Here is a 144,179-nt window from a genome sequence, read left to right as displayed (position 1 = left end):
CATTATATTACAAAAAGGTGTTGAACACATGTTCAACATAAAATATTTAAAGAAAATAAAATGACATTTTACCACAAAAAGATGTTTGATGTGGATAAAAATCACAAGGGTATTTATTACATATAATTAAATCTATGGTTTGAAATCTTTGAGTTTTAATGACTGCGCTTGTATTTCGTGGCTTGAATCTGTCCTCACCAGATGCCTACGTTCCTTGGTGTATGCCAATGATAAAGCTAAAACGTAGTTCTTGGTCATGCCCTCAGAGCTATGGCGGCAATGGCTCACCAAAGACGTAGTGACTTATTCATCCTAGTTCACCAAGGCCCGACCAATATTGGTATATTTACCTTGTATTTTTTAGTTTTTCAAAAGCCACTTAGCTTTTATCAGTTCAAAAATAATTTCTCTCTTTTTCAAGTGTTTTCAGAAATGACAAGCACTTGTCACCAAACCCGGATATAAATCTTCTAGGATACCGACCCTTCTTGTCGATTTGTGTATCTCCTATTATGGAGCATGAAGGCTCTATATCAAGGATGGCCCTTATATCATCAGGGTTGGTCTTGATTCCTCATTTCTAGACCGTGAGACCTAAGAACTCTTCAGATCCTATGCTAAAGGCGTACATGATTCAATATCATATGATGAGATTCTAATATATTAAATGCCATTCATGGGTGCTTAATGTTATCTTCCTTATCGAGGCTTTTAACTACCATGTTATCCATCATAGACCTTCATGGTTTACTTATAAGGTACTTGATGACCTTATATACTATTTTCGATATGTGGTACCTGCAGATTCAAAAATCATAATAGAATATACAAAAGCCAGTGGCAAAACATACCGTAAATGTGTCGTTGTTGTAGCTTAATCTGGTTGCATTAGCTAGGGCTGTCCATAAAGTTTAATATCTCATGTTCATGTCAATCCTTGGTAGAGGAAGGCAATCATTTGAGTTTGCATCACTCGTATATGTGAATTCAATTCATATTCTCTACTTTCCATTAGCGTTCTTGACCAAAATATGGCCAACTATCCCGAAAATCACATTTTCTTAACGAATTTTGGTCTTCAACATCTTGTTAACTTCTGTCTTTTTAACATTATGCCTTTCAGGGGAAAAATTTCTATTTTTCTTTCTTCTGATTAGGAAGAATGTAACTTTTCACCAACATAGGTTGTCTTTCCTGGGTCTTCACAGGACAAAGGGATTGGAATCAAATCTTTCACTGGCTTTCTTCGGTTTTTTCATCGTTTCTTTAATCATCCTTGTAAATTTCATATATTATCTTGATATTTACATTTATATTTTAAGGGGAGGACTTTCCCTGACTCCTTCAGCCCTCGTTAAGGTTATATAACTACTCGTAGTTTTCTTTATTGTCTCTTCACCAACCACATTCCTTGTTGGAAACTTGATTTTTAAAATATCCGTTGAGGTAATTGTCCTTCCAAGAATAGTGCTGAAAGATGAACATATTTTGTTAACATTAAAGTGATCATTCAGGGTTTTATTCCCATCATCGTGGGTAGTCGAATTTTTTCATCAATTCGCGATTCAACGGATGAGCATGTGATATGGTGTTAATTGAAAACCATTGTACACTATCCTGATGAATGCATCATGAAATAGAATGTCCATTGAGACTCCAAGACTCTTGTTTGTTGAATTATCACTAAGTCCGCGACCAACGGGTAATAGGGCAAGAACTTTGCTTTTTATAAATCAGAATTGTCAAAAGACGAATCTGCTTCAGTCTTAGCATGCTTCGGTGCTTCTCAAAACATATGCATAATATCCCTTGTATGGACTTCCTTTGATTTTTCTGATCTCGGGGGTCATTGGCCTTTAAAAATAATATTTATGAATGGCCTGCGAGGATGATGGTTTTTCCTTGATCATAATATTTTCTCCTTTTGTCTTCGTAATTTCATATTCCAATATTTCTTTCACCGTCTATGGTGAATATAATTTATCATCCTCTAGGGTTTAGGGATACGATCTCGGCCTTCAAATGGCGATATTCACCGGTGTCGTTGTCCTATTTTTTGTCAATATTCAAAATTTGCCTTTCTAAGGAGTTCAATCGCAAATACTCACATAATCATTGTCCATGAGCATCCTTCTTCATGGTCTATATGGCCTAAGTGTGCTTATCATCTCTTTTATGAAGTCTTAACATACTCTCCTAAGGTGCGCTTTGTCAGTGATGTTAGGAATATGTTGTAGGCTTGATGATATTTTACCAAAATACCTTAGTAGATTTAGTTAAGTGTATTTGTAGCTCTCAACGGATAATCTCACTTGTCATCCGTTGAGGGAGTAGCTTATGTTTAATTTAGTTTTTGTAACATATTCATGTGTACTATAATGTCTTAGAGAATTAGAAGTTGTAGGATATTCTAAGTCATGTTGACTGCAAGAATGATATGTAAAATAGGTTGGCTAATTATGTATATTAGATGCCTTGTAATTTTGCATAAGTGAAATTGAGTCAACTGCTATGGAAATACTTTTAACAGATGTTTCTACAAGGCTTCGACGGATGACCCAAGTCACATTCGACGGATAATCCAAAAGAGTCTCGACGGATGATCCAACAAAGTTTCGACGGATGATCCAACAGAGTTTCGACAGATAACAAATTCAAATAGGAGTTAATAGTGACTTGACAGTTACATGGGTTGATTGTACATAAAAGGAATGTGGCAGCCTTCAATCAGGATTATGAAGATTAAGAAGCATTTCTATTTCCATGCTAACTTGAAGAAATACAAAGATGCTAGAAGGAGAAATGAAGAAACATGTGATCAGACTTAGACATGTTTTATTTTATTAGTTTGTCTCTTTCACATGTAACTTGGTAATATATAAACCAAGAGTAGCAAGTAGAAAAACATCGATTGGAAGAACTGAGAAATAGATAAGGCATAATCTGTTAAGAATTTCCTACTTATCTATTTGTAAATTCACTTGTAAGCAGCTGTGTGATTTTTTCATCACAGATATCTTCTACATTTATATGTATCTCTGGTGGAAACAATAATCCACCAGAAAGTTTTTAAACATCCTTATTTACTTACTTTGTGTTTGAATACTTGAATATTTCTTATCCGCACTTAGCATATTCCCACACAGTTATATTTATATTTGTAAAAGTTTTAAAGATTGAAAAGAAACCAAGAATTACATTCAATCCGCCTTCTGTAATTCTACTTGGGAATAACAATTGGTATCAGAGCAAGCTCTTGAGACACTAGGAGTTTAAAGATCAAAGCAACTAACTGAAAGGCATATGTCATAGCCTATTTGTTTATTCGAGGATTTAACTCAACTCAAATAAGGATGTAACAAGTAAATAGTGGTCCTATCGTCCGAGAGATCTCTCATAGTAACATATGTCAAAGGATTAAGTAACATTGTTCTTCTACAGACTTGATGACTTAATTCACTGGAAGAAGCTCAAGAAATTGATCAAGCCTCAATGATATAAATCAAATTTGTGGATTTAATCAAGTGATAGAGATCTCGTCAGGGTATCATTTAATTACAAGGATTTAGTCTGAAGAAAATCAAGAGTATCAAGGTCAAGGCATGAAGAAACGTCACTGAAGTTAGTCACTCATGAACCAGACAGTACATCGAGTGTCAGCATTGAAGTGGTGGAATTGATTCATAATTGACAGTGACTTTCAGAAGATTTTCAGAAGAAGGGTTGATGTTCAAGACTAGTATTAATTCTCTATTAATTAATTAAGTCATATAATTTAATTAAGAAAATAAATTAAATCTACAAAGATTAATTTATTGATTAATTGAATTAATTGATTAATTAATTCTGAATTAATATTATGTATTTTCAGAATTGATTTTGAATTAATATTCTATATTAATTCAGCAAGACTATCTTTTGTATTAGCAAGACAATCGGTATGACAATCAATAGTCATACCGAAAGTCATGCTAGTTCATTTGATTGTCTTGCCAGTTCAAATTGATTGTCTTGCCGAAAGTCTTTCTAGTTCAAATGAATTGTCTTGCCGAAAGTCTTTCTGGATCAAGTGGAATGTTTTGTTTACTTAACAACAACAGCTGATTTTTCAACAGAAAGTATGCATTGAATATCAAATTCAGAAGAACATAGAACAAAAGAAACCTGCAGAGAACTTATTGCAAATTCACAGATCATTTATTTCTAGTATTTATTGTTAAATCTAATCCACTAGAAATCTTTTTCTTGTTCTTGTGTAACTATCTAGCGGATCGAAATCCTAGAACTTAATCTCAAATCGCTTTTAGCATTTGATCTTTTTATTGCAAAAATAGAAAAAGTTCATGTCGAATTTATTCTAGATTTGTAATAATTGATTTGAGATTAATCCCTTGTAAACGATACCGTTGTTGTAACACCTTTCAAGTTTAATAATAGTTTTATTTAACTTGAATTTTGTTTCACTTTTTTATTCCGCATTTTATTCGATTAAACGGTATTGTTTGTATTCAACCCCCTTCTACAAACATATTGAGACCTAACAATTGGTATCAGAGCCTTCTGATTAACGAACAAATCAAGATCCTAGACTTTTGTGATTCTTTCACTCCTTGAATTTTTATTTACTCAAAAAATTCATAATGACTACACAAAAAGTTGGAACCGTTAAAATTCCACTATTCGATAAAGAAAATTATGTTATGTGGAAGAAGAATATGCTATTATTTTTACAAGTTGCAAATTCCAAATATCTGGAAGTGTTAAAGAAGGGTCCTAAAATTCCGATGGTTATTGAACCAGAGGTAATAGAAAATGATGTGGTGATTACCAAAGCAAGAACTTATGTGAAAGATCCTGAGGATTTTTCTCCTGCTGAAAAAGAAGAAGCCTCCCTGGATGCTAGCCTTTAATTAATTTAGTAGATTCCCTTGATCCCTTGATGAATAGACATGTGATGAACTGTAAAGATTCCAAACACATCTGGGAAACTATTGAGGTTATTAATGAAGGCACAGAGGAAGTTAGGGAGAACAAGTTAGAAATCCTAACCTCTGAGTATGAATACTTTAAATCCAATCCAGGAGAAGGAATCACTGAAGTGTTTGAGAGGTACAATACATTGATCAACAACCTGAACATTAATGGTAAATACTATTCCATCAGGGAGGTCAACAAAAAGTTCCTTTTAACACTGCCAACTCATCTCGAACATAGAATCACTACCATAAGAGAAGCAAGAGATCTGAGTGAGATTTCTTTGGAAAGGCTCTATGGTGTGTTAAAGACTTATGAGTTGGAGCAGATTCAGCAGAAGGAAGTTTACGGGAAAGGAAGAGTAGTCAGCACGTCTACTGCTCTAGTAGCTGATGAACAACAACAACAACAACCATAATATCAACAACAATCTCAACAGTCAGAAAGAATGGTACAGTCTTCCAAGGTTGAAGAAAATGTGATAGTAGCAGAATTTGATCCTCCTACTACAAATCAATCAGGAGATGATTTTAATTCCTTGGAAGAACTGGAGCAATTGTAGGATGAGTCAATGGCCCTGATTGTCAAGAGATTCTCCAATGTCAGATTCAAGAGGAATCCCAAGTTCAAGTACAAGTCCAACTACAACAAGTTCCAGAAAGGTGGATCTTCATCCTCTAACACCAGCAGTGGTGGGTACAAAACATGGATGGTTGATCGAAGCACCATTCGATGCTTCAACTGCAATGAGTTGGGACACTTTACCACAGAATGCAGGAAGCCAAAACAAGTTAGGAAGAACTCTTATGATTCTAATCAGAAGAGTAAATCTAAAAGGGCTTACCTGGCAAAGGGAAGAAGCTGGGATGATACTGACAGTAAAGATGAAGAAGTTGGGAATCTTGCTCTCATGGCTAGTGATGCAAACACCTCATCGTCAAGAAAAGAGGTAAAATTTACTAATGCTGAATTAGTTTATTATCTAGGGGTGTGACTGTGTTGTCACTAGGGGTGTAAACGATCCAAACTGTTCGTGAGCTACTCGAGCTCGGCTCGTAAAAAATTTGAATTCGGCTCGAAAATAATCGAGCCGAGCTCGAGCTCGAGCTTTTCTAATTTTTAACCAAGCCGTGCTCGAGCTTCAAATTATTCAGCTCGTAAGGTTCGCGAGCCTTATCAAGCCTCTATTATTTTTTAATTTTTTTATTATAAATATATTTTTAAGTAAATATTTAATATTTTTTATATATTATTTATTTTTATTGAGCCGAACTCGAGCCGAACTCAAGTCGAACCAATCATATTTTGAATTTTTTTAATATTTAGTGAATTAATTCGAGCTTTCGATCTGAACTCGAGCCTACCGAACCTTTTACGAGCCGAGCTTTGAACCTGAAATTAAAGGCTCGGTCGAGCTCGAGCACGAGCTCGGGCCCAAACAATTTTAATCGAGCTCGAGCCGAGCCTGGCAGGATTCGGCTCGATTACACCCCTATTTGTCACTGTCAACAGATATTTGAATCGATCATTCGTCGGGTACATGCTTGTTATCCGCCGGGTAGCCTTATTGATCATCCATCGGGTAGCTTTGTTGATCATCCGTCGGGTAGCTATTTGACACTTGACTCCATTTCATTTATGTAGAATTACAAGACATCTAATATTCATAATTAATCAACCTATTCTGCATATCTACTAGTAGTCAACATGACTCATATGCTACTACAGAATCTACACAAAATTGTTTGCAGAAATGTGCTACATTACTTATTATTACATAAGCTACTCACCTGGTGGATATCAATTAGTCACCCGTCGGGACTATATTGAATCATCCGTCGGGACTATAATTGATCATCCGTCGGGTGCTACAAAATTCACTAAGTTAAATCTACTAAGGTATTTTATTAAGCTTATCATCAAGTACACAACATATTCCTAACAATCTCCCTTAATTTATGTCTATTGGAATTGTAACCATAAATTAAGAGAAACTTGATGATAACAAAACACTCTAAAAATATAGATTGAAAAATAGTAGATAAAACTTATAAGTGCTACAATTTACTGAAAATTTAACAATGCAAAGTTCACAAAGAAATTGCTCACAATAATTATCAAGGTGCTCCTCTAGTCTGAGCAGATAGATCTATTTCCTTGATTTTCTGGATTTCTTTCCATGCCTTCTGTTGTTTTCTTCAATCTGGTTCTGGAGTTGTCTGTGGAATTCAAGTTCATCAGCCTCTGAGAGATTTAGCATTTCCTGCATTTCCAAAAGAATCTCATTTCTAGAGATACCCAATTGGTCCTCCAATCTAAAGAATCTTCTAACTTCTTTTTCATCCCTGAATTCCATCAGCCAATAGGGCCTTAGATGCACTCTCTTTCCTTTAAAGGGAATAGATAGAGTTTTTGGAAGTGCATCTTTGGCTCTAGTACTCCTCAGCTCCTCAATCTTCTTTAGAACTAGTCTTCTTGCAGTCACGTTGTATCCAAAGTTCTTTTTGAATGAAGAGTAGACCTTTATCAAAACAGACTGGCTTTCTAGAAGAATCATGTGAAGTGGCCATATGATCTCTCTTCCTCACTTGTATTTGAATACCATCCTATCAGGGAGATGTCTGTGAGCATCAATTCCTCTAACTTCATCCAATTCATCTAAGTAAAGGTTTATGTCAGAAAACTCCTTAATGTCATAGATGTACAACATGTCTCCCTTGTTAACTGTAGATTTAGCTTTGATTGGGGTCTTGGATTTGAGAATCACAGGCTTCACTTTCTTGTTTGCTCTTGTCTTTGTCTTCTTTGGCTTTTTGAAAATAGGAAAATTTAGCTCAGGAATTGGTAGACTATCCCAGTCTACTAGCTCATCCTTAGGAATTATGGGCTCACCATGAATGTTCCTTGTTGGATATACCACTTTGAATTCTTCAAATACCATAGAGGGTTTTGATGCCTGAGTTGTAGTTGTAGGCTTTTTGGGAATTTGGTCTTCCTTTTCCTCATCATTAAAGTCCAATTTTCTCTTGGAATGGAGCTTGTATCCGAATTTTCTTTTCTGTTGTGATTTCTGTTGCATTTTCTGATCTTGAGATTCAGCAATCACAGATGGTTGTGCAGAGATCTCAGTTGAAGTCTTCACAGCCTGAAGTTTGGCTAAGATAGCAGCTTGCTCCTTCTTTTGTTTGAGCTTCTTAGCATCTAAGGCAGCTTGCTTCCTTTCTTGCCTTATTCTCTCTTTCTCTTCCCTTTTGGCTTCTAAAAACTGAGGGTGTCCAGCCACCACACATATCTCTTTACCATTTATGTAGATCTTTGATATTCTCTTTTTAAGTGCTAAATATGTTGGATCCTTGTAAAATGCAATTGACCTAGCCAACAGCTTCTTCTCATCTGGCCTAGGTGTCTCATACACAGTATTCATAGGATTTTTGTCTGAGAAGTTGGAGTAGTTTCTTTTAGGCTTCATGATGACATCTGCTTTTGGAGATTTTATGCAGGAAGTTTGACCCTTTTCCAGATAGTTCATACTTATGTCATTCACAGAGATTTTCATGACTTGAGAGTGATGAATGAAGACTTTATCTGGTTTTTGAATTGGCCCAAACTTTTGTTGTATATTTGCATCTATCTTTTGCCATTTTCTTCTAGTTCCTTCTCTATAGCTGTAACATCAAGCATCTTAGGATTTGACTTTGACTCAAGCTTTTCAGCTGCTATTTGGATTAGATTAATGTTATCCAACACTTGTGGCTTTGGGAAAGTAATTGTTGGCACTATCACTTTGCTGACTTGTATGTTTAGCTATAACTCCCCCTTACTTGAGCTTTTCTCCCCTCACCCTAACTTGAGCTTTTCTCCCCCTTTTTGTTATCATCAAGTAGAGTGGAGGATGAAGATTGTGCAGCCACTAGTTGTTATAGCAGTTGAGTTTGTTGAGCTTGATGTATATGTATAGCTGCTAGAGAAGCTTCCATTGCAGTCATTCTGGTATCCAAGGAATCTTTCTTTGTGGCAAGATCAGAATTCTTCCTGAGTTATCTCTTAATATCAAGCATAGTAGCTTCTGGAAGTTTAGAATCCAACCTTTCAGAAATGTCCTTTTTCATTTGATCAATCTCAGTCTTGATAGAAGTGTCATCCTGATTGTGTTGAAAATCTTGGATTTGTTGTACCCACAGAGAGGCCAGGTGTGCTTGTAGGAGCTTCTTGGTGCTGACATTTTTTGCGGATTGAAGAGCAGAGTGTGTCTGACTTATAAGTTGAATGAGGGTGGTCTTGAAATAGTGTTCATCACATTGCTTTGAAAATGCCCAAGATGGCGTACTAGATCTGGAACTAGGGCCTACTTCTCCTCCTATGTCCAGTGACCCCTCTTTACTTGCATCACCAAATAAATCAGCATATTCCCTAGTCCCATAGTCAACATCATTATCAGCTTTAGGTAGCATAGCTGTGATGGCATCCTTAGCTCTTTGCATTGACTGGATGGTGTGCACCAAGTTCAGTATTCTTTCTGCATTTGCATTGCCTTGTCCATCTAAAATTTGATATGCTGGAGCAGGATGAGTAAATGCCTCAGCATCCAAAGGGATGGAACTTATAACAACTTGAATAAGCTGAGATAGTCTCTCAATGTCTGCATCATTGGCATTCATTGACTCACTAGCAATGATATCCAACCTTATTCCTCCTGTACCTGCATTTCTCTCAATTTCTCTCTCTTTTTGCATCAAGGGCTCCCCTTGGCTTCCCACCCTCATATTCACCATCTAAGGTGGGACTCCTCTCACTCACTTTTGCCAGTCCTGAAGAAATGGACTACATTTGTTCACTCTTTTTCTCTCCTTTTTCCTGGGAGCAACCCAGACTCTCACTCAAATCACTCCCTTCCCTCAGTCCTAAGAGTGATTTCACTACTACTAAGTCTTATGCACTTGTAAGAATTGAAGAAATTTGAAGTTGTGCAGAGGCACCCGACGGATGATGAATATCCATCGGGTTAGTAGTATGGCTATCCGACGGATAACTGCTGTTAGGCTTATCCGTCGGGATACAATCACTACTCGACGGATGATGAATATCCATCGGGATAGTAGAAATGAAAGAGTTTGGAGTGGAGACTATTGTAGACTTTGTGCAGATTGATAAAATTTTTGGCACAGATGTCTCAACAGTCTCAGAAAGGAATGGTAAATGAGCTAACAAATCATTTAAAAGATGATGCTCACTTACTTGGATTTTTGGCTTCTCCAAGAGAGTTAAAGATGGAGAATTTGGAAGTGATGTATTGATCATGTCAACATCCAGTGAGTGTGTGGGAGAATTTGGTGTATCAAGTGCTTTAATTGTGAGAGATTTTGGCTGTGACTCCACATTTATTGGAGCCACATCAACCTGACTTTGAGAAGGTGCATTGACTGGGTCTTTAACACCAGTTTGCACTAAGTGTGTGCCCTGTGCATCCCCAAGGGTTTTTGGTTTCTTCTTTCTGATATAGGTTTGGGGTGAACTTGTGTCCCTTACCCTCTTGGCCTGTGCTCTAGGCTGAGAGCTTTGTTCAGTAGTCACATCCTTTTGGGAGGATGTAACTAGTAATGAGCTTAAATCCTTTTTAAGCATTGCAGTTTGTTGAGAAACTACAGTGTGGCTAGGCTGGGAAACACTCACCTCTCCAACCTTATTCTTTGGGCTTCTTTGATTTTCACCCTGTCCATCACCTTTCTCACCCTCCTTCACACTCCCCTCTTTAGGTTTAGTAGATTTTACAACTGATTTCTTTTGAAAGAAATCAGAGGGGGCTTTTTTAGCTTTAAATTTGGAATTTTAGTTTTGGCAGCTTGGGTAGGCATCTGTTTGGTCATTGGCACAGATGCCATAGCTACACTAGAAGGCAAAGAAATGTGTGAGGTTGAAAGAGTAGAACAGAAGAAATTACCTCACTTACCTGAGGTCCCTCCATTACTGGAAAATAGTATAAGGGCACCTCCTTGTGATGATTTGCACTATTTAAATCTGCAATAATCCTTCTTTTTTGAACCCAACAATTCAGCTTGTTGGTTGGGTTCTCAATCAAAATATTCTCAATAAGATGGTTAGCAAGCATCATAAAGAATCTAGCATAATAGACACTTCTACCTCTCTTATTAAGTTCTCCTAACTTAAAGCCTAACTCAAACAAAACCAAGTCACTGAAATTGAAATACTAGTCAGTAACTAGCATGTAAATCATGTTAAGCATAGATATATTGATAGAATCAAAATTGTTAATCTTACCAGAAAACACTTTAGTTACTACATCACACAGATAACTCCATTCTTTCCCAACTCCCAACCTTCTAATTTCACTTAACTTACAGGTAGTGAGTGCATAGACCATAAAGTTAAGCATGTTGACAATATCAGTGTCTGTGTATGGAGTAGTAACATTGTTATCAGGTATTTTAAAGCATGCTTTGACAATATCACTATTTATGCAAAATTTCTTACCTTTTAGAGTTAAAATGATGGTCTTGTATGTTTAGTTGTACACTGCAGTTGTCCACATTTCCTCTACAACCTCACAACAAATGGTGGGTGATACCAGCATGGCATAGTTGAGTTTGCAGTTCTTCAAAAAATCCATCATTTTGTGATAGTCACCAGACTGTTGAATCTCCTTCTTTACTAAAACCGAGAAGTTGTTTTTCTCATAGATGTAACCGGTTTGAGACATGATTTTCATTACAAGTGATATTGCTAAAGATTTGAAAGTTTGTAGAAAGAGAGTTTGCTTTTGAGAAGAAAGAAATTAGAGCAATTGAATCTTGAGAATGATAAAAGAAAAGAATAAAAAAGAATTTAGCTTTTATAGTATCTCAAAGATAAACTGACAAAAATTAATAAAGTTAAATAAAGGACCAATAAAAATTGCCCAAAATAGCTGTTTAAAAATGAATAAACTGTAAAAATTCCATCACTTATCCGTCGTGTCATGCTTTACAAACTGTAAGTATACTCGATGGATAATGTTCAGAGAATTAACGACTAAGATTGAGACAATTCGACGGATGAAGATAAAACAGTTATCCGCCGAGTTATAAAATATTCCAGAAAAATAATTGTTTTTATTGAAAAATTGTGTTCGACGGATGATCAAACTCAATGGATAATGATCATCCGTCGGGATATAAATTTTGACTTGGCCAAAATTTCATCCAAAATAGAAAAATCAATTAAATTTCTGGCTACATTGCAACTAGCAAAAATACCTGAAATAATTCAAGAAAAATTAAGCATACCTAACTCACTTACCAATCTTGAAAAGGTGGATTCATCAGGTGGCTTGGTAAATATATCAGCAAGCTGCTTTTCACTTAGAACAAAATGCAATTCCACAGTACCATTCATCCCATGTTCCCTTATGAAGTGGTACTTGATATCTACGTGCTTTGTTCTTGAATGCTGTACTGGATTTTCAGTGATGGAAATTGCACTTGTGTTATCACAGAAAATAGGAATCCTATCCACTTGTAGGCCATAGTACAACAATTGGTTTTTCGTCCACAAAATCTGTGCATAGCAACTACCAGCAGCAATATATTTAGCTTCAGCTGTAGAAGTAGAAACTGAATTTTTCTTTTTACTGAACCAGGAGACAAGCTTGTTCCATAAAAATTGACAGGTTCCTGTTGTACTTTTTCTGTCTATTTTACAACCTGCATAATATGCATCTGAATAACCAGTTAGATCAAAACCAGAATCTCTAGGGTACCAAATGCCAAGTTTTGGTGTTCCATTGAGAAATCTGAAAATTCTCTTAATAGCTACAAAATGAGATTCTCTAGGATCAGCCTGAAATCTAGCACAAAGACAAGTATCAAACATTATATCTGGCCTACTAGCTGTTAAGTACAGAAGTGAACCAACCATGCCCCTATAACTCGAAATATCCACAGACTTTTCAGTAGTGTTTAATTCAAGCTTAGTTGCAGTGGTCATAGGAGTTTTTGCAGATGTGCAATCCGTTAGATCAAACTTCTTTAAAAGATCATGAATGTATTTAGTTTGACTAATGAATATTCCATCACTAACTTGCTTAACTTGCAAACCAAGAAAGTAAGTTAGTTCTCCCATCATGCTCATTTCATACTTACTTTGCATCAATTTGGCAAACTTTTTGCAAAGTTTTTCATCTGTAGAGCCAAATATAAGATCATCTACATAAATTTGAACAAGTATACTAGAGCCATTAACATTTCTAAAGAATAAAGTTTTATCAACTGTACCTCTTGTGAAGTGATTTTCCAAAAGAAACTTTGATAAAGTGTCATACTAGGCTCTAAATGCTTGCTTCAGTCCATAAAGTGCTTTCAAAAGATAGTAGACATGATTTGAGAAATTTGGATCTTCAAAACCAAGAGGCTGACTAACATAGACGTCCTCCTCCAAATCTCAATTCAGAAAAGCACTTTTGACATCCATTTGATAGACCTTGAAATTGACATGAGCTGCATAGGCTAAGAAAATTCTGATGGCTTCAAGTCTTGCAACAGGAGCAAAAGTTTCATGAAAATCTATTCCTTCTTGTTTACAATATCCCTTAGCAACCAATCTAGCTTTGTTCCTTACTACTATGCCATTTTCATCCATCTTGTTTTCTGAACACCCATCTTGTTTCCTTTAGGCTTGGGTACCAGCTTCCATACTTTATTCCTTTGAAATTGGTTTAGCTCCTCCTGCATAGCTAAAATCCAATCAGGATCCAACAAAACTTCTTTTACCTTTTTTGGTTCTTCCTTAAATATGAAGCTACTATATAGACAGTCTTCTTGAAATGCTCTCCTTGTTTGAACACTAAAAGATACATCACCAATGATGAGCTCAAAGGGATGATCTTTTATCCATTTCCTTTGTTGAGGTAGATTAGCTCTAGATGAAGAGGCCTCATTTTTGTCTTGATGTGTGACTGAGTTTTGATTATTAGAAACCCCCCTGAGTTTGTAAATCTTTGACTTGAGAAATGGGAATTTTCTGTTAGTGATCTATTCTGACTTTCAGCTTCTCTTAATGACCCGACAGATGGTGCACTTTGTGTTCCGACGGATGAGGCTGATTGTCTCCTGACAGATAAGGCAGATTATCTCCCGACGGATAAAGCATTTTGCAACTCGATAGATGTTGAATTTTATGTTTCATTAGTAGTAGTAGATTTTTTTGCATTATCCTTCTCCATTGTTTCCTGATCACTTTCATCATCACTATCATCACTAACCATCTCCACGTTATCAAATTTGAGAATTTCATGAGAATTTTCATCTTGCAGTCCTTCAATCTTTTTATCATCAATAACAACATGTATTGATTCCATAACAATGTTGGTTCTAAGATTGTAGACTCTATATGCTTTTCCCACAACATATCCAACAAAAATTCCTTCATCTGCTTTAGCATCAAACTTCCCATGTTGATCAGTCTGGTTTCTCAAGGTATAACATTTGCAGCCAAAGATATGAAGAAAATTTAGAGTTGGATTCTTGTTCTTGAACAATTGATATGGTGTCATGCATTTTACTTGATTCACCAAAAAAATATTCTGAGTGTAGCAGGCAGTGTTCACAGCTTCAGCCCAGAAATATATTGGTAACTTTGATTCTTCAAGCATTGTCCTTGTAGCTTCAATAAGAGATCTGTTTTTCCTTTCTACCACTCCATTTTATTGTGGGGTTCTTTCTGTAGAAAACTCATGCATTATTTCATTCTCTTCACAAAATGATCTCATTACAGAATTCTTGAACTCAGTTCCATTGTCACTCCTGATTCTCCTTACTTTAAAATCAGGATTATTGTTAACTTGCCTTATGTGATTGATATTGATTTCACTAGCCTCATCTTTAGACTTTAGGAAATATGTCCAAGAGAACTTTGAGAAATCATCTACAATTACTAGGAAAAATATTTTCCTTGAGATGGACAACACATTGACTGGTCCAAACAAATCCATGTGTAGCAATTGCAAAGGTTCTTCAATTGTTGAATCAAGCTTCTTTCTGAATGATGCTTTATTCTGCTTTCCCTTTTGGCAGGCATCACACAGTCCTTCCTTAGAAAACTCCACTCGAGGAATGCCTCTAACCAGTTCTTTCTTGACAAGCTCATTCATGGTCTTGAAGTTTAGATGGGATAGCTTCTTGTGCCACAACCAACTTTCATCCTGACTTACTTTAGTAAGAAGACAAGTAACAGATTCTGCATTTGATGAGTTGAAGTCAGCTAGATACATATTTCCTCTTCTCACACCAGTGAGAACCACTTTGTTGCTCCTTTTGTTTGTCACAACACAGGCTTCTGAGTTGAAGGTTACTGAATTGCCCTTGTCACAAAGCTGGCTGATACTCAACAAATTATGCTTGAGGCCATCCACTAGGGAAACCTCCTCAATGATGACATTGTCTTTTGAAATCAAGCCATATCCCACAGTATAACCCTTGCTTTCATCCCCAAAGGTAATACTTGGGCCAACTCTCTCCTTGAACTCTGTGAACGGGGTAGAATCTCCAGTCATGTGCCTTGAACAACCACAATCCAGGTACCAAAGATTTTTTCTATTTCCCTGCACACATCAAAACCAAATCAAGTTGATTTTGGTACCCAAGTTTCCTTGGTTCCTGCCTTGTTAGCTTTCTTCTTTGGTTTCTTAGGTTTGATCTCATTTGACTTGGGAATATCAGATTCATCCTTAGTCATTTGAGTTGGACCTTTGAAGACAGTCATTAAAGGAGAATTATACTTTGATTAACATGAAAAGGCATGCTATTTGTAAACATGTTATTCCAGCAAGGCATGCTAAATGGCATTTGAGGCATACTAAATACATCATAATAAGGATTAGGTGCAAATGCCATATTAGCAAATTGTGCTCATATTTTGAGCAGACATAGCATTTATAGGCATAGAAGACATGGCAGTCATGTTGGGAAAAGAAGAGGGTACAGATATGGGAGTTGGCATGGAAAGTTTACAATTAACAGACAAATGATTAACACTACCACACTTAACACAGATTTTTCTTGGGGCATATTTACCAGGTGTGTAGTTGTTATGTTTGTTAATCCCTACTTTCCCATTTCTATTGTTTTTCTTTTTACCTTCTGTTTTAACCTCAATCTTCTCCAATCTGTCATTCAATTTTTTGATAGACATATGGCCAACATTAACTTTCTTCTCCTTCTTCACTTGACTTGATTCTCCTGGAACAAAGTTTTTGGAAACTGATCCATATTTATCATTCAGCTTGGCAAGTTTGGCTTTGCTCACCAGTTTACTTACAACCGACGGATGAGGATTTATGTCACTCGAGGGATAATTCTTTGATTATCCAATAGATGACTTTCATCATCCTTCAAGTCCACATCTATTAAAAATCCTTCAACCAAATTGGATTCCAGCTTCTCCTTACTCTTTTTCCAGGGTGCATCACAAAAGGACTCAATACCTTGAACTTTAGTGACTTGAGCATGAACATCTCTGGATGATGTCCATGCCTTAATCACCTCTTGTTCTCGTTGAAGTTGCTTCTTCAAAATCTCTTCTTTTTTCAAGGACTCATTTAATTCATCCTTAGCAATCTTACACTCAACTCTCAATTTTTTAAATTCAATAAACTGAGATTCTAGCACATTATTTCTCTCACTTAAATACAAATTGTTTTCTTTAATTTTAGCATTTTCTTCGGTGAGTGACTTAATTGTAACACGCAAGTGATATAATTCTGTAGACATGTCATTAATATCATCAGTACTCAGCTTTAGATAAATGTGCTAGGTTAGTGGTGATTACCTGATTACTTGAAGAACTAGTTTTTGTTTCATCAGACTTGGCCATTAGGGCTAGATTGACATAAATGACATCCTCATCTTCATCCAAACCATCAGCTGCCTAGTCATTTTCCTGTGTAATGAAAGCCCTTTCCTTTTGCTTGAGCAACTCAAAATACTTCTGTTTATAATCAACAGGATCAAACTTCTTTTTGCTGGAATCTAACTTTCTACACTCACTGGCAAAGTGCCCTGCCAAGCCACATTTGAAACATTTGAATTTAGATTTATCCACCATGTTTCTATTTGGCTTGACTGCTCCAAAGTTCTTTTTGAACTTGAGCTTGGCGAATCTTCAGGAAAGAAAAGCTAAATGCTCATCAATATCATCCATGTAATCTTGGCTCAAATTGTCTTTATTTTCAGCTTCCAGTGGTGATAATTGTCTTTGTCCAGAAATAGAATCTTAACTCCAACGTCCTTCTTTATCATCTTGATGTTTGTCGTGATCTTTAAACTCTTTTTACTTCAAGAGCTTGCTCTGATACCAATTGTTATTCTCTAACAAAACAACAAGAATCACAGAAGGGGGGTTGAATGTAATTCTGGCTCCTTTTTAAGATTTTTAAAACCGTTCTAACTCAATAATATATATAAGTGTTTGATTTGCAAAGTGCGGAATGAAAGAATTATATAAATTAAAACACAATTAATAAAAACACAAGTCTTTCAAACTTTATGGTGGATTTGAATGTATCCACCATATATATATATATCAAGAGAACCCTGTGAAGCTTGAATAGCTCACAACTGCTTTTACAAGTGAACAACCAAACTACAGAGAAATTCTTAACAGTTACAGCTTTTTATAATTTCTCTTCTAAAATGTGTTTGCTTAGTTATTTGTTCTACTAGCTACACTTGGTTTATATATCACCAAGTTTACATGGTAATAAGACAGGATAATAAAACAAAACCTATCAAGTCTAACTCCCTGCTACTTCACTACTCTATTCCAGCATCTTTGAATATCTTCATAATAACATGGAAATGGTAATGCGTCTTTGTTCTCAAAAACCCTGCTAAACAGGCTGCCACATTCCTTTTGCAAACACCCAATGCATGTGAGTGTGTTGTCACTGTCAACAGTTATTTGAATTGATCATTCGTCGGGTACATGCTTGTTATCCGTCGGGTAGCCTTGTTGATCATCCGTCGGGTAGCTTTGTTGATCATCCGTCGGGTAGCTATTTGACACTTGACTCCATTTCATTTATGCAGAATTACAAGACATCTAATATTCACAATTAATCAACCTATTCTGCATATATACTAGTAGTCAACATGACTCATATGTTACTACAGAATCTACACAAAATTGTTTGCAGAAATGTGCTACATTACTTATTGTTACATAAGCTACTCACCCGGTGGATATCAATTAGTTATCCGTCGGGACTATATTGAATCATCCGTCGGGACTATAATTGATCATCCGTCGGGTGCTACAAAATTCACTAAGTTAAATCTACTAAGGTGTTTTATTTAGCTTATCGTCAAGTACACAACATATTTCTAACATGTCCCCAGAATCTAGTCTAAGCAAATAGATGGGGATATTTCTCTTGCATTTCACTCTCTAATTCCCAAGTTGACTCCTCTATTTTAGGCTTTCTCCACAACACTCTAACTAGAGGTACAACTTTATTTTTAAGCGCTTTTTCTTTATGATCCAAAATTCAGACTGGCTATTCCACATAAGATAGATCTTGCTGAATTTCCATTGATTCCAATTCGATCACATGGCTTGCATCAGCATTATATTTCTTTAGAAGAGAAACGTGAAACACGTTATGAAGATATTGCATCTGTGGAGGTAACGCTAACTCATAATCCACTTTCTCGACTTGTTTAAGTACTTCGAATGGTCCATTATATCTAGGACTCAGCTTTCCTTTCTTCCCGAATCTGGATTTCCTTTCCATAGAGATATCTTTAACAACACTTTGTCCCTGGGCTCAAATTGCATATCTTTCCGATCTTGATCTGCGTATTTCTTTTGTTGATCTTGAGCAGCAATTAACCTTTTACGAATCACTTCCACTTTCTCTTTCATTTGTTGAACTAGCTCTGGGCCAATTAGTTTGCACTAACCAACCTCATCCAAATATGTAGGGGATCTGTATTTTCTTCCATACAACGCTTCATAAGGTTGCATGCCAATACTTGCGTGATAACTGTTGTAAGAAAACTTAATTAATGACAAATGATCATCCCAATTTCCTTGAAATCCAATGCACAGGTTCTCAACGTATCCTCGATCATTTGAATTATTCTTTCGCTTTGTCCGTCAGTCTGCGGATGATACGCCGTGCTCATTTTCAGCATAGTTCCCAAATTATCATGAAATTGTCGCCAAAACCTCAAGTTAAATCTCAGATCTATATCGAACATGATGGACACTGAAACTCCGTGACGCATCGCGATCTCATCCAAATACATTTTAACCAACTTTTCCAATGAAAATATTTTATTGATAGGCAAGAAATTTGCTGATTTCATCAGTCGATCGACTATCACCCAAATCGCACCATGATTAGACTTGGTCTTTGGCAATCCTACCATAAAATCCATCACAATATGTTCCCATTTCCATTCAGGTATGTCCAGTGGTTGAAGCAATGCACTCGGTCGTTGATCTTCCACTTTTACTCTTTGGCACGTATAGCATTTACTTATCCATTCTGCGATCTCCTTTTTCATGTTTGGCCACCAATAGTTCTTGTTAGTCCCTTAACAATATGACAAGAATTACAGAAGGGGGGTTGAATGGAATTCTTGAAACTATTTCTTGAAATAAAAATGTTCTAACTCAAATATATATATAAGTGTGAATTGATTAGCACAATGTGGAATAGTTACTTAAATGAATCAAAACACAAGTAATTAAAAACAAGAGTCTTTAAAAAACTTTCTGGTGGATTTGAATGATTCCACCAGAGATATATATTATATATCGAAAGAACCCTATGTGCAAAATGCTCACAGCTGCTTACAATAATTGAACAACTAAGAATATAGAGAAATACTAAGGATTCTGCTTACAAATGTTTCTCTGCTTGTTTCTCAGATTTGATAGTTCCTTAGTTGCTACTTCTTGGTTTATATATCATCAAGATTACAAAGTAATATGACAGGATAATAAAACAAAACTATCTAGTCTAAACAATGCTACTTCATTACTCTATTCCAGCATCTTTGAATATCTTCATAATAGCATGGAAATGGCAATGCTTTTTTGTTATCGAAAACCTAGTTGAATAGGCTACCACATTCCATTTGCATCCACTCGACGCATGTGACTGTGTTGTCACTGTCAATAAATATTTGAATTCTTTATCCGTCGGGTTCATGATCATCCGTCGAGATATTGATCATCCGTCGGGTTGTTGATCATCCGTCGAATTCATTAATTGTTCATCCGTCGGGTAGCAATCAGGCACTAGACTTCATTTCACTTATGCAGAATTACAAGACATCATCTATGTACAATTAATCAACATATTCTGCATATCTAACTAAAGTCATCATGACTTAAGTACTACTGTAGATTCTAAACAATGTGTATGCAGAAATGTGCTACAGACGTATTGTTACATAAGCTACTCACTCGATGGATAATAAGTCATCATCCGTCGGGACTATATTGAGTCATCCGTCGGGACTATAAACCTTATCCGTCGAGTGCTACATAATTTTACTAAGTAGAATCTACCAAGATGTTTTGTTTATGAAATCATCAAGTACACAACAAATACACAACAATTCTATTTTAAGTCCTTGTACATTTTCATACTTCCGAGGTGAATTGAAAATCTGGAGTTATGCGCTTCGTGCAAAATCTCATGCTTTAGCTACACAATGTTAGGTATCCAAATTTTCGAGTTAACGCGATACATTCCTTTTCCATCCTTTTGAGCTCTAACTTCCTCTCTTGTCAACTTATCTTTCTCGTGGTTCATTATTTGTTCTTGACATCAAATTTTTTCCAAAATTTCTAGTTGAAATGACATTCCATATATGACTCATCTTCCTAACTCTGGAATTTGCGCTTCTATTTCCAACTTCTCAAAATCCTTGATTAATTCCTTTGATGAAGTTAACATATTCAATCTTTCTTTATGGCTTAATGCATCTGCTACCATATTCGCTTTCCCTGGATGATAACTTATCGTACAGTCGTAAACTTTGATCAATTCTAACCATCTTCTTTGTCTCATATTCAACTCCTTCTATGCAAAAATATACCTTAAACTCTTCTAATCTGTATAGATCTCACACTTTTCTCCATATAAGTAATGCCTCCAAATCTTAAGAGCAAACACAATCGTTGCTAATTCCAAATCATGCGTAGGATACTTCTGTCCATGTGGCTTTAGTTGCCTTGACGCATATGCTATTACTTTCCCGTGTTGCATTAACACACATCCTAACCCTTTATACGAAGCATCGCTAAAGATCACAAACTCTCCTTTTTCATCTGATAGCACTAAAACTGGGGCGGTTACCAATCTCTTCTTCAACTCTTGAAAACTTTCTTCGCATTTATCTATCCACACAAACTTCTCGTTCTTCCTTGCCAACTTAGTCAATGCAACAGCAATCTTGGAGAAATCTTGCACAAATCTTCTATAGTATCTTGCTAATCCCAGAAAACTTCTGACCTCCATAGGGGTCTTGGGCCTATCCCAATTCATCACAACTTCTATATTTGCGGGATTGACTTTAATACCTTCACTTTTAACTACATGTCCAATAAATTGAACTTGCTTTAGCCAAAACTCGCACTTTGAAAACTTGGCATATGACTTTTCCTTTCTCAAAACCTCGAAAGAAATCCTCAAATGTTCCATATGGTCTTCCTCCATCTTGGAATATATCAAAATATCGTCGATAAATGTAATATCTCCCATTTTTAGAATTATTATAATTATTATTTGAATATATATATGTGCTTTTATGATTTAGAAGGAATAAAATGGTGGATATTTTATTCCTGTTTGACGAGTTGGTGTTATTGAACGGTAATGTGCTAATTGTTAAGTGTTATATCGATCCTTGTTAATTTTGAAAATATTTACTTAAATTGTATTATTTTCAAAAGTTATTTGAATGTCGATCTTATTGATATCGGTAAATTGAAATTGTTTTGAAATTTCCGGGAAATATTATGCAATTATTTTATTTATCAATAAATAATTGTTTATGTGATTTTATGAGAATTTTAGTGAATTATATGATAATTGGAATTGATGTTTGGATGTTTATATGTGATATTCTTTGAGTATTTTAATTTTTATATGTGCAGAATAAAATATAGGTAACTATGGTATTATTCTGGTAATTTTTGGATCGTTATATGATTTTATAAGGATTTATGGATTGAATAATTATTTTCTGAATAATTACAAAACTATTTTATAAAGTTGGGAATCATCCAACTTCAACTGTTTTTACGTTTTTACAACCCGAAACTCTTCGGAAAACTCCTTACTAACCTAATCTGGTAATTCCAGATATTTTCCGTATTTTAACTTTTTCAATCCGGAGTACGGTTTGACCCGTGCGCGTCTCGTCGCAAAATTTTCAATACGATAATCATTTCGGTAGATCAATAAAACTCGTATTCTCGAGAGACAAGATATTTTTACATTATTTTCTCATAGGGTGTTTTATAAGAAGATTGGTTTTGATAATTATCCAAATCTGGTATTAAATTGTATCATTTTTATAGTTACTTAGCGGCTAAATAATCTATTTTTGAATCCGATATATAAGTGTAAATTCAGTATTAAATTCCATAATATTTCAAAAATCATGAAACTTATATTTTATTAGTATTTGAATATTTCAAAAATTTTAAAATTATTTCGAAAATTTTTTTCGGGTTATATTTACCCGCATGTTTGTCCGTTAAATCGTAAAATACGGATATGACGCGCGATTTATAAATATTTTAAAAATTATGAAAATTTTATATAATTAATTTTTAAATATTCCAAGAATTTCGGAAGTATTTCAGTTTCATAAAAATTATCGGACCGGGCCCCTATCGGGACTTAAAACCCCACAAAAATCAGACTTTTATTTTTATAAAATAGTGGGACTTTCAAAGATTTTATATTTTTGCATTTTTGAAATATTCATAATTTTTGGAAATTTTTTAAATAAATTTTATATTTATTTGATTCAATATTATTCACCGCTATTTATTAATTTTAGGCTAATTTTAATTATGTCATGTTAATTTTTAGTTAAAAAAAAGAAAAAAAAAGAAAAAAAAAAGAAGAAAAGCGTGTCAAACACCCAGCCCCCAACCCCAACCTCAGATCCTTTTCTTTACTTTCTTTTTCTCTTGTCTCTCTGCTCACTCCTCTTTCTGTATATTTTTTATATGCTTTTATTTTCTTTTATTTTCAAAAATTCATATCTTCTCAACCGTCCGTCCAAATTTCAATTGTTATATATATAAACGATCAGCGCTTCGATACCTACGCATAGGTATATATATTACGAGGTTTTGAGAAGAAAATTTGCGGAGCATATTTTCCATTTTAATTTATTTTCGTGGCGTAGAATAGGACTTTGGCGGTGTTGATTACTCCACATGGCGTACATCGTGTGTATGTTTATGTCTATGAATTTCGGATTTTTCGGGAGATATTTTCCAGACATCATATATTGATTTCGGGGTGATCAGAATTTATTTTTGGTAACGATTTCGAAATTCCGCCTTCGTACTTGTATATATTATAGCATGTTAGTGTTTATATATTTATTCAGTAATTTTTAGAAGTTGTTGGAGAAGTCACTTTTGGCCCGAATTCTGGTTCAGGTGGCCGTGTTTTCGTTTCTGGCGTGTTTATACGTGCAAATATAAATTATGGTGTTTTTAAGTTTATAAACTTTATTAAAGTATTGTTGGATTGTGTTTGTTTGGGATTGATTTTGAGGGGTAATAACCCCGGGAAAAGTCCGTTTTACAAAGACGTTATTTCGAATTTTTTCCTAAAATATTTAATTCGATTTCAAATTATTATCTTTTATTGTTTTCGAAAATCATAATTTGATTCAATTATTTATAATTTTTTTTGATTTATTCTTATTTTATTCATAATAAATAGACCGTTCGTCCGTTTAATACAAAACGAATGCCTCTAGACTCAGAAAAATATTCTGCTTCTATTAAAAATACTTCTGAGACCCAAATTCTTTAGTTTCTAAAGGTCACTTGTTTTACAAGTCATTCTGAGTCGATTATTGATCAATAAACCATATTTTGACCCGATTTCGATTCTAATAGTGCCAAGTCGAATGTTTTCACGAACCGAGGCGTGTGATATGAATTATATGATACATGAGTTATGTGTTTGCATGCTATATGTATTACGTGTATACGTGGGTCATAAGTATTGTATTTGGCTGTTTTCTTTATGTGTGGGCTATCGTATGGGTAGACGATAGGATTTTGACGCGTAGTTCTTCAAGTAATTATTGTTTAGACGATTAAAATGATATTTTCTAATTATAGATACGAGCCTTTCAAGATGATCAAGACTAGATGAAATGGATGAAGATTATAGTTGAATAATATGGAATATTGGGTTGCAGCACTACATGAGCAGAAGGCCAAAAACCCAAAGGCAAGTATCCCTATCATCACTTATTGTTTAAGTGATATTTATTATAAATCTTCTTATGCGAGTATTGCCTTCCCTATTCTCAGTTCGGAATAGATAAATGTTTTACATATCACTGAATTATTATGCAAGTATTCTTCTGCTATTCTATGTTCAGAATAGCTAAGTGATTTTACTCATCAAATTACTGGATTTATAAATGTTTTGGGCTTTGGGATAAATGATTTGGTTGTGAATATTCCTACCCAAGAAAATGGGGGAATAAAATTATTTCGGGTTTCGATTATTATGACCCCTTTTCAATAAAAAGGTTTTAAGATTGGATCAAATTGCATAAGTAACCGGGACGGACGGTCCAGCGGAGGGCTATTTATAAGTGTCATATGAAATATTATGACACAATTTTTGCCACAGGAAGGTATATTGCCTTATTATTTGAGTACTCGTGTTTTTGGGGACATGTTTCTACGAATCATGAACCAGTGCTATCACATGGGCTAATCAGCATGTGATAGTACGTCTGTCGGAGAATGATCCCAATCTAAATTATCATATCATTTTTGATATTCATAGAATAAATGATTTATCAATTGTTCTGTTCTGGATAAAAGGTAAAATGCCGTTTTGATTCAGTTTCTGCTTGATGTGGATATTTAGGTTGTTGTTAAATATCGAAGGTGGTATTAGTATAGATGATTAATGTTGACTTCAGTATAGGATGTTGTGAGCATCAAAGTTCATATTGATATCTAATTTGATATGACAAAAACATGAGTATTAATATCAAGAGTTCAGTTTTGAATAAAGTTTATGATTCATTCCATAATCATTGTTCCATGTTAGTGTTGTTTACGATATTTCCGTAAACACTATTTTACGATTTTTATTCTCGTCTAGATTCAAAGTATTGCTGAAGCACTTCACTCGAAAATATCAAAAAGAGTTTTGAATATAGTGAGAAACAATAATCCGATATTCTTTAATAAATTTTCTGTTTCAGCAATTATGATTTTTAAATGTTCTGCTCTAATGCAGATGTCAGTTGTATATCAAAATGACCATATATATATATATACTATAATGAACTTGCTGAGCATTTCTTTCGCTCATACTTGCCTGTTTTTGAATTTAACCTCCAGTGAGGATTAGCTTGCGCTGTTTAGCTGCGTAATTTGAGGAAGCAAAGAAGAAGCTTTTATAAGGTGGTTGGTACAGGGTTTGCGAAATAGTGTAAGTTTTATTGTATAAAGTTATTTATATTGTATTATATTATAGTTGTGTATTTTATAGTTGGGCCTAGTATACTTCTTTTCGAAGTTATACTAGTTGGTTAAGTTTTGAGATTGAGAATTGTTGAAAAGAGTTCTAAAAGAAAGTGAAAATTTTATTTGTGGAATTTGGATATCTTATTTCTAGAACTGTAACCTTAAAAGATCTTGGATTAGTTTGGGGTCATAAATGATAAATATCTTCCGCTGGCATTTATTTATTAATATAACAAGTTAATTTGGATTGAGGTTTTATAGTGACGACCAAATCCTCTGACCCCAGATTTGGGGGCGTTACAGGTTGGTATTAGAGATGAGGTTATAGTAAACTAGAAATGAGAGTGTGTAGGAGTGTGTATAGCTATTTGAGGACACTTGAGCTCATATCGAGTTCCTGTTAGACTATTGAATATAGTACCAACGAGTAAGCTAAGATAGGCGCATTCGTTTGAGATAATTATGTTGAGCTAGATAGAACTCCGGGAAGCTACAAACTTCTATTGTAGAATCTTCCGAGACTACGATTCGACGACGATGGAGATTATCGATATCCCTGGAACATGAGGAAGTGTCTAGAAGCGGATAACGAGTCAACAGAAGAGTTCAAATAGAAGATAAGTATTAAGACTTTGGTCATATGTTCTCTTTCTATAACTCCCTTTCGATATCTCTAAAAAAAAGTAATTGTTAGAGGATATATTCCCTAACACTCATTTTCAATCATATCTGTGTTTTAAATGTGCCAGAGGCTGTCATGAAGCCTATTTTTCAGGTTTGATAGCTCTGCCAAGTTATGATAATTTAACTTCTACTTTTCTTATATGGTGGATAGTTTCTTGGTGATGTGACACCACTTGCTCATTTGGTGCCATAATTTTATTCTCTAGATTTCATTTCCTGCAGAAATATCAGCTTTAAAATCTTTTCAGTTTTATTCATTTGATTTTGGATTCCTTTGATATTCTTTTATTCTGACTGAGATGAACAACCATAATTATAGGGGAAACAAGGTATATCTGTCTGTGTGATAGGAGTTGGATGGGACGCCATCACTTGTGTGTGTTGTGACTACAAGAAGGTTAACAACCTTTAGTAGTGTCTTAATTTGGACACACAATACCAAGTTCATTTAATCATATTGATCTCTCAGTTATTCTTTTATTTCAATAATATTTTTCAAAAAATCAGATTTTGGTCCCGTTATGACATGAAATTCTCTTCTTTTTGAAATTCATGATTTTATCATCTCAAATATTCGAAGGTATACCAATCAAGTGAAGCTGAGTTATCCTGGTCAAGTCAAAGCAGAGTTATGTGATGGGATTACCAATAGTAGCACTGGACTACGATGCGATTAGAATATCAGTGACGTATAACGAAGTCAGTCTGTTTCTTTATTTCTCTCTCTATCTCTCTTTCTTTTTATTTCTCTCTATCTTTCTCTTTATTCTTCTTTCTCTCGATCAGTAAAAGTGATTTTCTTGTGGAATTGGTCAAATGATATGTGGAAGGAACAATGGTAAGGAGGGAAGCTCCCGTGATCATTATGTTATACAAGGACTCCAAAGTTTTATTTGAGATTTAAAAAAAGTTGCATATGTAAGATTGGGAAGTTAGTAAGAAGATCCCTGGTGCTTTTCTTCTGCTGATTCCGAGGACGGAATCCTTATAAGGGAGTAGATTGTAATATCTCCTATTTTTAGAATTATTATAATTATTATTTAAATATATATATATATATGTGCTTTTATGATTTAGAAGGAATAAAATGGTGGATATTTTATTCCTATTTGACGAGTTGGTGTTTTTAAATGGTAATGTGCTAATTGTTAAGTGTTATATCGATCCTTGTTAATTTTGAAAATATTTACTTAAATGTATTATTTTCAAAAGTTATTTGAATGTCGATCTTATAGATATCGGTTAATTGAAATTGTTTTGAAATTTCCGGGAAATATTGTGCAATTATTTTTTTATCAATAAATAATTGTTTATGTGATTTTATGTGATTTTAGTGAATTATATGATAATTGGAATTGATGTTTGGATGTTTATATGTGATATTCTTTGAGTATTTTAATTTTTATATGTGCAGAATAAAATATAGGTAATTATGGTATTTTTCTGGTAATTTTTGGATCGTTATATGATTTTATAAGGATTTATGGATTGAATAATTATTTTCTGAATACTTATAAAACTATTTTATAAAGCCGGGAATCATCCAACTTCAACTGTTTTTACGTTTTTACAACACAAAACTCTTCCGAAATCTCCTTCCTAACCTAATCTGGTATTTCCGGACATTTTCCGTATTTTAACATTTTCAATCCGGAGTACGGTTTAACCTGTGCGCGTCCCGACGCAAAATTTTCGATACGATAATCATTTCGGTAGATCAATAAAATTCGTATTCTCGAGAGACAAGATATTTTTACATTATTTTCTCATAGGGTGTTTTATAAGAAGATTGGTTTTGATAATTATCCAAATCTGGTATTAAATTGTATCATTTTTATAGTTACTTAGCGGCTAAATAATCTATTTTTGGATCTGATATATAAGTGTAAATTCAGTATTAAATTCCAGAATATTTCAAAAATCATGAAACTTATATTTTATTAGTATTTGAATATTTCAAAAAATTTAAAATTATTTCGGAAATTTTTTTCGGGTTATATTTACCCGCATGTTTGTCCGTTAAATCGTATAATGTGAATATGACGCGTGATTTATAAATATTTTAAAAATTATGAAAATTTTATATTATTAATTTTTAAATATTCCAATAATTTTAGAAGTGTTTCGGTTTCATAAAAATTATCGGACCGGGCCCCTATCGGGACGTAAAACCCCACAAAAGTCAGACTTTTATTTTTATAAAAATCGTGGGACTTTCAAATATTTTATATTTTCGCATTTTTGAAATATTCATAATTTTTGGAAAAATTTTAAATAAATTTTATATTTATTTGATTAAATATTATTCCCCGCTATTTATTAATTTTGGGCTAATTTTAGTTATGTCGTGTTAATTTTTAGTTAAAAAAAAACAAAAAAAAAGAAAAACGTGTCAAACACCCATCCCGCACCCCCCGCCCCCCCGCCTAACCCCTTCCCCCAGTTCCTTTTCTTTACTTTCTTTTTCTCCTGTCTCTCTGCTCACTCCTCTTTCTGTATATTTTTTTATATATGGTTTTAATTTTCAAAAATTCATATCTTCTCAACCGTCAGTCCAAATTTCAATTGTTTTATATATAAACGATCAGCGCTTCGATACCTACGCATAGGTATATATATTACGAGGTTTTGAGAAGAAAATTTACGGAGCATATTTTCCATTTTAATTTATTTTTGTGGCGTAGAAAAGGAGTTTGGCGGCGTTGATTACACCACATGGCGTTACATCGTGTGTATGTTTATGTCTATGAATTTCGGATTTTCTGGAGATATTTTCCGGACATCAGATATTGTCTTTGGGGTGATAAAAATTTATTTTGGGTAACGATTTCGAAATTCCGTCTTCATACTTGTGTATATTATAGCATGTTAGTGTTTATATATTTATTTAGTAATTTTTAGAAGTTGTTGGAGAAGTCACTTTTGGCCCGAATTCTGATTCAGGTGGCCGTGTTTTCGTTTCTGGCGTGTTTATACGTTCAAATATAAATTATGGTGCGTTTTAAGTTTATAAACTTTTTTAAAGTATTGTTGGATTGTGTTGTTTGGGATTGATTTTGAGGGGTTATGACCCCAGGAAAAGTCCGTTTTACAAAGATGTTATTTCGAAATTTTTTCTAAAATATTTATTTCGATTTCAAATTATTATCTTTTATTATTTTCGAAAATCATAATTTGATTCAGTTATTTATAATTTGTTTTGATTTATTCTTATTTTATTCATAATAAATAGACCGTTCGTCCGTTTAATACAAAACGAATGCCTCTAGACTCAGGAAAATATTCTGCTTCTATTAAAAATACTTTCGAGACCCAATTCTTTAGTTTCTAAAGGTCACTTGTTTTACAAGTCATTCTGAGTCGATTATTGATCGATAAACCATATTTTTGACCCGATTTCGATTCTAAAAGTGCCAAGTCGAATGTTTTGATGAACTGAGGCATGTGATATGAATTATGTGATACATGAGTTATGTGTTTACATACTATATGTATTATGTGTATACGTGGGTCATAAGTCTTGTATTTGGCTATTTTCTTTATGTGTGGGCTATCGTATGGGTAGACAATAGGATTTTGACGCGTAGTTCTTTGAGTAATTATCGTTTAGACGATTAAAATGATCTTTTCTAATTATAGATACAAGTCTTTCAAGACGATCAGGACCAGATGAAATGGATGAATATTAGAGTTGAATAGTATGGAATATTGGGTTGCAACACTGCATGAACAGAAGGCCAAAGAATTAGTAGAATAAAGACGGTGATGTCTTGAGACAGAATGTGAGAATAAATACGTGTTTGCGAGTGTGACTAACTGCTAAAAACCCAAAGGCAAGTATCCCTATCATCACTTATTGTTTAAGTGATATTTATTATAAATCTTCTTATGCGAGTATTGCTTTCCCTATTCTCAGTTCGGAATAGATAAATGTTTTACATATCACTGAATTATTATGCAAGTATTCTTCTGCTATTCTATGTTCAGAATAGCTAAGTGATTTTACTCATCAAATTATTGGATTTATAAATGTTTTGGACTTTGGGACAAATGATTTGGTTGTGAATATTCCTACCCAAGAAAATGGGGGAATAAAATTATTTCGGATTTCGATTATTATGACCCATTTTCAATAAAAGGTTTTAAGATTGGATCAAATTGCATAAGTAACCGGGACGGACGGTCCAGCGGAGGGCTATTTATAAGTGTCATATGAAATATTATGACACAATTTTTGCCACAATAAGGTATATTGCCTTATTATTTGAGTACTCGTGTTTTTGGGGACATGTTTCTACGAATCATGAACCAGTACTATCACACGGGCTGATCAGCATGTGATTGTACGTCCGTCGGAGAATGATCCCAATCTAAATTATCATATCATTTTTTGATATTCATAGAATAAATGATTTATCAATTGTTCTGTTCTGGATAAAAGTTAAAATATCGTTTTGATTCAGTTTCTGCTTGATGTGGATATTTAGGTTGTTGTTAAATATCGAAGGTGGTATTAGTATAGATGATTAATGTTGACTTCAGTATGGGATGTTGTGAGCATCAAAGTTCATATTCCTACCCAAGAAAATGGGGGAATAAAATTATTTCTGTTTCAGCAATTATGATTTTTAAATGTTCTGCTCTAATGCAGATGTCCGTTTTATATCAAAATGACCATATATATATACTATAATGAACTTGCTGAGCATTTCTTTCGCTCATACTAACCTGTTTTTAAATTTAACCTCGAGTGAGGATTAGCTTGCGCTGTTTAGCCGCGTAATTTGAGGAAGCAAAGAAGAAGCTTTTGGAATGTGGTTGGTCCAGGGTGTGCAAACTAGTGTAAGTTCTATTGTGTAAAGTTGTTTATATTATATTATATTATAGTTGTGTATTTTATAGTTGGGCCTAGTATACTTCTTTTCGAAGTTATACTAGTGGGTTAAGTTTTGAGATTGAGAATTGTTGAAAAGAGTTTTAAAAGAAAGTGAAAAATTTATTTGTGGAATTTGGATATCTTGTTTCTTGAACTGTAACCTTAAAAGATCTTGGATTAGTTTGGGGTCTTAAATGATAAATATCTTCCGCTGGCATTTATTTATTAATTTAACAGGTTAATTTGGATTGAGGTTTTATAGTGACGACTAAATCCTCTGACCCCAGATTTGGGGGTGTTACAATAAATACTCTAACGAACTTATCCAAATAATACTTGAACACTCTATTCATAAGATCCATAAATGCGGTTGGCGCGTTCGTCAACCCAAATGCCATTACCAAAAACTCATAGTGCCCATATCTCGTTCCAAACGCTGTCTTGGGTATATCTTCCGCTTTAATCCTCAGCTGATGATACCCAGATCTTAAATCAATCTTTGAAAAATAAGTAGCTCCTTTTAACTGATCAAACATGTCATCAATTTGTAGTAGAGGGTACTTATTTTTAATCGTCAACTTATTTGATTCACGATAATCAATGCACAGCCTCATACTTCCGTCTTTCTTCTTCACAAATAACACTGGTGCACCCCACGGGAATACACTTGGGCGTATTACTCCTTTATCCAATAATTCTTGCAATTGCGATGCTAATTCCTTCATCTCAACTAGCGCCATTCGATAGGGAGCTTTCAATACTGGTTCCTTTACAGGAGCCAAATCAATCAGGAACTCGATCTCTCGATCTGGAGCTAGTCCTGGTAATTCATCTGGAAACACATTGGGAATATCTTTTACTACTAGAATATCCTCAATCCTTACAGATTCTTTCTCTATATCTTTGACATGAGCCAAATAAGCTTTGCATCCTTGACGTAAAAATCTCCTCATCTGAATAGCCGTTAGAAACTTCTTTTCTTGTATTTTCCCCTTGAATATCACTTCAATACCATCCTTAGTCTTTAACTTGAGCTTCTTACTTTTACACTCAATTTGTGCCTCGTGGTTTGACAACCAATCCATCCTTAAAATAACCTCGAATTCTCCTAACTTAAATGGAATTAAGTCAGCAAAAAAGTGCCGACCTTCTACAACCACATCACAATTGGGATAAATCCTATTAGCCGTAACTCTCTCTTAATTTGCTACTTCTATAATCAAATTAGGTTCAAGAGGGTACGCAACACATTTTAATTTATCAAGAATACTTTCTGCAATAAATGATCTAGTTGCTCCAGAATCCATTAATACTTTTATTTCTACTGAATTTATAACGAGCGTACCTGCCACCACATCCACATCTTGCACAATATTTTTCATTATCATATTGAAGGTTCTAGCTCTGGGTTGGGCTGTTGGTGCTGGGAGAAGCGGTGGTCCAGCAATCCTAAGAACATCGCCTTCTGCACCAGGGTAGCATAGTTCTTGATCTCCAAAAGTGCCATTTGACTCCGTATCCATGGCCTAAGTCCCTGTTGGAACCTTTTGGCCTTCTTTGCTTCTGTATTCACATACTCAGGTACAAACCTAGATAACTCTGAAAATTTTACTTCATATTCTGCCACCGACATATCCTCTTGTCTAAGATCCAAAAACTTCATCTATAACTGGTCTTGCATATAACTTGGCAAGTACTTCTCCAGAAACATCTCGATAAACTTTACCCACGATAAATCTTTTCCTTCAAGTAAATCCTTTGAAGGATCCCACCAGTAACTTGCCTCGTCTTTAAGGTAATAACTCGCATACTGTGCTTCTTTTCATCCTTAACTTCTGCTAATTCAAACTCTTTCTCCATTTCTCTTAACTACGACTGAGCATTTATCAGGTCTGGAAAACCTAAGAACTCTGGGGATGTACATACTGAAAATGTTTGAAGTTTCTGACTTTAGGGGCTATGGGTTGTTGCGAATGCTAAGCAAGTCGGTTCATCATAGTAATATCTTGGTTTAGTTATTGGTCTTGAGTTTGAGTTTCTTCTTCTTGGTGATTCGGTGAGTTGGCCATTTCTTACAAACCTGATTGAGCAATTATTTAGCAATACGATAGCATGGCATTGACATATAACAAAAACATTTTTACTTCGAAATAACTTTTACGGGTTTTAAACTTTACCCAATTTCGCACATGCAATCCTATTACTATATAATTTCTCTTATCAGTTGTGTGTTTTCACATGGTACAGGGTATTATTTGCGTAATGTTAAACACGGTTATAAAGAAACATGGTATGTAAAACAGTTTATAAAGATTTCCAGGTTACCAAATGTATACAATAGGAAAGGTTTATATAAGGACTTAACAGTGCATAAATAGAGAAGTTTTAAGTGCATTAAGTTCTAGAATAAGGTACAATAATATGACCGGGTTAAACAGAGGAAAAACTGAAAAATATCCCCTATCTACCCCTAACTTCTTCGTTACAACTACTGCGGTACCAAGTTCTGAAACACAATACATCATAACAAATGAAAAAGGGATCCCGGCATCTGACCAAGTATCCCAAGCCTACTGGCGCTGAAAGAAAACAACAACAACTACATGCTCTACTAGATGTCCCGCCTGACCAACACTATCTAACTATCCAGAATCTCTCTCAACACAACCAATATCCAACAAATAATCTTATGCAGCCTCCGGGCCTCAGCATCAGCATCACTAGTGGACGGTCCCTCGTTCAATCTCCTCTGGGCAACCTGCTCGATGATCTGAATCCAGGATCTCCACTCATCCTCCACAACTGAAGTCCTCTGCCTAGACTCTCGAGCTAGCCTATCCGCCAAAGCTCCCAACTTAGGAATGCAAGAGTAAACAAGATCTCGATCCTGGGCTAACTTTCCACCAACACTAACAAGCACAGTCTTAGGCATCTCAGACTCGGGCTCAGGGGATGGGGTCTCTGACTCTGGCCTCAAGGGTGATATCTATATAGGGATCTCATTACTCTCTGATGGATCAACCTCCTGGTCTGAACTAACATACACAGGCTCCTCTGGAGAGGGTGGAATAGAGTCCACTGGGGTACTGGTCAAACTAACCTCTGAATCAGAATCACTACCACTACTGGGGTCTTGAGAGAAAACACAAAATAGCAATCAAGAAACAATGTTAGGGTTAGATAAGACTTCCAACTGACTCACACCCTAACTCTAGTTGCCACTTTAACCTATTCACTTCACTTAGACTATACCTAATAGTCTAACTTTACTTTATATGAGTCGAACACTCTCGCGATATATATACCCAAAATACCCTTTTTATCCTAACTTGTCTCAGGGACTAGATCATGTAGCTCTGATACCAACTTGTGACGCCCTCAATCTCGGGGTTAAGAAATGAGGACCCACATACCATTAAACTACCAATAAATAAGCATAAACCCCGATTAATTATTAACGGGATCTAAACAAGATGAAGTTTGAGACGAGACATAACTACCGGTAAGTATTATTACAACCCAAAATATAATATTAAATTTATATAATCGATTCCGACTTGGAACCGATAGATAACCCACTATATCTTTACAAACTTTACACTACAGCACTTGCTCACACATCCTGTACTACCTTCTCTGGCACCTGGAAGCCTACGATACGGTAGGGGCCACCAAGTACGCTCTTACGAGCAGTGCGCCTAAGTCTGGGCATCCTTTTGCTTAATTGTCATGGTTAGAACAAAGAAAAATATATGAGCACAAAAAGCTCATCAAGTAACTTTATGATAGTTCTATAATGCAATAATATCAAATATCCAAAATAACATTTAAGGAATTATACTTTAAATCTCTAGGAGGCATATTTCCATCTTTGGGGGAACAAAAGTATCGAGAAAGGGGTATTGGGCTTTCAAGGTTCAAGGGTCATGACAGAGTGAAAGCCGACATTCATCACAAATCAATAGCAGGATCTCAATGGATCTTTCAAGTGGAAAGCAAAAATCTATTCAACTTTGGGAATCAATTTTATGATTAATAACAATATAAGAGATAAGAATCAGGGTTCTCAAAGCTATATGCTAAACAATAACACAATCAGCTCATTTCAATTCATTTTAAATCATTTCATCTTCAAGGAAGCAATTGCTAAAGAAATGTATTCAATTACTCTTTATAAAGTGATACGGAACCCTTGATTATACTACTTTAATTTTAATAAATAATAATACGGGTGATCAGCCCGTAGCGACCTCCATCTAGTCGTTAAGGTACCTATGGCATAATTTCAGCCTTAAATTGGACTAGACTCGCTAGCCTCTTATATTACAGGACTAGTCCCACTAGTCTCTTACGTCTCAATCCAATCCATCAGGAATTCATTTGGAAAACCTTGTGTTGGAAAAGAAAGGTTTGACTAAGTTCATTTTATCATTACCAAGAATATGGAATCATTCGGACTCTATCCAGTAGAAAACCATTCTTAAGTTCAATTCAAGAATTCAAAGATAGTGATTGAATCAAAGGTAGGAAAAGATCAATACTAAGGATCTTGATCAAATGATAAACAAGGTATACCAGTTAGGGAATCAAAGCAGTTCTAGTGATCATTACAGAATAAGGTATACAAATGAATAAAGGATTTGGGTTTATCGAAACATTACGCAAGGGAGTTCATAAAGGTTCTTATAGGGTTTACGAGAATTCAAGGTATCAATAGGAGACAATAAGTAATTGGGAAATGAATCAACAGGGTTACTAGAAACGTTTGAACAATAACCATATCAAATCATTACAAGAACAATATCAGGATAGTTCAAGGAATCAATGATAAGTTATCACAAGTGTTAATAAAAGATCATTAATCTATCATGGCATCATCAATTTCCTCTCTATAATCAATTTATACAAGTAGGCAGAGTTACTTGCCTGAAATTGCTTTCCTGCTTTACGGGGTTTGAGCTACTGCCACCTAGAATACCTTTCCTTTTCCTATCCTGAGTGCCTTTACGATCCGGAACTACAATCCAAAAATCAAAACCCTAATTAGATTCCCACTCGACGTTCCTGGAACGTTTAATAATTACCCTAATTCACTCTAACGCTTAACTTATCTTTACGAGTAAAATCATAAAATACACTCACATAACACATAAAATAATATGCTTTACTTACTCTATTCTTTAGCCATAACGACCTCTTATATAATCTTAGAATGAAAACGACTCAATCCTTTCTTTTTAATCCCATAATTCAAACCAAAACCAAATAATATACTAAATAATTCCTAATAACTCAACAAGCATTCTCTTAACTAGTCCCTATAATCAAATCAACCAAATAACTTGAATCAATCCCTTTTAAAACCATGATCCTCTCGACTTTTTCACGAAACACAAAAAATAATTAAATATCGATAAGCAACCCTTTTAAACCCTTGTTCTTTTAACTAAAGCCGACTCAATACCTATCTTTTACATACTAATTCATGACAACTCATCTTTTAACCATTTTAAACCTAATTTTCTACGTGCAACACCATAACTTGACATGCATTCAATATTTTATCCAACTAACTCCAATTCATCTTCATAATCCATTTAAACACATAATTAGGACCCAAGCATGAATGATTATCTATCTTAGCACATAGTTCAACTTTATTTCTTAAAAACTCAACTCATAATATTCGGATTTACCAAGAAACATCACATGCAAGCATCAATTCGATTCTTCAAATCATCAATTAATCTAATTACTCAGTACTTTCTAAAAATAATTCCCCACAATCATTTTAATCAACAAAAATCAACTTAATTTCTTTTAAAATCAAAAATCCATTCAGTTTTAAACAAAACATCACATGCAACCACAGAAAATCGAGTTTTTGCATTCTAGAGTTCAGTTTACACATCATAACTCACCACCGGTGCACCAGAGTTCATCACCGGTGGCGGGGGCTTCACGGTAATGCCCCCATTCGGGGTTTCTAACCTTAAAACCTCCGATTTCAATCCAAAAACACTGCAGCACACACATGCAATACATAATCATCACAGAAATTACACAATCTCAAGTCGAACATTCAAAAAGAAACAAGAACTCGGCTCATCACCGAGCCCAAATACATACACACACTCGCATGTAAGCATACACACACATATATATATCATTTGAAGCTTATATAAAGAATAATAGTGAAGTGTTATGGAGGATTTCAAAGACACCAAAGGGGAGAGAGAGAGAGAGAGAGAGAGAGAGAGAGAGATGAGTGAGTTCGGGAGTGAAGAAGGAGAAAGGGGAGAGGGGGAAGAAATGAAATGAATGAAGTGGTGATGGAAATGACAAGCACTTGTCTCATCTTTTGTTCTCACAAGTTAGTGAAAATGAGAATTTACCAATCTACCCTTCTCTCACTACTAGCACAAAATGCATGCTAGGATGATATGGAAATTTGGTTAAGTTGAAATGAGATAGTGGGGTAGGAAATGACACAACAATCCTTCTCTTATATTGTGAGTGAAAATGCATGCAAGGGAAATTATGTAATCTAATAATTATTAATCTAATTATTTACAAAGAATACATTTTATAGATAAAACCGTAAATCTATAAATTACAAGAGTGACATCATAAAATAGCTTAGAATTTTTGGAATTTAATAAAACTAAATTCAAAATTTACCAATAAAAATAATTTTGAAAAATAATTTTCTTAAAGAATAGAAAATGCACTTTTTACCTATATAAATAGCAAATAATTCACTTTTTATTTCGTAGAATTCCAAAAAATATCATGCAAGCATATAATCACATAATCATGCACCTTAACAGTCAACAACATAAATTCACATATCACAACTCGTAATAAAATATTCTTAATCATAAAAATTTTCTTTTTACTAATATTCAATCTTCGCGTAACGGGTCGCGTCCTGACTAACAGCCCGACGCTGAGCGTTTTCGAACACGCTTCAAAATCAAACCTTTTATACCAATTGACACCACAACTGGACTATAACATTTACTTAAACATTCCTATTTTACACAATAACACATAGTTCACATTTAAATACCTTGATATCTTTTTAAGACGGGTTCTGTTCAACCTGACGGCCCGACAATACAGCTTTATCCTCTAAGCCGAGTCATGAAACTAGAACGGGTCATCTTACGTTCCTAGTTACTAATATACAATAAAGACAATTAACCAACGAAATTATTTAACCCTTTATTTATTCACATAATTTATAATTACAACATAGAATTATACTTTATTCACTTAATCATATTGCGAAATTCTCAGTCACTACAATCTACCCCCTTAAAAGGATTCTGTCCCCAAAATCTAGTCTAAGCAAATAGATGGGGATATTTCTCTTGCATTTCACTCTCTAATTCTCAAGTTGACTCCTCTATTTTAGGATTTCTCCACAACACTCTAACTAGAGGTACAACTTTATTTTTAAGCGCGTTTTCTTTATGATCCAAGATTCACACTGGTTGTTCCACATAAGACGGATCTTGCTGAATTTCCACTAGTTCCAATTCGATCACATGGCTTGCATCAGCATTATATTTCTTTCGAAGAGAAACATGAAACACGTTATGAAGATGTTGCATCTATGGAGGTAACGCTTACTCATGAGCCACTTTCCCGACTTGTTTAAGTACTTCGAATGGTCCATTATATCTGGGACTCAGCTTTCCTTTCTTCTGGAATCTGGATAATCCTCTCCACGGAGATATCTTTAAAAACACTTTATCCCCGGGCTCAAATTGCATAACTTTCTGATCTTGATCTGCGTATTTTTTTAGTCGATCTTGAGCAGCAATTAACCTTTTATGAATCACTTCTACTTTCTCTTTCGTTTGTTGAACTAGCTCTGGGAAAATTAGTTTGCGCTCACCAACCTCATCCAAATATGTTGGGGATCTACATTTTCTTCCATACAACGCTTTATAAGGCGGCATGCCAATACTCACGTGATAACTGTTGTAGGAAAACTCAATTAATGGTAAATGGTCGTCCCAATTTCCTTGAAATCCAATGCACAGGTTCTCAACATATCCTCAATCATTTGTATTTTCCTTTCGCTTTGTCCGTCAGTCTGCGGATGATACGCCGTGCTCATTTTCAGCATAGTTCCCAAATGATCATAAAATTGTCGCCAAAACCTCGAGTTAAATCTCAGATTTCTATCGAACACGATGGATACTGGAACTTCGTAACGTATCACGATCTTATCCAAATACATTTTGAACAACTTTTCCAATGAAAATATTTCATTGATAGGCAAGAAATGTGCTAATTTTTTCAGTCGATCGACTATCGCCCAAATCGCATCATGATTAGACTTGGTCTTTGGCAATCCTACCACCAAATCCATCGCGATATGTTCCCATTTCCATTCAGGTATGTCCAGTGGTTGAAGCAATCCACTCGGTCGCAGATGTTCTGCTTTTACTCTTTGGTACGTATATCATTTACTTATCGATTCCACGATCTCCTTTTTCATGTTTGGTCACCAATAGTTCTCTTTTAAGTCCTTGTACATTTTCGTACTTCTAGGGTGAATTAAAAATCTGGAGTTATGCGCTTCGTGCAAAATCTCATGCTTTAGCTCCACAATGTTAGGTATCCAAATTCGCGAGTTAACACGATATATTCCTTTTTCATCCTTTTGAGCTCTAACTTCCTCTCCTGTCAACTTATCTTTCTCGTGGTTCATTTGTTCTTGACAACATCGATTTTTTTCCAAAATATCTGGTTGAAATGACATTGCCTACATGGCTCCTCTTCCTAACTCTTGAATATGCGCTTCTATTTCCAACTTCTCAAAATCCTTGATCAATTCCTTTGATGAAGTTAAGATATTCAATCTTTCTTTGCGGCTTAATGCATCTGCTACCACATTCACTTTCCCGGGATGATAACATATCATATAGTCGTAATCTTTGATCAATTCTAACCATCTTCTTTGTCTCATATTTAACTCCTTTTGTGCAAAAGTATACTTAAAACTCTTTTGATCCGTATATATCTCACACTTTTCTCCATATAAGTAATGCCTCCAAATCTTAAGAGCAAACATAATAGTTGTTAATTCCAAATCATGCGTAGGATACTTCTGTTCATGTGGCCTTAGTTGCCTTGACGCATATGCTATTACTTTTCCGTGTTGCATTAATACACATCCTAACCCTTTATACGAAACATCGCTAAAAATCATAAACTCTCCTTTCTCATCTGGTAGCACTAAAACTGGGGCGGTTACCAATCTCTTTAACTCTTGAAAACTTTCTTCGCATTTATCCGTCCATGCAAACTTCTCATTCTTCCTTGTCAACTTAGTCAATGGAACAACAATCTTGGAGCAATCTTGCACAAATCTTCTATAGTATCCTCCTAATCCCAGAAAACTTCTAACCTCCATAAGGGTCTTGGGCCTATCCCAATTCATCACAGCTTCTATCTTTACGGGATCGACTTTAATACCTTCACTGTTAACTACATGTCCAAGAAATTGAACTTCCTTTAGCCAAAACTCGCACTTTGAAAACTTGGCATATAACTTTTCCTTTCTCAAAACCTCTAAAGAAATCCTCAAATGTTCCATATGGTCTTCCTCCATCTTGGAATATATCAAAATATCGTCGATAAATACTATAATGAACTTATCCAAATATTGCTTGAACACTCTATTCATAATATCCAGAAATGTGGTTGGCGCGTTCGTCAACCCAAATGCCATTAACAAAAACTCATAGTGCCCATATCTCGTTCGAAACGCTGTCTTGGGTATATCTTCCACTTTAATCCTCAGCTGATGATACCCAGATCTTAAATCAATCTTTGAAAAATAAGTAGCTCCTTTTAATTGATCAAACAAGTCATCGATTCATGGTAGAAGGTACTTATTCTTAATCGTCAACTTATTCAATTCACGATAATCAATGCACAGCCTCATACTTCCGTCTTTCTTCTTCAAAAATAACACTGGTGCACCCCACGAGGATACACTTGGGCGTATTACTCCGTTATCCAACAATTCTTGCAATTGCGTTACTAATTCCTTCATCTCAATTGGCGACATTCGATAGGGAGCTTTTGATACTGGTTCCGTTCCAGGAGCCAAATCAATCGTGAATTCGATCTCTCGATCTGGAGGTAGTCCTGGTAATTCATCTGGAAACACATCGGGAAAATCTCTTACTAATGGAATATCCTCAATCCTTACGGATTCTTTCTCTATATCTTTGACATGAGCCAAATAAGCTTCGCATCCTTGACGTAACTAACTCCTCGTCTGAATAGCCGTTAGAAACTTCTTTTCTTGTCTTTTCCCCTAGAATATCACTTCAACACCATCCTTAGTCTTGAACTTCACCTTCTTACTTTTACACTCGATTTGCGCCTCGTGGTTTGACAACCAATCCATCCCTAAAATAACGTCAAATTCTCCTAACTTAAAAGGAATTAAGTCAGCAGAAAAGTGCCGACCTTCTATAACCATATCACAGTTGGGACACATCCTATTAGAAGTAACTCTCTCTTGATTTTCTACTTCTATAATCAAATTAGGTTCAAGTACCTGCCACCACATCCACATCTTACACAGCATCTTTTATTGTCATATTAAAGGTTCTAGCCCTGGGTGGGGCTATTGGTGCTGGGAGAAGCGGTGGTCCAGCAATACTAAGAACATTTGCCTTCTGAACAGGCTCTTTACAATTTCTAGCCATATGGCCCACCTTTCCACACTTAAAACAAGTTAATTCTGGCTTCCTTGCTCCACTTGGGCATTCTGTTGAATAATGCCCTTTTTGATTACACCTAAAACATGTCATATCAAGTTTGTTACATCTTCCCGGGTGTCTCTTCCCGCAAACTTTACATTCCTGAATCTAAGGTTTACTATCATTTCCCGGCTGTCCTGTCTTATGAAAATGATTATTTTGAGCTCCATTCTCGGGTTTAAACTTCTGAAACTTTTGGTTCTGAACTCCACCATTCTTCCCAAACTTCGCTCGAAACTTCGAACTTCCTTGTTTTAGCTCTGAGTTCTCAAACTTCCTTTTCCTACCTTCATTCTTTCTTTTTGCAGCTTCTCGCTCCCCTTCCACTATCATCGCCTTCCGCACCAGAGCGACATAGTTCTTGATCTCCAAAAGTGCCACTTGACTCCGTATCCATGGCCTAAGTCCCTTTTAGAATCTTTTGGCCTTCTTTGCTTCCGTATTCACATACTCAGGTACAAACTAGATAACACTGAAAATTTTACTTCATATTTTACCACCAACATATCCTCTTGTCTAAGATCCAAAAACTTCATCTATAACTGGTCTTGCATATAACATGGCAAGTACTTCTCCGAAAACATCTCAGTAAACTTTCCCCACGATAAATCTTTTCCTTCAAGTAAAGCCTTTGAAGATTCCCACCAGTAACTTGCCTCATCTTTAAGGTAATAACTCGCATACTGTGCTTTCTTTTCATCCTTAACTTCTTCTAATTCAAATGCTTTCTCCATTTCTCTTCACTACGACTGAGCTTTTATCGGGTCTGGAAAACCTAAGAGCTCTGGGGGATGTACAGACAGAAAATGTTTGAAGTTTTCAACTTTAGTGGCTACGGGTTGTTGCAAAAGTTGAGCAAGTCGGTTCATCATAGTAATATCTTGGTTTACTTCTTGGTCTTGAGTTTGAGTTTCTTCTTCTTAGTGATTCAGTGAGTGGGCCATTTCTTACAAACCCGATTGAGCAAATATTTAGCAATACGATAGCATGGCATTGACATATAACAAGAACATTTTTACTTCGAAATAACTTTTACGGGTTTTAAACTTTACCCAATTTTGCACATGCAATCCTATTATTATATAATTTATCTTATCAGTTGTATGTTTTCACATGGTACAGGGTATAATTTGCAAAATGTTAAACACGGTTATAAAGAAACATGGTATGTAAAACAATTTATAAAGATTTCCAGGGTACCAAATGTAAACAACAGGAAAGGTTTATAGAAGGACTGAATAGTGCATAAATAGAGAAGTTTTAAGTGCATTAAGTTCTAGAATAAGGTACAATAATATGACGGGGTTAAACAGAGGAAAAACTGAAAAATATCCACATATCTACCCCTAACTTCTTCCTTACAACTACTGCGGTACCAAGTTCTGAAATACAATATATCATAACAAATGAAAAAGGGATCCCGACATCTGACCAAGTATCCCAAGCCTACTGGCGCTGAAAGAAAACAACAACAACTACGGGCTTTAATAGATGTCCCGCCTAACCAACACTATCTAACTATCCAGAATCTCTCTCAACACAACCAACATCCAACGAATAATCTTATGCATCCTCCGGGCCTCAGCATCAGCATCACTAGTGGACGGTCCCTCGTCCAATCTCCTCTGGGCAACCTGCTCGACCATCTGAATCCAGGCTCTCCACTCATCCTCCATAACTGAAATCCTCTACCTAGACTCTCGAGCTAGCCTATCCGCCAAAACTCCCAACTCAGGAATGCGGAAGTAAAAAAGATCTCGATCCTAGGCTAACTTGCCACCAACACTAACATGCACAATCTTAGGCATCTCAGATTCTGGCTCAGGGGATGGGGTCTCTGACTCTGGCCTGAAGGGTGATATTTGCATAGAGATCTCACTACTCTCTGATGGATCAAACTCCTGGTCTGAACTAACATACACAGGCTCCTTTGGAGAAGGTGGAATAGAGTCCACTAGGGTACCGGTCAAACTATCCTCTAAATCAGAATCAATATCACTACAGGGGTCCTAAGAGAAAATACAAAATAGCAACCAAGAAACAACGTTAGGGTTAGATAAGACTTCCAACTGACTCACACCCTAACTCTAGTTGCCACTTTAACATATTCACTTCACTTAGACTATACCTAATAGTCTAACTTAACTCTATATGAGTCGAACACTCTCGCGATATATATATATACCCAAAATACCCTTTTCTCCTAACTTGTCTCTAGGACTAGATCATGTAGCTCTGATACCAACTAGTGACGCCCTCAATCTCGGGGTTTGGAAATGAAGACCCACACACTATTAAACTAACAATAAATAAGCATAAACCCCAATTAACTATTAACGGGATCTAAACAGGATGAAGTTTGAGACAAGTCATAACTACTAACCACTAAGTATTATTACAACCCAAAATATAATATTAAATTTACATAATCGATTCCGACTTGTAACAGATAGATAATGTAATTTCCGGGATATATCGTGTAATTATTTTTGCTAATAGAAAATTATTATATGTGTTCAGTATCTATTCTGTGAATTATTTGTTAAGTGTTAAATGTGTTTGGATATTTAAAATTATAATATTAATTGAGTATTTTAATTTTTATATGTCCAAACTAAAATATAAATAATTATCATATCTTCCTATTTATTTTTATGATGATTTATGATTTTATAGGAAATATATGGATTTTATAAAATCTTTTTCCGAGTTATTTAAAAACTATTTTATACAATCAGGAACCAACCGACGTCATCCGTTTTTACGTTTTTATAACCCGAAACTCTTCCGAAAACTCCTTCCTAACCTAATTGTAATATTCTGAGCATTTTCCATGTTTCGACTTTTTCGATCCGGAGTACGGTTTGTCCTGTGCGGGTCCCGGCGCAATATTTTCGATACATTATTCGTTTCGGTAAATCAATAAAATTCGTATTTTTGATAAACAGGATCTTTTTATTGAACTATTATAATTATCACCTCGTAATACGTGTAACCAGGCGCTAAGACCAAGACCGAAGTACAAATTGTACTGATTTGGATAATTATACCAAAAACCGGTACCGTTTGGATCAGTTTTTATAAATAAACGTACCGTTTTACATCCGGAATGATCCAACGGGATACTAATTTTTCATAATTATAAATAGCCTCTACCGTATTTTATTTTGTATCAGAAATCATTTGCAAACAGTATTACAGAGTTTTTATAGAGAAAATACTATAATTATAAACTGTTCTTCGTAATCAAATACAAATTCGGAGGCGTTATCGATATCAGATTTTGACGCTCTTATACTCAATTCGAAGCTCTGAAAATCAAGAATCATAATATTTCATCAAAATATACCCAGAAACATCAGGTGATTCTATAATTAATTATTTTAATTCGAATTTATTGATATTTAAATTAGGAATTTCTGTTCGAGAAGTTGTTTGTATGATTTAATGCTTGCATGTTAAAGATCTTTTCTTCCTGATGATTTTGGTATATTATACTCTTGATTTGGAGTTCAATAACATGTTCAATTTTAAATTTGATTCTCTGATTGAAGAAATTAGGGTTTATATTGTTTGAATATTTTCAATTCGATTTAGGCGTTTTTGAATCAGGGGTTATTAGTAGTTTTGGATGATTGGATTATGTTCCTAGCCTGATTTGCAGTCAAATGGTACATATTAAAGCATCAAATGATTTCTGTAATGGTTAAATCGAACTTCGCCGGACTTAGTTTGAGTTCGCCGGAATTTTTCCTGTTTTCGGCTGAGAATCGACATGGTTGGTTGTTTGTGTTAATTGCTAACGTCTCTGTGTTGTGAGTACAGCATAGATTAATTTCCCGTCAAAACCCTGATCAAACAGAGTCGGAATCGGGCTTAACCGGAGTAGTTTCCGGTCACCGGAAACTGGGTTCTTCGCGACTCGTTTCTGTTCTTGGTGACCTGGATTCATGACCCGGTTTGACCCGGTTTCGATCCATTTTAATTCTGAAAATTTTCTGAAATCCTGTTTTTGCACTTTAGCCCCCAAAGTTTCCAGAACTTTGCAAATTCTGGATTCCTGTTTTGAATTCTTTTAAAATTCGGATTTCTTTTTATAAATTATTTTTAAAATTATTTTTAATTTCAAAAAAAATCCGAAAATGGTTATTTTAATTCCAAAAATTATTTTTAATTCAAAACTAAATCTAAATTAATTAGTTAATTAATTTTAGTTAATATTTAATTGATTAATTGGTCAATTAATTCGAACATTAATTGATTTAATTAATTATTAATTGATTTTAATTAATTATTTAATTAGATTTAATTATTTAAAAATGATTTAAAAATTCTGAAAAATAGTTTCGAGCTTTAAAATATTATTTTAAATTGTTTTTAAGGCTCGATAATTATTAGAAAATTGTTTTGAAGCCAGACTTGGCCAACCGAACCCTGTTTATTACTCCGAAAGTGATCCAACGACCCGTTTTAATTCCGAAAAATGTTTTAAAATCATTTTGAATACCCAAAAGCCTGTTTATAACCCGAGACTCCTTTATAAATGATATGTCATTGATTATTTGACGTGTTATGTGTTATATGTGACTTGTTAGTTGGCTGTCCGTCTATATGTTCGGTGATTACTTGTTTATAGCGTAACTTTCAATCCGTTAATCGGATCTGGGTGAAACGAAGGGTATAGAAATGTATGTCGAATAGAATCGTATGAGTTAAATATTGATGGATACTTATGATACCTAGCAGAGTAAGCAAGGCGTAGGAAAGGGAAGCAGGTGATCAGAAAATAGAATTGACATGTAGAAAATACAGCAAGTGATCAGAAAATAGAATCGAGGCATAGGAAAAGTAGACGAGTGGTTGTTGAAGAGAGTCATTTGACGAATACAAGTGAAATTGGAATCGATTGTGATAAGGCAAATACTTCTAAACTTTTTTCGAGATATAATGCAAATATTTCTAAACTTTCTCGTAACATATTGTTAAGTGTTCAAAATATCTTTGTTTTATGTTGAAAGTACTTTGAATCCTTCAGCCTTGAACCTGAGCCACATCATTTGATCTTTGAGCCGTAAGCCTTATTCTTTGTGAACCATTCTTGTTGATTTACCAGATACTAAACCACATAAACACGATGCTGCTCCACAAATATATATCCATCATATACCAAACACTGGAACAGAATTGTTTACACATACAGAAACTTTTATACTCAACCATACCTTGTGACATCAAAGCACTAAAACCTTGTAAAAACATTATTCATTTAATACCCGATTATCCTACAGGCTGGAGGCCACTTCTTTTATATACTTGACATACCCTTTCGGTTCCCATGAATTTTCACCATGCTCTTATATAAATGTTTTATTGTTATTGATTATGATCCGGTTTTATTGAATTATATTGTTTATCATATTGAACTGCTTTAGAATTGGATAGTTTTCTTTATGTGGACCAGATTCGTGGTCAGACCATATCGATGGTCAAGTTAGGCCAATGAGTTCCTTGGATCCAGTAGCTAGAGCAGTGTTATGTGCTTTGCTCGGGGTTAGTGTGTGACTGATCATCAGCCTAACCTTGGTTTTAACAACTTAAAATGAATATCCAATTCTATTGGTTGTTTAACAAGAAACTTGATTCCTTTCAATCATCTCGTTTGATCATTGTTTAACCTCAGTTATTGTTGTTATGACTTGCTGAGCTAGTTAGCTCACTCTTGCGAATCTTTTTATATATTCTACAGTTAAGAAGAATATGGATGATAGTGAAGTTCCTCAGTCCAAAGTACGAGCTAGGATTCCAGTTTGAGTTGGATCGAGCTAGCAGAAGCTTCATATGGTAGTGAGATAATAAGATTGTAAGAATAATTTCATTATCAGATGTAAGTTAAATTAGTTGGGATTTGGTACGTTGTAATAAAAGTTAAGGTAGTGGCTTGTTTTCATACTCTAACCTGTTGCGCTCCGTGGTTATGTAAAGCAGGGTCATTGCAAATAATATTTCATATACAGGTTTATATGTTGTATATGTGTTGTGGACCCCAAACTTCTGACCCGGGTTTGGAGGGCGCCACAGTTTGGTATCAGAGCTACAGGTTATAAGTCACTGAAACAAGCCTAGATTGTCGGGATTGGGTAGAGGGTTAGGACTAGGAATAGGAAATAGAAAGATAAGACTTTGTGAGGTTGAGTGCAATTGTATAGTAGGTCTCCGGCACGGTTCGTATTGTGATTCGGGATTCTTAACTTGCGATGTGATTTCTAGACAACGACAATGGCAGATCTTGTTTTCCCTGCATCATCTGATCGTTTGGAGCCTTCCGTTTGAGGATCGTCATCTTCTTCTAAATTTGCACTTTGTTCTTCCATCGGTATTAATGGTATTACCTTCTGTTAAGACAGTTGCACCTTTACAAGTTATTCCACGCTATTCTATTACCTCTTGATATGAGACGACCTATTTAAGAAACCTCCATTTGTTTATTCTTGTTTTACTAGACATCGGCTGTGAGTGTGTCTTTTCAATTTACCCTACACCCTGTTCTATACCCCAGTTTAAAACTTGTTCTATGAAACAATTGTATCTATGAGGATGGATTCGGGAGCTGCATGAAATGGTGAGTATTGAGATATAAATTAAGGTGAGAAGGAGTTTAGAAAGAAGATTCAAGTGTTCCGGAGGATGGTTGTTACCAGGTTACAATAAGCTATTAGTAATTAGGCCTTGCCATGACTAGCTTGTGGAATGGAGTAGATAAGTGTTGAAGAGAGAGTGTTAGAGGAGATTAGGGATCTGGAGATTTCTTGAAATTAGATAATGGTGTTGTGATGATGTGATATATATTTTAACAAGATGATGTGACATTAGCTGACTTGTTGACTATTGGATAGTCTGTTCCACCTAGCGATTGCAAAGTTGTTAACGGGAGTATTACCAGTATGGAAGCCTTGATGTAAATCTACGAATAAGATAATATGCCACGACAGTTGAAGTTTTCATCGATTAAGGAAGGTAATAGACCCAATGAAAGAGAGGAGATAAATGGAAGTGATTGGACCTTTGAGTGATCGTTTCTTTAGCTTGGTATCTGGTTATAAGAAGGACAACAACTAACTCATACAGTAAGGACAACTAGATGTGTGATTTTCAACATTTTTAACAAGTTTTCAAAAAAGATTTTTCCCTTATAAAAATTTCTAAAAACCTTTTTGGAATGAAGTAAGTTTTAAACATCGGTTGTCAAGTTACTACTTGAGTTTCTTGTTTGTTAAAAGACCCGGATTATCTGGAAGGATGCTGTTTCAAACTTAGTATTGCTAATTTGGAGAACGAGGTAACCTGCGATTATGAAGAAGTTGATTATTCCTAACAGTAAGGTGCAAGTATTGTTTGATAAGATTGACAACAGAACCAGCGTACGGAGTAACTATTTATCCAATTACTGGGATTATCAGAGTTCAGGGAATTCATTTATTTAACGGAAGCCTGAGCATGTCCGAAGAAGATTGGGAAGATTTCCAGACTTTTCTAAAAGAATAATATTATTAATAAAAGGATCGTTATGTTAAATGATTCATGGTTATTCTAAATTAAAAAGAGGAAACTCAAGGTTATCTGATAAGAACACCATTATGATCGAATTATTAAAGTATTATACGTGTAGGTGAGATGTTACAGACGCAAGACTTAACAAGTAAGAATCTACTATAATGCTTAATTGTGAAGGCATTTCAGCCTACTTTCTAAAGTTGTTATATAACATAATTGGGATATGATCGAACAAGCTCGAAAGATGAATACAAGTGAAATGTGGATGGTGACCAATGGTATCATTCTTGTCCTTAACATTACAGCGTATATTCCTTTTTAATTCCTAAAAATATACGAACTTCTTTTCTTAATAAATTCTTTTTGACGATATCAAAAAGGAGGACGTTGCATTCCTTTCAAATTTAATTGTTCCCCTCAAGTTTTGCTCTCTGATTGGGACAAACAGTGTTATGGTGAGATGCTTTGTCGAAACGACGAAGAATCGGGTGGGACACCACCTAATCATGTGTTGTATGCCATATGGTATGAAAGACTGGCCATCTTAAGTACTAATGTGGTTGTCTCATTCATAGTCAAATCATTACTTCTTCTTTCTTTTCAACTTTAAGTTCATTAAAATTGTGAATCCTTCTAGTTGTTTCGTCGGGCAGTCGTTCCTTGCAAGGGTTTTTCAAACAAAATTCAACGTATTATACACCAAGCGGGCAAAGTCCCATCTACCTCTCATGCATGGAAAGGAAATAAGGGCATATGGCGAGAATTACAAATCACTAGCCCTAGCCAGGGATGCACTAAGAGTCGAGGGGATCTACTTCGATAGGGAATACGTCTCCGAGAACGAGAATTTGCGAATTTTCTGAGAAATATGTTATTTAAAATATGGATGTGATGACGTGGATGATTATTGCGGATACCTTATACGTTAAAATATTGAAAGATGTGGGAGCAAGTTTGATCATATATCTCTCAAGGTTTTGTTAATAAGATGAATTACCCTGTCGAATTGATAAGATTATGACTAAAGGACTAAAAGTTAAGAATGTGCAATTATTGAATAAGTAAGTGGCGGAATCGATATTTCTGGTAATAAGTTATGTAAAATTGATATCATTCGAGAAAAGAGGATTTGACACTATTCCAAGGAGTGGATTAACTATTCAAGTGTGATGCCCAGGTAGACCGTCGTGATGGAAGATAGTTCTGAAGACGCCAAATGAGAACATGAAGAAGTTTAGAGGGCAAAGGAAGGTAAAGAACTTGTTAAGAATGATTTAAGGTTATAGTGACCCAGATGTAAGCGCTATGGCAATTATAAATAAAAGTCAGGAGTACATAGAACTTGAAGATTTTATAGTTTCAAAATATGTTTCCAGACGAGTTACTAATATTTCCTTTAGATTAAGGAAATGAGTTATAATTGATTTAGCACCTGAAATGAATCCAGTATCCAAAGCCCCGCACAGAATGACACTAGATAAAATAAAGGAGTTACCAGAGCAAATGCAGGAGATAATTAGAAGAGAAAGCAACTGGACCTAGCGTACCCCCTAAACTGCACCGGCACGATTTGTTAATAAGAAAGATGGAAGTGTGAGATTATGTGTTGACTAGCGAAAGCTCAACAAGGTTACTCTCAAGAGTAGATATCTGTTACCTCACCAATGATTTGTTTGATCAAATGAAGGAAGCAAAGTATTTTCATAAGATTGATTTAAGATTGGGTATATTACCAAGTGAAGATTGAACTTATGGACATATTAAAGATAATTTTCAGAACTCAGTACTGTTGTTATAAAATTCTAGAAATGTTAGTTGGATGAACTGATATACCAGTGATATTTAAATTTGATGAGTAGAATCTTGAAGGAGGAATCTGGATAAGATGTACTTGTGTTACTTAAGAAGAACCATGCAACCTATACAATGATAGTTGAGGAGTCAAAGAAGAAAGAAGCGGTATGAAAAGTTTACCAGGTGAAAACCTTAATGGAAGGAAGTATAATTCTTAGCATAGATAGTCAGAAAGGAGGAGACAAAAAGGGGATTCAGTAGAAAAATTTAAAGATAGTATGAATGAAGAAAGACCAAAAGCACCATTAAAGTAAGAAGTTTTATTATTAGCCGGTATCAATTGGAAAGTATTAAGGAGATTTGATAGTTCATAGTAATGCTTCTCATAAGGGAACCGGATGTGTGTCAATGCGGTACAATAAAGTATTGTATATGCATCCAGATAACTGAAACCTTATGAGAATAAGTATCATACTCATAATTTGGGACTAGCAGTAATAATATTCGCTTTGAGAGATTAGGAAATATGATATGCACGGAAAAAGAGGTAATATCTATACGGACCATAAGAGTTTGAAGTATGAACTCCCGAGGAAAAGCAAATGTAGTGGTAAGAGATAAGTAAGAAGGAGAGAGGATGAACATAGAGATTGTACCAGAAGAATTACCTATGGAATTCTAGAAGTTGGAATTGGAAGTTAGGGTTCATGATCCAAAAAGAGTAAAAATGTATAGTATGACTTTTCAGTCGGAGTTGTTAGAAAAGATCAGACAGGAAGAGGTAATGAATCAGGATATAAATCATTTGGTAGGTGAAGAATTGTGCACGCAAAAAGGACGATCAAGGTATTCTTAGGTTTTCTTCTAGAATTTGGATTCCACCAGTGATGGAGTTGAAGAATGAAATTTTACAGAAAGCTCATAATTCAAGGTATTCAATCCATTCAGAGAGTACCAAGATGTATAAAAATTTAAAGGAAAATTATTGGTGGCCAGATAGGAAGAGGGAAATTGCGAATGGATTAGCAGATGTTATACATGTCAAAGAGTTGAAGTAGAGCATCAGAGACCAAGTGGATTGCTACAGCCATTGGAGGTTTCAGAGTGGAAGTGGGAGCATATCGCCATGGATTTCATAGTTAGGTTACCAAGGACAAAAGCTAATCATGATGCCATTTGGGTTATAGTGGATAGACTTACCAAGTCAGCTCATTTTCTGTCTATAAATGGAAGATTTTCACTGGACAAGTCAGTACATATTTACTTAAAAGAAATCGTAGTTCGTCATGGGTTCCTTTGTCCATCGTATCCGATCGAGATCCAAGATTTAATTCAAGATTTTAGAAGAATTTTCAAGAATGTTTGGGAACGGAACTGAATACGAGTACGGCTAACCATTCATAGATGGACGGCCAGAGTGAAAGAATGATCCAGACAATCGAAGACATGTTACGTGTCTGTGTTATTGGTTTCAAAGGAAGTTGGAACAAGCATTTACCTCTGGTAGAATTTGCTTACAACAACAGTTATCACGCTAGTATTGGGATGCCACCCTACGAAGCCCTTTATGGACGCAAATGCAGATATCCAGTGTATGGGGACGAAGTAGGAGAATGTAAAATACTTGGACCTGAATTAGTGCAGCAGACAAAGGAAGTTGTTAAAATTATCCAGAAAAGATTGATAGCAGCACAAGATCGTCAAAGGAAGTATGCGGATCAATCAAGGAAAAATATGGAATTCGAAGAAGGGAATTTGGTATTACCAAAAGTATCACCGTAGAAGGGATTAATGAGATTTGGAAAGAAAGGAAAACCGAGCCCAAGATATGTCGGACCTTTTGAGATTTTAAAGCGCGTTGGCAAAGTAGCTTACGAGTTGGCGTTACCTCCGCACATGGAGCACATTCATAATGTTTTTCATGTATCGATGCTTAGGAAGTATAATCCAGACTCCAAGCATGTATTAGAGTATGAGCCAATAGAGCTTCAGGAAGATTTGTCATATGTAGAGAGTCCGATAGAGATTCTAGAAGAAAGGGAGAAAATATTGAGAAATAAAGTGGTAAAGTTAGTAAGAGTGTTGTGGAAAAACCCAAAGGTTGAACAGTCAACCTGGGAGTTAGAAAAAGATATGAGAGAAAAATACCTCATTTGTTTTCTTAGAAGATTCTGAGGACAGAATCCTTTTAAGGGGGGAAGGATGTAATATCCGGGATATATCGTGTAATTGTTTTTGCTAATAGAAAATTATTATATGTGTTCAGTATCTATTCTGTGAATTATTTGTTAAGTGTTAAATGTGTTTGGATGTTTAAATATAATATTAATTGAGTATTTTAATTTTTACATGTCCAAAATAAAATATAAATAATTGTCATATCTTCCTATTTATTTTATGATGATTTATGATTTTATAGGAAATATATGGATTTTATAAAATCTTTTTCCGAGTATTTAAAAAACTATTTTATACAATCAGGAACCAACCGACGTCATCCGTTTTTACGTTTTTATAACCAGAAACTCTTCCGAAAACTCCTTCCTAACCCGAATTGTAATATTCTGAGCATTTTCCATGTTTCAACTTTTTCGATCAGGAGTACGGTTTGTCCTGTGCGGGTCCCGGCGCAACATTTTCGATACATTATTCGTTTAGGTAAATCAATAAAACTCGTATTTTTGATAAAAGAGATCTTTTTATTAAACTATTACAATTATCACCTCGTAACACGTGTAACCAGACGCTGAGACCAAGACCGCAGTACAAATTGTACTGATTTGGATAATTATCCCGAAAACCGGTACCGTTTGGATCAGTTTTTATAAATATACGTACCGTTTTACATCCGGAATGATCCAACGGGATACTAATTTTCCATAATTATAAATAGCCTCTACCGTATTTTATTTTATATTAGAAATCATTTGCAAACAGTATTACCGAGTTTTTACAGAGAAAATACTATAATTATAAATTGTTCTTCGTAATCAAATACAAATTCAGAGGCGTTATCGATATCAGATTTTGACGCTCTTATACTCAATTCGAAACTCTGAAAATCAAGAATCATAATCTTTCATCAAAACATACCCAGAAACATCAGGTGATTCTATAATTAATTATTTTAATTCGAATTTATTGATATTTAAAATAGGAATTTCTGTTCGAGAAGTTGTTTGTATGATTTGATGCTTGCATGTTAAAGATCTTTTCTTCCTGATAATTTTGGTATATTATACTCTTGATTTGGAGTTCAATAACATGTTCCATTTTAAATTTGATTCTCTGATTGAAGAAATTAGGGTTTATATTGTTTGAATATTTACAATTCGATTAAGGCATTTTTGAATCAGGGGTTATTAGTAGTTTTGGATGATTGGATTATGTTCCTAGCCTGATTTGCAGTCGAATGGTACATAGTAAAGCATCAAACAATTTATGTAATGGTTAAATCGAACTTCGCCAGACTTAGTTTGAGTTCGCCGGAATTTTTCCTGTTTTCTCCTGAGAATCGACATGGTTGGTTGTTTGTTTAATTGATAACGTCTCTGTGTTGTTAGTACAGTATATATTAATTTCCCGTCAAAACCCTGATCAAACAGAGTCGGAATCGAGCTTAACCGGAGTATTTTCCGGTCACCGGAAATTGGGTTCTTCGCGACCCGTTTCTGTTCTTGGTGACCCGGATTCATGACCCGGTTTGACCAGGATTCGATCCATTTTAATTCTGAAAATTTTCTAAAATCCTGTTTTTGCACTTTAGCCCCCAAAGTTTCCAGAACTTTGCAAATTCTGGATTCCTGTTTTGAATTCTTTTAAAATTCGAATTTCTTTTTATAAATTATTTTCAAAATTGTTTTTAATTTCAAAAAAAATCCGAAAATGGTTATTTTAATTCCAAAAATTATTATTTTAATTCCTAAAATTATTTTTAATTCAAAAATAAATCTAAATTAATTAGTTAATTAATTTTAGTTAATATTTAATTGATTAATTGGTCAATTAATTCGAACATTAATTGATTAATTGATTTAATTAATTATTAATTGATTTTAATTAATTATTTAATTAAATTTAATTATTTAAAAATGATTTCAAAATTCTGAAAAAAATAGTTTTGAGCTTTAAAATATTATTTTAAATTATTTTTAAGGCTCGATAATTATTAGAAAATTGTTTTAAAGCCAGATTTGGCCAACCGAACCCTGTTTGTTACTCCGAAAGTGATCCAACGACCCATTTTAATTCTGAAAAATGTTTTAAAAATTATTTTGAATACCCAAAAGCCTGTTTATAACCCGAGACTCCTTTAAAAATGATATGTCATTGATTATTTGATGTGTTATATGTTATATGTGACTTGTTAGTTGGCTATCGGTCTATATATTCGGTGATTACTTGTTTATAACGTAACTTTCAATCCGTTAATCGGATCTGGGTGAAACGAAGGGTAGATAGAAATGTATGTCGAATAGAATCGTATGAGTTAAATATTGATAGATACTTATGATGCCTAGCAGAGTAAGCAAGGCGTAGGAAAGGGAAGCAGGTGATCAGAAAATGGAATCGACATGTAGAAAATACAGCAAGTGATCAGAAAATAGAATCGAGGCATAGGAAAAGTAGACGAATGGTTGTTGAAGAGAGTCATTTGACGAATACAAGTGAAATTGGAATCGATTGTGATAAGGCAAGTACTTCTAAACCTTTTTCGAGATATAATGCAAATATTTCTAAACTTTCTCGTAACATATTGTTAAGTGTTTAAAATAGCTTTGTTTTATGTTGAAAGTACTTTGAATCCTTCAGCCTTGAACCTGAGCCACATCATTTGATCTTTGAGCCGTAAGCCTTATTCTTTGTGAACCATTCTTGTTGATTTACCAGATACTAAACCACACAAACACGATGCTGCTCCACAAATATATATCCATCATATACCAAACACTGGAACAGAATTGTTTACACATACAGAAACTTTTATACTCAACCATAACTTATAACACCAAAGCACTAAAACCTTGTAAAAACATTATTCATCTAATACCCGATTATCCTATAGGCTGGAGGCCACTTCTTTTATATACTTTAACATACCCTTTCGGTTCCCATGAACTTTCACTATGCTCTTATACAAATGTTTTATTGTTATTGATTATGATCCGGTTTTATTGAATTATATTATTTATCATATTGAACTGCTTTAGAATTGGATAGTTTTTTTATGTGGACCAGATTCGTGGTCAGACCATATCGATGGTCAAGTTAGGCCAATGTGTACCTTGGATCCAGTAGTTAGAGCAGTGCTGTGTGCTTTGCTCGGGGTTAGTGCGTGACTGATCAGCAGCCTAACCTTGGTTTTAAAACTTAAAATGAATATCCAATTATATTGGTTGTTTAACAAGAAACTTGATTCCTTTGAATCATCTCGTTTGATCATTGTTTAACCTCAGTTATTGTTATTATGACTTCTTGAGCTAGTTAGCTCACTCTTGCGAATCTTTTTATATATTTTACAATTAAGAAGAATATGGATGATAGTGAAGTTCCTCAGTCCAAAGTACGAGCTAGGATTCCAGTTTGAGTTGGATCGAGCTAGCAGAAGCTTCATATGGTAGTGAGATAATAAGATTGTAAGAATAATTCCATCATCAGATATAAGTTAAATTAGTTAGGATTTGGTACGTTGTAATCAAAGTTAAGGTTGTTGCTTGTTTTCATACTCTCACCTGTTGCGATCCGTGGTTATGTAAAGCAGGGTCATTGCAAATAATATTTCATATACAGGTTTATATGTTGTATATGTGTTGTGGACCCCAAACTTCTGACCCTAGTTTGGAGGTCGCCATAGATAACCCACTGTATCCTTACAAACTTTCCACTACAATGCTTGCTCACACATCCTGTACTACCTGCTCTGGCATCTGGAAGCCTACGACACGGTAGGGGCCACCAGTACGCTCATACGAGTAGTGCGCCTAAGTCTGGCCATCCTCTTGCTTAACTGCCATGGTTAGAATAAAGCAAAATATATGAGCACAAAAAGCTCAGCAAGTAACTTTATAACAGTTCTATGATGCAACAATATCAAATACCCAAAAGAACTTTTAAGGCATTCTACTTTAAATCTCTAGGTGGAAGATTTCCATCTTTGGGTGAACAATGGTATCGAGAAAGGGGTTTTGGGCTTTCAAGGTTTAAGGGTTATGACAGAGTGAAAGCCGACATTCATCACAAATCAATAGCAGGATCTCAATAGATCTTTCAAGTGGAAAGCAAATATCTTTTCAACTTTGGGAATCAATTTTATGATTAATAACAATATCAGAGATAAGAATCAGGGATCTGAAAGCTATATCCTAAATAATAACACAATCAACTCATTTCAATTCATTTTAAATCATTTCATCTTCAAGGAAGCAATTGCTAAAGAAATGTTTTCAATTACTCTTTATAAAGTGATAGGGAACCCTTGATTGGACTACTTTAACTTTCATAAATAATAACACGGGTGATCATCCTGTACCGACATCCATCTGGTCGTTAAGGTACCTAAGGCATAATTTTAGCCTTAAATTGGACTAGCCCTGCTAGCCTCTTACATGACTGGACTAGTCCCACTAGTCTCTTACGTCTCAACCAATCCATCAGGAATTCATTTGGAAAACCTTGTGTTGGAAAAGAAAGGTTTGACTAAGTTCATTTTATCATTACCAAGAATATGAAATCATTCGGACTCTTTCAAGTCAAAAATCATTCTTAAGTTCAATTCAAGAATTCAAAGATAGTGAACGAATCAAAGGTAGACAAAGATCAATACTCAAGATCTTGATCAAATGATAAACAAGGTATACCAGTTAGGGAATCAAAACAGTTCTAATGATCATTACAGATTAAGGTATACAAATAAATGAAGGAATTGGGTTAATCGAAACATTACACATGGGAGTTCGTAAAGGTTCTTATAAGGTTTATGAGAATTCAAGGTATCAATAGGAGACAACAAGTAATCAGGTTATGAATCAACAGGGTTAATATAAAGGTTTGAATAATAACCATATCAAATCATTACAAGAATATTATCAGGGTGGTTAAGGGAATCAATGGCAGGTTATCACAAGTGTTAATAAAAGATCTTTACTCTATCATGACATCATCAATATCATCTCTATAATCAATTTAGACATGTAGGCAGAGTCACTTGCCTAAAAATGCTTTCCTGCTTTACGGAGTTTGAGCTACTGCCACCTAAAATAACTTTCCCTTCCCTAGACTGAATGTCTTCACGATCCAGATCTACAATCCAAAAATCAAAACCCTAATTAGATTCCCACTCGACGTTCCCGGAACGTTTAATAATTACCCCAATTCACTCTAACGCTTAACTTATCTTTACGAGTATAATCACAAAATATACTCACATAACATATAAAATAATATACTTTACTTAAAACTATATTCTTTAGCCATAACGACCTCTTATACAATCTTAAAATCAAAATGACTCAATCTTTTCTTCTCTATCCCATAATTCGAACCAAAACCAAATAATATACCAAATAATTCCTAATAACTCAACATGCATTCACCTAACTAGACCCTGGAATCAAATCAACCAAATAACTTGAATCAATCCTTTTTAAAACCATGCTCCTCTCGACTTTTTCACAAAATACAATCAATAAATCAAATATCTACAATCAACCCTTTTAAACCCTTGTTTTTTTAACTAAAGCCGACTCAATACCTATCTTTTACATACTAATTCATGACAACTTATCTTTTAATCATTTTAAACCTAATTTTCTATGTGCAACACCATAACTTGACATGCATTCAATATTTTATCCAAAACTAACTTCAATTCATCTCCATAATCCATTTAAACACATAATTAGGACCCAAGCATGATTAATTATCTATTTTAGCACATAGTTCAACTTAATTTCTTAAAAATTCAACTCATAATATTCGGATTTACAAGAAACATCACATGCAAACATCAATTAGATGCTTCAAACCATCAATTAATCTAATTACTCAATACTTTCTAAAAATAACTCCCCACAATCATTTTAATCAACAAAAATCAACTTAATTTCTTTTAAAATCAAAAACCCATTTGGTTTTAAATAAAACGTAATATGCAACCACAAAAAATCAAGTTTTTGCATTCTAGAGTTTAGTTTACACATCATAACTCACCACCTGTTCACCGGAGTTCATCACCAGTGGCGGTGGCTTCACGGTGGTGCCCCCATTCGGGGTTTCCAACCTTAAACCTCCAATTTCAATCCAAAAACACAGCAGGACACCCATGCAATACATAATTATCACAAAAATTATACAATCTTAAGTCGAACATTCAAAAAGAAACAAGAACTCGGCTCTCGGCTCATGACCGAGCCCAAATACATACACACACTCGCATGCAAGCACACACACACACATATATATCATTTGAAGCTTATGTAAAAAATAAGAATGAAGTTTTATGAAGGAATTCAAAGAAACCAAAGGAGAGAGAGAGGTGATACCGAGAGAGAGAGGGAGAGAGAGAGAGAGAGAGAGAGAGTGATGAGAGAGTTCGGGAGTGAAGAACGAGAAAGGGGAGAGAGGGAAGAAATGAAATGAATTAAGTGGTGATGGAAATGACAAGCACTTGTCTCATCTTTTGTTCTCACAAGTTAGTGGAAATGGGAATTTACCAATCTACCCTTCTCTCACTACTAGCACAAATGCATGCAAGGATGATATGGTAATTTGGTTAAGTTGAAATGAGATAGCGGGGTAGGAAATGACACAACTATCCTTCTCTTATATTGTGAGTGAAAATGCATGCAAGGGAAATTATGTAATCTAATAATTATTAATCTAATTAATTACAAAGAATACATTTTATAAATAAAACTGTAAATCTATATAATACAAGAGTGACATCATAAAATATCTTATAATTTTAGGAATTTAATAAAACCAAATTCGAAATTTACCAATAATAATAATTTTGAAAAACCATTTTCTTAAAGAATAGAAAATGCACCTTTAACCTATATAAATAGCAAATAATGCACTTTGTATTTCCTAAAATTCCAAATAATATCATACAAGCATATAATCACATAATCATGCATCTTAACAGTCAACAACATAAATTTACATATCACGTCTCGTAATAAAATATTCTTAATCATAAACTTTTCCTTTTTACCAAAATTGAATCTTCGCGTAACGGGTCGCGTCCTGACTGACGGCCCGACGCTGAGCGTTTTCGAACACACTTCAAAATTAAACCTTTTATACCAATTGGAACCACAACTGGACTATAACATTTACTTAAACATTCCTATTTCACACAATAACACATAGTTCACATTTAAATACCTTAATCTCTTTTTAAGACAGGTTCCGTTCAATCTGACAGCCCGACAATATAACTTATCCCTTAAGATGACTCATCAAACTGGAATGGGTCATCTTACGTTCCCAGTTACTAATATACAATAAAGACAATTAACCAACAATATCATTTAACCCTTTATTTATTCACATATTTTATAATTATAACATAGAATTATAATTTATTCACTTAATCACGTTACGAAATTCCCAGTCGCTACACCCCAACTACAAGTCAAATATCCACAAACTTAGGGGGAGTTTCTTTTAATCAAAACTCAGTCACACATCAAGATAACTTTGATGCCTCTTCATCTAGAACTAATTTACCACAACACAGAAAATGGACTAGAGATCACCCATATGAACTAATTATTGGTGATGCATCTTCAAGAGTGTAAACTAGGAAAACAACTCAAGAAGAATGTCTTTACAGCAGCTTCCTGTCTCAGAAAGAGCCAGAGAAGGTAGAAGAAGCTTTTTGGATCATGATTGGGTTTTAGCTATGCAGGAAGAGCTAAACCAATTTGAAAGGAATAAGGTATAGAAGCTGGTACCCAAACCTAAAGGCAAGAATCCAATTGATACCAAATGGGTATTCAGAAACAAGATGGATGAAAGTGGCGTAGTAGTCAGGAAAAAAGATAGATTGGTTGCTAAGGGCTATTGTCAACAAGAAGGAATAGATTTTGATGACACCTTTGCTCCTGTTGCAAGACTTGAAGCCATCAGAATTTTTCTAGCCTATGCAGCCCATGCCAATTTCAAGGTCTATCAAATGGATGTCAAAAGTGCATTTCTGAATGGAGATTTGGAGGAGGAAGTCTATGTCAGTCAGTATCCTGGTTTTGAAGATCCCAACTTTCTAGAATATGTCTACTATCTTTTGAAAGCAATTTATGGTTTGAAGCAAGCACTTGGAGCCTGGTATGACACATTGTCAAAGTTTCTTTTTGAAAATCATTTCACAAGAGGTACTATTGACAAAACCCTTTTCTTTAAAAATGTTAATGGCTCTAGTATACTTGTTCATATTTATGTAGATGATATTATATTTGGCTCTACAGATGAAAAAATTTGCAAAAAGTTTGCCAAATTGATGCAAAGTAAATATGAAATGAGCATGATGGGAGAACTAACTTACTTTCTTGGTATACAAGTTAAGCAAGTTAGTGATGGAATATTCATTAGTCAAACCAAATATATTTATGATATTTTAAAGAAGTTTGACTTAATGGATTGCACATCTGCAAAAACTTCCATGACCACTGCCACTAAACTTGAATTGAACACTACTGAAAAGTCCGTGGACATTTCAAGCTATAGAGGCATGGTTGACTCACTTTTATATTTAACAGCTAGTAGACCAGATATAATATTTCCTACTTGTCTTTGTTATAGATTTCAAGATGATCCTGGAGAATCTCATTTAACAGCTATTAAGAGAATTTTCGGAAATCTCAAAGGAACACCAAAACTTGGCATTTGGTATCCTAGAGATCCTGGTATTGATCTAGTTGTTTATTCAGATACAGATTATGAAGGTTGTAAAACTGATAGAAAAAGTACAACAGGAACCTGTCAATTTCTAGGAAATAAGGAAGTGTCCTGGTTCAGTAAGAAATAAAATTCAGTCTCTACTTCTACAGCTAAGACTGAATATATCGCTGCTGGTAGTTGTTGTGCACATATATTATGGATGAAAAATCAACTATTGGACTATGGTATACATGTAGACAAGATCCCAATCTTCTGTGACAATACAAGTGCCATTGCTATTACTGAAAATCATGTGCAGCATTCAAGGACCAAGCACATTAATATCAAGTACCACTTCATTTGAGAATATGTCATGAATGGTACAGTGGAACTTCATTTTGTTCCAAGTGAGAAGCAACTTGCAGACATCTTTATCAAGCCACTTAATGAGTCCACCTTTACTAGGTTGGTAAGTGAGTTAGCTATGCTTAATTATTCCTAAATTCTTTTGATGTCTAAGCAACTTGTAATGCAGCTAGAAATAAATTTAATTTTTCCTAAAGAGATAAAATTTTGGTTGTCAAAATTTACATCTCGACGGACGTTCATTATCTATTGAAAATGAATATCCGTTGAATTTTATTATCTGTTGAAAATCAAATATTTTTCTGGGTACTTTTTATCTCGACGGATATCTATATAATATATCCTTCGAATTGCTTTAATCATAGCTGTTAATTCTATTCTTTATTCGTCGAATTTTCTTACAGTATATAAGTATATGTCTATGGATAACCACTAGAATTTTTACAGTTTATTTTATTTTTAAACGGCTATTTTGGGCAAATTTCATTGGGTACTTTATTGCACTTTTCAATTTTTACTTGTTTATTTCTGCGAAAGTATAAAATCCCTCTTTCATTTTTCATTTTACTTTTATCCTTCTCAAAGCAATTTTATTCTCTTCGTCTCCAAAACAAAACCCCTTTTCTCTGTAACTGCTATCAATCACAACAATGGCACCGGTAGTCAAAATCATGTCTCAATATGGATTTGTGTATGAAAAGAACAACTTTATAGCACTATTGAACAAAGATATTGTTTCTTCTGAGGACTATCACAAGATATTGGACTTCATTCGAAGTTGCAAACTAAGCAATGCGGTGCTTGAATCTCCAGTCATTTACTGTGAAGTTGTGTAGAAGATTTGGACTACTGCAGTGTACAACTCTAAAGATAAGACCATTGCCTTCTCTCTCAAAGGTAATGACCATTGTATTAACTCTGATAAAATTCAAGCATGCCTTTATTTTACCTGAAAACAACACACTTAATCCACACACAGACACAAATTTGAGCATCATGCTTGTGTCTATGGGTTATTCTCTCAGTCCTGCTAAATTAGGCGAGGTTAGGAGAATGGGCCTTAGAAAAGAATGAAGCTTTCTCTATGACTCTTTTATTAAAGCATTTTCAGGAAAGATTAGCAATTTTGATGCAGTCAGTTACTCTATGGTTAACATGCTTTACATGCTTTTGAGTGATAAATACTTCAATTTTTGTAGTTCTGTCATGTATGAGCTAGGGTATAAGTTAGGAGCATTAAGAAGAGGTCTAAGAACATATACTATGCTAGGTTTATTATGATGCTAGAAAATCATGTGTCTAAGGACCTCTTAATTGAGAACCCAACAAATAAGCTTGATTGTTGGGTCCAAGAAAAGAGAGTTCTTGCTGATCTTAACAGGAACAATCTCTATAGTGAGGTCCCTCTCAATTACTTTCCAATCATGGAGGCACCTCAGGTAAGTGAGGTAAATGTTTTTGTCTCTACTATTTCCCAACCTCAAGTTTCTTTGCAAACTTCTGTGGCTATGGCTTCTATGACAGTGACCAAATAGATGCCTACCCAAGTCACAAAATCCAAAATTTCTAAATCCAAGTCAAAGAAACCTCACTCTAGTTCCTCTCAAAAGAAACTAGTTTAAAAATCTACCAAAAAATAAGAGGGGAGTGTGAAGGGTGGTGAGACAGGTGAGGGACAGGATGAACATCAAAGAAACCCTAAGGATAAGGAGGGTGAGGTAAGTGTGACCCAAGCCAGCCACACTACAGTTTCCTAAAAACTGTAATGCTTAATAAGGAAATAAGCTCATTACTAGTTGCATCCTCCCAAAAGAATGTGACTATTGAAACAAGCTCTCAGCCAAGAGCAAAGGCCAAAAGGGGAAGGGACATATACCAAACTCAAACTTATATAAGAAAGAACAAATCTAAACCTATAGGGGAGTCACAGGGTGCACACATAGTGCCAACTGCAGTCCAAGACTCAGTTACTGCACCATCACAAAGTCAGGTTGATGTGGCTCCAGTAAATATGGAGTCACAGCCAAAATCCCTCACAATTAAAACACCTCACACACACAATTCTCCCATAAACTCACTGGATGTAGATATGATAAATACATCAATTCCTGATTCTCCATCTTTGACACTCATGGAGGAGCCAAAATCCAAAGCAAGTGTGCATCATCTTATAGATGATTTGTTGGCTCATTTGCCATTTCTTTCTGATTCTACTGTGAAATCTGTGTATAATCTCAAATCAATCACCACAGATTCTACAGTAGTCTCACCTCCTAACTCTATCATTTCTACTCTCTCGACTAGATATTCCTCTGTCGACTAGTGATTGTCTCTTGACGGATAAGCCTCACAACAATTATTTGTCGACATTCAAAACTACTATTTCGATGGATATTTTTCTTCCGTTGGATGTCTCTACACAGCTTAAATTTTTTACAAATGTTACAAGTGTAGATGACTTAGTGGTTGTTCAATCACTATTAGGATTGAGGGAAGGGAGTGAACTGAGTGAGAGGCTGAGTTGCTCCATGGCAAAAGAAGAGGAAAAGAGTGTTCAAATACATGCTATTTCTTCCAGCATGGCAAAAGTGAGTTAGAGGAATCCCACCTTAGATGGTGAAGGTGAGGGTGTGAGGGTGGGAAGCCAAGGGGAGCCCTTAATGCAAGAAAAAAGAGATAATAAGAGAATAGTAGGTACAACTGAAGAATGGGAAGATCCCATTGTTAGTGAGTTAAGGGATGTCAATGATGCAGAAAAGAAGCAGCTAATTCAACAAGAATATCAAGATGTTTTAGATTCTGTCTCCTTTGATGTTGAGGCATTTACTCATCCTATTCCAGCATTTTAAGTTCTAGTTGTATAGGGCAATAAGGCTACTGAGAGGACTTTAAACTTGGTGCACACAACATCTTCTATGCTAAGAGCCAAGGATGCAATCAACTCTCTTGCACTACAGCTGGTGATGATCTTGAGTTAGATTCAAGTGGCCCTCTTGAAGATGCTTCTAATGAGGAAGATGATGGCATGGATATAAGGGGAGATGCATGACCTAGCTCAACCACAAGCACTTCAGCCTGGATATTTAACAAGGACTATACTGATCATAATTTCAAATCTACTCTATTCAAGTTTATCCATCAAACTCAAACAGCTCTTCAAGCCACCAAAGATGCCAATACCAAGTGTCTTCTCCAAGCCCGTCTAGAATCTCTACAACTGCACAAGATCAAATCTCTCAGATAGAGTTAAGATGTGGATGATATCAAGACCAACATTGAACAAGTCAAGAAAGATATCAATGACAGAATGGAGTATAAACTTCCTGAATCAACAATGAAAGACATCCATCAGAAACTCAGGAAGGACTATGACTTGAGTAGTAGAATTGATTCTTTGGACTCTAGGCTAACAGCTGTAGAGAATTCCATTACCAAGGTGCTTGTCAACCAAGTTCATCAGACACTCCTTCAAAAATGAGCGGCTGCTCAGACTCCAACCCCTGCATTACTTGATGATAATAAAAAGGGGGAGAAAGATGCAATTGTCCAAGCTAGTGAGGGGGAGAAAGATGTGCACATTCAAGTCAACAAAGTAATTGTTCCAGCCATTACTTTATCAAAGTCATCAGTTCTAGACAGTATTGACTTGATCGACATTGCAGCAGCTAGGGGAGAGTATGGGCCGGTTCGGCTCAGTTTTCGGTTAAAACCGGAACCGCAACCTTATATCTTCGGTTTCTAAAATAAAAACTGTAACCGCTGGTTCGGATTCGGTTTAAAAATCCCGGTACGGTTATAATTAGATCAGTTTCGGTTAAAAACCGGATAAATAAAAATTAAAAAATGAAAATTAAAGTATAAAAAATCATATTTAATTCAATAATTTATACGATTGTGGTACTACGAAATTCATCACATGTTGTTGAAAGATAAGAAACAAACCAGGATCTTAAAATATGTTAGCAACTGCAGGATATTTAGCTCAACAGAAAGTTGTGATGGACTAAAATTTGTTAGGACATATCTTGTTAAAAACCTGGGAAGCTACCTACCAAATCCCTGTATACTCGATTAATTGATATCGAACGTGCTTCACAATATTTACATTCAAACACGAACTTGACTAATAGTAAATAAATAATTACTACTACATATTCGACAGTAAACTCTAGGTATATAATATTATATATTATAAAATTATTTAAAAATTCATAAAAATTATATATATTATATAAAAATTTAATTATTTAAATATCGGCTCGGTTCGGTTTTTTCCGGTCCGGTTTTAACCAATAACCGGAACCAGACCCATGAAATGGTTTGATTTTTAATTTTCGGTTTCGGCTTGGTTTTTTCGGTTCGATTTTTCCAATTTATGCCGGTTTCAGTTCGGTTTTCGGTTTTGTTTCAGTTTTTTGCTCTGCCCTAGAAGCAGCTGAACACAAGCTAAAGGAACAGATGAAGATAATTGATGAGAGAATTAAAAAGGTTTTTGGTCCAGTTGAAAATCAAGACAAATCTGTGAAACACTTCACACAACTGAGACAAATTCCAATAAGTGAAATGAGCTTGAGGAATAGGGAGAGGCGTCAATGATAAGTGGATTTTATATCCACTTGGAATGTTTCATTACAAGCTTAAATTATTGTTTTGGACTCAAGTTGTTGGTATTTTGATGTGTTTTTGTGTTATTGCATTTCAGGTATCAGTTAAATGAAGAAAGGAGCTTTTAAAGGAAATATAATTAAAAGTGATCAGATTTGGAAGCCAAGGCCATTTTCAAGTTGTAGAGAATCTTGTTAGCTTCGCGTGGGCAGTTGAATCGCCTAATTCTGACGAGTAGAACTCAAGTTATGGCCAAAATAAGATTCTTCAGAATTTTCCAGAAAGGCTGCAGGCGCCCGCCTGCTGGTGCCACACGGCCGCCTGCTACGAGGCGCCCACCTGCTGCTGTCGTGCGGCCGCGTGCTGATGTGCGGCTGAATTCGCTGATTTCGCTGAAAAAGCCTTTTTTGAGTGGAATTTGACGATTTTAAGGGTCCAGGTCCAATATGGGCTTATATATACTTAAAAAAAGGGTTTTCATCATCAGGGAAGATTGAGATACCAAGGAGAAGACCTAGAAGTACAAAACAACTCTGAAAAAGAAGATCTTATTTTCAACTTGTGATTCTTTGAATTAGTTGTAACTTTGGATGCTCGTTTACGTTCTTGTTGATCCTAGATCTCGTTTATTCATACTTTAATTATTATTCAGTTTATTAAGACCTTGTTTTATACCATGCTTTCATTTAAACCCATGGTGACGATGAGTTCTATTATGGGCTAATCGTTATCATGGGATTCTAGCGGATTTACTTATGGATTTTAATAATTAATTTGTTCCGATATCTTGGTGTGTGGTGATTGATTGATATCCTAGTATTGGTTGTACTTATTCGTCTTATGTGTGTAGCTAACATATAAGATAGCGTGTTAATCTCTATTGAAGCAACAGTAAATATAGAGGTTTAGAACTTACGATGCAAGCATAGGTTCATGTATTTGTTATGCATGATTCGTAGGTAATTATAACCATCTTACTTGGCCTATATAATCAAAATAGATAACGTGTGTTTAAACCGTTACGTTGTCAAATTCTATAGATATATAGGGTCTCAATATAATTGGTTCCTATTTAGCTTCTATCTCTTTTGTGGATATCTGGTAGAATGGTACTCGTGCAATGAAAGTTGGCGTTTCTCAGTTTCGTGTTATCTGATTAGTGTCATCATCATCACATGCTAAGGTTAAGAATGAAAAGGTTATTGAATGAAGTATTTAATGAAGTTAGAATCCCATGTTTGTCACACTACTAGAAAAACATCAATAGACATAGGCTAAAAACCGATGTCTATGAATAAAAAAATCCGATATCTTCGTGGGTGATGTTAAACCCCCCCATTTAACATCGATTTTAAACTTATGTGAAAGTGAACATATAACATCAGTTTCTAGTGTGAAACCGATATCTATATCTTGATGTTAATTTTTTAATGCACGTCAATTATTTATATATTATTATGATATGATTTTTTTATCAATTTAAATATATGCCAGATAAGCAAAATGTTTCCCTTTATCCATTAAACTGATGTTAAAAAATACTTATAACATCGGTTTTCAAGCAAAACCGATGTGAATTTATATTTTAACATCAGTTCTTATCTGGGAACCGATTTTTATAGTTACCGAACTGATGTCTATAAGAATTAATAACACCATTTTTTTAACCAAAAGTTGTCTAAAGTTCTATTTAACATCAGTTTTGCATTCTTATGCCTTTGTCTGTTGTAGTATTTAACATCGGTTTTTTTGATAAAGTGATGTTTATGTACTACTTAAACTGATATATTAAGCCTTGATAGACATCAGTTTTGTACTGATGCCAAAAAATACTAAAAAAATTGCCAGACCAAAAATTTTTTCAAAACCAATTACTACATAATACCAAATTGTCTATATATTCATCAACCAATATCCAAATATCAAGTACAATATTTTCATCCAATCCAAACATCAATACTATATATATGTATGTGTATGTATATATGTATATGTTCATCCATCTCTTCTAATTGTGACTAACTATAATATCCGAAAAAATGTTATCAAAATATTGAAAGTTATCCCAATTATGCCAAGATATAGAATCATGTCGTAAACCTCAAAAACCTCAGCTACTGCATCTCCATCACCTCGCTGATTCTTATGATTTTCCTCAGCTGCCATGTTTACTCCTAATTGGACTCGTAATCTGAAGATAAGTAGCCATAGAAATTTGGTAAGATAAAACCAAGTAAACGTGTTTTTAAAATGAATATTCACTAACACTTATAACCATAACAGGTCACTCATTAAGTACATATTATTAAAACTAAAATAAATATGAGTTGCGCACTTGTACTTCTCAATGAATAAATAGAGGCTGCTCAGGTCAAGTACCCTAGAAAACATTTCTACAGGACTGGATAAGAGTTTCTCTAGCATATCTAGTGTTCTAAAGTAGTCCATGGTAATACTGGATAATTACATCAAGAAAATGTTTAACGTAACTAATGGCACGCCTTGCATCAAGAAAGGAAAACAATTACATAACTATTAATAATGGCATCAACTACCTACCAATTGACCTATCTTTAGTGTTTAAGTAAAACCAGCATTTAAGCAAGCATCAAAGCATGAGGTTCAAGAGCTCGATTTTGTCTACAGGAGCCAAAAAATAACAGAAAACATATCCGTGGACTGAAAACTAAGTAGCAATATAAAACATAGAGCATTAAATGGCATTTGTGAAACTGGAAGCATCTACAATCTAAACATATTTGAATCAACTGATGTAGTCAGAAAATTATCTCAACACAACCAAATGTAACACATATGGAGAGTACTAAAAAAACTAGCAAACTATCATCAAATTTGCAACATGGAAAATTATAAGAAGGTCAAACCTGCAATAACTCATCCCTCACCGAAAATATGGTAAGATACTGACGTTGTTGAGAAAGTGTCTTGGACTTTGCAAAATTACCCACTGCTTCATCCTTCTTCAAATGCTAAAGAAACTTACCGTCCTCCTCGAAATTAACTTCACCATCATCACCCACTACTGCAGTTCTGCGTCAACCTGGCATCATTTAAAAGAATATTTCAGAGCTAGACATCTCTAGTTCTCTAAGTCATCTACCAATGCACAAAACTCTATATTACATTGACTAGTAATGGCTCAAGCGCACATTACAACACCAGACTCATGAACATGATTGTAGACTATGGAATTCAAAACATGTCACACATAGGAAGAAAATAATTGTACATTGTAGACCAAGCTAACAGTTTAAGGAAAAATATCACACAACAATTGTCTGATTTTAATAGATGACATATGCCTTATTGATTATCTCTACGTTTATAATATGTAATTGCCTGTGAATTTTGAGTTTCAGACTTTAGCTAAAAGATGTGCCACTCAATCCAAAACCCATACCAGAGTCTATACAATCTGATCCAAAGATAACATAACACTATATTTATTGGTTTTACCTGCTCTGTAGTCTTCACCTCAGTACCTCTAACAGCTCCAGACCTTAATAGTTGTCGATCCTCCCATTGAGCATTATCTGTCGTGAGCTGTGACAACTTCTTGTGCTGTGCAAGCGACATCTTGGTTCCATCTCTTCAAACCTGTATATAGTATACATATTATCCCAAATATAAGATTTTTTTTCTCAATTACATGCTACAGACTACATGCTTTTTGGCCAGAATGTGAAAAAGAAAAGAGCAAATAGAAGACTATGAAAAGAGAGAACACCACAAAAAAAAAGAAAAAATTAGGAACTTTCCCCATGGGGAAGTTGCGTTATCGGGAAAAGTCATTAGGGTGGGAATCACAATGAACAAGATAAGGAATTTTCATTATATCCCTACTCATATCGGTCCAGCAAATAAGGGTAAAATCTTTGCCGGAATATGTGATAATCAAGAGGTCTAGTTTGGTGCCAGGATACCATGGAAACACATATTAGTGGTAGCAAGTTTGATGGTATTGTGTCAGCTTATACTAATAATTAATTGGTTTATAAGAACACATATACCAATTAGAAGTTGCTTTATTTTCTTATTCAGCTGCGACTATATTTGTTTAATATGCATCACCTCTTTGTTGTTTCTCTGCTTCAACTTCCACGGAAGATTATGGCTCCCTTGTGATACATAAAGATTTTCTTGCTTCATTAAGTCCACAATCTTAGCTGTAAAAGGCTTCATCACCGCCTATAAAAGACAAAAAATAAATATATGATTACTAGAGCCTGAGATACCAGATACACCGATCTAATACCATACTTGGAGGATTCGATATATAATAATACTATAACATTTCACTAGTTCATTAAAAGCCTGCTAACTGCTTTGTGTTTTTCTCACTCATATTTCCAGTATAAATTAGTTACTGGTGTATTAAAATTCACGAGAGAAATTTAGTTGTCAGAGGTATACATGGATTGACTGGATCCAGAGGCAGCGCAACCTACCACTTAAGCCTCAATTTCGAAGAACAGGGTTTGTTACTAGTAACCCTGACAAACTTATACAATGAACAATGTGTGTAAGATTCAAGCACTCTTGTATACAATCACATTGTTATATATATGTAAAGATCATCTATATTAATTTTTGTCTGCGAGTGATATATGGCCATTTTATTCACCTTCCATTACATTAGTACTAAAGAGTGAATAATGAATATGTTATATATATAGTTATACAAGTACTCACTTACAAAGTCACAGGACTTGCAAATTTAATTAAGTAATAAATCCTGCTTAGCTACAAGCTAAGGATCTTAATAACATACACGCAGCTAATATTTAACACCTCGAAAAGCCAAATCATATGCATAATGTTTCTCTACTAATTAATATGTTAAATACTTGGCTAGCTTAACTACTTTCATCAGTTTTAGGCCGAGTGTTGAGGAGCACTTGTGAGAGATTAAACATATAAAAAGACTTCGATTACTTGCAAATCTGTTTTGTAATGTGAATTAAGAGGAGAAAAAGTAGATGTAGATAGAGATGTGATAATGCAGATAGAATTGTATCAAAATAAATTCAAGTATCCACTCAAAAAATCCAAAGTCAAACCATTAAAAGGTAGTAGCATATAATATATGATTACCCGTAATTTCCACTCCGCACAAACATAACTCGATATTGAGACTATATATTGAGACTTTATCGTTACTGAGACTAAAAAGTTATGGACAAAAATCGATACTTAGTTGTTACAGAGTTATTAACATATCCTCGACTAATTAAAAAATTAGGGTTTTAAATTGAAACTCCCAATTTGAAACTTGGTGTTTAAACCTTACCCAGTTCAAGTTAGCCTCATTCTTGAGGTTCTCTCCTCTTTAAACCTCCGACTCCAAATTTCAACCTCTGGACTCGAAACCCCCAAATTGAAATCGAAGCTTTGACCTTAAAGCTTTGGTACTTGACCTCGAAGCTTGTAAAGGGCATAGTTGGGGGAGATATGCTTTTCGAAGTCGAAGATTGTAGATCTTCATCAGCGATGAGTGCACTGTTCTTGTTCTTCAGTGTTCCGTCGAGAGAGAGTGGAGAGTAAATTGTTTTTGATTTTATGAGTAATGTTTTATTGTATCCGTATGTAGCCATTGATAGAGTATGTTATTATTTTTTAATTTATGTTTTTAAGTGTAAAGTTGAAAAGAGGGGGGAAATGAAAAAAAAGACTAAGGAAAAAAACGGGGGATTTGAAAGAGGGAATCGAAATTTTGGTTAAGGGGGAAAACGGGGAAGGCGCGCTTCGGTAATTTTTAAAATATACTTACAACATCGGTTGGGCTAAAAAACTGATGTGTATATTAACAAAAGAGATCAGTAGGTTAAAACTGATGTAGAAAACACCTTTTACATCGGCTCCAAAAGCAACCGATGTCTAAGAGGCGATGTCTATTCTACTTTTTCTAGTAATGTCATATATATTCATTCAACCATTCTTGTTCTCTTAGTTATAATTGTTAGTTTAATCTCTTAGTTTAATAAAAACCCAATTTGTTATTTGTCTTAGCATTGAGCGATAACCATACATTGTTGCATAGGTGCATAAATTGAACTTAACCTAAACCAGTCTCTGTGGGAATGAATCTGATTTATATCTTATACTACTTGCGAACATGTATACTTGCATGAATTTTAGAGCGTGTTTTCGCCCTAACAAGTTTTTGGCGCCGCTCCCGGGGACTCGGTGTTAATTTTTAGTTTATGTGCTTGTCATCAGTGGTCGTTAAAGTTCACTGACTCGGATTCTTTTACTTTCACGGTTTATTTGTTTGTGTTTCAGGTACTCATTACAATGGGAGATCCAGCAGCACGAACGAAAGCCTTGATGGATTTTTCTCAACCCAAGATCAATGACATCCAATCTAGCATTGTCAGGCCAACTATCATAACTAATACCTTTGAGATCAAGCCTGGCATAATTCAATGGGTGCAGAATTCAATCCAGTTTGGGGGTTCTCCAACTGAAGATCCCAATATGCACATTAGGGATTTCATTGAGATCTGCGACACCTTCAAGTTCAACGGTGTTTCTGAAGATGCTGTGAAGCTGAGACTGTTTCCATTCTCTCTGAGGGACAAGGCTAAGAGCTGGTTACACTCTCTACCAGCTGGTTCGATTACTACTTGGGAAGATCTTGCTCAGAAGTTTCTTACTAAATTCTTCCCTATGGCGAAGACAGCTGCACTCAGGAATGCTATTACTCAATTTGCGCAGCAAATGGGAAAATCGCTATGTGAAGCTTGAGAGTGCTACAAGAAGATGCTTAGGAAGTTTTATCATCATAGAATGCCTGATTGGATGATTATCAATTATTTTTATAATGGGTTGGGAGCACAGTCCACACCCATGCTCGATGCAGCATCAGGAGGAGCATTATGGGCAAATAGCTATGAGGAAGCTTATGATCTGGCTGCTAATGAATATCAGTATCCAACCCAGAGATTGCCGCAGAGTAAGGTAGTAGGAGTTCTTGAGGTGGATACAACTATGGCTATCACTGCTCAACTAAAGGAGTTGTCTATGAAGATCGATTCTCTGGCTAACTTGGGTGTTAATCAGATAACCAGTGTTTCTGAGCTATATGGAGGTTCGCATGCGATGGAGCAATGCGCTATATCTAGTGAATCAACTCATTTTATGAGCGACTTTCAGATATCGCAGCAACCAGTTCCAGACATTTATCATCCTGACAATTGGAACCATCCTAACTTCAGCTGGAGCAACAATCAGAATGTGATACAACAACCGTTCCAGCAGTTTAGAAACGAGCAATTCAATCTTCCTGGTTTTCAGCAACAATTCGCACCAAGACAATAACTCCAACTTCAACAACAAACTCAGGGAGGTGCAGGTCTATCTTCGACTGGAAAATCTGAATTGGAGGAGTTACGGCTTATGTGCAAAAACCAGGCTCTTATATGCCAAAGCCAGGCTAATTCTATCCAGAATCTGGAGAACCAAATAGGGCAAATTGCTAACGCCTTATTGAATCGACCACCAGGAACGCTTCCTAGTGCTACAGAAGCCAATCCAGGCAAGAGGGAAGTTCAAGAATAGGTGAACGCCATCACCTTGAGGTCTGTAAAGGTCGCAAGCCCCCAAATTCAACAAGACGAAGAGCCTAAAAAATCTCAAGTTCCAGAATCTGAAGTTTTTGGTGAAGAAGAAGTGCAGAAGGAAGGGAAAGTGGAACCAAGGAAGACTACTGTCGAGCACACTCCTCCTGAGGGTAATAAAGGGGATAAATAAATCTATCCTCCACCTCCTTTTCCTAAGAGGCTACAGAAGCAAAAGCTGGATAAGCAGTTTGAGACGTTTCTGGAGGTGTTCAAGAAACTTCATATCAACATACCTTTCGCTTAAGCTCTTGAACAGATGCCTAGCTATGCGAGGTTTATGAAAGGTATTCTCTCTCGGAAAGTGAAGCTCGATGACTTAGATATCATTGCTCTAACGGAGGAATGCAGTGATGTGCTGCAACAGAAGTTGCCTCCGAAGCTTAAAGATCCTGGAAGCTTCACTATTCCTTGCACCATCGGAAACTTGTCATTCGACAAGTGCTTATGTGATTTAGGAGCTAGCATCAATCTGATGCCCTTATCTATCTTCAAGAAGCTTGGTCTGCCTAATCCGAAACCAACATACATGTCATTGTAACTACCTGACCATTTTATCGCTTATCCACGAGGTATAGTGGAGGATGTCTTGGTCAAGGTGAATAAACTCATCTTCTTTGCTGACTTTATAATTCTTGATTTCGAGGAAGATAAGAAGATTCCCATTATCTTGGGAAGACCATTATTGGCTGCAGGCCGAACTATGATCGATGTGCAAAAAGGAGAGCTTTCGATGAAGGTTTACGATCAAAAGGTCACTTTTAATGTGTTCAAGGAAATAAAGTTACCCACAGCTAAAGGGAAGTGCTTTAAAGTAGAGTGGGTCGACTCTGTAGTAAATTCGGAACTTGAGCAATTGCCAAAATCAGATACATTAGAGAGGTCCTTAATGAGGAAATCAGTTATTGATGACAAGGAAGGAGCAGAGCAACTGCAGATTTTGAATGCACCTCCGTAGAAGAGGAAGTTAGATATGCCATTCGATTCTCTTGGGTTAGCAGAGCTGAAAATTTCTCAAGAACGTCTCGAGCCGTCTATTGAAGATGTTTCCACACTTGAGCTTCACCCACTACCAGATCACTTGAGTTATGCATTCTTAGGTGCACCACATGATAAAGGCTTGGGATATATTTTTGATGATGTAAAGAGTGGCTGGACGGATATTCCCATGCCTACAGAGGGTTCTTCTCATGTACGACAGGCAGTTGATAGGAATGGTGTTGGTGATGAGCAGTACAGGAGAGTAATTAGGCGTATGGAGGCCAAGCACGACATTTACCGTCGTTTTGCTACAGATTTGACATAGGCTTTAGGAACTATTTTCCGAGCCACTAGTGTCGAGGTTGATTGGCCACCTGATCCTCCACCCGAGGAGGGTGATCTTTCCGACGACTAGGTATGCCTGAAATCCTTATTATTACCTTCAATGAGGATATTGAAAATTTTAAGTTTGGGGGTGATAATGTAAGGACTAGTAGTGTGTGTGTGTCCATATAGATTCATATAGATTCCTATTGCATGTATTCATATATTTACATGATTGTTCATTTATGACATATTTGTTGTTTTTATGTGATTTCATATAGTTGCATTTGCATGCGTATTTAGCATGATCCCTTAAGATGAACTATGATATTTGATAAGTTGATGTTGATTTGAGTGTGGTGATAACGAATAGAGGGATGTTTAAGTCCTAACGAATTGATTTGCATGCCAGAAATAAATATTTTCACAAAGTCTTATAGGGTTGCTTTTGATCTAGATCATGATCATACTTGTTTGTTGTTGAGATTTAATCACTTGGTTATATTTAGAATTTTTGATATTCTCGTAATAACGTAAAAACACTGATTTTTAAACTGGAGAAAAGCCTGGATTTCATTGCTAGTTGTTGTAAGGCTAGGCGTCAAATGGCTAGTAGCCGGCTCATATTTTTATGAGTAGTCTAGGGTTAAATGAGATGGAGCGAAACACACTCATTCAGAAATTATTGAAAAAAAAGAAAAAAAGAAAAAAGAGAAAAAAAAAAGAAAAAAAGAAAAAAGAGAAAAAAAAAGAAAAAAGTATATGTTTATGCATAATTGATCAAGTGTGAGCTCTTTAATACTCGAGTTATTAAGTTCTTAGGGGACTTTGTGCCTAGTGACCTAAGGCTTTTATAGTGTGGGATCTGCTAATCCAACGCTCGATATATGGGTATTATTGCATAAGTCTTTTGGGACCTCATTCATTGCACAGTCAAATAAGCATCTTTGTTATGTGTTCAATAATAGTGTGAATCCTTGTATAACTCTAGTAGAAAGGAGGTGTTGTGAGTCATAATGCTTTTATTGTCTATTCTATTTATAAACTTTTGATTATTTCGATGATAGATAAGTTATGGTTATTGATCTAGTATCGAGAGATATCGGTTAAGCATTCTACACACGCACGTTTCTGGTTTGTGAGTTGGGTTGTGGGATTTATTCGAACTCTGTTTTAAGTCATTGTATTCTTAGAGGCATTGGATTATTCATTTGGTTATGGTTATTCTGAGGGGATCGATTGCATTATCATTTAGTTGCATTCACGTAGTGCATTCATGCATTAGTTTGTTTTGTAGTTTTGAGTCTGCTTATGCTTGAGGAAAAGCATCGATTCAAGTTTCGGGGTATGATAAGTGGATTTTATATCCACTTGGAATGCTTCATTACAAGCTTAAATTGGTGTTTTGGACTCAAGTTGTTGGTATTTTGATGTGTTTTTGTGTTATTGCATTTCAGGTATCAGTTAAATGAAGAAAGGAGCTTTTAAAGGAAATATAATTAAAAGTGATCAGATTTGGAAGCCAAGGCCATTTTCAAGTTGTAGAGAATCTTGTTATCTTCGCGTGGGCAGTTGAATCGCCTAATTCTGACGAGTAGAACTCAAGTTATGGCCAAAATAAGATTCTTCAGAATTTTCCAGAAAGGCTGCAGGCGCCCGCCTGCTGGTGCCACACGGCTTCCTGCTAGAAGGCGCCCGCCTGCTGGTGCCGCGCGACCGCGTGCTGATGCACGGCTGACTTCGCTGATTTGGCTGAAAAAATCTTTTTTAAGTGGAATTTGACGATTTTAAGGGTCCAGGTCCAATATGGGCTTATATATACTTAAAAAAGGGTTTTCATCATCTGGGAAGATTGGGATACCAAGGAGAAGACCTAGAAGCACAAAACAACTCTGAAAAAAAAGATCTTGTTTCAACTTGTGATTCTTTGAATTAGTTGTAACTTTGGATGCTCATTTTCGTTCTTGTTGAACCTAGATCTCGTTTATTCGTACTTTATTTTATTCAGTATATTAAGACCTTGTTTTATACCATGCTTTCATATGAACCCATGGTTACGATGAGTTCTATTATGGGCTAATCGTTATCATGGGATTCTAGCGGATTTACTTATGGATTGTAATAATTAATTTGTTCTAATATCTTGGTGTGTGGTGATTGATTGATATCCTAGTATTGGTTGTGCTTATTTGTCTTATGTGCGTAGTTAACATATAAGATAGCGTGTTAATCTCTATTGAAGCGACAGTGAATATAGAGGTTTAGAACTTACCATGCTAGCATAGGTTCATGTATTTGTTATGCATGATTCGTAGGTAATTTTAACCATCTTACTTGCCCTATGTAATCAAGATATATAACTTGTGCTTAAACCATTATGTTGTCAAATTCTATAGACATATAGGGTCTCAATATAATTGGTGCCTATTCAACTTCTATCTCTTTTGTGGATGTCTGGTAGAATGGTACTCGTGCAATGAAAGTTGGCGTTTATCAGTTTCGTGTTATCTGATTAGTGTCATCGCCATCACATGCTAAGGTTAAGAACGAAAAGATTATTGAATGAAGTATTTAATTAAGTTAGAATCTCATGTTTGTCATATATATTAATTTAACCATTCTTGTTCTCTTAGTTATAATTGTTAGTTTAATCTCTTAGTTTAATAAAAATCCAATTTGTTATTTGTCTTAGCATTGAGCGATAACCATAAATTGTTGCATAGGTGCATAAATTGAACTTAACCTAAACCAGTTTCTGTGGGAACGAATCTGATTTATATCTTATACTACTTGCGAACGCGTATACTTGCGTGAATTTTAGCGCATGTTTTCGCCCTAACAGTCAAACCACAGCTAGAAGACATCAAAATGCCACTGTGATTTTGAAGCCCAAGAATCTTTCATCAAAACATTCTAGCAAGAATCCTTTGGACCTAGTCTATGCAACTCCTCAGCTTGATAAAAAGAAGTTGTTTGGTCACTCCATTGCCAATCATAAAGATCCAAGAGACTCAGTCTTGAAGAAATAAATAGCTAAAATCTACAGAAATGGAAAACTAATTTGTGTGATGGCTGGACATCCTCAATTTGCAGAAGCCAAGAGAGAAGAAAAGTTAAGGCTCAAATCTCAGAAAAGACAGGCTGCCTTAGAAGCAAAGAAACAAGTTGAGAAGCCTGTCACCAAGTCAAAAAGTGAGAAGCCTGCTATCTTAACTCAAACTGAGAAGCTGGAGGAATCAAAGAAGAAATCAGGAAAGGGGTATAGAAAGGAAAGGGCAAAGAGGAAGCTGGTATTTGAAGAAGAAGTGGAAGAACCTAAGCCAACCCAGTCTACCACTGCAAATCAACCAACCTTGCCCACAATAGAGCAAGCTGAAATCAAGGTCAATCCTGAGGTGAATTTTCATGGTGAACCAGTCATTCCTAAGGATGAACCAATAGACTGGGAAAGCCTACCTAATCCTGATCTGAACATCCCAATACCAACCATCTCTAAAAGAAGAAAGAACATACCAAGCAAGCCAGTCAAGTCTTAACCATTCAAATCTAAAACCTTATCCAAACCCAAACCTACAGTCAACAAAGGAGATCAACTCTTTATTTGTGATATTAAGGAGTTTTCATACATCAATCTTTACTTGGATGATCTGGATGAAGTGAGAGCTATTGATGCCCATAATAGACTCCCAGAAAGACTAGTGTTCAGATACAAGGGTGGAAAGGAATTTATTTGGCCTCTTCTAGGGCTGAGCATTCGGTCGGTTTGGTCCAAAACCGGACCGAACTGAATAGACCGAAAAACCGAATAGTCATTTTTTCTTGGACCGAACTGCACCGAAGTCATATTATGGTCCGGACCGAACTGAACCAAAATAATTCGGTTCGGTTCGATTTTGAACCGAATAGACCGAAATTTTTTTCAAAAAGAAAATTGTATTAAAAATTAAATCAAAAATTATAAAATTTAAGATATAATTAAAGTAATGTGATATGTAGAGTTCTAATACTATATAAATAACATTACAAATTAAAAATTTTGATTATAAATTTTAGGATATATGTAAAATATATATAATATGAAATTATAGAATTTATAATTTGGTCTATTGGGTCTATTCGGTCCGAACCGAAATATTTGTTAAAAGAACCGAACCGAACCGGATTTTATTTCGGTCTATTCGGTCTGGACCGAATAAACCAAATTTCTGAAAAAATTAGGACCGAACCGAACCGAATTAGCACGATTCTGTTTGGTTTTTCGGTTTCGGTTCGGTTTTGCTCAGCCCTAGCCTCTTTACAAAATTCTCAATGAATGCTACTTTGTCTTAGTAAAAGTATTCTCTGCAATCAATAAGAACTTTGGATTCACCATGGTGGCTAAAAAGGAGATACTTAACAAAATTGAACAAATAAGATAAAGATGGAGAGACCCAAGTGCACTTCCAAGAGTCTTGACTATTCCTTATATTGGAAATAGAGTGCATGTAATAACCCCAATTTTTGGGAAATTTTTGAAACCCTTATGAATAGTGTTTTTGCTGAATGAGAAAACTTTTCATGCCACGCTATGTAGGGGTTCTGTTATTGATCTTATGGGATATTATTAGTACTCTATGTGGTATATAAGTGTATGTAAAGATCGTCAGAATCCAATTCCGAACACTTTGATTTTTCCCGGAAATTCACAAGATACGGAGAGAATTGAGTATAAGGTAACAAAATAAAAAGGATTTAAATTAAAGGATTATAGGAGAGGATCATAAAAGGAATATAATATATTGAGAAAGGTTAAGGGAACCTAAGTAATAAGATCCCGGGTATGATCCCTCAAACGATAAACGAGAACGAAAGATAAGCGAACCGTAAAACAAATAAGTGACCAAGAGACAAGCTTGTACAAGAAGCCAGGGATTGTGACATCATTAAACCACAAGGTGTGGACAAGTGGGAGCATTATGACATGTGCAAGGTGACATAGGCATGACAAGAAAGGAAGGAGATGTGGTGACTTTTTAACCACACAAAACCAAGGGCAACTAGGTAATTCACTAAAACAAACAACAAAAATCAACCAACCAAAAGCAAATCAAGCCAAAACACAAAAATCTCTCTTCTTCTTCTTCAAGCTCTCGGGTGCATTTCTTAAAATTTGAAGATCCAAGCTCCACCACTTACTATTTAGCAAGGTAATTATCTAAGCTTCCCCATGGATAGTTACATACTTCCTATAAGTTTGAGCTTCTAATTCCAAGCCAATCTTTTTCTATAAATCATGAAAGAAGATGGTGAATAGTGTTTTCAAGAACTAAAATTTGTGTTCTTGAAGTTTTGTTTAGATTAAGCTTGGATAAGGACTTTAAGGGTGATTCCAAGCCATTCTCTTGATTCTCCACTCTCCAAGGAAGGTATAACTTCTCAAACCCTTAGTATTAAGTTTTGTTGGTTTGGATTTCATAATGTTAGATGATGGGTTAGTGTAATGAGTGTGTACTCATGATAGAGCTTTGTTTAGTAAGTGGTTTTGTTGATTTTGGAGTTAGGAGTGATGCTTGTTAGATTTGAAGTTCTTGGTCACATTTTTGACTTGGTGTAGATGAATAAATTGGTAATATTGAGTTGATTTGGGGCTGTTGTGGTGTAGTTTAATTGGAGGTTTGATTGGGTTGTGAATTGGAGTTGAAATTGTGGTTGATTGAATTGGTTTAAATTTGGGAAATCGCGTAAATATAGCCGTCGTAACGTCCGATTTCCTGTAGACTGTTTTTGTGCATAACATTAGGACCCGAGAACCCCCTGCTAGATTATCACCACTGCCATGTTTAGATAACTCATGTTACGAGCTTCATTTTGATATGTAGTTCGTTCGATTCCAACGCACGGTTTAGGAGAAACGACCGTTTCAAGTAACGGCGTTTCGCGAACGAAACTTTTCCCCTCGCCTTACTTTGAAACATAGGTTAAAGACCAAAAAGGGTTAATTAATGCATGAAACATTTATGGTAAGTGTGTTAGGAAGTTGGTAAGACACTCGCGAAGGAATCGCCTTAAAACTCGTAAAGGTTAAATTATTAAAAATGGTGGAGCCGAGGGTACTCGAGTGACTTAAGAGAATCAGTAAGCGCAAAACGAGCGTTAGAGTCTGAGTTGGTTAGAGTATAGATTTACAAGTGACTTTGGTTTAATTCCAACTTACTTGTTGTTTATAGGTTACCAGACTCGTCCCGAGCCATTCGTAACCCCCAGTCGCTCAGGCAAGTTTTCTACCCGATATACTGTTGTTGTGATGTAAATATATGTATATGCATTATCTTGTGATAGTGCATGATTGTTATTAGCAAATTTTGCGATATATTGGAGCATGCTGATATGGTATATATGCATGTCTGTTTCGTAATCTGGTTATCTATCTGTTGATTTCAATGCTTATAGTTGCATAATACCTATGCTAGAAATAAGCAAGTAGTTGCGTATACCCTTAGTATAGGGGATAAAAGGTGAACATATTTCTAAACCGGGAGTCGATGTTCCCGAGTATATTATATATATATATATATTTATATATATGGATATAGTTTTTAAAACTATGGATCGAATAAGGTTTATTCGATACCTTTATTTTACTTAATTGAATATTAATTTGAGTATTCATTCGAGGGCTTATGACTCAGTTTATTTTATTATTTGAATATTATTTGAATATTCATTCGAGGGCTTATGACTCAGTTTATATTATTATTGAATATTACTTGGATATTCATTTGAGGATGTATGAATCCTTTATTTTATGAATATTATTTATAGTATTCATTCGAGGTATTATGACTCCGCTTATTACTTAATAATATTCTTTATTGTATTAAAGAATAAGGTGTCGATAATCAAACTTACTTTTGATTATTCAAATAAAGATATTACTTTCGTATAAGTATATCTTTGATAATTTGCTATTCATTTCAAGTATAAGTTTTAATACTTCTACTTCAATTATTTTATAAATATTATTCTTTATGGGAATATTATTTAAATAATAATATTCAGACATTTTCTAAATATTCTGGGGACTGATTTACTTCATTAAATCAGCTTCACTCCAAACATTCTTAAAAATGTTTTGCGAGTCTTCAAAATGATTTTTTTAAAAGTTAGAGCGGATCCCAAAACTCATTTTTTTTAAGATCCTCCTTTCGAAGGGGATTTAAATACTCGCTCAAAACCTGAGGGATCCGGCTCTGTGGTGTGTTTTATATTCGCAACAAGGTTGTTGTTTTGATAAATGAATTGATTACTTACCCAACACTCGGGAAGTAAAATTCTTGGAACAAGTTAATCCATTAACAGGCATCGCCTGGGAAATATCGGTGAGTTCTCCTTTCCAAATAGATACGACTTCTTGGTGGAGCCGTATCAACAAGTTTCTACTTGGGGAAAGTGGGGACAAGCTTTACGTTTCAGAGTCATGGATTTCATCTGAACTAGGAGTGGCGTAAGTGGCCGAGTAGCGCCGGCCCAGCCTTATTATATTGGCCCAAATGGCCTGGAAGTTCCGCTAAGGCGGTCCATTCCTTAGGAGTTCAGTGTTCGGTTGACAAGTAAATCCGACAGGTTCTCCTCTACATGTAGAAAATGGTGGGGTTGTACTACTACGACTGATCATCGTAAGTGGTCTTCCTGGCGCGGCAAACTCCCGTAATGAGTTCATCATCCAATTGGATAATTTCTGCAACACTACCCAGAGCACTTCGATAGAAAGGCTACGGTTGGGCGATTGTTGAGTGTTGGCAGGGTCAAGTTTTCAAAATGATGTTTACATCAAATGAAGTATCTCGTAACTTCATTTTATTTTGATGATATTTTAAAAGATTTAATCTATTCAAATCTTGTCTTATAGTCTCATCTATGTGATGAACTTTTGAAGCTGATTATAACTTGAACGGTGGTAGTTCAAGTAGTATTTGGGAAAGATATAAGTATATTGGGGTATCTTGTAACTTCATCTTTTAAACTTATATCTAGTTAATAATTGTCTTATGAATGACAAAGATTTTCAGAAAAACGTTGAGACAAGGTTAGATATATGAGATCACCTTGCAACGATATTTTTTAAGGAATACATCTTCACAAAAGCAGTGATTGAAATAAGGTAGAAAATTTATTTGGAGGTGGTTAAAATGACATTGACTATAAGGAAATTTTAATATCAGGAAAGGCCAAAGAGGTGGCCGACACTTTAAAGGTAAGAGGATAATTATAGGCGCTTGTGCCAGAGGAATACAGTGATGATGGTTAAAACTGTGAAGGTTGTATTATGGTTTGGAAGATTGACATTCCTTCTGATGACTGTGCAATACCCAACCGTAATAGTAGTTGGTAAAAGTTTAATTCGTGTAATCGCCATGAACGGGCTATCTATCTTAGAACGTCCTATCTTGAGATAAGCCAGGACCATGTTTCAAAAAGGACTAGATGAACCCTTGAGTTAATTCTTCTATTGAAGGCATATGATTAAGAATGGTATTAACCTGCTATCGTTGCTTTGATTGAAACTCTTCTGCACTTTTATCTGCTTCATGTCATGAAAGTACGTCAGAGTTTGGAGTGTTCTTCATGAATTGTGATTGGTGATTATGTTACCTCCTTAGAAGGATTTGATACGAGATGTATGGACTCTGTATGGTTAGCTATTAAGACTTCAGGGAAAATGAATGACTATAGTGGGTCAGTGGTGGACCATAGTAAGGCATCAATGATTCTGCGAGTAGTGAGCTGATTACAACCATGAGAGTTGTATTGGAATGGGTGTTGAGATTGAGTACCACTAATCGGGTCGTGGTAGTGTATAAGTTATCATTGATAGACTAATTAAGTAGAGTATCTACCTAGTGAATAATTATTCTTTCTTATCAATAGAGAGTCGTATTATTATACGAGGAAGGTTGCGGTGCAAGCATAGAATTCTAGTAACGATGATGTATAGAGTGAGATCCCAGATTCGATTTTCAATGTCGAGGGAGTTTCAAAGGTGATTGTGTATAAGCTCGAGGAAGAGCATGGGTCCATAGAATGATGGACGGGATATCGAAAATATTTAGGCATGTGAAATACGATGCTATAATACTTGATGTTGATATAAATACATATATGTTTTGTTCTCCTATGACAAACCTCTATAGTTCAGAGGTAGATTCCAAGCCAGATATTTTATGGCAATAATTTTTTTCATATATACAATTCTCTTCAGTTCGTTCTTTTCTCTTCTTTTCATTTCATGTAAGCTGAGAAGAACAACCCTTCCAGAAGGGGAGGTATTGCCGAATGACTATCTATCTTTGTGATAGAAGCCTAGTAGGATACCACATGTTGTTTAATTGCTTGTCAAGTACTAAAGGCTGGCCACCTTCTGTACTAACTATGCAATAGAACAAGTGTTCATGATCATAGTGATCTCTCAACAAATTCCTTTACTTCTATATGATTGATCAAACTTTGGGAAATAGAAACATCTGAAAAAGGAGTAGTAAAGTTATGGTGGTATTCAGAATGGAAGCACATTCGTGATACTAAGGTTGACGTGGTTATTAAAAGGTTATAGAACGCTAACAAGCAAAAGTATAACCAGTATAATATTAGGAACGGAAGGTAGTAGCGATTACGAGCTGGAAAAGAATAGGTATTAAGAAGCAAAAGCTCTAATGCTAAACGCTATAATGAGAGTCTGTGCAATAGACTTGAAAGAATTTGGAATGATCACTTAACACGGATTAAGTTTTCTTACGACAATAGATCATATGTCATTATCGAGATGTCGCCTTATGAGATCCTTGAGGGAAGACAATGTCGATCTCCCTTATGTTAGGATGAAGTTGTAGAGCGCAAGATGCTCGGACCCGCAGTAGTCCAAAGGACCAGGGATATAATAGATCTAATCAGAGGACGGCTGGTAGTAACCCAAGATGGACATAAGAGGTATGCTGATTTGACTCGAAAGGACAAAGAGTATGAAATAGGGGACCTAGAAATGTTATAGGTATCCCTTGGAAAGGATTGATGAGGTTCGGAAAGAAAGGAAAGCTAAGTCCACAAATTGTTGGACCCTTGGATATATTAAGACGTTTTGGGAAGTTAGCATATGAGCTAGCCCTACCCCCGAACATGTAGTAAGTTCATAGCGTGTTCCACATATCAATGTTAAGGAAGTATAATTCGGATGCTAGACAAATAGGGGCATATGAGTGCATAGACATGCAACCAGACGTAACCTATATGGAGCAACCAGGAAGGGTTATAGAGTGAAAAGGAACAAGTGCTTAGGAGAAGGATTATCAAACTAGGCAGAGTTTGGTGGTAGAACCACAACGTGGGAAAATTTACTTGAGAGTTAGAAAGTGCAATGCTAAGAAAGTATCCCTATTCATTTTTATCTGATTCCGGGACGGAATCCTTTTAAGGAGGGGAGACTGTAATAACCCCAATTTTTGGAATTTTTTGAAACACGGATGAATAGTAACTTTTGCTGATGATGCTGATTAAGAAAAATTATCAGACCACGCTATATAGGAGTACTGTTATGGAAATTCTAAGATCGTATTAGTATTCCATAAAGTAAATAAGTGTATGTAAAGATCGTCAGAATCCAATTCCGAACACTTTGATTTTTCTCGAAAATCCACCAGATACCGAAAGAATTGAGTATAAGGTAATAGGATAAAAAGGATTTAAATTAAAGGATTATAGGAGAGGATTATAAAAGGAATATAATATATTGAGAAAGGTTAAGGGAACCTAAGTAATAAGATCCCGGGTATGATCCCTCAAACGATAAACGAGAACGAAAGATAAGCGAACCGTAAAACAAATAAGTGACCAAGAGACAAGCTTGTACAAGAAGCCAGGGATTGTGACATCATCAAACCACAAGGTGTGGACAAGTGGGAGCATTATGACATGTGCAAGGTGACATAAGCATGACATGGGAAGGAAGGAGGTGTGGTGGCTTTGTAACCACACAAATTCAAGGGCAAGAAGGTAATTGACTAAAGCAAGCACAAAAACCAAGCGACCAAGCCAAGCAAATCATTTTTCATCAAAATCAAAAAGAAACCAAGGCATTGTTCTTCATGCTCTCGGCCAAAACAGAATCAGAACACTAAAACTGCTGTATCTCCTTCATTTCTCACTCACATATTGTGTTCTATAGCTCATTGGAAAGGTATTGAGATGGCCTACAACTCTTGTTCACAAGTCTCGTCCAAATAATCATGGTAAGACCCTCATATTTACAGTTCTTTAAATCAGACTTTTAGAAACTTCAAAGCCTAACTTTGTGTTCTTGATTTCTTTGGAAAGATCAAGCTTGTAGGAGGCTCCCTAAGGCTTCCTAGCAACTTAACACCTCCCAAGGAAGGTATAAACTTCAAACCCTAACCTTTACTTTATTTGTTAGTAAGTTTAATGGTTGGTGTTGTGAAATGAGAAGCATGGATTGTGATTATTAGTAGTTTGGTTTGATTTGGAAGTGTTTTGGTAATTGAAGCTTGATTATAGTTCATAGGTCTTGATTGTGGTTGTTTGAGTTGAAAACCTTGGAGATTATGGACTGATGTGGTATGGTTTAGGTGAAGTTTTGTTGTATTGATGGTTATGAGTTGGTTGGTGGTTAATTGGAGTAGTTTAAACATTGGTAATCGCGTAAACATAGCCGTCGTAACGTCCGATTTTCTTTGGACTGTTTTTGTGCATAACATTAGGACCCGAGAACCCCCTGCTAGATTATGACCACTGCGATGTTTAGATAGCTCATGTTACGAGCTTCGTTTTGATATGTAGTTCGTTCGATTCCGATGCACGGTTTAGGAGAAACGACCGTTTCAAGTAACGGCGTTTCGCGAACGAAACTTTTCCCCTCGCCTTACTTTGAAACATAGGTTAAAAACCAAAAAGGGTTAATTAATGCATGAAACATTTATGGTAAGTGTGTTAGGAAGTTGGTAAGACACTCGCAAAGGAATCGCCTTAAAACTCGTAAAGGTTAAATTATTAAAAATGGTGGAGCCGAGGGTACTCGAGTGACTTAAGAGAATCAGTAAGCGCAAAACGAGCGTTAGAGTCTGAGTTGGTTAGAGTATAGATTTACAAGTGACTTTGGTTTAATTCCAACTTACTTGTTGTTTATAGGTTACCAGACTCGTCCCGAGCCATTCGTAACCCCCAGTCGCTCAGGCAAGTTTTCTACCCGATATACTGTTGTTGTGATGTAAATATATGTATATGCATTATCTTGTGATAGTGCATGATTGTTATTAGCAAATTTTGCGATATATTGGAGCATGCTGATATGGTATATATGCATGTCTGTTTCGTAATCTGGTTATCTATCTGTTGATTTCAATGCTTATAGTTGCATAATACCTATGCTAGAAATAAGCAAGTAGTTGCGTATACCCTTAGTATAGGGGATAAAAGGTGAACATATTTCTAAACCGGGAGTCGATGTTCCCGAGTATATTATATATATATATATATTTATATATATATGGATATAGTTTTTAAAACTATGGATCGAATAAGGTTTATTCGATACCTTTATTTTACTTAATTGAATATTAATTTGAGTATTCATTCGAGGGCTTATGACTCAGTTTATTTTATTATTTGAATATTATTTGAATATTCATTCGAGGGCTTATGACTCAGTTTATATTATTATTGAATATTACTTGGATATTCATTTGAGGATGTATGACTCCTTTATTTTATGAATATTATTTATAGTATTCATTCGAGGTATTATGACTCCGCTTATTACTTAATAATATTCTTTATTGTATTAAAGAATAAGGTGTCGATAATCAAACTTACTTTTGATTATTCAAATAAAGATATTACTTTCGTATAAGTATATCTTTGATTATTTGCTATTCATTTCAAGTATAAGTTTTAATACTTCTACTTCAATTATTTTATAAAGATTATTCTTTATGGGAATATTATTTAAATAATAATATTCAGACATTTTCTAAATATTCTGGGGACTGATTTACTTCATTAAATCAGCTTCACTCCAAACATTCTTAAAAATGTTTTGCGAGTCTTCAAAATGATTTTTTTAAAAGTTAGAGCGGATCCCAAAACTCATTTTTTTTAAGATCCTCCTTTCGAAGGGGATTTAAATACTCGCTCAAAACCTGAGGGATCCGGCTCTGTGGTGTGTTTTATATTCGCAACAAGGTTGCTGTTTTGATAAATGAATTGATTACTTACCCAACACTCGGGAAGTAAAATTCTTGGAACAAGTTAATCCATTAACAGGCATCGCCTGGGAAATATCGGTGAGTTCTCCTTTCCAAATAGATACGACTTCTTGGTGGAGCCGTATCAACAAGTTTCTACTTGGGGAAAGTGGGGACAAGCTTTACGTTTCAGAGTCATGGATTTCATCTGAACTAGGAGTGGCGTAAGTGGCCGAGTAGCGCCGGCCCAGCCTTATTATATTGGCCCAAATGGCCTGGAAGTTCCGCTAAGGCGGTCCATTCCTTAGGAGTTCAGTGTTCGGTTGACAAGTAAATCCGACAGGTTCTCCTCTACATGTAGAAAATGGTGGGGTTGTACTACTACGACTGATCATCGTAAGTGGTCTTCCTGGCGCGGCAAACTCCCGTAATGAGTTCATCATCCAATTGGATATTTCTGCAACACTACCCAGAGCACTTCGATAGAAAGGCTACGGTTGGGCGATTGTTGAGTGTTGGCAGGGTCAAGTTTTCAAAATGATGTTTGCATCAAATGAAGTATCTCGTAACTTCATTTTATTTTGATGATATTTTAAAGATTTAATCTATTCAAATCTGGTCTTGTAGTCTCATCTACGTGATGAACTTTTGAAACTAATTATAACTTGAACGGTGGTAGTTCAAGTAGTATTTGGAAAAGATATAAGTATATTGGAGTATCTTGTAACTTCATCTTTTAAACTTATATCTAGTAAATGATTATCTTATGCATGACAAAGATTTTCAGAAAAAACGTTGAGACAAGGTTAGATATATGAGATCACCTTGCAACGATATTTTTATACAGTTATACACTGGAACTCTGTGTATATTATGCATGGAAGAGGACTTCCAAGATTTTGAAAAGTATATATGTATATATACTGAATATTTTGCGACTTCATCGCATTAAGATATCAAACTTGGTTCATTTCTTTTGACCAAGACTTTCATGAGTACTATGAGAAGGCTCATATATTGTAAATTATTATACATATTATTTTGGTGGGCTTGCTGCTCACCCTTGCTTTCTTCTTTCATCACACAACATCAGATAGACAAGATGAACAGGACCAAGCTCCCAATTCACGAGCGGATAGGAAACGTTCTGCAGCTTCCTATAGGCATTGAAGTTGTTGTAGCTAAGGTGGGAACTACCAATAGACTAGGCTTCAACTTTTGATGTACCAGATTTATTTATACTTATGAATTGTAATAATGGCAAAGAAAATGTAAATTTATTCAGAAAACCTTTTAAGGTGTATTGGCAGATAATTGTGGAATAAAATGACTTGTGATTATTTTTGGATGTTCATCTCTGAGACTATAACGTGTGGTGTGTGTGTTTATTGTGGGGTCACAGTACAGAGTAGTTGATTAATTATTAAGATTGGGTGTTATTAAGGGAAATGGAACTCGTGACAACCCGGAACCCCGACCCCGGATTTGGGGGTGTTACAGAAGTGGTATCAGAGCTAAGCGTTATAAACCTCAGAGATGATGGGATGTTAAGATAATAAGTTCACTAAGATAATAAGAACTCTTGCCAAGTTCATAGTCGGGCTACCTAACGTAGTACTGACAGTTAAAACCCTTATGGGAACCCTTATAAATATCGTGATAGGAGCGTAGTTCGTTATCGTATATGGTAGCGGGACTCCGAACCCTGAGGTTGAGGAGCAACATCGCGATGATATTTTATTACTAATTAGAGATCGGATTGTGGATCCGATAGAGTGTCCTAATGCAGGACCGGATGATGTTGATATTGAGGATTTAGCGGTTGAGGATGTTGTCCTAGAAGGGATAGTTGTTGAGGAGGATCCCATGGAGGATCCTGACAGGATTGGATAAAGGACCACTGATGAATTGATGACCATGGTTTGGTCGACTACCAGAGGTAGGATTGGCCGGTCACTACCGGAGGTTCGTTCAAGTTGTAAAGATAGTAGCCCCTTTAACGCGGCTTACTCGTAAGACTGAGAAGTTCGAATGGACAGAGAAATGTGAGAACAGCTTTCAAGAACTGAAGCAGAGGTTGGTGATGGCCCTTATGCTGGCATTGCCGGATGGAAAAGGAGATTTTGTGAAGTGTAGTGACGCTTCGCACAAGGGCTTAGGGTGCGTGCTTATGCAGCACGGTAAGGTAATCGCGTACATGTCAAGACAATTAAGGTAATATGAAATTCGATATCCCCGCTCATGAGCTTAGGCTCGTGGCAATAGTTTTACCCTAAGGATTGGAGGCACTACTTGTATGGAGAGAAGTGCAAGAATTACCTAAGCCATAAGTGCTCTAGTACATTTTCACGTAGAAAGAGCTCAACATATGCCAGAGGAGGCAGTTAGAGCTAATCAAGAATAATGATTGGGAGATTCTTTATCATTCGGGGAAAGCCAATATGGTGGCTGATGCCCTTAGTAAAAAGGAGAGACTCAAGATGATAATGTCTTTTGGAGAGTTTATAAGAGATTTTGAGAAAATGGAAATAGAAGTGAAGGTAACCGGAGCCGGTACCGAAAAGCTGTTGAGATTGCAATACAGCCCGAATTATTGGAAAAGATCATATTGTGCCAGAAAAAGTTATGAATGAAGGCAGGGAGCCAACAATTAGATAAAAGATTAATATCGAGAAAGATGATAAGGGAATAATGAGGTATTCCTATAGAATTTGGGTTCCGAAAGTTCAAGAGCTTAAGGATGAGAACTTAGATGAGAGCCATAGTTTGAGGAATAAGATTTAGGGCAAACCCTGAATGTGATAGTCAGGGAGGTTGCCATCAAGAAAGAAAGAACCCATAACATAATAGAGTGGAAGACAAGGTTTTAATGTATAAGATAACCCCGATTATGGGAGAAGGTTGAAACATTTCATACTAAGGAAACAGAAAGTCGAGTAAGGAAAGGAGACCCGAGATGGTACTCCTATACGACAATTTATGGACCAGTCTAGACAGAACTTAGACCATTATCCCCAACCACCACCTTGAGGAAACAATGTGGTGTGAAATTCTTTCAGGACCTCTAAGTCGCTAAGCTCTCAGAGTTCCAAGGAACAAGCTGACCCAGTCGAGGCAAGAGCCTGGCTAAAGGAAATATAGGAATCATTTGAGATTCTAAATGATTGACGAATCACAAAAGACTGTTTTTATCACTCACCCTCCTAAGAGAGAGACCACCTGCTGGTGAAAGGCCAAGGAAGGCACGGAGCAAGAGATTATAATAAACTGATTTAAGTCCAGTCAATTGTTTTCGGGAAAGTAATTCCCAAAGATAAGGAGATAGTGTAAAAGCTTTAGAGTCAGAACAAAGGCAGACGAGTATGATGAATTATGAATCTAAGATGTAAAAGTTGTCAAGATTCATTCTGAAGACACGAATCCAGAATGACGGGATGTTTGAAATCAATGCTTATGTTGTGTTGGTTCATGAAATAATGATAAGAGAAAGGAATATAACGGCAATAGAGTTTGAGGAATGATAAGGGAGTTGGGTATGAGGAAACCCTAAAGACTCGTAGAAATAGAAATAGAAGAGTATGTAATCGTCAGGATGAGGGTGATTCACCATGAGTTAAAATTGATGGTTGAGGGCATAAGAGATACATATATTTTATCCCCTGTAAGTTGGGAAGATTCGAGGAAACCTTGAGATAATTCGAAGGATAAATAATGAGACGCGGATAGACTGAGGAGACAAGAAAGTAAGAAATTAAGAAAATTGGATGAAGGAAGTGACCTTCAAGAAGGTGAAGTGTAAGACCGGTGGCTTGATACCCAGGAAGGGAGACGCCAGGTATGAAAGATATCCCAACATTGAGATGACTGTTGAGATAAACAACAAAAGTAAATAAGGATTTATTAAGAAGAAGTTCACGTTGAACACGACCAATATCTTCCAGAACATCCTTGTTATCGTTACCAAATTAGGCAAGACAAGCAGATAACCGTTGTTATCTTTTGGAGGCCATATGGATTGACCTTAACTTGAATAAGGATGCTATTGTGAATTTCGGTATAGACTATCGAGGTGGAAATGATTGAATAAGATACCCTTATCAGGGATATATGACTTTATTTATCCATGGAAGGATGCTTGTACCTTTTTAAAGGTGGAATTAAGGATAGAACATCGGTAACTTAAAACGAATCCTAGGGGAATGCATAAAGGTTGGCATTTCACCCTTAATAGGGATAGTATGAGTTTTGACAGTATGAATTGGAAAGGATTAAGGTAATAATAACCTTTAAGGATCAGTGGAGAAATTTTTCAGAAGTATATAGACAATGGTTCTAGTATCAGTAAATGGTATTTTGATATGCCCTGTATATAGGGAATACAGGAGGAACGATTGAAGGATAACCTTAGAGGTTTTACAAGGAGAAAGGAAATATTCGAAATTCTCAAGAATAAAAATGTTGATAAAGGAAATATGACATAATTATAATGATGCCAAGTGGGGCACGTGTTAAACCACGAGAAAGTATGGATCGAACCAGTAAAGGTCGAAATTATTCAGGGCAATTAAGACTTAAGATAAAAGATGTTCTAAGTATGATTCAGAGTCAGTCGTGACAGTGATTAACCTCTAACGACTGAGGCAATAACTTATGGAAAAATGGTGATATTTTTTTTTACTCATCAGATTTTAAGGAATACATCTTCACAAAAGCAGTGATTGAAATAAGGTAGAAAATTTATTTGGAGGTGGTTAAAATGACATTGACTATAAGGAAATTTTAATATCAGGAAAGGCCAAAGAGGTGGCCGACACTTTAAAGGTAAGAGGATAATTATAGGCGCTTGTGCCAGAGGAATACAGTGATGATGGTTAAAACTGTGAAGGTTGTATTATGGTTTGGAAGATTGACATTCCTTCTGATGACTGTGCAATACCCAACCGTAATAGTAGTTGGTAAAAGTTTAATTCGTGTAATCGCCATGAACGGGCTATCTATCTTAGAACGTCCTATCTTGAGATAAGCCAGGACCATGTTTCAAAAAGGACTAGATGAACCCTTGAGTTAATTCTTCTATTGAAGGCATATGATTAAGAATGGTATTAACCTGCTATCGTTGCTTTGATTGAAACTCTTCTGCACTTTTATCTGCTTCATGTCATGAAAGTACGTCAGAGTTTGGAGTGTTCTTCATGAATTGTGATTGGTGATTATGTTACCTCCTTAGAAGGATTTGATACGAGATGTATGGACTCTGTATGGTTAGCTATTAAGACTTCAGGGAAAATGAATGACTACAGTGGGTCAGTGGTGGACCATAGTAAGGCATCAATGATTCTGCGAGTAGTGAGCTGATTACAACCATGAGAGTTGTATTGGAATGGGTGTTGAGATTGAGTACCACTAATCGGGTCGTGGTAGTGTATAAGTTATCATTGATAGACTAATTAAGTAGAGTATCTACCTAGTGAATAATTATTCTTTCTTATCAATAGAGAGTCGTATTATGATACGAGGAAGGTTGCGGTGCAAGCATAGAATTCTAGTAACGATGATGTATAGAGTGAGATCCCAGATTCGATTTTCAATGTCGAGGGAGTTTCAAAGGTGATTGTGTATAAGCTCGAGGAAGAGCATGGGTCCATAGAATGATGGACGGGATATCGAAAATATTTAGGCATGTGAAATACGATGCTATAATACTTGATGTTGATATAAATACATATATGTTTTGTTCTCCTATGACAAACCTCTATAGTTCAGAGGTAGATTCCAAGCCAGATATTTTATGGCAATAATTTTTTTCATATATACAATTCTCTTCAGTTCGTTCTTTTCTCTTCTTTTCATTTCATGTAAGCTGAGAAGAACAACCCTTCCAGAAGGGGAGGTATTGCCGAATGACTATCTATCTTTGTGATAGAAGCCTAGTAGGATACCACATGTTGTTTAATTGCTTGTCAAGTACTAAAGGCTGGCCACCTTCTGTACTAACTATGCAATAGAACAAGTGTTCATGATCATAGTGATCTCTCAACAAATTCCTTTACTTCTATATGATTGATCAAACTTTGGGAAATAGAAACATCTGAAAAAGGAGTAGTAAAGTTATGGTGGTATTCAGAATGGAAGCACATTCGTGATACTAAGGTTGACGTGGTTATTAAAAGGTTATAGAACGCTAACAAGCAAAAGTATAACCAGTATAATATTAGGAACGGAAGGTAGTAGCGATTACGAGCTGGAAAAGAATAGGTATTAAGAAGCAAAAGCTCTAATGCTAAACGCTATAATGAGAGTCTGTGCAATAGACTTGAAAGAATTTGGAATGATCACTTAACACGGATTAAGTTTTCTTACGACAATAGATCATATGTCATTATCGAGATGTCGCCTTATGAGATCCTTGAGGGAAGACAATGTCGATCTCCCTTATGTTAGGATGAAGTTGTAGAGCGCAAGATGCTCGGACCCGCAGTAGTCCAAAGGACCAGGGATATAATAGATCTAATCAGAGGACGGCTGGTAGTAACCCAAGATGGACATAAGAGGTATGCTGATTTGACTCGAAAGGACAAAGAGTATGAAATAGGGGACCTAGAAATGTTATAGGTATCCCTTGGAAAGGATTGATGAGGTTCGGAAAGAAAGGAAAGCTAAGTCCACAAATTGTTGGACCCTTGGATATATTAAGACGTTTTGGGAAGTTAGCATATGAGCTAGCCCTACCCCCGAACATGTAGTAAGTTCATAGCGTGTTCCACATATCAATGTTAAGTAAGTATAATTCGGATGCCAGACAAATAGGGGCATATGAGTGCATAGACATGCAACCAGACGTAACCTATATGGAGCAACCAGGAAGGGTTATAGAGTGAAAAGGAACAAGTGCTTAGGAGAAGGATTATCAAACTAGGCAGAGTTTGGTGGTAGAACCACAACGTGGGAAAATTTACTTGAGAGTTAGAAAGTGCAATGCTAAGAAAGTATCCCTATTCATTTTTATCTGATTCCGGGACGGAATCCTTTTAAGGAGGGGAGACTGTAATAACCCCAATTTTTGGAATTTTTTGAAACACGGATGAATAGTAACTTTTGCTGATGATGCTGATTAAGAAAAATTATCAGACCACGCTATATAGGAGTACTGTTATGGAAATTCTAAGATCGTATTAGTATTCCATAAAGTAAATAAGTGTATGTAAAGATCGTCAGAATCCAATTCCGAACACTTTGATTTTTCTCGAAAATCCACCAGATACCGAAAGAATTGAGTATAAGGTAACAGGATAAAAAGGATTTAAATTAAAGGATTATAGGAGAGGATTATAAAAGGAATATAATATATTGAGAAAGGTTAAGGGAACCTAAGTAATAAGATCCCGGGTATGATCCCTCAAACGATAAACGAGAACGAAAGATAAGCGAACCGTAAAACAAATAAGTGACCAAGAGACAAGCTTGTACAAGAAGCCAGGGATTGTGACATCATCAAACCACAAGGTGTGGACAAGTGGGAGCATTATGACATGTGCAAGGTGACATAAGCATGACATGGGAAGGAAGGAGGTGTGGTGGCTTTGTAACCACACAAATTCAAGGGCAAGAAGGTAATTGACTAAAGCAAGCACAAAAACCAAGCAACCAAGCCAAGCAAATCATTTTTCATCAAAATCAAAAAGAAACCAAGGCATTGTTCTTCATGCTCTCGGCCAAAACAGAATCAGAACACTAAAACTGCTGTATCTCCTTCATTTCTCACTCAAATATTATGTTCTATAGCTCATTGGAAAGGTATTGAGATGGCCTACAACTCTTGTTCACAAGTCTCGTCCAAATAATCATGGTAAGACCCTCATATTTACAGTTCTTTAAATCGGACTTTTAGAAACTTCAAAGCCTAACTTTGTGTTCTTGATTTCTTTGGAAAGATCAAGCTTGTAGGAGGCTCCCTAAGGCTTCCTAGCAACTTAACACCTCCCAAGGAAGGTATAAACTTCAAACCCTAGCCTTTACTTTATTTGTTAGTAAGTTTAATGGTTGGTGTTGTGAAATGAGAAGCATGGATTGTGATTATTAGTAGTTTGGTTTGATTTGGAAGTGTTTTGGTAATTGAAGCTTGATTATAGTTCATAGGTCTTGATTGTGGTTGTTTGAGTTGAAAACCTTGGAGATTATGGACTGATGTGGTATGGTTTAGGTGAAGTTTTGTTGTATTGATGGTTATGAGTTGGTTGGTGGTTAATTGGAGTAGTTTAAACATTGGTAATCGCGTAAACATAGCCGTCGTAACGTCCGATTTTCTTTGGACTGTTTTTGTGCATAACATTAGGACCCGAGAACCCCCTGCTAGATTATGACCACTGCGATGTTTAGATAGCTCATGTTACGAGCTTCGTTTTGATATGTAGTTCGTTCGATTCCGATGCACGGTTTAGGAGAAACGACCGTTTCAAGTAACGGCGTTTCGCGAACGAAACTTTTCCCCTCGCCTTACTTTGAAACATAGGTTAAAAACCAAAAAGGGTTAATTAATGCATGAAACATTTATGGTAAGTGTGTTAGGAAGTTGGTAAGACACTCGCAAAGGAATCGCCTTAAAACTCGTAAAGGTTAAATTATTAAAAATGGTGGAGCCGAGGGTACTCGAGTGACTTAAGAGAATCAGTAAGCGCAAAACGAGCGTTAGAGTCTGAGTTGGTTAGAGTATAGATTTACAAGTGACTTTGGTTTAATTCCAACTTACTTGTTGTTTATAGGTTACCAGACTCGTCCCGAGCCATTCGTAACCCCCAGTCGCTCAGGCAAGTTTTCTACCCGATATACTGTTGTTGTGATGTAAATATATGTATATGCATTATCTTGTGATAGTGCATGATTGTTATTAGCAAATTTTGCGATATATTGGAGCATGCTGATATGGTATATATGCATGTATGTTTCGTAATCTGGTTATCTATCTGTTGATTTCAATGCTTATAGTTGCATAATACCTATGCTAGAAATAAGCAAGTAGTTGCGTATACCCTTAGTATAGGGGATAAAAGGTGAACATATTTCTAAACCGGGAGTCGATGTTCCCGAGTATATTATATATATATATATTTATATATATATGGATATAGTTTTTAAAACTATGGATCGAATAAGGTTTATTCGATACCTTTATTTTACTTAATTGAATATTAATTTGAGTATTCATTCGAGGGCTTATGACTCAGTTTATTTTATTATTTGAATATTATTTGAATATTCATTCGAGGGCTTATGACTCAGTTTATATTATTATTGAATATTACTTGGATATTCATTTGAGGATGTATGACTCCTTTATTTTATGAATATTATTTATAGTATTCATTCGAGGTATTATGACTCCGCTTATTACTTAATAATATTCTTTATTGTATTAAAGAATAAGGTGTCGATAATCAAACTTACTTTTGATTATTCAAATAAAGATATTACTTTCGTATAAGTATATCTTTGATTATTTGCTATTCATTTCAAGTATAAGTTTTAATACTTCTACTTCAATTATTTTATAAAGATTATTCTTTATGGGAATATTATTTAAATAATAATATTCAGACATTTTCTAAATATTCTGGGGACTGATTTACTTCATTAAATCAGCTTCACTCCAAACATTCTTAAAAATGTTTTGCGAGTCTTCAAAATGATTTTTTTAAAAGTTAGAGCGGATCCCAAAACTCATTTTTTTTAAGATCCTCCTTTCGAAGGGGATTTAAATACTCGCTCAAAACCTGAGGGATCCGGCTCTGTGGTGTGTTTTATATTCGCAACAAGGTTGCTGTTTTGATAAATGAATTGATTACTTACCCAACACTCGGGAAGTAAAATTCTTGGAACAAGTTAATCCATTAACAGGCATCGCCTGGGAAATATCGGTGAGTTCTCCTTTCCAAATAGATACGACTTCTTGGTGGAGCCGTATCAACAAGTTTCTACTTGGGGAAAGTGGGGACAAGCTTTACGTTTCAGAGTCATGGATTTCATCTGAACTAGGAGTGGCGTAAGTGGCCGAGTAGCGCCGGCCCAGCCTTATTATATTGGCCCAAATGGCCTGGAAGTTCCGCTAAGGCGGTCCATTCCTTAGGAGTTCAGTGTTCGGTTGACAAGTAAATCCGACAGGTTCTCCTCTACATGTAGAAAATGGTGGGGTTGTACTACTACGACTGATCATCGTAAGTGGTCTTCCTGGCGCGGCAAACTCCCGTAATGAGTTCATCATCCAATTGGATATTTCTGCAACACTACCCAGAGCACTTCGATAGAAAGGCTACGGTTGGGCGATTGTTGAGTGTTGGCAGGGTCAAGTTTTCAAAATGATGTTTGCATCAAATGAAGTATCTCGTAACTTCATTTTATTTTGATGATATTTTAAAGATTTAATCTATTCAAATCTGGTCTTGTAGTCTCATCTACGTGATGAACTTTTGAAACTAATTATAACTTGAACGGTGGTAGTTCAAGTAGTATTTGGAAAAGATATAAGTATATTGGAGTATCTTGTAACTTCATCTTTTAAACTTATATCTAGTAAATGATTATCTTATGCATGACAAAGATTTTCAGAAAAACGTTGAGACAAGGTTAGATATATGAGATCACCTTGCAACGATATTTTTATACAGTTATACACTGGAACTCTGTGTATATTATGCATGGAAGAGGACTTCCAAGATTTTGAAAAGTATATATGTATATATACTGAATATTTTGCGACTTCATCGCATTAAGATATCAAACTTGGTTCATTTCTTTTGACCAAGACTTTCATGAGTACTATGAGAAGGCTCATATATTGTAAATTATTATACATATTATTTTGGTGGGCTTGCTGCTCACCCTTGCTTTCTTCTTTCATCACACAACATCAGATAGACAAGATGAACAGGACCAAGCTCCCAATTCACGAGCGGATAGGAAACGTTCTGCAGCTTCCTATAGGCATTGAAGTTGTTGTAGCTAAGGTGGGAAATACCAATAGACTAGGCTTCAACTTTTGATGTACCAGATTTATTTATACTTATGAATTGTAATAATAGCAAAGAAAATGTAAATTTATTCAGAAAACCTTTTAAGGTGTATTGGCAGATAATTGTGGATTAAAATGACTTGTGATTATTTTTGGATGTTCATCTCTGAGACTATAACGTGTGGTGTGTGTGTTTATTGTGGGGTCACAGTACAGAGTAGTTGATTAATTATTAAGATTGGGTGTTATTAAGGGAAATGGAACTCGTGACAACCCGGATCCCCGACCCCGGATTTGGGGGTGTTACAGTTGGCATTTCACCCTTAATAGGGATAGTATGAGTTTTGACAGTATGAATTGGAAAGGATTAAGGTAACAATAACCTTTAAGAATTAGTGGAGAAATTTTTCAGATGTATATAGACAATGGTTCTAGTAATAGTGAATGGTATTTTGATATGCCCTGTATCTAGGGAATACAGGAGGAACGATTGAAGGATAACCTTAGAGGTTTTACAAGGAGAAAGGTAATATTCAAAATTCTCAAGAATAAAAATGTTGATAAAAGAAATATGACGTAATTATAATGATGCCAAGTGGGGCACGTGTTAAACCACGAGAAAGTATGGATCGAACCAGTAAAGGTCGAAATTGTTCAGGGCAATTAGGACTTAAAAAAAAAAAGATGTTCTAATTATGATTGAGAGTCAGTCATGACAGTGATTAACCTCTAAAGACTGAGGCAATAACTTAAGGAAAAATGGTGATTTTTTTTTTACTCATCAGATTTTAAGGAAAGCATTTTCACATAAGCTGTGATTGAAATAAGGTAGAAATTTATTGGAGGTGGTTAATGTGACATTGACTGTAAGGAAATTTTACTATCAGGAAAGGCCAAAGAGGTGGCCGACACTTTAAAGGTAAGTGGATAATTATAGGCGCGTGTGCCAAAAGAATACAGTGATGATGGTTAAAAATGTGAAGGTTGAATTATGGTTAGGAAGATTGACATTCCTTCTGTTGACTGTGCAATACCCAACCGTAATAGTAGTTGGTAAATGTTTAATTCGTGTAATCACCATGAACGGGCTATCTATCTTAGAAGGTCCTATCTTGAGATAAGCCAGAACCATGTTTCAAAAAGGACTAGATGAACCCTTGAGTTAATTCTTCTATTTAGGGCGTATGATTAAGAATGGTATTAACCTGCTATCGTTGCTTTGATTGAAACTCTTCTGCACTTTTATCTGCTTCATGTCATGTATGTATGTCAGGATCAGGAGTGTTCTTCATGAATCAGGAAGGGTGATTATGTTACCTCCTTAGAAGGATTTGATACGAGATGTATGGACTCCGTATGGTTAGCTATTAAGACTTCATGGAAAATGAATGACTACAGTAGGTCAGTGGTGGACCATAGTAAGGCAGCAATGATTCTGCGAGTAATGAGCTGATTACAACCGTGAGAGTTGTATTGGAATGGGTGTTGAGATTGAGTACCACTAATCGGGTCGTGGTAGTGTATAAGTTATCATTGATAGACTAATTAAGTAGAGTATCTACCTAGTGAATTATTATTCTTTCTTATCAATAGAGAGTCGTATTATTATACGAGGAAGGTTGCGGTGCAAGCATAGAATTCAAGTAACGATGATGTCTAGAATGAGATCCCAGATTCGATTTTCGATGTCGAGGGAGTTTCAAAGGTAATTGTGTATAAGCTCGAGGAAGAGCATGGGTCCATAGAATGATGGACGAGATAGCGAAAATATTTAGGCACGTGAAATGCGATGCTATAATACTTGATGTTGATATAAATACATATATGTTTTGTTCTCCTATGACAAACCTCTATAGTTCAGAGGTAGGTTCCAAGCCAGATATTTTGTGGCAGTATATTTTTTTATATATACAATTCTCTTCAGTTCGTTCTTTTCTCTTCTTTTCATTTCATGTAAGCTGAGAAGAACAACCCTTCCAGAAGGGGAGGTATTGCCGAATGACTATCTATCTGTGTGATAGAAGCCGAGTAGGATACCAGCTATTGTTTAATTGCTTGCCAGTACTAAAGGCTGGCCACCTTCTGTACTAACTATGCGATATAACAAGTGTACATGATCATAGTGATCTCTCAACAAATTCCTTTACTTCTATTTGATTGATCAAATTTTGGAAAATAGAAACAACTGAAAAAGGAGTAATAAAGTGGTGGTAGTATGCGGAATGGAAACACATTCGTGATACTAAGGTTGACGTGGTTATTAAAAGGTTATAGAACGCTAGCGAGCAAAAGTATAACTAGTATAATATTAGGAACGGAAGGTAGTAGCGATTACGAACTGGAAAAGAATGGGTATTAAGAAGCAAAAGCTATAATGCTAGAAGCTATAATGAGAGTCTGTGCAATAGACTTGAAAGGAATTGGAATGATCACATAACGCGGATTGAGTTTTCTTACGACAATAGATCATATGTCAGTATTGAGATATCGCCTTATGAGATCCTTGAGGGAAGACAATGTCGATCTCCCTTATATTAGGATGAAGTTGTAGAGCGCAAGATGCTCGGACCCGCAGTAGTCCAAAGGACCAAGGATATGATAGATCTAATCAGAGGACGGCTGGTAGTAGCCCAAGATGGACATGATAAGTATGTTGATTTGACACGAAAGGATAAAGAGTATGAAATAGGGGACCTAGTAATGTTATAGGTATCCCTTGGAAAGGATTGATGAGGTTCGGAAAGAAAGGAAAGCTAAGTCTACAATTTGTTGGACCCTTGGATATATTAGGACGTTTGGGAAGTTAGCATATGAGCTAACCCTACCCCGGAACCTGTAGCAAGTTCATAACGTGTTCCACGTATCAATGTTAAGGAAGTGTATTCGGATGCCAGATAAATAGAGGCATATGAGCGCATAGATATGCAACCAGACGTAACCTATATGGAGCAACCAGGAAGGGTATAGAGTAAAAAGGAACGAGTGCTTAGGAGAAGGGTTATCAAACTAGGCAGAGTTTGGTGGTAGAACCACAATGTGGGAAAATTGACTCGAGAGTTAGAAAGTGTAATGCTAAGAAAGTATCCCCAATTGTTTTCTATCTGATTCCGGGACGGAATCCTTTTAAGGAGGGGAGACTGTAATAACCCTAATTTTTGGGAAATTTTTGAAACCCTTATGAATAGTGTTTTTGCTGAATGAGAAAACTTTTCATGCCACGCTATGTAGGGGTTCTTTTATTGATCTTATGGGATATTATTAGTACTCTATGTGGTATATAAGTGTATGTAAAGATCGTCAGAATCCAATTCCGAACACTTTGATTTTTCCCGGAAATTCACAAGATACGGAGAGAATTGAGTATAAGGTAACAGAATAAAAAGGATTTAAATTAAAGGATTATAGGAGAGGATCATAAAAGGAATATAATATATTGAGAAAGGTTAAGGGAACCTAAGTAATAAGATCCCGGGTATGATCCCTCAAACGATAAACGAGAACGAAAGATAAGCGAACCGTAAAACAAATAAGTGACCAAGAGACAAGCTTGTACAAGAAGCCAGGGATTGTGACATCATTAAACCACAAGGTGTGGACAAGTGGGAGCATTATGACATGTGCAAGGTGACATAGGCATGACAAGAAAGGAAGGAGATGTGGTGACTTTTTAACCACACAAAACCAAGGGCAACTAGGTAATTCACTAAAACAAACAACAAAAATCAACCAACCAAAAGCAAATCAAGCCAAAACACAAAAATCTCTCTTCTTCTTCTTCAAGCTCTCGGGTGCATTTCTTAAAATTTGAAGATCCAAGCTCCACCACTTACTATTTAGCAAGGTAATTATCTAAGCTTCCCCATGGATAGTTACATACTTCCTATAAGTTTGAGCTTCTAATTCCAAGCCAATCTTTTTCTATAAATCATGAAAGAAGATGGTGAATAGTGTTTTCAAGAACTAAAATTTGTGTTCTTGAAGTTTTGTTTAGATTAAGCTTGGATAAGGACTTTAAGGGTGATTCCAAGCCATTCTCTTGATTCTCCACTCTCCAAGGAAGGTATAACTTCTCAAACCCTTAGTATTAAGTTTTGTTGGTTTGGATTTCATAATGTTAGATGATGGGTTAGTGTAATGAGTGTGTACTCATGATAGAGCTTTGTTTAGTAAGTGGTTTTGTTGATTTTGGAGTTAGGAGTGATGCTTGTTAGATTTGAAGTTCTTGGTCACATTTTTGACTTGGTGTAGATGAATAAATTGGTAATATTGAGTTGATTTGGGGCTGTTGTGGTGTAGTTTAATTGGAGGTTTGATTGGGTTGTGAATTGGAGTTGAAATTGTGGTTGATTGAATTGGTTTAAATTTGGGAAATCGCGTAAATATAGCCGTCGTAACGTCCGATTTCCTGTAGACTGTTTTTGTGCATAACATTAGGACCCGAGAACCCCCTGCTAGATTATCACCACTGCCATGTTTAGATAACTCATGTTACGAGCTTCGTTTTGATATGTAGTTCGTTCGATTCCGACGCACGGTTTAGGAGAAACGACCGTTTCAAGTAACGGCGTTTCGCGAACGAAACTTTTCCCCTCGCCTTACTTTGAAACATAGGTTAAAGACCAAAAAGGGTTAATTAATGCATGAAACATTTATGGTAAGTGTGTTAGGCAGTTGGTAAGACACTCGCGAAGGAATCGCCTTAAAACTCGTAAAGGTTAAATTATTAAAAATGGTGGAGCCGAGGGTACTCGAGTGACTTAAGAGAATCAGTAAGCGCAAAACGAGCGTTAGAGTCTGAGTTGGTTAGAGTATAGATTTACAAGTGACTTTGGTTTAATTCCAACTTACTTGTTGTTTATAGGTTACCAGGCTCGTCCCGAGCCATTCGTAACCCCCAGTCGCTCAGGCAAGTTTTCTACCCGATATACTGTTGTTGTGATGTAAATATATGTATATGCATTATCTTGTGATAGTGCATGATTGTTATTAGCAAATTTTGCGATATATTGGAGCATGCTGATATGGTATATATGCATGTCTGTTTCGTAATCTGGTTATCTATCTGTTGATTTCAATGCTTATAGTTGCATAATACCTATGCTAGAAATAAGCAAGTAGTTGCGTATACCCTTAGTATAGGGGATAAAAGGTGAACATATTTCTAAACCGGGAGTCGATGTTCCCGAGTATATTATATATATATATATTTATATATACGGATATAGTTTTTAAAACTATGGATCGAATAAGGTTTATTCGATACCTTTATTTTACTTAATTGAATATTAATTTGAGTATTCATTCGAGGGCTTATGACTCAGTTTATTTTATTATTTGAATATTATTTGAATATTCATTCGAGGGCTTATGACTCAGTTTATATTATTATTGAATATTACTTGGATATTCATTTGAGGATGTATGACTCCTTTATTTTATAAATATTATTTATAGTATTCATTCGAGGTATTATGACTCCGCTTATTACTTAATAATATTCTTTATTGTATTAAAGAATAAGGTGTCGATAATCAAACTTACTTTTGATTATTCAAATAAAGATATTACTTTCGTATAAGTATATCTTTGATAATTTGCTATTCATTTCAAGTATAAGTTTTAATACTTCTACTTCAATTATTTTATAAATATTATTCTTTATGGGAATATTATTTAAATAATAATATTCAGACATTTTCTAAATATTCTGGGGACTGATTTACTTCATTAAATCAGCTTCACTCCAAACATTCTTAAAAATGTTTTGCGAGTCTTCAAAATGATTTTTTTAAAAGTTAGAGCGGATCCCAAAACTCATTTTTTTTAAGATCCTCCTTTCGAAGGGGATTTAAATACTCGCTCAAAACCTGAGGGATCCGGCTCTGTGGTGTGTTTTATATTCGCAACAAGGTTGTTGTTTTGATAAATGAATTGATTACTTACCCAACACTCGGGAAGTAAAATTCTTGGAACAAGTTAATCCATTAACAGGCATCGCCTGGGAAATATCGGTGAGTTCTCCTTTCCAAATAGATACGACTTCTTGGTGGAGCCGTATCAACAAGTTTCTACTTGGGGAAAGTGGGGACAAGCTTTACGTTTCAGAGTCATGGATTTCATCTGAACTAGGAGTGGCGTAAGTGGCCGAGTAGCGCCGGCCCAGCCTTATTATATTGGCCCAAATGGCCTGGAAGTTCCGCTAAGGCGGTCCATTCCTTAGGAGTTCAGTGTTCGGTTGACAAGTAAATCCGACAGGTTCTCCTCTATATGTAGAAAATGGTGGGGTTGTACTACTACGACTGATCATCATAAGTGGTCTTCCTGGCGCGGCAAACTCCCGTAATGAGTTCATCATCCAATTGGATAATTTCTGCAACACTACCCAGAGCACTTCGATAGAAAGGCTACGGTTGGGCGATTGTTGAGTGTTGGCAGGGTCAAGTTTTCAAAATGATGTTTACATCAAATGAAGTATCTCGTAACTTCATTTTATTTTGATGATATTTTAAAAGATTTAATCTATTCAAATCTTGTCTTATAGTCTCATCTATGTGATGAACTTTTGAAGCTGATTATAACTTGAACGGTGGTAGTTCAAGTAGTATTTGGGAAAGATATAAGTATATTGGGGTATCTTGTAACTTCATTTTATAAACTTATATCTAGTTAATAATTGTCTTATGAATGACAAAGATTTTCAGAAAAATGTTGAGACAAGGTTAGATATATGAGATCACCTTGCAACGATATTTTTTTTTTATATATACAGTTATACACTGGGATTTTGTGTATATTATGCATGGAAGAGGACTTCCAATATTTTGAAAAGTATATATGTATATATACTGAATATTTTGCGACTTCATCGCATTAAGATATCAAACTTGGTTCATTTCTTTTGACCAAGACTTTCATGAGTATTATGAGTAGGCTCATATATTGTAAATCATTATACATATTATTTTGGTGGGCTTGCTGCTCACCCTTGTTTTATTTCTTCATCACACAACAACAGTTAGGAAAGATGGCCAGACTCCAGCAGACCCAGTGCAAGCGCGTGGGAAGCGTCCCGCGTCTTCCCGTTGATGTTGTAGCTGCTATAGCTGCAGAGGTAGATCTATTGTAGATCAGACCATCTACTTTTGAGAATCAATTATGTATAATTATAACTTGTGGCAGATAATGGCAATTAACTGTAAATTTATCAAGTAATCATTTTGGGTTGTAATAACTTTTAAATTGTGGATTCAAAGACTTGTACTTATTTAAATTTCATCTCTGAGACTATAACGGGTTGTGGTGTGTGTTAGTGTGGGGTCACAGCATAAGGTTATTAATATTAATTAAGTGAAGTGATATTGTGGAAAGAAAGACCGTGACGACCAGGATCCCCGACCCCGGATCTGGGGGTGTTACAGTGCACTTAAGGCCATACTGGTTAATGGAGTTTAAAGATGAAAAGAACACCAGAAGATTTTTCAGACTAGAAGTCCAGCTAAAGATTTCAAGCAATGAAACTCTTAAAGAAATGCAAGAGATGTTGGATCAATCTAATGAACATGAATCTGAGTTCTACAGACAACTCCAACACCAGATTGAAAAGTGTAAGTCATATGTCATAGACCTATTTGTATATTCGAGGATTCAACTCAACTCAAATAAGAATGTAATAAGTAAATAGTGGATCGACCGTCAGAGAGATCTCGCAAAGTAATATCTGTCAAAGGATTCAGAGACAAGGTTCATCTACAGACTTGAGGAATTAATTCACTGGAAGAAGTTCAAGAAATTGATCATGCCTCAGTGATATAAGTCAAGATCGTGGATTTAATCAAGTGACAGAGATCTCGTTAGAGTATCAATTAATTACAAGGATTTAATCTGAAGAAAATCAAAGTGTCAAAGTCAAGACATGAAGAAACGTCACGGAAGTTAGTCACTCATGAACCAGACAGTACATCGAGTGTCAACGTTGAAGTGATGGAATTGATTCATAATTTTCAGTGATTTTCAGAAGATTTGCAGAAGAATGGTTGCTGCTCAAGACTAGAATTAATTCTCTATTAATTAATTAAGTCATCTAATTTAATTAAGAAAATAAATTATATCTGCGAAGAATAATTTATTTATTAATTGAATTAATTGATTAATTAATTCTGAATTAATTCTAGGAATTTTAGGAATTTTCAGAAGCTTAATTGGATTAAATTCAAGCATTAAATCAGCAAGACAATTGAAAATGAACTAGCATGACAATCAGGATTGTCATACCGATTGTCATGCTAGGCCATTTTCCATTGTCATACCGAAAGTTACTCTAGGAGGATGATTGTCTTGCTAGTTCATTCTGATTGTCATGCTAGTTCATTCTGATTGTCATGCTAGTTCATTCAGATTGTCTTGCTAGTTCATTCAATTGTCCTACCAAAAGTCTTGCCAGCTATAGGATTGTCATGCCAAGTCAATTCTATTGGTTTTGTTGATTTAAATAGAAGCAGAGAAGCAGCATATCAATCATCATTCAAACAGAAGAACAAAGAACAAGAAAAGCAGCCGCCTTGAAATATTACATTTTTCATCTGTTTAATCCAAGATTAAATTTCTAGATTGTAAAGTTAAATCCAATCAACTAGAAATCTTTATCTTGTTCTTGTGTAACAATCTAGCGGATCAAAATCCCTAGAACTTAATCTCAAATCGCGTTTAGCATTTGATTCTAATTATTGCAAAAATAGAAAAAGTTCATGTCGAATTTATTCTAAATTTGTGATAATTAATTTGAGATTAATTCCTTGTAATCGATACAGTTGTTGCAACACCTTTCAAGTTTAATAATATTTTTATTTAACTTGAATTTTGTTTCACATTTTTTATTCCGCATTTAATTCGATTATTCGGTACTGTTTGTATTCAACCCCCCCTTCTACAAACACATTGGGACCTAACAATTGGTATCAGAGCCTTCTGATTAACGAACAAATCAAGATCCTAGACTTTTGTGATTTTTCAACTCCTTGAATTTTTATTTATTCAAAAATTCATAATGACTTCACATAAAGTTGGAACCGTTAAAATTCCACAATTTGATAAAGAGAATTATATCATGTGGAAGAAGAAGATGCTATTATTTTTACAAGTTGCAAATCCCAAATATTCAAACTTGTTAAAGAAGGGTATAAAAACTCCGATGGTTATTGAACCGGAGGTAATAATAGATGGTGTGGTGACTACTGAAGCTAGAACCTATCCAAAAGAGCCTGAAGATTTTACTCCTGCTGAGAAGGAAGAAGCCTCCTTGGATGCCAGCCTTCAATTAATATTAATTGATTCCCTTGATCCCTTGATGAACAGACATGTGATGAACTGTAAAAATTCCAAACACATGTGGGAAACTATTGAGGTGATTAATGAAGGCACAGAGGAAGTTAGGGAGAACAAGTTGGAAATCCTAACCTCTGAATATGAACATTTCAAATCAAATCCAGGAGAAGGAATTACTGAAGTGTTTGAGAGGTACAATGCGTTGATCAACAACCTGAACATCAATGGAAAGTATTATTCAATCAGGGAGGTCAACAAAAAGTTCCTTTTAACACTGCCAGCTCATCTTGAACATAGAATCACTGCCATTAGAGAAGCTAGAGATCTGAGTGAGATTTCTTTGGACAGGCTCTATGGAGTGTTAAAAACCTATGAGTTGGAGCAGATTCAACAGAAGGAAGTCTACGGGAAGGATAGAATGGTCAGCACATCTAATGCACTTGTAGCTGAAGGTCAACAACAACGACAATCTCAACAGTTAGAAAGAATGGTACAGTTTTCCAAGGGTGAGGAAAATGAGTTAGTAGCAGAATATGATCCTCCTACTACAAATCAATCAAGTGATGATTTTTATTCCTTGGAAGAGCTGGAGCAATTGGAAGATGAATCAATGGCCCAAATTGTCAAGAGATTCTCCCATGTCAGATTCAGGAGGAATCCCAAGCTTAAGTACAAGTCCAACTACAACAAATTCCAGAAAGGTGGATCTTCATCCTCTAACACCAGCAGTGGTGGGTACAAAACAGGGATGGTTGATCGAAGCACCATTAGATGATATAACTGCAATGAGTTGGGACACTTTGCCACAGAATGTAGGAAGCCAAAGCAAGTAAGAAAGAACTCTGAAAGGGCTTATCTGGCAAAGGGAAGAAGCTGGGATGATACTGACAGTGAAGATGAAGATGAAGGAAATCTTGCTCTTATGGCTATTGATGGAAAAGCTTCATCATCAAGAATAGAGGTAAAACTTTCTGATGCTGAAATGGTTTATCATCTAAGAGGTAACTTAGATTGTGCACGTCGTGATAATGAACTGTTAAGTTTACAGATCACAGACCTTGAGAAAGAGGTCAATGAATTAAGACTTGTGCACATTAATCAAGACAAATTAAAAGAACAGGTATCTTTTCTAGAGAATAGAGTTGACTGTTATAGAAAACTCGAAACTATTCTCAAAGACAAGATCACCGGTCTTGAGACTAAGGTTAGAGCCTACTTCAATTCTTGTTCGAAGGCTAAAGAGTTCTACAGTAAGCAAGCTGTTAATCAAACATCTGGAATAGGTTATGATTACAATGCTGCTATTGGAGAATTAGGCATAAACTCCCCTCCTCATGTCTGTGCTAAAGGGAGGGAAGTACCACATGTGCTTAAGGGTGTTGATGAACCCCTCTATAAAGCATCAATTGCTGAACCATTTGATGCGACCTCTTCTGTTATTCAAGAAGAAATACGTGCTGAAGATCTTGCTAATGAGAAGATTGTTTCCAAGTCAAGTGAGTCGAAAGTTCCAGTCAAAGTTGTGAAAGCAACTGAGACTAACTCAGATACACATGAGTTGGATAACAATAATGCCATGTCTACCATGCATAAATTGCCTGCTGTTAATCACTCTCATAAAGCATGTGGTGTTGTTAATTGTATGTCTTGTGCTTTTAATATGATGTATGCTTATTTTAATGGTAAGCATGTGTCTAATGATAAGACTACTCCTCGTCAGCATGTGAATAACAAGAAGCATGATAGGTCTAAGACTGCTAGTCCTTCTAAGGCTAGAAAGGAGACATTTGTGCCTAAGCTTAAACAGAAATTTGTTAACGCTGTTTACAAGGTCAAATGTTCAGTCATTGAGAAAGTTGAGGCAATTAAAATTAAAAATGTTGTTTTGCCTGACAAAGGACAGTTCTACAAGTATGCCGGGCCCAACCAAGTTTGGGTTCCGAAGAAGGTCTAATCCATTTGTAGTGCAGGGCATTAAACAAGTATAACCGGTAGTGTGGATTCTTGACAAGTGGATCATCAAGACATATGACCGGAGATAGAGCCCTGCTATCAAATGTGGTTGAGAAAGCTGGCCCCATGGTTACCTTTGGAGATAACAGCAAAGGTTTATCTGAGGGATATGGCTGGTTGCAAGCTGGGAATGTTATCATTGTAATTTTGTATATTGTGCTAGGTTATTATCAGGAAGCAGTATCCAACATATAGCACCAGTGATTAGACTTGAGAATATTACGACATATCAGACACCTGCTGCACATTACACTTGGAATTGTACTCTAGTAAGATGTGTACAAGTGTACTCATGGTTGGTGAGTTAAAAGAGGAAGTCAGTGCACCACAGTTCATGGACTTTGCAGTTGCAGATCTATTGGACTATGCAATCTCTTCTTCAATCTCAATTCAGGTTGGTATGAACTAGTATACTGCTCAAGCAATCGTCAACGACATGGTATGGCACTCTAACAGAAGTTATAATTTCATATGAACTAGTAGAGTCGTCATATTTATAACTCTTTTATCACTAAGCACAATCATATTGTTTTATATGTGCAGTGGTATATTGATTATGCAACATAACAATTAGTATCTAAAGTACTTGACAAGTATCGGTCAATGATATGTTGTTAACATTATGTTGCAGATATTTGTAAGCTTTTGACATGAATGAGAATTACTTAGACTTTACCCTAAGTGATCAATGTTTTATCAAAAACTCATTCATTTTGAAAAACAAAAATTAAACTTCTTTCTACATTAGTGATTTCTTATGTCATGTAAAATCTTTTGAAATCACTATTGTAAATCATTTTCTCTCTATTACCATATGTTCTATGATACAGGTTCAGTCTCCAATGACTTTCTTTCATTGACAGTCATGAGGTTGAAAATCCACAACGTCTATCCCAGATTGTAAAGACAAACACAAAAACAGAACCAACCAACACTCTTTTACCACTAAAAGTAGTATGAATGAGCGTGAGGGAGATAGTGCCTAGTGCACCACATAAGGAAGGTTCTGTAGTCAACCCAGTAGCTCTGTCTCCTACATAGATGAGTAGTATTTAAACCGAGACAACTGCTAGCCCCCATACATCTTCTCAAAAAGATGTAATGGCTGAAAAGGCACAAAAACAGTTACTAGATTCATTCTCTCAACAGGGTGAGTCTATTGAATTTTGCCTGTCGGCCAAGGTATCCGATGTAGTGTCACCACTTCAAACATAATCAATTCTTGATGCACAAGGAGAGGTTACACACACAAAGGATGAGTTGACGAAAACAAGAGTTTCGACCATTTTAAGGTCAGATTCGATTGTTCAAGGTTCGTTAGTGGACCAATTGCCTTTACAGGTGTTAGGAGAGGATACTGATCCAAAAGCCATATGTCAGTGGTTAGTATCTACCTCCCCAGGCTTAAATCCCCTGGATGCATCTGCGGATAGTGGATCTGACATAGGTGCAGATCGGCAACTTGTTGACAATGATTCAGATATTACCTGATAAGTCACAAGGAAATGTCTTCACAGACATTAGAAGGGAACTTTGATCCTTATGCTAAATTTGTTGGATCATTGTTTACCTTCCCAGAATTCAAATCTGGAACCCTAAAAGGGAAACTAGCAACTTGTAGATTATGACTCAGATTTATCTGACGAGTTTAACAAGGATGGGGATTTGTGAACTCCCATTGCACCACCTGTGACCTCCTTAAAGGATGGATAAGGTGATTTTCCTTGCAGGTACAGCTGGATTATGGAGCTATGAGAGAAGAGTGATACACTTGTGAGAATGAGTGTAAACACGAGTGGAGAGAAGAGTGAAACACATGTGAGGTACACTAAACAGGATCACACACTCACAGTGAGGAAGAAAAAGAAACTACTTGTTATTTCTTTTCCAACCAAGTGAAATATGAGAACTCCTTCAGACGACGGCATACATTCCTTCTTTAAGGGGGAGATAAAAGCTTAAGTAATAGTTTGGAGGATTCCTCAACTAAGGGGGAGAAATAGCAGGGATTCAGAAAAAGATCCTACATGTACACTACACCACACCATTGTTGTTTCTAACTACGGATCCTATTGTACGGGAGAGGTGGTAAACACAAGGTGATTTTCTGATAAGGGAAGAAGCTGTTAGGGGAGTACCATTGGTTTTTATCTGCGGATCCTATTGTACGGGAGAGGTGGTAAAACGAAGGTGATCTTCTTTAATCAGTTGATTCTCATAGGGGGAGAAGCAAGAGATATGGGCTTCTCAACAGGAAATGTGGTTGTACAAATGAAGATGGAACTACTTGAAGATATGTTCAGTCTAGAGGAACATCTACTTGGAATCTGGAAAATGTTAAATCTCATCCAGAAATTTTCTGCTATTTACTTTGCATGTATGTTTATATCTTTTTCTTATTTGTTAGTTGAGTTATCCTCTAGGTATTTGTGTGTTATTGTCTAACAAACAAATAGGGGGAGATTGTAAGTCATATGTCATAGACCTATTTGTATATTCGAGGATTCAACTCAACTCAAATAAGAATGTAATAAGTAAATAGTGGATCGACCGTCAGAGAGATCTCGCAAAGTAATATCTGTCAAAGGATTCAGAGACAAGGTTCATCTACAGACTTGAGGAATTAATTCACTGGAAGAAGTTCAAGAAATTGATCATGCCTCAGTGATATAAGTCAAGATCGTGGATTTAATCAAGTGACAGAGATCTCGTCAGAGTATCAATTAATTACAAGGATTTAATCTGAAGAAAATCAAAGTGTCAAAGTCAAGACATGAAGAAACGTCACGGAAGTTAGTCACTCATGAACCAGACAGTACATCGAGTGTCAACGTTGAAGTGATGGAATTGATTCATAATTTTCAGTGATTTTCAGAAGATTTGCAGAAGAATGGTTGCTGCTCAAGACTAGAATTAATTCTCTATTAATTAATTAAGTCATCTAATTTAATTAAGAAAATAAATTATATCTGCGAAGAATAATTTATTTATTAATTGAATTAATTGATTAATTAATTCTGAATTAATTCTAGGAATTTTAGGAATTTTCAGAAGCTTAATTGGATTAAATTCAAGCATTAAATCAACAAGACAATTGAAAATGAACTAGCATGACAATCAGGATTGTCATACCGATTGTCATGCTAGGCCATTTTCCATTGTCATACCGAAAGTTACTCTAGGAGGATGATTGTCTTGCTAGTTCATTCTGATTGTCATGCTAGTTCATTCTGATTGTCATGCTAGTTCATTCAGATTGTCTTGCTAGTTCATTCAATTGTCCTACCGAAAGTCTTGCCAGCTATAGGATTGTCATGCCAAGTCAATTCTATTGGTTTTGTTGATTTAAATAGAAGCAGAGAAGCAGCATATCAATCATCATTCAAACAGAAGAACAAAGAACAAGAAAAGCGGCCGCCTTGAAATATTACATTTTTCATCTGTTTAATCCAAGATTAAATTTCTAGATTGTAAAGTTAAATCCAATCAACTAGAAATCTTTATCTTGTTCTTGTGTAACAATCTAGCGGATCAAAATCCCTAGAACTTAATCTCAAATCGCGTTTAGCATTTGATTCTAATTATTGCAAAAATAGAAAAAGTTCATGTCGAATTTATTCTAAATTTGTGATAATTAATTTGAGATTAATTCCTTGTAATCGATACAGTTGTTGCAACACCTTTCAAGTTTAATAATATTTTTATTTAACTTGAATTTTGTTTCACATTTTTTATTCCGCATTTAATTCGATTATTCGGTACTGTTTGTATTCAACCCCCCCTTCTACAAACACATTGGGACCTAACAAAAAGAACAATAAAAAACTGGGAAAGAAGACTAGACACTCAAGGAGAAAAGATTAATTTGCTCAGACTAGAGGAGCGCCTTGAACAAAGCTTGTAAGACTTGTGTGAACTTCTTTTTTTCATTTCTCAATAAAAATTGCAGCACTTATAATATTATCTGCTGTTGAATGATCTTTTTGTATAAGGTGTTTTGTTATCATCAAGTCCCTCTAAATTTATGCCTACAATTCTAGTAGACATAAATTGGGGGAGATTGTTAGGAATATGTTGTAGCCTTGATGATATTTTATAAAAACACCTTAGTAGATTTAATTAAGTGTATTTGTAGCTCTCAACGGATAATATCACTTGTCCTCCATTGATAGAGTAGCTTATGATTAAATAATTTTTGTAACACATTCCTGTGTATTGTAATGTCTTAGAGAATTAGAAGTTGTAGGATATTCTAAGTCAGGTTGCCTGCAAGAATGATATATAAAATAGGTTGGCTAATTGTGTATATTAGATGCCTTGTAATTTTGTATAAGTGAAATTGAGTCAACTGCTATGGAAATACTTTCAACGGATGTTTCTACAAGGCTTTGATGGATGACCTTAGTCACATTCGATAAATGATCCAATAGAGTCTCGACAAATGATTCAATATAGCTTCGACAGATGATTCGACAGAGTTTTGATGGGTAACAAATTCAAATAAGAGTTGATAGTGACTTAACAGTCACGTGGGTTGATTGTACACAAAAGGAATGGGCGGCCTGTAATCAGGATTATGAAGATCAAGAAGCATTTCCATTTCCATGCTAACTTGAAGAAATACAAAGATGCTGGAAGGAGAAATGAAGAAACTTGTGATCAGACTTAGACATGTTTTGTTTTATTAGTTTGTCTCTTTAACATGTAACTTGGTAATATATAAACCAAGAGTAGCAAGTAGAAAAACATCAATCAAAAGAACTGAGAAATATATAAGGCATAATCTGTTAAGAATTTCTTAGTTCTCTCTTTGTAAATTCACTTGTAAGCAGTTGTGTGCTTTTTGCATCACATAGATCTTCTACATTTATATATATATATCTCTGGTGGAAACAACAATCCACCAGAAAGTTTTTAAACATCCTTCTTTACTTACTTTGTGTTTGAATACTTGAATATTTCTTATCCGCACTTAGCATATTCATACACAGTTATATTTATATTTGTAAGAAGTTTTAAAGATTGAAAAGAAACCAAGAATTACATTCAACCCCCCTTATGTAATTCTACTTGTTAGATTGTTTGGGAGTAACAAGTGACACTTAGGATAGTCATTCCTTGTTCCTTGTTACAAGATATCATGGATACTTTCTCATCCAAATCTGAGATCTTCACAATGTTTTTTTAATCGAGTCAGGTAGTCCCTCAGGGATTCATCCTTTTCATGTTATAGGTTCATGAGAGATACTTATCTTTCCTCTTGGACCTTACTTCCAATAGATTTGTTGAGGTCTTTAGAAGACTTAGCTGAACTTGGCGTCAAACGGTCATTCCTCCATTATTTCATGTCCCCCAAGGCTCGAGGGATCTTCTTTCATTCTAGGGCATCGTTCACCGTCTACAACGGTAGTGCGTTTGGAGAATTTTTAACAGGATTTGGAAAATCACTCATTTCACCATGTGCCTTGATAGTTAGCTAAATTTAGATAATGTCCTTCATGCCGGATCATCGAGATATTCTAGATAAATCAAATCTTTGGGATCAGCCTTAGATATCTCTATCGTTCTACTCCGTGGAAGATTGTTAAAGTCAATTATCGGGGATCGGCCATCGAGGCATTAGCTTTATCAGACCTTAATTATCTTTTTGCTTTCTTTCTTCATGACTCTTATTTCAGCTTTTCGATATGTGCTTCAAGGCCCTTATCCTTCAATAGTTTGATCTTTTAGTTCTTAAGACCTTCGGGCTCAAGAAATCCCTGTTTTGTCAGTTCTTCGTTTAAAATTTTTTGAAGTGCCGACATCATTTTTATTTCATTCATCATAATTGTCGTGTATGGATCTAAGTAATCTCAAACTCTTGTTCCAAAAGGTTTCAAACCTTAAACACGAATATACATCCATCATGGGACCGGTGGTAAATCTACTTCCTTGTTTATCGTTCGTGAATTCATAACTTCAATTACTCCTAGTTCGGTGAGGGAGTAAAATCACCACTATTAAGATGTGCTAGATACTAAAGGTTCGACTACTATATGAGAACTGAGAATTATCCCCTTAGGGATTCAATCCCTGAACTTAATGATCCAGTCCTTAGATTAAAGGATTCGGTCCTTGGTTTTGAGAAATCAGTCCTTGAGTTCGAGGATTCATGATCGTCCCTCCAGGTTGGGATTGAGCCACTTGGATATGTGTTAATACGGGATTAGCCCATTGGGGTCTCTTGCATTCATCTTCATGAGGGCTTGTCAACGATCTAGAGTCATGCCCTTATTCTCCCAACTTTATTGCTCTTCGGCTGCTATCTTGATCTTCGTTCCTCTAGACTTACATGGAGCTTCATGATATGTGCTTCATGCACCAGTCATCTCCTCTTTACTTCCCTCAAGACTGTGAACTACTTCTTTCAATAAGTTCTTTTCTTGGACATCTTCTTCAGAGATGAGCAACCTTTCAGTCATTTGTTCACTATCCTCCATATAGGGGCCAGAAAAATCATGACCTCGTTTGTGGATGGATTCAAGATTAAAAACTATGGGGATTCAATATCTTCACATGGTGGATGAAATTTACCCCCTCCAACTTCTGGATATGTATCAACAAGTGGGGTTAGTCATAGCTAGATTAACATGGACTAACTTCTGCAATTCAAAATCTTGGGTATTTCGAGAAGAAAGCACCATATGTAGTTGAGGATTCGTCCATAAATTTTCTGGAGTACCAATCAGTCGCTGAGTAACGGGGATCGATGTCCCTGGAAGATCAGTTCGTTGACTTATTGAGGGTCGAGCACGGAGGAATCTTTGTAGTGATAGCGGCATTGCGAATCGTAGATGATGGATCGTCAGTGTTTTTTCGTGCTCTCCATGGTTGTCGTCTTTGTTCCACAGACGGCGCCAAATATTGTGGATAAAAATCACAAGGTTATTTATTACGTATAATTATTGCTATGGTTTGAAATGTTTGAGATTTATGGTTGCGCTTGTATTTCGTGGCTTAAATCTTCCCTCATAAGATGCTTACGTATCTTGGTGTATGCCAAGAATCAAGTCAAAACGTAGTTCTTGGTGATGCCCTTGGAGCTATGGCGGTAAGAGCTCACCAAGAACGTAGTGACTTATTCGTCTTTCTTCGAGGATTAAGTCAAAAATATCACTCTAGGTGATGGCCTCGTGGCTTGTAGAGCCTTCTCGGGCATTGTAACGCTTAGAGCTGTGTTCCAAAATGTGGTTCTGATTTGTGGGGTTGAGGCCCTTTATATAGGCGTTAGGATCATGTGTTTTAGGGATAGTAGACTTGGTGGACAAGTCTCCATGTTTGATTGGGCTTAGAAGTCCTAGAATGTAGAGATTTGCTTCCTTATAGGATTGTGTTGCTTGGGGACTACTCTTTTAAGAGTCTGAGTCTGATTCTGGCTTATTTTCTCAGCTGTAATTTTGGCTGATTTATGACCTCCGAATTTAATAATGAATTCATAATTTGTGGGCCTTATGCAAGCATTGTCTTGCTAAAGTAGTGGGTCAAGCCCTTAACTTAATTAGTCTCGATCGGACCATATCGTTGGGCCTTTATTAATTACCAGGATTCTTTAATCGGGCTTATCTTTCGGACCAAATCACGCCTAATTAATGCGGTATTAATTACGCATCAGGGTTATTTTTATTTACTATCAATGTTGAACACAAAATAATACAGAATATATAAAATATTGTAAAACACAAAAAATAATAGTAGATAAATTTACAATACACAAAAATAGAAATTATTAAACATAAAAAATTATAGGACACGAAAATTTACAAAAAAGGTGTGAAAACATAAAAAGATATATATTACACATAATACATAAAATTAAAGTTATATTGAATCACATACAAATTTAATATATTGGAGATAACAAAATTGTAGTCCACAAAAAATCAAAAAAAATAAAAAATTACAATCCACTAAAATATATAAAAATGAGAAAAGTAAAAATCAAAACCAAGAAAAATCAAAAGAATGTTTATTGTAAATTTATTGGACACAACAATTGAAAATAAGATTACAGTACACTTGAATTGTAATAAAAAAACAAAGAACTCAAAAAAACTAAATTGCACTAAAATTTAGAGAACATAAAATAATTAGAAGAGAAAATAAGATTATATTACACAAAGGTACATTACAAAAAAATATATAAAAAAAAAACTAAAATGCTTTAAAAATCATAAAACAACACATGGAAATATAAATAGTATTATAATAGTATATGTGTCCGCTAAACTGATTCATATGATATAACAATTTTTTAGTTTATTATTAGGATATTTTATTTTTTTGTCAAAATATAAAAAAAATATATGAAATATACTGAACACATAAAATATAAATCAATGAACATTAAAGTTTAAATAGTATATAAAAATTGAAGAACACACAAAAATATAACAAAGTATAAAAAATACAATACACATAAATTAAAATTACAGAATATTGAAAATCACAAAAAAAATTACGTAACTTGGTAAAATTTTAGAGAACAAGAAAAATGATATGAAAAACATAAAAAAATAATATTAAAATTTTAGAGAACATGAAAAATGATATTAAAATCATAAAAATAGACATATTAAAATGTTTGATAAACTCCCATTTTTGGTTAAAATAAAAATGAAAGGTTTAAAAAAATTTCAACCGGATAACACCTAATCTCTATCTAATTCTAATTAATTGGTGAGGATTTTAGTTACATAATTACCCGTCTAGGTTGATTACCCGTTGAACCCTTTAAAAATCATATAATACTTTAAAATTATATGCACTTGTACAATTACCCAGTTAGAATTAAAATTAATGTAATTTTTAGTTAACTAATTTTCTTTAAATTATTTTAATAATTATATTGGATTTATCATTTTTATGAGAGACGGTTTTGTAACCGAAACTGAATAAAAATAACCAAAATCGGGAATTATAAAATGAACCTACGATTCGATTACAATTTCAATTTTCAACGTTAGAAATCGAGAATATGTTATTTAGGTTTTAACATAAAAGCGAACCGACCTGACCTCTTATAGAGACATAAACTTAAAATCCATTTGAACTTCAAAATTGGTTGAATTTGAAAATACACCTAGAGGGGGGTGAATAGGTGATTATGGCTAAGTAGGATTACTTTTAAATTTTACCCGATAATAGCTTACTGAGATTTTACCAACAGAACTATAAACTGACAATGATAAGCTGAGATGACTAAATGCAATGCAGAAAATAATGTGCAGAAAAGTAAATAGAACACACAAGAATTTTAGCCAGGTTCGACCCCTAAGCCCCTATGGTCTACGTCCTGGTCCCTTACCAACTTGGTAAGAGAATATATTATTGATCAATGAAAGTTACAACTACAAGATACAATAATGTATCTCCCTTTATCCCAGCTGCTGATAATGACTTGCTGAAACCCTATTTAAGAACCTGCTCTCTAAGTATTATACTACCCCGTAGTATAAAACTCCTATAGCAAGTACCACTAAACCTTTATTTCCCTTAGCCAACTTATCCAGCAACTAATCAATACAATTTAAATAATACAAATCAATGATAAAGTTTACAACTCAAACTATAGACTCTCTTCAATAAAATACGTGTATATAATTCAGAGTTCGAGAGTATTTTAGAAACAATAAAATTCAGGAGTTGTATGTGTTCTTGCTTGCAAATCGTTAGTCATAAAAACTGCAAGAAACTTCATTTATAAGCACACATTAACGTTTGAAACAACCTCAACAAATTACAACGGCTAGAATCCAATTCTACCGTTTAAATCATTGGGATGGTTTTACAATGTTCATGTCTACGTTAGATAGAAGAGAAACAAAGAAGAACAACGTTCAGAAAATATATATTCTATTTTGTAGAGTATAAAACGTTTTAACAGAAAGAAGAAGATTGAGTTTGATAGAAAAACAAACTTCTATAATTTAGGAAATCAATTTAAATAAGTTAAAACGAATTATACTTGAGCTCTATATATATAATGCATGTATATTTATTAGACAAGATCTTACAACTGATATAAAAGAAGTTCCTATAAAATCTCCATGAAATTCGACTTCCTTGTTGAATCTGGACTGTGCATCTTGGCTTGATGTTATTCTGAAAATTATGATCATAGCTTGCTGAAATAGATCACTGACTTATGACAGCTTGTTGTCATGATACTTAAACAGCAATGGCATTAAGCTGTTATATCCTGCAAACATTCTCAAATAACAACATGATAGCTTGTTGTGTTGTGATCATCAAAACTAAGGAGTTACAATCTCCCCCTTTTTGATGATTACACACATTTAGGAGAATTATAAAAACTCCCCCTAAATCTATGCATAACCCAAAATTTATAACATGTTACTATAATTAAATAAACTATAAATGACACATGCATATCCAAACATAACTTAAAAACCAACATATATCACCAAGTCTTAAAAATCAACAGTTAAAGCAAAAGCAATCAGTAGCAAGCCTTAACAACCATCATAAACAAAGTAGCAAACACAGACATAAGCTAACAGAAACACAGTAGAAAACACAGAAACCAAGTCATAAAAAAGTCTTTTAAAACAAGTCTTTTAAAACCAAAAATTTCCTAAATTTCTCCCCCTTAAAGCATTAAAAAGATTCAGGTTGAGGGCTGATCAGAAGTGTTGACAGCATCATCCTTTAGAAAAAAATAAGCATTTTGCTGATCTTTATTTTCCATATCTCCAGCAGCATTAACCAAGTCATCCAGTCCAGTCTCCAAATCTGCATTTGAGTGAGAAGCAGAGGGTTTTGCTGTAGACATGAAATTGAGCATAATGTCTTTCAAACCCTTAATCTCAGTCTTGAGCTGATTTACTTGTACTGTAGTAGCAGCCACATGACCAAATAGCAAAGTATTATCATCTTGAATACCCTTAAGCATCTGGATAATTTCAGACTCAGAGTGGCTAGAAGGAGCAACAATAGCAGGGGTTTCAGTAGGTAGAGTGGGAATGATCCTGACCAACGCACCATTTTCAATATGCAAGTTGGATATTGCAATTGTTATAGCATCCAACACATCATTGACAGATAATTTATCAGCAGACTTAAGATCAATCTTAAAAGAGTCAAAAACCTTGGATAATAACAAACCATAAGGCAACCTATTTTCTTCTGATTCACAACAGCTAGCATATTCTTGAGTATCAAATGAGGCAAGTCAAAGGCCCTACCAGCTAGAATCATGGCAACCACTGTGACATTCTGACAACTGAAAGTGGATTTGTTTCCACCTCTAGGACACACATTAGCATGACAGATTTTAAACAGAAAATGAGCCATTGGAGTAACTAAGGTAGTGGATGGAGGTTGGGGTTATCTTCTACATTGCTGTCAGATACTAAGAGACACTTTAAACTGATCCAAAATAGAAAAATCAGGTAACATAACATAACCCTTTCCAGTAAAAACCTCAATTTCAGTGGGATTCTCAAACTTAATCAACGAACTAAAAAAAGGAGGGTTCAAATGAATACGCTTATCACGAACTGTAGACACACAATTACCAAACTTATCCTCATGCAAATTGGCATAAAATTCACTAACTAAATCAGGATAATAAACTTTCGGTAAATCAAGCACGAAATTATCCATACCAACAGTCTTAAACAAAGCTAAGGCACCAGATTGTTGAAGAAGCTTACCGTTAACCGGAATACCAGGAAGAATGGGACGAGAATCCAATGCATTTTTGGTAAACCTCTGTTCCAAATCAGGTGAATCAAATGAGAGAGCTAGCTTGAGCTTCTTGGAATCGGGGGTTTGAGACACTTCATCAGCACTTTCGTTTCCCAAATCGACCATAATGTTATCTTGTTTAGAGACAGAGCGATTGGCGAGGAGGGCTGATTTCCTTGTTGCACGAACCATGATGAAGGCGAATATTGACAATTTTGGAGAGAAGACAGTAAGAACGAAAATAACTAGAGCGGCAGTGAAATGGACGAGTGAAACCCTAACCCGTGTTTTGATAGACTTTTTAGGGGATAATTTAGGATAAAATTTAAAAACAAATTATAATTATCCTAAATCTAACACTTATCAAAATAAAATTTTATGTCTATCCAATTAATAAGTAACACATAAAATATGATCCCTAAAAAAACTTAAAGAAACACCACAACATATAACAAGCAATAATGTCAGATAATTACATATCAAAATTAATAAATTATATTAATCACAAATTATGACATTTAATAAGAAATCATAGTAAGCTAACATGAAAAATGATAGTAATCCAATATTACCAAATTTCCAATGTGTTAGGTATGTATACAACACAAGGGGGGTTGAATGTGTTTTGGCTTAAATGTTTGATTTTCGATCGACTTAGGCTTTAACAGTTGGTAGTTGTTAATGATTTAGTAGAATGGATGTTAAACATAAATAGCTGTGCAAATATGTTTAACAAAGATCTTCAAAACTCACTTAATTTTATATTAAAAATCAAGCAGTATTTTGCTACAAAATCTCTAAGTTCTTGTTTTAGAACTTAGCTTCTTTCTTGAGAGAGAACACACAATTTTTCTATTCTGATTGTTCTTCTTAACTAGAGGACCAGTGTTAACTTTATAACTCAGTTAACTGTTGGTTTACACGGTGGATAATAAACATGCTATTAGCTTTTCTAAACTGTCACTTGTCATTTCTATTTATAGAAAAGCAAATCTTCCAATTCTGGCTTAGCGTATCTTTAGCATCCCGTGATTACTTTAATCTCCTCTGTCAGTTAATCTTTGTCATTGATCTTGCACATCTCTCAAGCTGCTTTTTGTAGACTTGTCAATCCAGCTGTGTGAATTGTTTGTTGATTTGCAACCTTGGATATTGAACTATTCTGCAATTCTGTACTTAGAGAAATTTCTTCACTTCGAGATCTCCAATTAAGCTGTAGAGAACTCGGCATCTCGATAGGCATGTTGGCTTGTCAATATACTGAAACTTCATTGTTAACTTGACTTATCGACAACTCTGAGTTCTCTAGTGAATTTTGGTTTATCGATAACTCAGAGTTCTCTAATGGACTTTGGCTTATCGATAACTCAGAGTTCTCTAATGAATGTATACTAGTTGATATCTCTGAGTTCTCGAATGGGTATCTGACTTATCGATATCTTCAATAGCAATTCCTGAGTTCTCTACACCCGGTGGATGTTGCTTATCCGTCGGGTAGACATTGCTCATCCGTCGAGTAGATATTGCTCGTCCGTCTAGTAGACATTGCTCATCCGTCGAGTAGATATTGCTCATCTGTCGGGTAGATGTTATTCATCCATCGGTACTCTCTGGAGTTTAAATGACTTCTCGATAAGTCATTCTGGAGTTCTCGAATGATTTCTCTATAACATTAATTTTGTAACTTGTAGAGATCTTGACTTAGAATATTTTACACCAAACAGATTTATTCAACTCCAAGCTTCTTCATAATTCTTCTGAGGTATGATCTTCTTGATCTTCTTCCAGATAGAATTCTTAGGCTTGATACTGTTTAGAGAAAAATGCTCCAGTCTGCTCCATTTACATTTTACAGACATTAAGTGTTACAAGTATGAATTACAGATTAAGGTTACAATACAACTAATCTTAGGGTTGTCAGTATGACTTAGTCTTGTTATAATACAGGCATGTCTTGCATAATACAATGATATTTTGCCATTATACACTGCACATGCCAAGTTCCCTTCGAATGATAGAAAATCTTGCTTCGCCAAGGGGTTTTGTAAAGATATCTGCCAATTGATATTCAGTAGGTACAAACTAATTCAATCTTACCTTTGGCAGCATTATCTCTCATGAAATTGTGATGAACATCAATATGCTTTGTTCTTAAGTGATTCACCGGATTCTTTGATATATTGATGGTGCTAGTATTGTCACAATAGATTGGAACTTTACCACACTTGACTCCAAAATCTCATAGAGTTTGAATCATCCACAAAATTTGAGAGCAACAGCTACCGGCTTCCAAATACTCACCTTTGACTGTGGATAATGCAACTGAAGTTTGTTTCTTACTTTTCCAAGATACAAGACTTTGTCCTAAGTATGTACAAACACCATTTGTGCTCTTTCTATCAGTTTGACATCCTGCATAATCTGCATCACTATACCCCACAAGATCAAAGGTGCTTATAATAGGATAAAATAAACCAAGATTAATAGTCCCACTTAAATATCTAAATATTCTTTTAACTGCATTTAAGTGTGATTCCTTAGGTCTAGCTTGAAAACGAGCACAAACACATACATTATACATGATATCAGGCCGAGAAGCAGTAAGATATAAAAGACTACCAATCATACCTCTATACTTCTTGATATCAATATCTTAAACTTTCTCATCCGATGTCAGCTTGCTGTTTTGGTTCATTGGAGTAGATTTTGGATTGACATTGTCAAAACCAAACCTGGTCAGCAAATTCTTGACATATTTTGATTGATGCACATAAATTCCATCTTTAGATTGCTTGATTTGGAGCCCCGGGAAATAATTGAGCTCACCCATCATGCTCATGTCAAATTCACTGCGCATGCACTTAAAAAATCACTTATACATAGAATCATTAGTGGATCTAAGAATTATATCATCAACATATATCTGGACAATCAAAATATCATTACCATTTTGCCTTGGTAAATAAAGTAGGATCGATTTTACCTCGAATGAAGCCATTTTTGATCAAAAACTTACTAAGCCTCTTGTATTAAGCCCTTGGTGCTTGCTTTAAGCCATATAATGCCTTCTTGAGCTTGTAAACACAGTCAGAATGTTGTTCATGTTCAAAACTAGGGGGTTGCTTGACATAAACTTCTTCTTCTAGAAATCCATTAAGAAAAGCACTTTTAACGTCCATTTGATGTAGCTTGATCTTCTCGTAGCATGCATAAGCAAGAAGCATCCTAATTGATTTCAATCTAGCTACTGGAGAATAAGTTTGATCAAAATCAATGCCTTCTTATTGATTGTACCCTTGTGCCACGAGTCTTGCTTTATTTCGAGTAACAGTACCAAATTCATCCACTTTATTCTTGAAAATCCATTTTGTACCAATGACTAAAGCATTCTTTGGTGGCTTTACAAGTTCCCAAACATCACATCTTTCAAATTGATTGAGTTATTCTTGCATAGCCGTGATCCAATTTTCATCTTCAATTACTTCTTTGACATTTTTAGGTTCCTCTTGAGCTAGAAATGCAGCATAGGCACAAAAGTTTACAGTGCCTTTTCTTGTCTTGAGTCCATCAGTATTATCACCAATAACCTGTTCTTGAGGGTGATTCTTCACTGTTCTTGTAGCTTTTGGCAATGAATGCTTTGAGATATCTTCATGTGAGGTCTTCCTTATCTTAGATGGAGGAGCTAAGTCTTCACCATCATAGATTGGCATTTTTTCCTTTGCTCTATTTCCTCTAGGACCATCAAGAGTCATATTTGCCATCTTTATAATTGCATCATCCACTGGAATAGAAGGTTCTGCTTACTGATTTCTAGTGGCAGTTTTAATTTCAGCTTGTTGTTTTCCAGAATCAGTCTCTGTTTCAGCTTGCTATTTTGGAGTAGCCTTCTCTGTTTCGGCTTGCTGTTGTCCTGCTTCACCTGCATTATCTTCCTCGTCTCTTAGAAGATCATTGTTAGGTTCTTGAAAAGTAACATCTATAGATTCTTCAACAATATGATTAGAGAAATTATAAACTCTATAGGTTTTACTATTCATAGAATAACCAAGAAAATAGCTTCATAAGATTTAGCATCGAATTTACCATCATTACCAATTTTCTTGAGCACAAAACACTTTGAGCCAAAGATTCTGAAGTAACTAATGTTGGGCTTCTTTTTCTTGAGCAATTCATATGGAGTCTTGTCCAAAATAGGTCTTTTCAAGACTCTATTCAGAACATAGAATGCAGTGTTGACTGCTTCTGCCCAAAAACTTCTAGGTTGCTTTCTTACAACAATGTCCTTGTTGTTTCTTGCAATGACCTATTCTTGCGTTCCACCATACCATTTTGTTGTGGAGTCCTTGGAGCCGAGAATTCATGTGATATTTCTCTTTCTTCACAATAAGTAACAAAGTCTTTTTGGAATTCACCACCTCAATCACTCCTTATACCTACAAGCTTTGTATTGAGCTTATTCTCAAGTAATTTAATTAGTTTCTCAAACTCATTAAAAGCAGCATCTTTAGTTTTAAGAACAATACCCGTGTAAAATGAGAATAATCATCAACAATTACAAAACCATATTGCTTACCTCCAATACTTTTATAAGCTTCTGGACCAAATAAATCTAAATGCAAAAGTTCTAAGGGTTTAGAAGTAGATACCATCTTCGTTGCTTTGTGAGTACTTCTAATTTGCTTGCCTAATTGGCATGCCGAACATACCTCAGTCTTGACATACTTGATTTTGGGTAAACCTCTGACTAGCTTCTTCTTTGAAAGCTTGTTAAGCAAGTCCATGTGAGCATGACTCAATCTTCTATGCCAAATATAAGGATCTGTGTCTATTGCAGCAAGACAGCAAGCTATTTTCTGCAACTCAAAGTCCAAAATATATATATATATATATATTTCCTTCCCTTCTAGCAACCAGGGGGAATTTGTTAGTACCAATAGTAATAGTACACTTATCAATACCAAGGTTAACAGTATGACCATCATCATATAACTGACTTATGCTAAGTAGATTATATTTAAGGCCTTTAACATATTGAACTTTATCAATTGAAATGTGTTTATTACCAATTTTACCTTTTCCATGGATTTGAAGAGTTTTGCTATCACCAATAATCACTCTTCCACCCTTTTTCATCCGTAGACTCAAGAATTGTGCTTTGTCACCACTCATATGTCTAGTACATCCGCTATCTAAGATCCATTGAGTTGATTTGACTCGAGCGGTAAGACACATCTACAAAACAAATAAAACAACTCAACCTTTTGGTACCCAAAGTTTGTTGGGTCCGACATGGTTAGCAGATAAAACATATTAAACATGTAAATCAGATTTCTTTATCCATTTTTGGATAAATCTAGGTGATTTAACTCTGCCAGCCTGATGATAGTAAGCTGTCTTTGTTCTTCCATTCTGACCATAGTAAGTTTTTTCTGTTTGTTTCCTACATGGTATGATTTCTGTCCATTCTGAACTTTGCAATGTTTTTTCAGATGCCCTTTCTTTCCACATCTGTTGCATATCTTCCAAGTCATAGCATAATCATAGGGTATGCCATGTTTTCCTTCATATCTTAGAGCTTTGTCCTTCTTGTTGGCATTCATTCAAATTCCTTCTCTGACCAATGGAATATTTGTGTTCTTCATCATTGACTTGAGACTCTCTTCTCCTTGAACAAAAGATCCAATGCCCCTTTTTAGATCCTCAACTTCCTTTATGAGCAGATCAATCTTTTCGGCTTGCTGACTTATGATTTCAGCTTGCTGAGATGGTTCTTCTGCTTGATTTGAAGGTGTTGCATCTATTGATTCTCTGAGTTTGAACAACTCCAAACGTTCATCCCTTGCTTCAATCTCCTTCTTTAACTCTGTGATCTCCATTAATTGGGTCTTGTTTCTTTTGAGGAGAATTTTGTTGAAGTTTTCCACATGACTAACTTTAGCTTGAAGATCCTTGATTCCAGCCTCTTTGTCAGCTTATGTACGTACCTTCTTGTCAATCCAAGTATCCACTTTGCTCATCAAATCTTGAACCATAGTCTTGAGATAATTATTCTTCTCTTTTAACTTGCTATTTTTAGCTTTAAGAGAATAATATTCTCCCATAGATACATTCTCACATTCCTGCGTGCTTAGTGGTTCCAAAATAATATTTTCAGAAGATAAATTATATTTACAAGAGTTTACCTCACTCTGATCTTCTTCTGAATCACTTTCTAGGTAGCCACTTTCTGAATTTCCTCGAACAGAATCATCATCAAGTCCAACTAGGGCAAGATTAATCATGTCTCCACTTGAATCATCACTGAAAACCGAGTCATCATCACTCCAAGTCATTAGAGCTTTAGCTTTCTTCTTATCCTTGAAGACAGTTTGTTGTTTTGACTTCAGTTTGTAGCCGTCCCGCTTATAATGGCCTGGCTTTCCACATTCAAAGCATGTCTGATCTTTAGAATCCTTGTTGACCTTTTTGTTGTTGGAAAATCTGCCTTTATCTCTTTTCAGCTTGTTCTTCTTCTCGATCATCTTTCTGATCTTCCTGGATATTAAAGCTAGTTCTTCGTCTGACTCATCTTCAGATTCTAGTAAGCTATCATTAGTGTGAAGAGCTAACTGCTTTATTTGAGCAACTGGAGCTTGCATAGAACTTGATTGGCTTTCCTTAATTTTGCTTTCAAATTGTTCTAATTCTGCAAACACAATCAATTGATCCATAGTATCTATAGTTGGAGAGGATTCCAAAGCAGTTACCTTTGGTTCATAGATAAATGGCACATCACTAAGTATCTTCATGTCAATTTCCTCTTGAGGGATATGTTTGCCAAGTTGCTTTAAAGCATTCAGATTTATCTGGAATCTAGCTTGACTTTCTCGAATAGTTTCTCCATCTCGAAGCTTGAAATTTCCAAACTCATTCATTAGTTTGCTCAATTTCACCTTCTTTAAGCTCTTGGATCCTTCATGATACAATTCCAGAATATCCCATATCTCTTTAGCTGATTTGCATGAAGAGACTTTATCACCTTCACTAGGACATAACCCATTCATGAGAGAATTCCTAGCCTTTCCATTGAAACTGTATTTGAGTAGTTCAGCCTCCGTGAGATCATCAATGTCTTTCACTTTGCCTTCCTTGTCCTTGAATTCAAATGGACCCTTCTGAGCAACTCTCAAAGCTAGTGGCTCCCTGGATAGATACACTTGCATGCGACCTTTCCACCAGTTGTAGTTTTCTGTACCAAGCAAAAGAGGTGCTCGATAGTCCGAGGTTCCTTCGGGATATTTGTCAGCCATTTTGATCGAATACTATTCCTGTTACAGAAAGATTAGTATACCAATGCTCTGATACCAACTGAAAATACACCTAGAGTGGGGTGAATAGGTGATTAAGGCTAACTAGGATTACTTTTAAATTTTACCTGATAATAGCTTACTGAGATTTTACCAACAGAACTATAAACTGACAATGATAAGCTGAGATGACTAAATACAATGCAGAAAATAATGTGCAGAAAAGTAAATAGAACACACAAGAATTTTAGCCAGGTTCGACCCCTAAGCCCCTATGGTCTACGTCCTGGTCCCTTACCAATTTGGTAAGAGAATATATTATTGATCAATGAAAGTTACAACTACAAGATACAATAATATATCTCCCTTTATCCCAGCTGCTGATAATGGCTTGCTGAAACCCTTTTTAAGAACCTTCTCACTAAGTACTATACTACCCCGTAGTACAAAACTCCTCTAGCAAGTACCACTAAACCCCTGTTTCCCTTAGCCAACTTATCCAGCAACTAATCAATAAAATTTGAACAATACAAATCAATGATAAAGTTTACAACTCAAACTATAGACTCTCTTCAATAAAATACGTGTATATAATTCAGAGCTCGAGAGTATTTTAGAAACAATAAAATTCAGGAGTTGTATGTGTTCTTGCTTGCAAATCGTTAGTCATAAAAACTGCAAGAAACCTCATTTATAACACACATTAACGTTTGAAACAACCTCAACAAATTACAACGGCTAGAATCCAATTTTACCGTTTAAAATCATTGGGATGGTTTCCAACATTCATGTATACGTTAGATAGAAGAGAAACAAAGAAGAACAACGTTCAAAAAATATCTCTTCTATTTTGTAGAGTATAAAACGTTTTAACAGAAAAAAGAAGATAGAGTTTGATAGAAAAACAAACTCCTATAATTTAGGAAATCAATTTGAATAAGTTAAAATGAATTATACATGATTTATATATATGATAAACGTATATTTATTAGAGAAGTCCTTACATGTAACACCCCCAAATCCGGGGTCGGGGATCCGGGTTGTCACGAGTTCCATTTCCCTTAATAACACCCAATCTTAATAAATAATCAACTATTCTGTACTGTGACTCCACCATAAACACACAAACCACAAGTTATAGTCTCAGAGATGAATATCCAAAAATAATCACAAGTTGTTTTATTCCACAATTATATGCCAATACACCTTAAAAGGGTTTCTGAATAAATTTACATTTCTTTCCATTATTACAATTCATAAATATACATAAATCTAGTTCATCAATAGTTGAAATCCTAGCCTATTGGTAGCTCCTACCTCAGCTACGGCGGCATCAACGCTTCCAGAAAACTGCGGAACATTTTCTAACCGCTTGCGAATTGGAAGCTTGGTCATGTTCATCTTGTCTAGCTGATGTTGTGTGATGAAAGAAGAAAGCAAGGGTGAGCAACAAGCCCACCAAAATAATATGTATAATGATTTACAATATATGAGCATTCTCATAGTACTCATGAAAGTCTTGGTCAAGAAGAAATGAACCAAGTCTAATATCTTACCGCGACCAAGTCACAAAATATTCAGTATATATGTACATATATACTTTTCACAATCTTTGAAATCCTCTGACATGTATAATATACACAGAGTTCCCGTTTATAACTGTATAAAATATCGTTGCAAGGTGATCTCATATATCTAACCTTGTCTCAACATTTTTCCGAAAATCTTTGACATGCACAAGATAATCATTTACTAGATATAAGTTTAAAAGATGAAGTTACAAGATACTCCCATATACTTATATCCGAATACTACTTGAACTACCACCGTTCAAGTTATAATCAGTTTCAAAAGTTCATCACCCAGATGAGACTACAAGATAAGACTTGTGTTAGGTCCCAATTTGTTTGTAGAAGGGGGGATTGAATACAAACAGTACCAAATAATCGAATAAATGCGGAATAAAAATGTGAAACAAAATTCAAGTTAAATAAAAATATTATTAAACTTGAAAGGTGTTACAACAACTGTATCGATTACAAGGTATTAATCTCAAATCAATTATCACAAATCTAGAATAAATTCGACATGAACTTTTTCTATTTTTGCAATAATTAGAATCAAATGCTAAACGCGATTTGAGATTAAGTTCTAGGGATTTTGATCCACTAGATTGTTAAACAAGAACAAGATAAAGATTTCTAGTTGATTGGATTTAACTTTGCAATCTAGAAATTGATCTTTGAATTTCAGCAGAGAACAATGAAATATTTCTTAGGCGGCTGCTGTGTTCTTGTATTTTTCAGTGAGTGAATGTCTTCTGCTTCTTTTTCTTTTTGTATGCAATCCAACAAAATTACTTGAACTGCAATGACAATCGGTAGGACAATCTCTTTGGCTCAGCAAGACTTTCAGTAGGACTTTCAATTGTACTAGCAAGACAATCTGATTGAACTACAATGACTATCGGTATGACAATCAGTTGAACTAGCAAGACAATCTCCTTCCTAGTGTAACTTTCGGTATGACAATTGAAATGACTTGGCATGACAATCGGTATGACAATCCAGATTGTCATGCTAGTTCATTTTCAATTGTCTTGCTGATTTAAGACTGTTTTTAAACCAATTAAACTTCTGAAAATTCCTAAAATTAATTCAGAATTAATTAATCAATTAATTCAATTAATAAATAAATTATTCTTCGCAGATATAATTTATTTTCTTAATTAAATTAGATGACTTAATTAATTAATAGAGAATTAATTCTAGTCTTGAGCAGCAACCATTCTTCTGCAAATCTTCTGAAAAACACTGAAAATTATGAATCAATTCCACCACTTCAACGTTGACACTCGATGTACTGTCTCGTTCATGAGTGACTAACTTCCGTGACGTTTCTTCATGTGTTGACTTTGATACTCTGATTTTCTTCAGATTAAATCCTTGTAATTAATGATACTCTGACGAGATCTCTGTCACTTGATTAAATCCACGATCTTGATTTATATCACTGAGGCATGATCAACTTCTTGAACTTCTTCCAGTGAATTAACTCCTCAAGTCTGTAGATGAACCTTGTTTCTGAATCCTTTGACAGATATTACTTTGCGAGATCTCTCTGACGGTCGATCCACTATTTACTTATTACATTATTATTTGAGTTGAGTTGAATCCTCGAATATACAAATAGGCTATGACATATGACTTACAATCTCCCCCTATTTGTTTGTTAGACAATAACACACAAATACCTAGAGGATAACTCAACTAACAAATAAGAAAAAGATATAAACAAAAATGCAAAGTAAATAGTAGAAAAGTTCTGGACTAGATTTAACATTTTCCAGATTCCAAGTAGATGTTCCTCTAGACTGAACATATCTTCAAGTAGTTCCATCTTCACATGTACAACCACATTTCCTGTTGAGAAGCCCATATCTCTTGCTTCTCCCCCTATGAGAATCAACTGATTAAAGAAGATCACCTTCGTTTTACCACCTCTCCCGTACAATAGGATCCGCAGATAAAAACCAATGGTACTCCCCTAACAGCTTCTTCCCTTACTAGGAAATCACCTTGTGTTTACCACCTCTCCCGTACAATAGGATCCGTAGTTACAAACAACAATGGTGTGGTGTGGTGTAGTGTACATTTTTAGGATCTTTTTCTTCCTCCCTGCTATTTCTCCCCCTTAGTTGAGGAATCCTCCAAACTATTTCTTAAGCTTTTATCTCCCCATTAAAGAAGGAATGTATGCCGTCGTCTGAAGGAGTTCTCATATTTCACTTGGTTGGAAAAGAAATAACAAGTAGTTTCTCTTTCTACCTCACTGTGAGTGTGTGATTCTGTTTAGTGTACCTCACATGTGTTTCACTCTTCTCTCCACTCGTGTTTACACTCATTCTCACAAGTGTATCACTCTTCTCTCATAGCTCCATAATCCAGCTGTACCTGCAAGGAAAATCACCTTAGCCATCCTTAAGGAGGTCACAGGTGGTGCAATGAGAGTTCACAAATCCCCATCCTTGTTAAACTCGTCAGATGAATCTGAGTCATAATCTACAAGTTGTTAGTTTCCCTTTTAGGGTTCCAGATTTGAATTCTGGGAAGGTAAACAATGATCCAAAGAATTTAGCATAAAGATCAAGGTTCCCTTCTAATGTCTGTGAAGACATTTCCTTGTGACTCATCAGGTAATATCTGAATCATTGTCAACAAGTTGCCGATCTGCACCTATGTCAGATCCACTATCCGCAGATGCATCCAGGGGATTTAAGCCTGGGGAGGTAGACACTGACCACTGACATATGGCTTTTGGATCAGTATCCTCTCCTAACACCTGTAAAGGCAATTGGTCCATTAACGAACCTTGAACAATCGAATCTGACCTTAAAATGGTCGAAACTCTTGTTTCCGTCAACTCATCCTTTGTGTGTGTAACCTTTCCTTGTGCATCAAGAATTGTTTATGTTTGAAGTGGTGACACTACATCGGATACCCTGGCCGACAGGCAAATTTTAATAGACGCACCCTTTTGAGAGAATGAATCTAGTAACTGTTTATATGCCTTTTCAGCCATTACATCTTTTTGAGAAGATGTATGGGAGCTAGCAGTTGTCTCGGTTTAAATACTACTCATCTATGTAGGAGACAGAGCTACTGGGTTGACTTCAGAACCTTCCTTATGTGGTGCACTTAAGGCACTATCTCCCTCACGCTCATTCATACTATATTTAGTGGTAAGAGAGTGTTGGTTGGTTCTGTTTTTGTGTTTGTCTTTACAGTCTGGGATAGACGTTGTGGGTTTTCAACCTCATGACTGTCAATGAAAGAAAGTCATTGGAGACTGAACCTGTAACACAGAACATATGGTAATAGAGAGAAAATGATTTACACTAGTGATTTCAAAAGATTTTACATGAAATAAGAAACCACTAATGTAGAAAGAAGTTTAATTTTGTTTTTCAATATGAATGAGTTTTTGGATAAAACATTGATCACTTAGGGTAAAGTCTAAGTAATTCTCATTCATGTCAAAAGCTTACAAATATCTGCAACATAATGTTAACAACATATCATTGACCGATACTTGTCAAGTACTTTAGATACTAATTGTTATGTTGCATAATCAATATACCATTGCACATATAAAACAATATGATTGTGCTTAGTGATAAGATAGTTATTAATATGACGACTCTACTTATTCATATAAAATTATAACTTCTGTTAGAGTGCCATACCATGTCCTTGACGATTGCTTGAGCAGTATACTAGTTCATACCAACCTGAAGTGAGATTGTGAAGAAGAGATTGCATAGTCCAATAGATCTGCAGCTGCAAAGTCCATGAACTGTGGTGCACTGACTTCCTCTTTTAACTCACCAATCAGGAGTACACTTGTACACATCTTACTAGAGTACAATTCCAAGTGTAATGTGTAGCAGGTGCCTGATATGTCGTAATATTCTCAAGTCTCGTCACTGGTGCTATAAGTTAGATACTGCTTCCTGATAATAACCTAGCACAATATACAAAATTACAATGATAACATTCCCAGCTTGCAAACAGCCATATCCCTCGGATACACCTTTGTTGTTATCTCCAAAGGTAACCAGGGGGCCAGCTTTCTCAATCCTCATTTGATAGCAGGGCTCTATCTCCGGTCATATGTCTTGATGATCCACTGTCAAGAATCCACACTACCGGTTACACCTGTTTAATGCCCTGCACTTCAAATGGATTAGACCTTCTTCGGAACCCAAACTTGGTTGGGCCCGGCATACTTGTAGAATTGTCCTTTATCAGGAAAAACAACATTTTTAATTTTAACGATCTCAACATCCTCAATGACTGAACATTTGACCTTGTAAACAGCCTTAACAAATTTCTGTTTAAGCTTAGGCACAAATGTCTCCTTTCTAGCCTTAGAAGGACTAACAGTCTTAGACCTATCATGCTTCTTGTTATTCACATGCTGACGAGTAGTACTCTTATCATTAGACACATGCTTACCATTAAAATAAGCATACATCATATTAAAAGCACAAGACATACAATTAGCAACACTACATGCTTTATGAGAGTGATTAACAGCAGGTAATTTATGCATGGTAGACATGGAATTATTGTTATCCAACTCATGTGTGTCTGAGTTAGTCTCAGTTGCTTTCACAACTTTGACTGGAACTTTCGACTCACTTGACTTGGAAACAATCTTCTCATTAGCATGATCTTCAGCACGTATTTCTTCATGAATAACAGAAGAGGTCGCATCAAATGGTTCAGCAATTGATACTTTATAGAGGGGTTCATCAACACCCTTAAGCACATGTGGTACTTCCCTCCCTTTAGCACAGACATGAGGAGGGGAGTTTATGCCTAATTCTCCAATAGCAACATTGTAATCATAACCTATTCCAGATGTTTGATTAACAGCTTGCTTACTGTAGAACTCTTTAGCCTTCGAACAAGAATTGAAGTAGGCTCTAACCTTAGTCTCAAGACCGGTGATCTTGTCTTTGAGAATAGTTTCGAGTTTTCTATAACAGTCAACTCTATTCTCTAGAAAAGATACCTGTTCTTTTAATTTGTCTTGATTAATGTGCACAAGTCTTAATTCATTGACCTCTTTCTCAAGGTCTGTGATCTGTAAACTTAACAGTTCATTATCACGACGTGCACAATCTAAGTTACCTCTTAGATGATAAACCATTTCAGCATCAGAAAGTTTTACCTCTATTCTTGACGATGAAGCTTTTCCATCAATAGCCATAAGAGCAAGATTTCCTTCATCTTCATCTTCACTGTCAGTATCATCCCAGCTTCTTCCCTTTGCCAGATAAGCCCTTTCAGAGTTCTTTCTTACTTGCTTTGGCTTCCTACATTCTGTGGCAAAGTGTCCCAACTCATTGCAGTTATAGCATCTAATGGTGCTTCGATCAACCATCCCTGTTTTGTACCCACCACTGCTGGTGTTAGAGGATGAAGATCCATCTTTCTGGAATTTGTTGTAGTTGGACTTGTACTTAAGCTTGGGATTCCTCCTGAATCTGACATTAGAGAATCTCTTGACAATTTGGGCCATTGATTCATCTTCCAATTGCTCCAGCTCTTCCAAGGAATAAAAATCATCACTTGATTGATTTGTAGTAGGAGGATCATATTCTGCTACTAACTCATTTTCCTCACCCTTGGAAAACTGTACCATTCTTTCTAACTGTTGAGATTGTTGTTATTGTTGACCTTCAGCTACAAGTGCAGTAGATGTGCTGACCATTCTATCCTTCCTGTAGACTTCCTTCTGTTGAATCTGCTCCAACTCATAAGTTTTTAACACTCCATAGAGCCTGTCCAAAGAAATCTCACTCAGATCTCTAGCTTCTCTAATGGCAGTGATTCTATGTTCAAGATGAGCTGGCAGTGTTAAAAGGAACTTTTTGTTGACCTCCCTGATTGAATAATACTTTCCATTGATGTTCAGGTTGTTGATCAACGCATTGTACCTCTCAAACACTTCAGTAATTCCTTCTCCTGGATTTGATTTGAAATGTTCATATTCAGAGGTTAGGATTTCCAACTTGTTCTCCCTAACTTCCTCTGTGCCTTCATTAATCACCTCAATAGTTTCCCACATGTGTTTGGAATTTTTACAGTTCATCACATGTCTGTTCATCAAGGGATCAAGGGAATCAATTAATATTAATTGAAGGCTGGCATCCAAGGAGGCTTCTTCCTTCTCAGCAGGAGTAAAATCTTCAGGCTCTTTTGGATAGGTTCTAGCTTCAGTAGTCACCACACCATCTATTATTACCTCCGGTTCAATAACCATCGGAGTTTTTATACCCTTCTTTAACAAGTTTGAATATTTGGGATTTGCAACTTGTAAAAATAATAGCATCTTCTTCTTCCACATGATATAATTCTCTTTATCAAATTGTGGAATTTTAACGGTTCCAACTTTATGTGAAGTCATTATGAATTTTTGAATAAATAAAAATTCAAGGAGTTGAAAAATCACAAAAGTCTAGGATCTTGATTTGTTCGTTAATCAGAAGGCTCTGATACCAATTGTTAGGTCCCAATTTGTTTGTAGAAAGGGGGGGTTGAATACAAACAGTACCAAATAATCGAATAAATGCGGAATAAAAATGTGAAACAAAATTCAAGTTAAATAAAAATATTATTAAACTTGAAAGGTGTTACAACAACTGTATCGATTACAAGGTATTAATCTCAAATCAATTATCACAAATCTAGAATAAATTCGACATGAACTTTTTCTATTTTTGCAATAATTAGAATCAAATGCTAAACGCGATTTGAGATTAAGTTCTAGGGATTTTGATCCGCTAGATTGTTAAACAAGAACAAGATAAAGATTTCTAGTTGATTGGATTTAACTTTGCAATCTAGAAATTGATCTTTGAATTTCAGCAGAGAACAATGAAATATTTCTTAGGCGGCTGCTGTGTTCTTGTATTTTTCAGTGAGTGAATGTCTTCTGCTTCTTTTTCTTTTTGTATGCAATCCAACAAAATTACTTGAACTGCAATGACAATCGGTAGGACAATCTCTTTGGCTCAGCAAGACTTTCAGTAGGACTTTCAATTGTACTAGCAAGACAATCTGATTGAACTACAATGACTATCGGTATGACAATCAGTTGAACTAGCAAGACAATCTCCTTCCTAGTGTAACTTTCGGTATGACAATTGAAATGACTTGGCATGACAATCGGTATGACAATCCAGATTGTCATGCTAGTTCATTTTCAATTGTCTTGCTGATTTAAGACTGTTTTTAAACCAATTAAACTTCTGAAAATTCCTAAAATTAATTCAGAATTAATTAATCAATTAATTCAATTAATAAATAAATTATTCTTCGCAGATATAATTTATTTTCTTAATTAAATTAGATGACTTAATTAATTAATAGAGAATTAATTCTAGTCTTGAGCAGCAACCATTCTTCTGCAAATCTTCTGAAAAACACTGAAAATTATGAATCAATTCCACCACTTCAACGTTGACACTCGATGTACTGTCTCGTTCATGAGTGACTAACTTCCGTGACGTTTCTTCATGTGTTGACTTTGATACTCTGATTTTCTTCAGATTAAATCCTTGTAATTAATGATACTCTGACGAGATCTCTGTCACTTGATTAAATCCACGATCTTGATTTATATCACTGAGGCATGATCAACTTCTTGAACTTCTTCCAGTGAATTAACTCCTCAAGTCTGTAGATGAACCTTGTTTCTGAATCCTTTGACAGATATTACTTTGCGAGATCTCTCTGACGGTCGATCCACTATTTACTTATTACATTATTATTTGAGTTGAGTTGAATCCTCGAATATACAAATAGGCTATGACATATGACTTACAACTTGAATAGATTCAATCCTTGAAATATCATTATAAATAATGAAGTTACGAGATACTTCATTAAGTCCCAATATATATATACACCTATATATATATATACATTTCATACACTCCTTGAAAACCTCTGTTATGAAAATTATAAACAGAGTTGCAATATCCAATAAATTTTGAAAAGGAGAAAACCTTGGCATAAACCTGATATCTTGCTGATCAGGAAAAGATACCAATAAGTAACCTTTTCTACTAGTAGATGGATGAATCCCCCACCGGTCATCACCCTGACCACATAAGGACCTTGTGCTAGACCGCCACCCGACCTCTTACGCGTTGATGGACTGCCACCCAGCCACTTACACTTTGATAGACCGTATCCCGGCCTGTCGCTTATGCCGACTCAATTAGATGGACTTACTTCCCGAACGTTGGGCAAGTAATCAAATTGTTTTCTCAAAACAGCAACCACGTTGCGAATGTAAAATACACCACAGAGCCGGATCCCCCAGGTTTTGAACGAGTATTTAAATCCCCTTCGAAAGGAAGATCTTAAATATAAAAGAATGAGTTTTGGGATCCGCCCTACTTTTAGAAATCATTTTGAAGACTCGAAAACATTTTTAAGAATGTTTGGAGTACTGCTGATTTATTAAAATAAATCAGTCCCGATATATTAGAAATATCTGAATATTATTATTTAAATAATATTCTCATAAAGATAATCCTTATAAAAATAATCGAAGTAGAAGTTTTAAAACTCATACTTGAAATGGATATTAAATAACCAAAGATATACTTATATGAAAGTAATATCTTTATTTGAATAATCAAAAGTAAGTTTGATTATCGACACATTATTCTTTAATAAAATAAAGAATATTAATTAGTAAATAATCGGGGTCATAAGTCCTCGAATGAATATTCAAAATAATATTCATTAATAAAATAAACGGAGTCATAAGCCTTCGAATGAATATTCAAAATAATATTCATTAATTAAAATAAACAGAGTTATAAGTCCTCGAATGAATATTCAAATAATAATCAATAAATAGAATAAACAGAGTCATAAGTCCTCGAATTAATATTCAAGTAATATTCATTAAATAATATAAAGTTATCGAATAAACCATATTCGATTAATAGTTTTAAAAACTATTCATATATATATATATATATGTATATATATATATATGTATGTATATATATATATATTATACTCGGGAGCCTCGCTTCCCGGTTTTAGAAAAAGTTCACCTTTTGGGTCCCCTACACTCAGGGTATACGCAACTACTGCTTATCTCTAGCATAGGTATTATACAAGTAATAAGCATTTGAATCAACATATATATATCAAGATTACGAGACAGACATGTATATATATACCATCTCAGCATGCTTCAATATATCGCAAAATTTGCTAATTAACCAACATGCATCTATCACAAGATAATGCATATACATATATACATCACCATAACAGTATAACAGGTAGAAAACTTGCCTGAGCGACTGGGGGTTATAAATGGCTTGGGACGAGTCTGGTAACCTATAAACAACATATAAGTTGGAATTAAACCAAAGTCACTTATAAATCTATAATTTAACCAATTTAGACTCTAACGCTTGCTTTGCGCTTACTGATTCTCCTAAGTCGCTCGAGTACCCTCGGCTCCACCATTTTTAATAAATCAACCATTACGAGTTTTAAGGCGATTCTTTCGCGAGTGTCTTACCAACTGCCTAATACACTTTACATAATTGTTTCATATTCCAATTAGTCCTTTTAGGTCTTTAACCTATGTTTCAAAGTAAGGCGAGGGGTAATGATTCGTTCGCGAAATGTCATTACTTAAAACGGCCGTTTCTCCTAAACCGTACATCGGAATCAAACGAACCATATATCAAAACGAAGCTCGTAACATGAACTATCTAATCATGGCAATGGTCAAAACCTAGCAGGGAGTTCTCGGGTCCTAATGTTAAGAACAAAACAGCCTAAAGTAAATTGGACATTACGACAGCTATGTTTACGCGATTTCCCAAATTTAAAACACTCAAATTCAACCCACAATCAATCCACAATCACAACCCAATCAAAACTCCATCCATACTACATCATAACAGCCCCAAAAACTCAACATCAACAATTTATACTTATTCTTAAACTTGAATTTAACTACACTTAAGTTCATTAATCAACAATCCTAGAACTACCACTCCAAAAACTTCACAAAATCAACTAATCTCTACATTTACAACTAGCAAACCTCTAATGAATTATAACAACAAAACTGAACCTAATTACTCAAATAAAGTTAGGGTTTGGAGGGGTTATACCTTCCTTGGAGAGTGGAGAATCAATAGAATGGCTTGGAATCACCCTTAAAGTCCTTATCCAAGCTTAAACTAAACAAAACTTCAAGAACAAAAATTTTAGTTCTTGAAAAACACTATTCACCATCTTCTTCCATGATTTTTAGGAAGAGATTGTGAATGATTTAGGAGCTCAAACTTATAGGATATCCATAACTATGCATAAGGAGTCTTAGATAATTACCTTGTAATTTAACAAAGCTTGGAACTAGAATTTTGATTTTCTTGCTTTGGAAAAGAAGAAGAAGTCGAGAGCAAGGTGAAGAAAATGGAATGATCTTTGTGTTTTGGGTGAAATGATTGTTGGTTGGTTGTTTTAGCTTGATTTTGGTTAATTACCTTTTTAACCATGAACTTTGTGTGGTTTTAAATCAACCACACCTCCTTCCCCCTTATGTCATGCTTATGTCACCTTGTTATGTCATCATCCCTTACTTGCCCTCTTCTCATTGGTTTGATGACATAATCCCCACTAATCTCTTTGATTAGCTTTTAATTATTTGGCTAATGACCACTGATCTGTTATACGGTTCACTTAACTTTCGTTTTCGTTTATCGTTTGAGGGATCATACTCGGGATCTTATTACTTAGGTTCCCTTAACCTTTCTCAATACATTATATTCCTTTTATGATCCTCTATTAAAATCCTTGAATTTAAATCCTTTTTATCCTGTTACCTTATACTCAATTCTTTCGATATCTGGTGGATTTTCGGGAAAAATCAAAGTGTTCGGATTTGGATTCTGACGATCTTTACATACACTTATATACCACATAGAGTACTAATAATATCCCAGAAGATCAATAAAAGAACCCCTACATAGTGTGGCATGAAAAGTTTTCTTATTCAGCAAAATCAGCAAAACACTATTCATAAGGGTTTCAAAAATTCCAAAAATTGGGGTTATTACAGTCTCCCCTCCTTAAAAGGATTCCGTCCCGGAATCAGATAGAAAATGAGTAGGGATACTTTCTTAGCATTGCACTTTCTAACTCTTACGTAATTTTCCCACATTGTGGTTCTACCATCAAAGTCTGACTAGTTTGATAACTCTTCTCCTAAGCACTTGTCCCTTTTTCAGTCTATAACCCTTTCTGGTTGCTCCATATAGGTTACGTCTGGTTGCATGTCTATGCGCTCATATGCCCCTATTTATCTGTCATCCGAATTACACTTCTTTAACATTGATACGTGAAACAGGTTATGACTTGCTACAAGTTCGGGGGTAGGGCTAGCTCGTATGCTAACTTCCCAATACGTCTTAATATATCGAAGGGTCCAACAAATTATAGACTTAGCTTTCCTTTCTTTCCGAACCTCATCAATCCTTTCCAAGGTATACCTTTAACATCACTAGGTCCCCTATTTCATAATACTCTTTGTCCTTTCGAGTCAAATCAGCATACTTCTTATGTCCATCTTGGGCTACTACCGGCCGTCCTCTGATTAGATCTATTATATCCTTGGTCCTTTGAACTACTGCGGGTCCGAGCATCTTGTGCTCTACAACTTCATACTATCATAAGGGAGATCGACATTGTCTTCCCTCAAGGATCTCATAAGGCGACATCTCGATAAT

The sequence above is a fragment of the Apium graveolens genome, chromosome 8 (genome assembly GCF_009905375.1).
Source record: "Apium graveolens cultivar Ventura chromosome 8, ASM990537v1, whole genome shotgun sequence".
Lineage (NCBI taxonomy): Eukaryota > Viridiplantae > Streptophyta > Magnoliopsida > Apiales > Apiaceae > Apium > Apium graveolens.
The sequence above is the reverse complement of the archived record's forward strand: the minus strand, read 5'-3'. Positions refer to the sequence as shown.